Here is a 118,401-nt window from a genome sequence, read left to right as displayed (position 1 = left end):
GCGGCTGAGCCTCCTCTGGGAAAGGGGTGTGTGGGCTCCTCAAAATTCTAGATCCTGCTCAGTGCAGGGTCAGTCCCAAGAATGGAGAGGACAGGACCAAGGAAGTGAGTCACTGCAGGGAGAGGGTGGTGAGAGAGAGAGAGAGAGAGCTACAGAGTTGCAGACACAGAACAAGAAGCAGAAGGAAGAAGAACGCTATTTAGGAGGTAGCATCAAGAGGCCTGGCTGCACAGGGGCAGGGGAGTGTGAGAGAGAGGAAGGAGGCAGGGATGGAGGCGTGTCCTCACTGAGACCCACGTGGGGGGAGGGGCAGCAGGTCTGGGGGTGGGGAGCCTGCCTTTGAACCTGCTAAGTTAGAGAGGCCATAGGCCAGGGACGTGGAGGAGGGCAGGAGAGCGAGCAGGGCCGACAGGCAGAGGGTGGCTCTCTGGTGGAGTTCTCGAAGGAACGGTGATTCTTGGTTGTTCCTAATGACGTATCAGCAGAGGAAGGGGAGACCACCGAGCCCGGGGTAAGACAAGGGGAGTGGGGCACATTTTCTTGGCAGAATGCTGGAGCCCCCTCCCTCTCTCACCTGGAGACAGGAGCCAGAGGGGCCAGGTGTGCCCACTCCAAGGCATGCCCAGGCCCCCTGTGGTTCCGGGGAAAGGTCAGAATTCAAGATGCACTGCTCACTCCTTGCTTCTCACAGTGTGGTCCCTGCACCAGCAGCAGCAGCAGCAGTACTCGGACGCTTGTTGGGAGTGCAGAATCTCGGGCCCTGCTGGCTCAGAATCCATAGCTTAGCCGGCTCCCAGGTGACCCCATGCACACTGGTTTGGAAATACCTAGTCTCTGGGACCCTGGAGTGCCCAGTAAAATCCAGTGCCCAGGACCCACAGAGATAGGAGGCTTCTGGTTTCATGGCGGCCCTGCCTGTCCAAGAGTTCCCAGATTCCTCTGGGTGTGCCAGCTCACAGCTCCTCCGCTGCATGAGGCCGGGCAGAACCTCCATGGGCCAAAAGGTAGCCTGAGCGTGGAGACTTCTTTTTTAAGGAGGCCTCAGCGTAGGCCCCCTCCTTTCACCTCTGCGGAAAGCTTTCTGCCCTGCCCTGCCCTCTGGTGGCCATAAGGAAACATAGCTATCTCACATGACCCTACCTCCAGCAGCCAGGAAATTCTGAGATTTTAAATATCCTTGTTTTAGAGTTCTAAGTTTCCGACATGCCTCACTCTAGGGTCATAGGAGTGAGTATTCCCTTTTCCGATACATTAAGCCTGGCGGCTGTCCTGAGATGTTCTCTGGCTCCTGTGCGATGGTGGAGCACCCAGGGACATGGTTCCAGGCTTCATACAGCGTGTGTAAGACCAGGAGGGCTCTGAACAGTGGAGGACTGGTAAACAGTGCTCACAACCAGCTCTAAAAAGACAAGAAGCAAACATATATAAAAAAAGTGGGTGGTAGGTGCTTTATGGAAAGTGCCACTTCCCCTGGTGTAAATGCTCCCACCACCGTTGACTGCAAGCTCCCAGTGGTGTAACAACTGTCCCCCCAATTCCTGAAAACGTGACCCCTGGCTGAGCATACCACTGCCTCTAGACTAGGGTTGGCAGAGTTAGCAAATATGAAGACAGGGTTCCCTGTTAACTGAATTTCAAATAAAATGATGTTTTTAAAGTGTAAATGTGAAGCCCTGGCTGGCATAGCTCAGTGGATTGAGCGCAGGCTGCGAACCAAAGTGTCACAGGTTTGATTCCCAGTCAGGGCACGTGCCTGGGTTGCAGGCCATGACCCTCAGCAACCGTACATTGATGTTTCTCTCTCTTTCTCTATCTCCCTCCCTTCCCTCTCTATAAATAAATAAAATCTTAAAAAAAAAGTGTAAATGTGTCCTCACATTGCATGGGACATGCTTGCCCTAAACAAATACCCATTGTTTATCTGAAATGCAACTCACACTGGGTGTCCGTGTTATTGCCCATCCACTAGAGAGCATTTGTGGCTGGAACAGCGGGGGCTCTGGCCGGAGGGCATGGGGTCTCCTGCAGCTCTGCCTTCCACTTTCGCCATCAGCTGCTGTCGCACAGCACGAAGTGTCCCAAGGCACCATCGCACCGTCTGGGGGAAGATACCCAGAGATTAGCGAGGGACCTTTGGTGTTATTTCCTCGGGAGCCTGCGTAGCGTGGGCTGCTGGATTCCCAGGTGTGATTGCAAGAGGAGTTTGAGATGGATGCAAACCTTCCCAGCTATGTATTTGTTTTAATGTGTGTTAGAGATTTAATCAATATGCCCGAGGTGTGACTTTGTGAATAGTACTCCCTGGAAGCACTTGCCTTGTGAAAGAAACTTAGAAATACGTGTGCTGGTTAAAGATAATTCATAAGTAACAGTACAGGCGCTGTGGGCTGAGTCGTGCCCCCCAATCCATGTGCTGACGTCCTGAAGTGCAGTAAGTACCGCGGAATGCGGCTGTGTGTGCAGGCAGAGCCTCTAAAGTGGCCTAGGCGTTAAAATGAGATAATTGGGGCGGGGGGGGGGTCCTAATCCAGTATATCTGGTGTCCTTTTAAGAAGAGGAGATTAGGTCACAGACATGCACAGAGGACAGGCCATGTGAAGACACAGGGGGATGACCAAGACAAGGAGAGAGGCCCCAGAAGATTCCAAGCTTGCTGACCCCTTGCTTTGGGAGCCTTAACCTCCAGAATTATGAGAAAGTACGTTTCTGTTGTTTAAGCCACTAGCACACTAGCACACCAGGAGGTGTGCCCATGGGGCCAAGATTGTGAACGGGGCACCCAAGCCACTGAGTCTGAGGCAGCTGGTACTGGGGACAGGCATGGGATTGGCTGGCAGCCGGCTTTGCCCATTCCTAGCTGTGTGACCTTCAGCAAAATGTAAACGTTTTTGAATCTCAGTGTTTTTTTTGTTTGTTTGTTAATTTTTAAACATTGATTTGAGAGAGACGGGGGTGGGAGGGAGAGACAGAGAGAGAGAAATTCATTGGTTGGCTCTTGTATGTGCCCCAATTGGGATCAAACCTTAACCTTGGTATGTCTGGGACCGTGTTCTAACCAACTGAGCTAGCCAGCCAGGACTCAGTGTCGTGTTTTGAAGAAGGGAGCCAGTAGTAACCATCTTGCCTGGAAGTGGGAGGATTCAAGAGGTGATAATGCATGTAAAATGCTTGGTGCTCAGTAACAAACAGTCTCCTTATGGGAAAGCAGGCACTAAGTGGGGAGGGATTGCCCTTTAATTTCAGCGCTGAGTAGGCCAAGCCCCGGGCTTCTAGCCCGTCGCAGTCCAGGACAGCCAGGGTCAGTGGGTCTCCAGCGACCCCAGGAGCCAGCTCCGGTGCTGCCGGTAGACCTCTGGGGCCCCCTGCCTGTGGGTTTTCTCTCCCAGGATCGAGGAGGCAGGCACTTCCCCACTGCCCGTCTTGGGAAATGGAGACTCAAATTGGAGCGGTGGCTCGTTGTAGGCCACCCAGACGGACAGGGTCTGAGCCAGGACTCAAGCCAGAGCCCCCAAGGGCCTGCTGGGCTGCCCAGGGCTTCTGCCTCGTAGGAGAGGACGCCCCGCCCCTTCCCGCCCGCCAGGCGCCCAGCCGGGGGAAGGGGCGGAGCTTCGGTGCCGAGACCACGTCGCCAAGGCAACGCGGCCATACTGGCCAACCGGCCCGGGGGTCTGGGGCTGCCGTGACCTCGTGGGCAGGGCAGGCAGCATGGACAGCCTCTTCGTGGAGGAGGTGGCTGCCTCCCTCGTGAGGGAGTTCCTCAGCAGAAAGGTATGTGGCGATCCCTCCGCAGCGCGGGGCAGTTTCTCTAATTTGGGGGCACCCTGGGGACTTCCCTGCAACCTCTGCCCCTTCGGGGAGGGAGACCTTCCCCTGTCCGCTGCCTGCCCGAGAGGTGCCCGACAGCAGCTCCACTCTCCTGGGCTGGGATGGGGGAGCTACAATTCCCAGGACCGGCTTTCTGTCCCCGCGCACTTCCCGCAAGCAGGGCCGCAGCGCAGCAGCCCTCCCATGGCTTGTCCCCTCTCGGCCCGGAGGTGGCGGGACGCGGCCCAGGGGCGAAAGTCCAGCGCCTTCTCCCTGACTAGCCCAGCCCGAGACTCTGTGCCGCCAGGAAGAACTGCCCCCAAAAAGGGAGGCCGAAGGGCTAGAAAAGTTCTTGACAGTCAGACCCGCCAGTCACGTTCATCGTCAGCTCAGTCGTTGCAGTGGGGTTTGTTTTTAAGTTCTGTTGTCTTGTCCCGGGAGAGTTTTTGGAGTGACCGAAGGTTGGGGAGGTCCTTGGCTCTCCTCTGCCCTGTCAGTGGAGGTGAGGGCACCCCAGGAAAGAGGTGGCTGGGGGTGACGGCGAAGGAGAGCCTAGGGATGCCCCCCGTTACTCCTGCACAGTGGCTGAAGGCTGGCCACCTGCCACGTGTCTTGGGTCCTCGTGGTGTCCTGGATGGCGCGGCGTTGGGCGCTTGTCTGGGATTAACACACACACACACACACACACACACACACACACACACAACAATGTTTTGAATGGAGGAAGGGAAGGGCTTGGAGTCAGGGCAGTTCAAATGTCCGCCACGAGCTAGCAGCGTGAGCTTGGGTGCGCTACTCACTGCCTCGGTTTCCTTGCCTGTAACACGGGAATGAGAAGACTTTCCCGTGGCAGATTTATACTGAGGATTAATAATGGTATATGGGCAGCCCGTCAGCATTGTATGGTGCACATAGTAGGTATTCAACATTGTCTTCTCCCCATCTCTGAGGTGCACCTGTTCTGGAAGTCTGTTTGCTTTTTAAACATGTATGTTTATTAAAACACCTTTTAAAAGCATGTGGCTTCATTGCATCTGCTTTATTTTCATGGGTACTTGACTTTTCATCACCCAGTCCCAGCACGACATCGGATTATCAGTGACACACCCCAAGAGGCTGGCCACTGCTGTCACTTTTTAAAAGTCTGGTCACCAAGCAGAACTCCCAGAGCTTTCCTCGTGCCTTTTCGTTTTTGAGTCCAGACAGATTCCAGGGCCCTCACCTGACACCAAGGCTCCCCTTGATCTCTGCTCCCCGTCCCAGGCTCGCTTGTACCTTCTTCCTCGTGCTCTTCCCTGTCCCACCCGAGTCCTGCGTCCTCCCAGAGGTCTCCTCGGGTTAGCGCCCGTTGGAATGACGGGCTTGTCTTGTCTGGTTTGCTCACCGACGTGCATGTTACAGTTTATACGCCTGCCTTTCTCCCCTGCCCCAGAGCCAACCCCTGAACCTCGACAGTCGTCTGGTTCACCCCATTTTTCATTTGGGTACGTTAAGGCCCTGAGAGAGGAAAGGGGCTGCCCGCAGTCTCCCCGAAAGTCACTGAGAGCGGGGACTGCAGGCCAGGTTGACGGCTTTTCTCACTGTCTTCTGCCCGGGCCAGAGACCACGAACTCCCCGTGGGGCTTGGCGCAAGGCGGGCCCGGCAGTTATAATCATGAGAGTCCCCATCGTGGTTCGAGGTCCCTTCTAGGTGCCTGTTTGCTCTCTCAGATCCTTGGGACGGTCCAGTGAGATTATCACGAGAGTTAGGCGGCGAAGAAACGTGCCCAGGGTGAGCGGGGCAGACCATGTCACCTTCCTCTGCTCCAGACCCTCCCTGAGCTTCCTGTTCCAACTGGAGTGGATTCCCAGCGAAGGTCTCACCGGGGCCTTCAAGGCTGGCTACGACCGGCTCCCTGCCCCCTCTCGGATCCCATGCCCTGACCCCGAGTCATACCCAGCTACACTGGCCTCTGTGAACTCACCGAGTGTGACCTCCTCTCAGGGAGAGTCGTGACAGCCTCCTGGCGATGTTGGGATCCGCCGAGGTGCTTCTCCTGGTGCCCCGGCCTCCCAGGTCCATGGCCCCTCTGCTGCAGTGACTCGTCCCATCCTACCGTGCCACCATTCCCCGTGACTGTGCCTTAGGCTTGTCATTGCCGGCACTGCCCTTTCCTTAGTGTCAGTTCCAAGTACCCCGCCGTCCTCGTTTCCAGCTCACTGCCCCCCCCCAAAGTCTGACATGAACTGTTCTTGAGCCTCACTCCTGTCTCCTGCCACCGTGTCACAGCCCCTCAGCCCTGTCTACTGTGACCCCCAGGAGGGCCAGGCCTGTGCTCTGTTCACTCTGCCCCCGGCAGCTGAACTCGTGGGCCAGTGGTCCATTCCCTTCATGTCACGGACGGGAAACTAGAAGACTGGAGTGAGCACGAGCGTGATGCTCAATAAGTAGCTGACTGTCTAAAACTGTGCCCTTTGTCGTCGTCTCTGCTCCCACTGTCCGTCTCCACAGTCGTGCGTCTTAGCAGCCACCGAGCCGTAAGCTTACGCCTTGTTTATGGCCTGCTTCCTCAGCAGATGTCAGTCTCATGGGCCATGGGGGACTCTGCCTTTTTCCCTCTGTATCTCCTGCCCCTAGAACAGCCTGGCACATAGTAGGTGCACTGCAGATGTGTGTTAAGTGAGTGAAGGTTAAGTGGGCCCCGGGCAGGGCCGAGGAGGACTGGGTGATCCCCGAGGGCGTTCGTGTCCCCTGCCCAGTGATTTTCAGGGGCCAGCGCGCACCCCGATCCCGGAGAGTTTGGTAGAGGTGCCGAGACTTGCTGATCTGAGCTCTCCACCCGCAGTCACCCAGCAGGGGAGGACCCTCACTGTGGAGCTCTCCCCTCCGCACGCAGAGGGGTGGGAGGGCCGTGGTCGAGCCCAGATGAAATGCTCGTGCCCCCTCTCCAGCCTCACCTCTGCTCCCCGGTGACTGTCCCCAGTGCTCTCAGGAACGTCCCCACCTGTTCCCAACCCACGCCACCTTTTCTTTCTGTCCCCACCCCTGCCCAAGGCTTTCTTTTTATTCTCTTTGGTTCAAGCCTGTGTTCCTACCTCTTGTTTCACCAGTTCTCACCTCCCCGCGTGGCCGACAGCAGGTTTTGTCTTGTTCTCCCAGCAGCGAGAGCCCCCGCCTCCAAGCTCTGAACACAGAGGCCAGGGGGGATGTCGGGGCCTGTCTGGCGGGGAGGCCTGGGTCCTTCCAGAGCAAAGGGCTCTCGTGGTGCCAGGCGGGGCTGTTTGCCAGGCATCTGGGCCCCATCCTCCACCATCTGAGGATCAGCATGGCCTGGCGCGGCGGGCAGCCAGAGCGGCTGCGGTTAGTTTTCAAAGGAAGAAGCTGGGCTCTGGGGGAACGCCACTTCCCACTGCCAGAGTGTGTCTCAGCTGGGCCTGCCAGCGGGGGGGGGGGGGGCCCTCACATCTGGATGATGGAGGGCGGCCTGCTGTGGCCCAGGTCCCAGCGTCCTGACGCACACAGGCTGTGCCCGGCAGAAAGCCCGCCGATGGTTCCGCCGTGTTGCCCCGGGTGAGTCAGCCCTGGCTCCCCATCTGAGACAAGAGAGGGATGGATATTGGCCTTTTGTGTATGTTTCTCCTTTTGGTTGCTTTTAAAGCTTCCTGCATTCTGCAGCCCCCACACGAGGGCCAGACCCAGGGCTCCTGAGCCGCACTTGGTGAGTCAGTTAGCTGCATTTCCCTTTCCTTTTCTGTGACATGGTCTGACAAGGCCAGCTTACTTTGCTCAGCCCATGCGGCCGTCGTCGTCAGATCCAGAATATTAATTAGGAAGATGATGTCAATTGTGAAGGTTACATAACAATACATTCTCCAGCCAGGGTTTGGCCTCTGCAACCTCCTTGTGAAGCCAGCGGGGTGAGAATGGTCCTCATCAACCCCAGCGGTCTGTTGTTTGTTCCCTGGTCGGAGAGGGAGAGACGGAGGGTTTTGATTTAAACACGGTACACAGTGGTTCGGGTTTCTCCCCTCAGGGCTTGAAGAGGACGAGCGTGACCATGGACCAGGAGCGCCCGCGCACTGACCTCAGCATCAACAGCCGGAACAACCTCCGCAAGGTTTTGCATCTGGAGTTTCTCTACAAGGAGAACAAGGTGTGTGCTGTTAGCGTGCGACGTGGTGTTCTGGAACCGAGGTTGGCCGCGTCTGTGCACACAGGGGCCCTGCCAAGCCCTCAGAGACGGGGGGAGCAGGAGGGGGGCCGGGGGCCGGGGGCCGGAGGGGGGGGCGCACCTGCGGTCAGGGAGAAACGGCCGCCGTGAGCGCTGATGAGTCCCAAGTGTGAGTCACCTTTCCAGCCTCAGCCAGGCCCCCGGGCCGCCCCAGGAGCCTGCTGCGCGTGCCCAGCTAGGAGGCTCACGTTGAACCCGAATCTGTAACAGTTGTTCCCTGTGCTCCCTCCTCCCCGCGCAGGCTAATTTTAGCCAGACTTTCCTTAAGAATATAGTGTACGGTTACACTAGAATTTTCCATTCCCTGTCCGCCTAACAGTTTCCTCCTTCAGCTCTGAGTGGTACCTTACTCTTTAGTCCGGGCAGAAGCGAAGCTTGGGCTCAGCTCCCCCAGGGGCGTTGGGGTTGAGAGTGGGTGGGGGTGGGAGAGGCTTCCCCGGCCCCCCAGCCTCAATGCCCCCCCACCGCATCACCGGCGTTCACGGCACCCTGTGGTTCTCCTCCCTTGTGCCCGCCAAGGGTGTGACAGCGTATCTGTGCGATGCGTAGTCAGTGTCCGCCTGCCCTGCGTCCGAGACCGCAGCGGGAGCCCGGAGATGGCGTCGGCTAGGTTCGCTGTCGTGTCCCTGTACTCGCCGTGGTGCTGGTGATGTGGTGAATAGTCAGCGTGCATTTCTGGGTCATGTGACAGACGGACGGACGGACGGACAGAGTGTGCAGGGGATGAAGCTGCCATTCAGACCCAACTGCGCTTTCTGCTGTGAAGACTGAATCTCTGGTTGGCTTTGAGAACGGCTCTCCAGCATGGGTTAGGGCACAGTGTCCGCGTTGGCAAGAATCTAATGATCGTGTTTAGCATTTATTGCAGTTTTTTATAAAGGCAATAAAATATCTCCCGCAGAAGTTCAGTATGGAAAACAAGGACCGGGGCCAATCCTGTTTGAGGTGGAGGTGAGGGGGTCCTGCCTCCCTGGCCTTTGGGGCAGCCCTCCGGGGCGGAGGTGAGCAGCTCCCAAGCCACTGGTAGACTGGGGACGCTGCCAGGGAGCCCCGGACCAGGGAGAGGTGGCTGGCCAAGGCTGCACCGGCAGCTACGCAGAGGGAGTGAGGCTGCAGCCTGGCCTTCCGGTTCCATCCTGTGCTGGTAGTGGTGCTTAAGCTTCTATAATTGTAACTCTCTTCTCCAGTGAAACAGTAGCAGACTGAGTTGGTGTGGGGGGGCACCCCAGCCCTGGGAGGCTGTTTCCGAGACACCTGGGGGAGCCTCAGAATAGCTTGGGAACCACCCGCGTGGTGTGCGCATCCTGCTAGCCCAGGGAGGAACTCGGGCGGGTCTCCTCCGTAAGGTGAAGGGATTCCAAGCACACCTATGAACCTCAGCCAACCGGCATCAACCTACAGGAGCGTTCAGGAGGCCCCAAGGAAGACCTTGTGCTCCCCTCGGCGGAGAAAGGGCAGTGGCAGCCAGGTGACATCCCCTGGGGCCTGGGGCGACATGCGGCCCTTCCGTCTCCCCTATGCAGTGAGCTGAAGTCCCATAGACTGTGGCGGTCCCCCAACCTGCTTGGCGCTGGGGGCGGGTTTGTGGAAGACAGTTTTCCACGGACTGGGTGGGGGGTGTGGTTGGGATGAGGCCAGTGCATTACCTTCAAGCTCACCTCCTGCTGTGCGACCCGGGACTGAGGCCGGGAGGTTGGGGACCCCCTGTGGTGGAGAGGCGCCCACTGACCCAGGCAGCAGAGACCCAGAAATCCTCCATCTGCCACATTTCGAGGCAGGAGAGTGGACTGTACATTTTAGAAAGATTTCTCCACAGGGAGGGAGACGGTTCACCAGGAAACCCAATGAACCTTTCTGGTGCAGTGGGCGTTTAATGTAAATGCAACTTTACCTAATTTTCTAGAGGTATATTTCCCATTCAAGTTACTTTATTTTGTTTTAATTGTTTTGTTGCTTAAATTGTTTTGCTGCTTAAATTGTTTTGCTATAATATAGTCTCCCTAAGGTAACTATTATCTCAGGATATGTAAGATATTTTCATTAGATATTGATAAGTACCCTGATTGTTTGATTTATACAGTAGTTATTTGCTGTTATACAATGACTTGGAACTTATATTTTATAGAAAAAATACCTATTAATCTATTTACTGTATAATGACTTTGGCATTCATACAGAGCTGGTGTGATTCTAGGGAAGCCCTGAAATTTCATGTTAATTCCAGTAACTTGTCTTTTCCTATTAATATTAAGTATATGATAGGAAGTGCCTGTATATTGGGTTGGCCAAAAAGTTCGTTTGTTTTTTTCCTTAAGATGGCTCTAGTAGTGCTTAGTTGTCTTTAACTTCATTCGAAACACATTTTTTAGATTGTGTTGTGGCCCCAGAGCTCTGCCGTGTAGGTCAGGGCAATAGGAAGGGGAAGGACTGGATGTTCCCAAGGGCTCCCCCATACCTGACTCCCCCATGCCTGGGCTCCTCCATGCCGGGCTCCTCTATACTTGACTCCCCCAAGCCAGGCTCCCCCCAGACTGGGCCCCCCCAGGCTGGGCTCTCTGTTTGGTGCTTCGTTGCTCTGATTGCAGACTCCCTAAATGCCCGTGTCTGGCTGCACTTCCCAGGGGCCTGGCGTCTCTGGGCAAGTGGGGTGGGCCCTGACAGGTTCCGTGGCCTGGCCCCAGAGGCCAGCCTGGGGCGTCACTGCATGGACACCTGTGTCTATCCACATTTCTTAGGGGAATTTGAAAAGAAATCAGGCTCTGATCTTTGTGGTTTTGGCTTCGTGAGACTCGGCAGGGCTTGGGGATGTATAATTTAAAAATTCTGCTAAGGTAATATTTGGTGCAGTCAGGGTTGGGGAGTGCTGATTTTATTCATCTCTAAAACCGACTGCTGAAGCGTTTCATTGAGTCTTTTTATTTTCTTAAGTCCGGGGTGTGAACCAAGTCAGCCCTGACCGGGACCCCTCGGTGTTCTTTGCCGTAAGCTGCTGACGCACTGTTCCTGAAGTCCCCGCATCCAAGGTCAGGTGCAGGACGCACCGACTGAGGGGACATTCAGGCCCCAGATACTTGCAGACTTGGGAGCCAGCAATCCCTAGAGGCTTCCTTCATTTGTTAAGTGAAAGGGCACATATGTCACAGAGTCACTCCTGGGAGAAAAAAGCACAAGGAGATCCGAACTGCACTTGACCCGCCTGGCTTACGCCCGGGAGGCTCCTTCTCTTGGGGTGGAGACTTTCGTCCTCGTCTCTGTCGCACCCCGGCCCCTCACGCCCGGTCGGCAGTCGGTGGTGGCTGTCTCCTCAAAGAACGTGGGACCGAGAAGTTGACAATCTTACTCGAAAGACGTAGCGTAGCCATCTTTATCGCCCTTCCTGCGAAGCTGCACGTGCAATTAACGATACTTTTTCTTCCACTGATAGGCAAAGGAAAATCCTCTAAAGACAAACCTCGAACTCATTACCAGATATTTTCTGGATCACTTCGAAAACGCCGCTAACAATTTCACTCAGGAAGCGCCGATGCCTGCACTCTCCCTTCCAAAGAAGGGCAGCAAACCACCGCTGAGATGCTCCGAGGCCACGCTGGTGAACATATACGACCTCGCAGGCGAGGATGCGGCGTGGAGAACGTCCCTGTCGGAGGCGGGCAAAGCCAGGTGTCTTTCCTGTTTACACCGTGGGTTAGTTTCCCGACGCTGCTGTAGCAGATCACTGTGAACTCGGGGGCTGTGACAGTCAGCGTTCTCCAGAGAAACGGAACCGATAGGGACCAGGAGGATGTGTGTGTGTGCGTGTGCGAGTGCGCGTGTGTAAAGAGATTTATTTTTGGCCCCTGCGATTGTGGGGGCTGGCGGGTCAGAAATCTGGGGGGCGGCCTGGCAGGCTGGCAGCTCAACCCACAGCCGGGGGCAGAGTCCAGTCTGCACTGGGAGGCCTCAGCTTTAGCTCTTCCAGCCGTCAGCTGACGGCATGGGGCTCACCCGTGTTGTCGAGGGCGAGCTGCTTTATGTCGCCTGACCGGAGATGCTCATCACGTCTAAGAAACACCTGTAGGGCAAAGTGTAGGGTAGTATTTGACCAAACAGCCGGGCCCCATAGCCTAGTTGATACACAAAATGTAACCACTGTGGTCTCTTACATCAACTCAAATTTGTTACCTTGCAGTTCTGGAGGCCCGAAGTCCAGAACCGGTCTCACCGGATTAGTGGCAAGGGGTCAGCTGGGCTTGTTCCCTCTAGAGATTTCGAGGGGAGAGCCTGTTTCCTCTCCCTTTTCCAGCTGGTGGTGGTCGCCCCTACACCGCTTGGCTTGTGGCCATTTCCTCTGTCTTTCGGGCACATCGCTCCCCTCTCGCCCACTGCTGACTCTGATCCTCCTGTCTCCTTCTCGTAAGGACCCTGTGGTTCCACTGGGCTCCCCCAGGTAGTCTGGCATAACCCCCCACCTCACGATCCGTAGCTGATCACACCTGCAAGGTCCCTTCTCCACACAAGGTTCCGGGGGCCGGGATGTGGACGTCTCTGTGGGGCCGTCGTCCAGCCCTCCGCACTCTGCGCTTGCAGAACCCCCGCGGCGGAGCCCTGGTGCCCTCCTCCGGAGGCCCAGGGGACGGGCCACTGTGTGATGGGGATGCCGATGACTTAAAGTGTTTAATTTTTTTAAGTGTATTTTATTGATGATGCTGTTACAGTTGTCCCGTTTTTTTTCCTCCCCTTTGTCCGCCTCTGCTCTGCACCCCACTTCCCACCAGCATTCCCCCACTTTAGTTCATGTCCATGGGTCGCACATATAAGTTCTTTGGCTTCTCCATTTCCCATGCTTTCCTTAACCTCCCCCTGTGTATTTTGTACCTGTCATTTATGCTTCTTGTTCCCTGTACCTTTTCCCCCATTCTCCCCCCACCCCTTCCTGCTGAGAACCCTCCATGTGATCTCCATTTTAAATTTCATGATTTATAAGGTCCAGGGGCTTGTTTTGTTAGCATTTATTTATTTTTAAATATTTTATGTATTTATTTCTCGAGAAAGGAGGGGACGTCGAGAGGGAGAGAAACATCAGATTCTTGCATTCCCCAACCAGGGGCCTGGCCTGCAACCCAGGCATGTGCCCTGACTGGGAATTGAACCTGTGACTTTTTGGTTTGGAGGCTGGCACTCAGTCCACTGAGCCACACCAGCCAGGACTTGTTAGCATTTTTTTAAAGGCAACAAAACACTGGAGAAATGGGAAAAAATCTGAAAAATAAGGCCCTACGAACTCCTAGGAAGAAAATAAATTGGCATTCTTGGTTGATCCCCAGTTATTTGGAAAACCATCCTATCACATTACCACCCTAACACTCCGCGTGAGGCCTCTGAGAGGGAGCCTCGCCTCCCCCAGCCTGTCCAAACGCCTTTCTCTTTCCGGGGGGAGCCAGCGCTGGGGGGTGCAGGCGTCAAGATGCCAGAAGGCGATGACCGTTAAAACGTTAACTCCAGGCTTAAGATGGGCAAGTTAACGAGGGGGGAATGAGGAAGATGCTTCCTCCTTCACAGACACTTACTGCCTGGCTGGGAAATGAAATATTTCTGAAATGATAAAAAACTGCAGTCCGGTCTTTGACGCGCCTGAGTTCCACCCAGTTGTCCAAGCCCAGACTTGGCTGTTGTCCTTGACTCTTCCCTGCCTATTCGTTCTGCACCTTGGAGTCCTTGATGAGGGTGAACTCTGTCCTGTTTCCTCTGGAAGACCGGGGCTCTCCCCTCGTTTCCGGGGCTCCAGTGGCCTCCATGAATGCATCCGGGACCTAGGATAGCACGAGCTTTCCCCAGACAAGTCTGCCAGGCTGCTCCGCCCTGAGAGGCCTTCAGTGTTCCCTGTAGCTCCTAGGGTGAAATCCGGACTCCTTAGGCTAACTCACAAAGCCCTTTCTACGGTCGGTCCCTGCCGCTCACCCAGGCACGGGCGGCTGTTACAGGCTCCCAGCTGGAGCCTGGGGCCTGCTGCTGCTCACCGCCTGCCTGCCGTTCTTCCCGACTCAGCCCTTCTAGATTGTCCCGGGCTGGTTCCAGACCCTTCCTCTGCTCGACACTCCCCTGCCATTGCGCACGTGCCCACTGCTCTCGTGCGTGGCCCAGTACGTGGCCCGGTGCGTGGTAAGCGGCTCGGCACAGCAGGTGTCGGCACGCCGTCTCGCCCAAGTCGGTGCAGAAGGCAGCCCGGCCTGCGTCAGGGGTGCTGGCTCTGCGTGATCGCAGGTCAAGTCCTCTTTCCCCGGGTCCCCGCCCCCTTCTCATTCTCGTTCTTTCCCCCTCCTTGCTGCTCTGTCTCTTCCACCTCTTGCTCTCTTTCTCTGTCTTCCATTCTTTCAGTGCCAGGCAACCCGGAAAACGGAGCCGTTGGCATGCCCGACCTTCCTGACCCTTCACCACACCGCCGGGAAGGCCGGGTGTGCTGCGGTCCCCATGGCACGTGGCACGACTGGGCTCCGCGTGTCCTGGCCCGAGTGGAAGGGCTGCAGTGCTCCGTAGCCCGCTGGGTCTAGAATAAGGGGGCCCTCTCTAGTGGAGAGCGTAGGGAGCCCTGTCCTGTGGGTCATCAGCTCTGGTTTTGTTTCTCGTCTCCCGGCCGCCTCCTCTTCTTGTCGGCTGGGTGTGCCCTGGTGCGCAAGCGTTTTCTATTCCTCGCCTTTAACGGTGGAGCACGGGCTGCCGGGAGTCACCACGGATGTGTGAATGGGCCCGTTGTGAGCGCCTGCTGAAGGTGCAATGTATTGTCGTCGTTAGTGGCTCCTGTCGAGGAATCTGTGTCAGTGGAAATACTGTCCCCTGTTTTGCAGACACGACAGTCACGACGGGGACGTGCTTGGCAACGTGGTGTCATCCAAGAGGCCCCCACACAGAAGTAAGCCGGCGCAGGCCCTCCCGGCTGAAAGCCCTCCGGCCTCGGCCCCCGCGTGGGAGAAGGCGGACAGGCCCCCCCTGTCGTCAGAGCCGCCCCTGGACACGAAGCGGGCCGGGGAGAAGGCCAGGCCGAAGCCGGGCCTGATTGTCCGGGGCATGATGGCCGGGCCCACCGCCAGCGCCCCGCAGGTCGTTGCTCCTTCCTGTCAGCCCGGGAGTGGGAACCGTGGGAACCGTGGGAACCGGCCGGGTGTCCACCTGGGGGCACCCCACAGAGAGCTCAGGGGGCGGGCGGGGTCTGTGTGCGGGGAGTGGAGGGACACCCCTCTGTTCTCCCTGGCTCTGCCGTCAGCTCCTTGTGGGGCATGGGCCGTCCTGATCCCCTTCCCTGCCTCAGTTTACCCATGATGCCAGTGAGGCGGATGCCGTGGTTTTCTGCTGCTTTGCCGGGTGAGGACACGTCTACCCAGCTTTATCCTTGCCATTCGGGAGTGGGGGAACTCATCCAAGCCTGGGGAACTTCTTTTTTGTTGTTTGAAACATGATACTTAACAGGGAAAAAGAAATGCCAATCTTTTTTTAAGAACAATTTTTTAAAAGATTTTATTTATTTATTTTTAGAGGGGGAAGGGAGGGAGAAAGAGAGAGAGAGAGAGAGAGAGAGAGAGAGAGAGAGAGAGAAACATCAGTGTGCGGTTGCTGGGGGCCGTGGCCTACAACCCAGGCATGTGCCCTGACTGGGAATCGAACCTGCGATGCTTTGGTTTGCAGCCCACGCTCAATCCACTGAGCTACGCCAGCCAGGGCGAAATGCCAATCTTTGTAGTTTTATTTGTGTTGCCTAAAAAAGCATTCTAAACATTGATCATTGTTGTTTCACAGTGTCCCTTAAGGAGGGCCTGTGGTAGGGAGGGTCCCCTGAGGTGGGGAGGCTAAACCAGCGCAGAGAGTGAGTTTCGGAGGGCTCTGAGAAATGACAAAGTGGAACCCAACCGCAGTCTCGAAGTGCGGTAGTGGCCGAGCGGGCGCCTCAGCGAACCAAAGCTGGGTGGTGTGCGTCCACGCCCGGCCGGCTGGCGTGCGTCATCTCTGCTCTCGCCTGCCGCACGGTTGGGTGTGCGCAGCGGCTGTGGGCGCTGGTCGTGCAGAGACCCTGCCTGTGGGAGACGCGGACCCCTCCCTGCCCCTGCCCCCGTCCCATGAGGTTTTCAGGCACTGTCTGTGTCTCTCGGCCGTGGCTGCATCTGCTAGATGGGTGTCTCCGCCCCCTTTGTGTTCTGGGGTCCTGTGGCTCTGAAACGGTCGTGCCGTGGTCTCAGCGGCCAGGTCAGGGAGGCGAGGGTCTGCCTGCTCTCCTCTGTGGGGTTCAGGCCGCACCTCGGCATCATGCCCCATCCCAGGTGTCTGGTACTTGAAGGAGGACATTCATAAGCCGGACCGTGTCCAGAGAGAGGAAAGGAACCGGGAGGATGGAGAGTCTGGAGGAAATCTCCAAAGGGATCTGGGAGTATTTATTTCATCTTGGGAGGAGGCGGCTGGGGGGAGGTGGGACGGAGCAGAGAGCGTTCTCCCAGCCTGGAGGTAGGACTGGTGTCGCCTCAGAATGGTGAATGCATGGCTCTCAGGCAGCTGCTCCATGCCACTGCCTGCCTCCGTGCCCGTGGCAGATGTCGCCAGCTGATCTCGGTGCCCTTGTGCTTTCCAAGCCTGGATGCACCGTGGGCTGCTGCTCCGGCGGGCAGGCTGCAGTGTGAGTGAGAGGAGCCCTGTGTGCTGTCTGGTGTGAGCACAGGCTGTGAGCCCCGGACGGCCCAGGACGCGGTGCATGGTCCTCTGTTGGACTCGGTGGGCAGGCTCGCTCCGCGGCTCCAGGGGGCACAGCCAGGGCCAGCGGGCGGGGCTGGGGCAGCGGCTCGCAGCCCGTCAGAGCCCCTCAGCGGTGGCAGGGGCCTTTTGGGAAGAAACAAGGCCAGCCGTGTGCAGGCGAAGCCAGGCGCCCCCTCTGCTGGGGGCGCTGTGGAAGGGCTTCCTGTCTGATTTCGAGTTTCGAGTCCAGAGGGGTTTCTTTTATGTGTCTTGTATCCGTGGACATTTACTGTATCAGAAATGAAAACTGATCACTTCTCGGCCTTTTGGCTAAGATCAAGTATAGAAATTAAAACTGAGAAAGTACAGAAAGACTGACTAGTTAAATCATTAAAAACAGCAATAGTAAATCCATTACCTTGAACACAAATAACATATTAAAAAAACCCTATTTTTTCCAAAACAAAAAAAGTAGTGAGGCGAGGAGCACCATTTTACATTTTTGCAAACCTCCTTCACGTCTGGCGCAGTAGAAGATTGTCCAAGTCTCATGCTTGCTTCTGCGTTCAGGTGCTGGGTTTCGGTATTTCGGTTGAAGTAGATGAAGATCTGACCTCATGCAGATACATGCTTGGAAGAGGGAGAAGCATTTTAATGGCGTTTTTAGGAAACTCGAGGTATTCCTTGACCCCACACCCAGACTGGGCGGGTTGTAGTCTGTCCGGTGGAGTCTGAAGACGCACCGGTGAACTTCTGTCCGTTTCTGTCAGTCTGGCTCTCACTTTGAGTGTGAACTCTCTACCACTGTCGTTTGGGAAATGTTGGTTTACTGAGTTATCTTCTGAATATTGACCCATTTCCTTACACAAAAGAATTTTAAAAAGTCACATCTCTTGGTGTTACCACCCAACCCGTCAGAAGAGTTTTTAAGGACTGAGAAGTCTCCAGCTCACAGCGACAGACCCCAAGTTTCCCCGAAGAGTAATTGTTACCTGGACGCCTGTAGTTTGTCACTGACGACAGTACAGCACTTATTTATTCCCTTGGAAGGGACAGGCCTCATGTGTTTTCGGGAAGTGCCCGCCAGACCCCCACGTCCGCGTGACCACAGCTGGCCCGCTCAGTGGTCTCGTGAAAAGAAATCGCCGGTCCAGCTCACCACTCAGACCTGTGATGAGTGCTTTCCTCGAGACGGGTGTCGCCCTGTGGGTGGGGCAGAACACTCACGCGTCTGATTTTGTCACGGAATGTTAACGAGGTGGGCACTGTGGGGTCACAGTTGAAGAGTATTTAGTGATAATGCTCATGGCTGAGCTTCCACACTATCGGCATCAGCATTTTCCTCATGCATTTTCCTTGCAAGCGGGTGAGTACCAGGGGTGCCCGTCAGGTCCCTGCCTGGATTCCTGCTAAGGACCGGCAGCAGGCATACCCCCACTGCGTGTCGACACAGAGAGAAAGGCCCACTCGTCACGTTATTGTCATGGAAGTGGCTTCGGCTCCCAGAAGGATTTGGGACCCTCTGAGGCTGGCGGACCACACCGAGAATCGGTGGTCCGGCCGGGCTCCAGGGTCCTGCCCTGCCATGGCAGCCTGGTGATGAAGTCTGGGCAGCAGAGGCCCCTTCACAACCGCCGAGGGTGACGGCCACGTCGGCTTCACCACCAAGAATTTGTCTGAAACTCCTTCCATCAGTTGTCCTGTGCGCCTTCCCTCTGGGCATCTGCGTCCAGCAGAGGGCAGCAAAGCACGGGCCACTGCAGAACTCCCCCAGGTTTCCTGGAGGTGCTTCGTGGGCCTGGGCGCCCCGGCCATACTTTCCGGTGGCCCCCGAGAGAAGAGCAAGACGCGCTGGATATTGCCTCATTCTGCACGGCTGGATCGGCTCCGAGCTCCAGAAGGATGAGTAAGAGGCCGGGCACCCCGCCCGCCTGAGGCCAGAGGTTGAGTCGCTTTGGGAGTGGTGACTCACGTTTTCCTCGAGCTGTGGCGGGGGTGCCCTGAGTGGCTTTTGGAGGAGGCTCATGGTGTCTAGTAATTTCCGCCCGGCAAGAACGCCACAGAAGGAGCTCTTCTTCCCGCACCGGCTTCACCCTTTGGCTCAGGGTTGATTCTGGAAATGCTGAGAGCTTCCGGAAAAGCCTGGCAGGTATATTTCTGTCCCCTGCCTCTGCAGCCAGGATCGGTAACGACGTGACTTAACCATTTCATCAGTTGATCGTGGCTGGAACAAAGGACGTACCAGTCGACTCCTGTGGAATTCCTTTGTTTCAGAAACTAGGCAAATCTCGGTGCCTGCTAGGTGTGGGGCGCCGAGCCGGGAGCTCCGTGGACCCTGGAGATGAGTGAAGGATGGCTGTCGCCACTCCTGGTCTGTGGCAGGGGCGGGGGACGGGCCTTAGGGGAGGTGCACACGGCGGTGAGCATTCGTGAGTGACGGGGCTGGCTGTGGGCCGGGGCCGTGTGCCGGGGCCGTGTGTGGGCCTCGGCTCTAACCCTCGCCACGAGGCCACGGGAGACGGGCACCACGGGTCCCCAGGCCCTGCTCCAGAACCTTTGGGCCACGTGTGTTCTGGAACGTAGAGTTTTTTCCCAGAAAAGAAATACATCACATAAACCACATGCCGTATAATGCCTGCAGTTACGTGTCGTGTGGTCTTTGCAGAACAAAAGCATTTACTGCAGCTAAACCTGAATAGTCACACTTAAGAAAAGATTAAGTAACCTCAAAGCAGTTTGAAGAATTTGTTACAGGATTCCAAGAGAATCTGTGCTCTGGGATTCAGAAATTGCAGACAGTGGCTTGTGGACAGGTTGGGTCAAAGGGCAGGCAAGTGAGGGACAGAGAAGTGCTGGAACTTGCCAAGGGGACCCAGCGGGTGGGCAGGGACACAGAAGCTGGAGCCCAGGCCCGACCCTGGGGCCCTGCCTTTCCCTTCTGCCCCCGCCCCTGTCCGGGTGAGGGAGAAGGACTCCTGGGGTTTACGCAGGTGGGGCGCGGGATGCATTGTGGAAGCAGTAGCCTTTGAGTATCCCATGAAGGAGTGGGTGGGACTTTAAGGGGAGAACCTGGGGATGGGGAAAGGCTTTCCTGGGGGAGGGAGCATCGTGGGCAAATGCTTGAAGTGGCATCAAGTGTGTTCCCGCCTCGCAGAAGGGATTCCTCACTGCGTCTGTCCTCGTCCCTTTCAGGACTCGCTCCGCAAGCGCTCCCTGAGGCGGCCGCTGGTCTTGAGTGGCATGGCTCAGCCCCACGAGGAGGAGGAGGGCTGCAGAGCCCCCGAGCTGTCCGCCCGCACCCTGACCTGTCCCGCCCCACAGGAGGGCCTGGCTTCCAGCACCGGCTCCACTGCCAGGAGCCCCCCGGGCCAGCTCAGCAAGCCCACCGCAGAAAAGCACAGGGGCACACCCAACAGCCCCCCTTGCCTGCCGAGCCAAGGGCTGCCACAGAGGGGGAGCGGCAGGGGCAGAGGTCTTTCGGGGGACAGCACCGCCATGGACCACGGCCCAGAGGCCAGCAGGACGCCTTTGAAATTCTCGTCGCCTGGTGGGAATGCCAAGACGACCCAGGAGAGGCTGGAAAGAGCATTCAAAAGGCAGGGGGACCCATTCCTGCCTCTCAGGTGAGCATACCGGGTCCAGGTGATGCCTCCCCCTAGAGAACTGTCCATCCCGGTGGCTCCTCGGGCTCACGGAGCAAGGCGTGAAGGGGGAAGGCGACCGCGGTCACTGTCAGAGAGAAAACAGCCCAGAGAGTGTGCGCCCGTGGGGGCCTGCTGGGGAGGTTTCTCCGGCCCCTCCCACTTCTCCGAGTCAAGCAGGCTCTAGCAGGTGGCCCTCGCACAAACCCACGGCAACACGGCCAGGCCGATGTGGCGGAAGAGATGCTCCCCGTGCGGGGCTGGAGGGGGCTGATGGGTCAGCGCCCCGGGCTCCTGCGGGGCTGTGTTTTCACCCTGTTCTCTCACAGTAGCCCTGGGCGATTCCCGCAGCGACTGGTTTGCGTGTTCAACCCTCCAACATTCCTGGAGCAAATCCTGCGTGGTCAGGATAGATGGTCTCTCTACGGATCACTGGGTTCAGTTTATTACTGTTTTGTGCAGGGCTTTGTGAAGGAGGACTTGGTGAACTTCCTTTCTGGCAACAGCCTCGCCGGAGCCTGGCGTCCAGGACAGACGCCGTGCCCCCTTTTCTGGTCTGTGGCGGAGCTGGTGTTGGGTGGGTGGTGTTGCTTCCTCACGTACTAAGGAGAACTTACCAGTGAAGGCTTCTGAGCATGGAGCTGAAAGATTTTAGATTATGGATTCAGTTGAAAAAAATTTTTCATGTCAGATTTTCTATTTTTTTGTGTATCCATTTTGCAAGTTGTATTTTTCCGAGGAATTCTACCATTTTATCTAGATTTCAAATTTGTTGGTATGAAATTGTATAAATATAATATCCTCTTATTATAACTTAAAGGCTGTATGATCTTCGGGGCTGTCTCTGTTCTCGTTCCCGATACCGGCGATGTGTGTTTTCCCTGGTTTTTGACTGGTCTCACTAGAAACTGATCAATTGTGTACTATTTCAAAGGGCTAACTTTTGGTCTTGTATATTTTTTTTCTCCGTAATTGATTTCCACTCCTACTGTTATTCTTTCTTTCATTCTACTTTCTGTGAGTTTAACTTGCTATCATTTCCTGTTGTATCTGTATGTATTTTTACAAACTCCTGTTTGTTGCTGTTCTCTCACAGTCGTTGTCTTGTTATACAGTTTAAGGGTGAACGTTTCCCTCTGGTCAGTGCTCTGTTTGTATCGATGTGTTAATAGTTCATTTGCTTCTGCTAAAGTATTTTCTTACTTCCACTGTGATTTCTTCTTTTGAGCCATGGATTATTTAGACATGTCTTGATTCATTCAAAACATGTAGGGTATTTTTCTGGTTATCTCTTTGTTTTTGATTACTAGCATTTTTACTTTGGTTATATCTACTCTGTATGATTTCAGTTCTTTGGTATGTGTTGATATTTCTTTCTAGTCCAGTCTGGAGCTGGACAGACTTCCCCACCACACCTCAGGCGCAGGGTGGGTCACCTCACAAGGTCACACGGGGGGAGGGGCCAGCCCCTGGAGGGGCAGCTCGCTGCGGAGAGGAGGAAGGGTGCAGCTGCGCCTAACATTCCCGTTTTCTCTCTTCCCTACTTAGCCACTCGGGTGCGTCCTCAGGGTGGAGTGAGCAAAGGGGAGGGGATGAAAGGCCAGTATGAGGTGGAGGCCAGTGTAGCTCCCTCCAGACTCCCAGAGGACACTGGGAGCTGAGAACAAATGCCCCCTCACCACCTAGATGCAGCTGCTGCCCCATTTTCCAGAAGCGGGGAGTGAGGCGTGGAGCACGGTTGGGCCCGTCAGGGTTCTGGGGGCTGTAGGTCCAAGGGCTCACAGTTCAGCGGGTGGAGCTCGGGGTGGAGTTCATTATCTTTCGTCTCCTTGGGCATCTTGGTGCTGTGCACTTACCGCGTAACTGCACGCAGCACCCTCGGTCTGAAATCCGGGCCACAGTTCCGCCACTTACTACACCTGACTGCACCCCCTGCCCTCGCCCACCCCATCAGTCCTCTCTCCCCCCATTTATTTCATTCCATTCATAAACGCGGGTGTCAGTCCTAGTGCGTCTCAGATCCTGTGAGCTCCCCAGGGTGAGAGAGACGTGTGCAAATGTGATTCTTGTAGAGCGTGACGAAGGACGGTGAGATGACAGCAGCACCAGCTTGTGTGTGTGGCACACGCTCCCCCACTCAGCCCTAATGAGGCTGGAGGAAAGGTGGACGCGTGGAGCCTTCCCGGGGCCTCCTTGCAGCGTCAGCTCAAGGCCGGCAGTGGACGTCACACCAGGGGTGGGGCGGGGCGGGGCAGGGCGGGGTGGGGCGGGGCTGCCTCAGGGCAAACGAGTCTCTGTGCATCAGGCTCCTCCGACTCCCTCCGGTTCCTCAGTGCTGCTCAGTTGCTGATGGGACTGTTTTCTGCTTCTATTTTTGTTTCTCTTCTGTGTCCTTTGATCCTAGAAGATGTTTAGAATACACGTCAGCTGGGCTCCCACTGTGGGGGATGTGGCTGTTTGGGGCCACCTGTCATTTACTGCTGGCTTGTCAGGGCCACCCTGATGGGGTTCCTCTCATATCAGTCGGAACTGCTGGGGCTCTGGCCCCGCCCTGGGTGGTCCTGTCACCCTCGCCTCACTCTGCCTCCTGCCATCGTGCTGTGTCGCAGGCAGGGCCTTCCTGTACTTGTTTGTGCACCTTGCTATCACTCCCCCCCCCACCACCACACACACCTGGCCCAGAGTGGCCTTCGAGAATGCTCAGGTGCAGGACTAAGCACATGGGACCGGCGATTCTCTGTTTACATGTCCCCACAGCCGGGTGTTCCCAGCCTAGTGGTTCCCCACGTTGACAGTCCGGCTGGGGCTGACCTCACCTGTGGGCTTGCAGCCCCCTTCCTGGGCTTGCTGGCCCGCCTTTTGTCTGAGGGTCCTTCACAGTGAATCTCTGGGGCTTCCGATGGCCACGCGGACGGACCCTGTGGTGGCTTTTCTGCATGTTAGCCCCGAGCCTCTCACGCTGGCGGCAGGCGTTCGGGACTGGTTTCTTATGTGTCCCAGGTGGGCACGGGCTCAGCAGCTCCAGCCACGCGCTTTTCGCCCAGTCTCCTCTGGAAACGAGGGTGTAACCATGTCAGGACATTGAGAAGGGCTGTCGGCCTCCTTTGGGGATCCAGCCCACGGCAGCTGTGCCTGGGGGCAGGAGCCACCGAGCAAATCCGTGTCCCCTCAAGTAGCACGAGCCGTGGGCCCTCAGGGGCCAGGAGCACCGAGATGGGAGTGCCCGTGGCACAGGTGGGGGTGCCGAGGCCCCGAGAGGAGCAGGAGCCTCTCCCGGGTCAGGCAGTCCCCGAGTTAGGGTCAGGGACCAGGGGGCCTGAGGGTGTGGGCCAAAATGAGGTACATTTGTTTCCTGTCACTTGTATAACAAACTACCATACACTTGTTTGAAAACAACACAAGTTTGTTATGTTACAGTTCTGGACGGCAGAGGTCAGCACTGGGTCTCCCTGGGCTAGAGTCAAAGTGCTGGCAGGGCTCCGTCCCTTCTGGAGGCTCCAGGGAGGGTAGGTTTCCTCGCCTTTCCAGCTTCTAGAGGCTGCTCGCGCCCCTCGGCTTGTGGCCCCATCCTCCATCTGCAAAGCCAGCACCGTCAGGCCGCGCCTGTCTCAGGCTGTGCCTGTCTCAGGCTGCCATCTCCCTGCTTCTCCCTTTTTCTGCCCAACTCGTCCCCTTGTGAGGAAGGGCCCCTGTGGTTATGCTGGGCATCTGGATAGCCCAGGATGATCGCTCATCTCCAGGGTGCTGGTTAGTAATCTCAGCTCCGGCTGCAACCCGTACTTCCCTTTGCCGAGTCACCGAACGTGCTCCCCGTTTCCGGAGCTGGGGCGTGGACATCTTTGGGAAAAGGGGAAGGCATCCTTCTGCCCACCATCGAGGGTGACTGTTGTTTTCCTGCAGCATTTAAAATGTTTAGGTCTCCTTGGAATTTTTGTAAAAGTGCACAGCTTTTACACTCTCAGTCTCCCTTTCCACCACTCCGAGGAGAGTCCTTGCTGTGAATCTTCTCCAGGCATTCTCCCCTGTCTGACCGTCTGTCTGTCTCTCTGTCTGTCTTTTTCATGTGGGTCGCGTGTAGGAAGGGAACCAGGGAAGCCCAGGGCCGCTTGGCCCCTGATCTCACAGGGGATGCCTGGCCGTGGGGCCCGCCGTGGTGGCCCAGCGAGCTCCGGGTGGTTTCTGGTTCCATGAGCGCTAGTGGATCTCACCCTGGGGGAGGCAGGGGTCTTCCCAGAACACGAGCTTGGAGTACGATAGAGTCCATGGAATCGAAGTTTGATTTAGTTGGGCTTTAAAAAGGTATTTTAAGTTGAGTGTTTTCAAAGCAGAGTGGAATAGAGGCTCCTTGGGACCCGTCTCAATTCTTAACCGCGTAGACGGTCAGGGCGGGAAGGGCCTTAGAACTCAAGCCCTCCAGCTGGCGGCTGGTGACGAGAGGCAGGGGCTCGTCCGGGCTCTCGCCGGGGTCATAAGTCCTTCTGAGGGCTCTGCTTTCGGTGTCTGGCCGATGTGTGGAGCTTTCGCTTTCACTGTGTTGCCCTTTCTGTACTCGGTCGGCTTCCAGCGCGGTAGTCGCCTGTCCATGTGTGACATCCTGTTCCTTAGTAGAAACTTCCTGGGTTTTGGAGAAACGTGAGTTCAGACCCCAAGTTCCTGGAGTTACATCCTCAAAAAGAGCCTGTCAACTCACGGAAATAACCATTTGTTCCATTAGTGTGTTCGGCAACTCCGTAGTGCGTGCTGGAGTGCGTCAGAGCCGGCTCACACCGGCTCGGAGAGCTGACTGTTAGCATCTTCTCCCGATTCCGTGTTCAGCAACGTCAAGGAGGTCGCTCGAGGTTGGCCGTGCTGGGAATGTTTATGCCATGGGCATTATTAGCAAATGCTGCCGGTCGGCGTCCCCCTCCCTGGACAGCCAGCTGTCCCCGTCTGCCAGCACCCCATGTGCAATGTTCCAACCCTGGCCCTAGCCACTGGCGATTGCGTGAGCGAAGCAGAGCCCCTGCCCTCTGGGAACTTGCACTTCCCATGGGGAGAGGCAGCCGGCAACAAGGATCAGACAATCTACAACCTACCAGCGTGCCCTGAGGGAGGGTGAGCCAAGGAAGGGTGAGCGGGAGCCTGGCTTCGGGGCAGCCCGGGCAGCACCTTTCTGAGGAGGTGACACTTGAGACCAGAGGGCACACAGGGAACCAGACTTTTGACCCCTGGAGCAAATGCAAAGAGAGAGTGGCTGTGCCCAGGCCTTGCGGCAGGAGCCTGTGCTTCTTCCTGTTGGGAACGGGTGCGGGGAGGAGGGGAGGGGCCAGGGCCCGGAGCCTCTGGAAGCCCTGGCTGCCACTCTGGGGGGCTCGGGAGCCTCCGGAGGCCGGGTGGAGTCATGCGTGGTTCAACACCTGTTTCTGCAGGACCCCTTGGCTGCTGGGTTGAAGGGGCTAAAGGCGGCAAGAGTGGTGGCAGCAAGACCAGTCAGAAGGCAGTCACAGTAGTTTACAGCGGGGGTCCCCAACCTCTGGCTGCGGACTGGTGCTGGTCGGGGCCTGCTAGGAACCGGGCCGCACAGCAAGGGCCAGCTGGAGTGTGATGTGCTAGACTCGTCCCAAAACCCACCCCCCTGCTGGGTCCCTGGGAACATTGTCTTCCACAAAACCGGTCCCTGGTGCCAAAGAGGTTGGGGACTGCTGGTCTAGAGGAGAGTTGATGGTGGCCTGAGTCAGGGCGGTGGCAGTGAGGGCAGTGAGACATGGGCTGGGTCATGTGTAATGCACATAGACATACATGCACAGACACACAGACACACTTGCAGAGGCCCACACACATGCACACAGACCCAGGGAGACACACAGACATGCAGGCACAGACAGACAGACACACGCACATGGTGGAGGCAACAGCACTGGCCCCTGGGCTCAATGTGCTCCCCTGGAGAAGGTGACGAGGCAAGGTGACTCCAGCGTTGTGCTGAACAGTCACAGGAAGGGGGCTGCTGTCCCCGGAAAGAGGGAGACTGTGGGAGAGGAAGTTAAGGCCACGGCCACTGGGCCCCAGTCCGTGGCCCAGCATGGCTCTCCGTGAGGCCAGAGGTGCTTCTCTGTTCACTGGCCGCCCTGTGGCCTGTGCAGTGTCGGGGCCACGTGCCTGGAGCCCCCCTGTGAACGCGGCGCTGTCCTGTGGTCCTCACGTCAGGCCCTGTTGCTCAGTTGTGACAGGACAATTCTCTTCTGCCTTTGGGGTCCTGCTGAAGCTGTGAGGAGGTCGTCTCTCCCACCAGGACTATGACTAGAGCCCAAGTCAACGGTTCTGCCCACAGCTGTTCTCTGATGACAATAAAAGCGACTCCCGGGCTGGCGTTTACGTCGAACACTTATTTTCCCTGTGTTTGCAGGTGGGTTTCCGCCTGGGTCAAATGTCCAGCCCTCTCGGGGTCTCCGTGCTCCTGTCTGTAAGTGGGGGGGGGGTGGCAGCAGTTGGCTGGAGCCTCTTTAGAGCCCCCCATCTCTGACATTCCTGCCCTGCATTCTCCCCGTGGCCTTGGCGTGCCCAGGCGGGCAAGCTCCCACCTTCTCCGTGACCCGGGGATCACAGGCCATTCGGCCGCCCGCCGAGGCCCACCCTGGGGAAAGGACGAGCGTGGGAACCATGGCCTCGTGCCTTTGGAGTCCCTCCTGGACTGTGGGGTCCTCTGGGTCCCATGGGTGCGCAGTAACGTGGTCTAGGGCTCAGCAGCCCGGAGTCACCCTGAACTCGAGGGTGTGCTGCCGGAGGCCAGCGGGCTGCTGTGTCCGGCTGCAGGGTTCGGAGCTGGCGGGCAGGCAGGCTGATGCTGCCGGGTTAAATCCGCCACCTCTGACCCTCAGCCTGTTACTCGCCGAGTGATTTCTGTCTGGGGGGAGGTTCCCAAGAGCCGTGGTTCTTGAACTGTGATCCCGGGACCGGCAGCACCTGCACCACCCAGGAACTTGTTAGAAACACAGCCTGTTTGACCCACAGAGTTGGGACTTGGGTGTCTAACAAGCCCCTGTAGGGGATGTGCTGCCGGCTCCTGGAACCAGGGACCTAGAAGCCGAGCCTGAGATGCAGGGTCGAGGGCATGTCATGTATTGGGGGCATGCCCTCAGCGAGGGCAGGTCTCAGGAGGCTGAGGGGTATCCTTCAGATCCCATAGGGAGATGAGAGGGAGAGTTGACCCAGAGCTGGTCCCACATTTAAGCCGAAAGTAAGCTCCCCCCGCCTTTGTCAGTCATTGGCTGTGGATTGCCCATGCTGGGGTGGGGCGGGCCCCATGCCACTTGCTGGGTGAGTGTGGCGATAAGGCAGCTCTCTGGAGAAGGGTGCATCTGTGAGCTGTCAGCAGCCACCATGCACGGCGCCTGGGATGGGTGCGCCCAGTCGGGCCTCTGGTCGGGGCACCCGTGTCTTCTGTGTCACATCTTCTGGCTGCTTCCACAGCCACCCAGCTCTCGGTGTCATGCAATAGACAGGTAAGCGGCACAGCCCGTTCATGACGTCACTCTGGTGCCTGGGGTGCCCTGGTGAGGTGGGGCCACATGGAGGCGACAGGTGAGGAGAGAGACCCCAGAGGGGAGACGAGAGTGGTTCAGGCCCACAGCCGGCCCCTCCCATCATGAGCCTACAGCCCTCGCTGGCTTTCTGGCGGGTCATGTCCTGTTGTGTCAGCTAGACGGGAGGTGTCTCTTGATGCCCTTCTTGGAGCCCAGAGCCGGCATTGGGGACGGATGAGAGGGCCCCCAGGGCCCGCACGAGGCTCTCTGTAATTGGGTACTGGACTGTGGCCCTCACAGAGGAGCGGAAGACCAGGGAGCAGTGAAGGGGGCGCGGGGGGCCAGGCAGGAGGGCTGTGTTTGGTGCAGAGACTGCGTGCTGGGCCAGTGGGTCTGTGAGGAACTGCTGTGAGAACCTGCGCCGTCTCGCGTGCGTCTCTGTGGCCTGGGCCCAGCCAGGGCCCAAAAGCATCACGTCCCTGCCTCTGTGTTGCAGCCAGTGGTCTGTTCCAGGGATCAGTGAGTCTGATTGTCAGATTTTCAGGTTTTGCAGGAAATGAACAGCAGGTGGCAGCAGAGCGTCACCAATCTTTAGGACCCCAGCGACTTCTTGTTGCCTGATTTTGCTCAGCAGACCCTCCCAGGCCCCTGCTAAGGAGGACGCTGTCGTGGGAGAGATCAGTGACCCCCCACCCCCTTCCTGGGTCCCCAGCCCATTCTGGGCTCTGGGTCAGGAGCAGGACCAGCAGGCTGGCCCATCTGGGGCCTGCCCGAGACGGAGCAGGGGGTGTGGAATTGGGGCTTTATTGACTGCTCCCTGCAGCTGAGCCTCCCCAGTCTGACAGCACCTGCACTGCAGGGGATGAATAAGGGGCAGACCTTCCATGTTAATTTGCCTCTGCGCGTTATTTGGACTTGATGTCAGACTGGAGAGGTTCGAGATCCCCTGACCCTTGAAAGGAGCCCAGTACACAGTCGCTTTCCTGTGTGGCAGAAGCCCTTTGTGGACAGGGGGCTTGCCTGGGGCTCCGGGGCGGGTCCAGCCTCGCCTCTATAACCCCCTCCAGGGCCCTGTCTTCTGTGGCAAGCTCGCTGCCTGGCCCGTCTGGCCTTGCTGCCCTGTGCTCATCATCTCTCCTTTCCACCTCTTACCCACATTTCCCCTCCGTGTCCCCCCAGTGTACAGAGGAAGACCGGTTCTCTCTCCTTCCACAGGCGGGCCCTCCCTTGCACACGGAGGAAGTTACACACGAGACTTGGCTCTGGTGTGCACACGACAGCCACCCGGAGCCCCCGCAGTGGGGCCAATGCCCCGGCCCTGTGTGCACGCACAGCTGCCAGGTGCCCTCGGTTCCAGAGTGTCTGAGGCTTTGGCCCAGTGCCTCTCCCGGGGAGAGGGGCTTCCCGTGACTCAGATTTTCTTTGAGATCAAGAAATGGGGCCGAAGAGGTGACAGAGTGCCCACGCCTCTCCTTGGGAGGGTGAGGGATCTCGTTTCGTCCATCCCGGGACATCTGGGTGGCAGCTCCGAGATCCCCCTCTGCCCAGGGGCCGACTCCGTGGCCTGCAGGCCAGGAGGATGTCTCAGGGGCAGTCGTGGCTGTTTGGTGCTTGGTGGGAGCCGGCTGTGAAGACCGAGGGATGGTTTTGGGAGATGAGTGTCAGAGAGCAGGAGAGGTGTGTGGTGGTTCTCCTTTCCTGGGCGCCTTTTTTTTCTCACTCCAACATTCTTACCTGCTGGTCCGCCAGGTAGCTTCCAGCAGACCTTGGGCACCAGAACCCCAGGGAGGCCCCTGTCGAGGTTGGTGACAGTGCCAGGATGAGATGGAGCAAGTGAGGCGTCCAGGGTACAAAATTTAAGGAGGCACTCACTCTCAAGGTGGTTCAGCTGTGGTCGGGCATCTGCATGAACCTGAGGGTGAGTGCCTCCTTAAATTTTGCACCCTAGGCACCAGGTATTTCTCACCCTAATCCTGGTTTGGTCCAGAGTCCCACAGCTGCTCTTCTGCTTCTCACGGTCTCACAGACAACCCCCCACACAGCATGGCGGTGCGATCGCTCCTCTCTACTTCCACGAACTCCGCGAGGGCTGGAGTGGGCGTTCCTTTCTCTTCCTTTCTTCTCCCCAGCTGGCTCCCGGGGCCTGCCAAGAAATATTGAGCAAATGACAGAATGTACATAATAGGGAGACTGGAAGGGAAATTTATGTTTATCTGTTTGGGACAGTGTCGTGGAAATTAAACTGATCGTCTTTAATAGAATTGGAACAATCCAGACTTTATTTTCAAGTTAACTTGTTGGATGTATTTATTTACTCATTCATCTTTTATTTATACATTCATTTAACCAATTAGTCATTCAACCAACCAGCCTATGAACTTACCACCCTACCAACCAACCAGCCCATGAACTTAGCATCCCAGCAGCCCACCAACCCACGGACTTACCATCCCAGCAGCCAACCAGCCCACAAACTTACCATCCTACCAGCCAACCAGCCCACAAACTTACCATCCCAGCAGCCCATCCCAACCCACACGAACTTACCATCCTACCAGCCAACCAACCCACGAACTTACCATCCTACCAACCAACCAACCAACACACGAACTTATCATCCTACCAGCCAACCAGCCCACGAACTCACCATCCTACCAGCCAACCAGCCCATGAACTTACCGTCCCCTCAGCCACGCAGCCCCACCCATCACCATTATGCTGGCCTGTATGTGAGTCACCCTGGACGTTACCTTCTCTAGGAAGCCTTTCCCAGTCTCCTCTCTGCCCCTGTACCTGGACATGGCCCCTTCTCGTGCCTCCCAGAGCCTGTGTCGCACTGGAGAGGGAGGGCAGGCTACCTTGTTTCTCCTGCTGGACCGTCAGCTGTCTGAGCATGGGGCTGAGTTCTCTGCGACCTGCCTTCCTCCATTGTGCTCAGAATTGTTCCGAACTTACCAGATGGAGCAGAAGTATTGGCTTTGCCTTGGGACAGGGGGAAGGGAAGTGTGAGGTTTCCCCTTCGCTCAAGGACCACGTAAAAGACAGGATTAGCGATTTAGCAACTAGGAAAAGTCACCTAAAAATAGCATCCGTCCCAGAGCCAGATGGGCGGTGCCTGCTGAGGTGCCACAGGGTCTTAGAGGAAGGGGCTGCTCCTGGGCTGGGCCCTGAGGCATGGGCTGGGTTGGAGAAGCCCAGCGGGGGGCCAGCCAAGGGTCCCGTGGCTGTGCCTGGACATACTCGCCACTCTTCCCCGCCTTCCTGCGAGCCTGAGATTGGTGGGGAGTCAATCTGCTGGTGTCCCTGGGGTCTGGTTCCTGAAGACTGAGCAGCTCCTGGACTGTTCCTTAGCCCCTCACCACCCAGCGCTGCCTGGGTTCGTCTGCGCTTGCAGATTGCTTGGACGGTGCGCGCTCACGGCGGCTCCCGGAGACGAGCCTGCGCCCCCAGCTTTCCCCCAGTACTGGAGAGGGCTTTGCTTTAGGGAAAAGGTGGGCATCCCTGTTCCCACCCTGAGTGCAACTCTGCGGGGCCGGCTGCCCTGGGCTGGGCGGAGAGAGCTGGAGCCCTTCCCCCGCCAGAGCCCGGCCGTCCTGCTGGGGCGGGCCTGCCCGCAGGATTCCGGCCGTGTTCCCCCCACATGGTGGCCACGGGTGGAGGGCTGCTGTGACCCAGGCAGCCTGCTGCCTCCACCTTGGCAAGGGGACCTTCGGTGCCGACCTCTGCCGGGCATCTCAGGCTGAGTTCTTCGGTCATAGAGGTGACCTTCCCCGGGCGGTTTCCTGTGTAACTGGATTCCATGTGTGTGCCTCATTCCAGAAAATTCGACTTTGTTTTCTCTGCTCATTCCACAAGCCCTTACTAAAGCCATGGGATTCCTTCCATTTCCTGTGGGGGCCAGGTTCATGGCCATGGGTGGCTCAGAAGTTGAGCCTTTTCCTGACTGAGTAAACAGTGTTTGATCTCACTCTAAATACATGTTATTCAATTTTATTCAATGCAACAAAGCGTTTACGGAGTGCCTCCTGTTTGTTGGAATAGCGTTGGGGAGAGAGATGTGGAAGCCGAGGTTCCGGCCCCAAGGAGGCTGACGCATCCATGCCCATAGCTGTTCTGCGGAACTTCAAAAAAAACCCACCAGTGGTAAGGGGACAAGGCCAGGGCGCCGTGGAGCTGGAGTATGGACCGTCTCAGGGACAGTGCAGCGGCTGCTGCTTATTGAGTGTCACTGCTGGCATGTCCTGTTGCAGGAATTTTAGATATGTGCCTGCCTTCCATCCCGACAGCAGCACTAGGCGAGCCGTTGGCCCCCATGTTATAGGTGGGGAAACCGAGGCACAGAATGGCCGACCAGCCTGAGTTCATGCTGGCAGTCTGGCCCAGGGGCCTCTCGTCTGTTTCTGGGGGGCAGAAGGACTGATGGGGAGCTGGCATCGGTGGGGCCTTAGAGGGTCGGTTTGGTAATTCCGGGGGCCAGAGGCTCCTGAGCTGCGGGGACAGTGGGAACACAGGCAAAGAGGTGGGCAAGCCGGTGTCGCTGGGGCATGCGTGGGGCCCGGGGGAGAGGGGGCTGGAGGACCTGCCAACTCCGGGGAAGCTGGGCCAGGTGGCAGTCGAGAGGAAGAGAAAGGTCTCTTGCCATTTTGGTTATGTGATGGTGGTTTTCAAAACCAGTCTGTGGTGTGCTTCGGGAAGGCTAGTCCGGGGACGCCGCAGGACTGAGCAGGGTGACCGGCGGCAGGAAGCCGGCCTGGAAGGGAGGCCGGGCTGTGACCTGACGGCCCCAGAGAGCCGAGGGTCAGGGCTCTGAGGGCGAGCGTGCCCTGGCCTCGGCGGGCAATGGAGGCCGCGGGCCGGAGGCCCTGGAGCCCGGGCCCCAGGGAGCAGAGACAGAGGGGTGGGAGCCGGGGCCTGGGCTGGGGCCGGAGGCGGACGAGGAGTCTGTTTCTGGACAGGTCCCCTGGAGCTTTGGTCTCCTTGGTCAGGGTGGGCGGAGACGCAGAGCCTGGGGAACGTGGGGTGAGAGGTGGGGAGAGGGGCGTTTGGGAGGTACTGGGTCGGGCCTGAGAGCGGAGGTCCTTGGAGGGGTGGACACCACCAAGGACGGTTGCGTGATGAAGGCACCAGAGGTCGGGGTCCCGCAGTGGGATTGGAGTGATGGGGAGAAGGAGAGGCCGGAGCAGGAGGAGGACCGGGAGGTGAGGCAAGAGACAGGGTCCCGGGAAGGCGAGCGGCTGGCACTTTCGGACCCGGGGGCAGGTGGGGAAGATCGCTGGGTCTGGGGACGGGGTGGCTTTGGGGAGAGCACTTCCAGTAGAGTGCAGGGGCAGCCGGGCAGCCGCAGCGGGTTGAGGAATGTCGGGGTGAGGACACGCACAGAGAACAGGAAGGACTTTTTAAAGAGATTTTGAGGTGAAGGGAAGTGTAGGGACGGGACAGCAGTTCAGGAGGGTGGAGGTTAAGGGTCAGGGTGTTTGTTCCCAGGACGGGGGACGGGAGCAGGGGTGTGGGCCAAGGGCTAGGCGAGGTGTGGGGAGGAAGAGGCACTCGCTCTCAGGAACTCCTGCGGAAGCAGGAAGCCAGCGCCGGGGTGGGCCCGGGCGGGGCAGCGCCCACCGTGGCCAGGTTCGTTTTTTGGCCACGCTCCACTGTGGCCATTGATGTCCATGACGACGGACCCAGGGCGTCACCAGCTTCCAAAGGACCCTTTGAAGCGCCAGTGAAAGAGCCAGGGCTGCTCCCCAGCGCTCTGCGTTTTTTGAAATGTATTCCAGATCAGCAAAGCACCGTTCAGTTACTGAGGCCCGCAGTTTGGGAAACACGGCGCCTGATCAGGCACCGGATCGTATCCTGAGGCTCTGGGAGGGGGCTCTCCCTCTGAGACCGACAGGGCCTGAGGCTCGCACTTGGGCAGATCTGCCCCTGGTAACGTGGTGACCTTGGGCATGGTCTTTACTTTTTTTAATCTCTTTGTGGCTTAGTTTCTTTCATCTAAAATATGGGATGATAGAAACACCCCCCCCGCTTTATGGGATTGTTATGAAGAATAAGTGAAATTAGGTACCTAAAAATATTTGACTTGCAATTGTTACCTTAATAAATACTAGCTTTCTGATTACTATTTAGTTAGCCAGACACCTTCTTCCTGAAGTGGGTGGATGTGTCCTTGGATGATGGAACTTGGGAAAGGAAGGGGTGGGAAGTAAGGTTGGAGCCAGATGATGGAGGGTTACGAGGGTCCAAGAGAAATGTCCCTTTGAGGGCCGTGGCCCTGGGAAGAGAAGCTGAGAGCGTGGCTGGTCCCCCTCTGCCTCGGGGCCGGTCTGCCCTGCGGGGCCTGGCAGCCCGGCGGCCCCAGCATTTTCGGATTGACCTTGTCTTCCAGGAGGTGTTTCCTCTCTTTTGCAGTGAAGGCCAAGGTGAGGCTGGGCCCACTGGGCAGCTCTGGTGGTAGACGGAGATGGCCACGCTCGCCTTTCTCTTTCCCAGAAGCCCCCAGGCCCAGGCCCGGACAGCGGGCTGACCCCGTGACTGTGGGCCTCCTCCTCCTCACGGCCTCTGCACTGGGTCCAGGGCTGCGTTCGAGTCTCTGAAGGATGGAGAGAAAGGGCGAGTCGGCGAGGGGAGGGTAGTGTTCCCGCTACTGATGGTGTTGCTTCCTCTGGTCCCAGGGTCACTCGGTCCAGCCTTTCTCCCTTTGTCTGGAATTTCTTCTGAAAGAGAAAAAGGAAACTCCAGCAAACTGGAAAAGCCCCTGATAGAAACTAAGACCAAGTACTCCGCCACCATCTGCAGACTGGGGGCTCTGGCAGGGCCTAGACCCACCTGTGCTCTGACGGGCGTCTGGGCGCCGACGCCAGGCTCTGCCCAGGAGACGCATCCACACAGACTTCTGCAGCCCAGGGTCTCCCCTGCGCCTGCCCCGCCCCCTCTCTGCTTCGGAGTAAATCTCGGGTTGTGTCCCAGCCTCGCCGTGGGCAGCCAGGCCCCCGGACGGCCCTGGGCACTCCTGGGATGCACTAGAGGAAGAAAAGGGAGGTGGAAAGGGTCCATTTCAGATGAAAACCAGAAGCAATCCTGGCCCATGTAATATTTAATAAAGGCTTTATGACAGAGTTCTTCTTCTTTTAAAAGAAAATAACTCCAAAAGAGGGCACGTACCAGATGCAGGGATCTGAGAAAGCTGAAGCAGGACCTTGGGTTTTAAAAGGATTGTCATACGGATAAACGCCACGTGGGTTTTATGGATGACCCTTGGTCTTGGGGTACTGGCTGAAGCACTCAGGGGTGGCGGACCTTGACGTCCAGCTTGCCTTCTGACGGCTCAGGAAAAAAAGGTGTGCATTTGTGTGTGTGTGTGTGTGTGTGTGTGTGAGTTGAGAGAGAGGGAATGCAAGTATTGGCAAAACGTTCGCAGCGTGTCCCTGGAAGAGAAGGGTGTGCTGGTCACCGCTGTGCTGGTCTTCTGACTTTCAAGATGCAAAGAGAAGACGACGCAGGGGGCAAACGGCAGAAATGAACAGTCAAGAGGGGTGTGAGCAGGTCACAGCGCACCCACACACGCTGCAGTGCGCGGGAGGCGACGATATAAAACGCAAGGCCCGCGGGAGAAACTCCCGGGGCCCTGTCCGGCGTGGCTGCGGACGGGGCGTAGCAGCCCCTTCCCTGCTTTACACGGGACCGGGACCGGGCAGGGGAGCCCTTGGACCGCCGAGCAACCAGCGGCAGTTCCTTGAAACCGCAGCCCAGGCGTCATTTCCAGATGCTCGGAGAGCGACCTCCTGCAGCGTCAGCCCAGCGGGCACCGGGGAGCTGATTCCGACCCTCCCTCGAGGATCCGTCCCCCCACCCCCACCCGGGGCTGGACTGGGACGCATGTGCAGCCCACAGCCTGGTGGCACGGGCGGGCGGTGGCTCCCCTTTCCCCACCAGAATGTTCCCCCTGGACCTTGGGACGTTCTCTCGGAACCCCCAGCCCTTTGATTACACCCACGTCCCGAGGCCCAACGTGACATTTCCAGCGGGAGGCTGCCCGCCGTGGGTCCAGCGGCTCCACATGGTTTTTATATTTGTCCTGGAAAAAGCTCCAGATACCTTTGGTCAAAGCGCTTCCTGTTGGCCGTGTGGCCGGGGCCATTTCCCGCCCACGCGGCCCCGAAGGGCTGCCGGCCGCCGGCCCCAGCACGTCTGCCCCAGGGGACAGGGAGCCGCGGCCGCTGAGGGCGCAGCCTGGAGCTGCGAGGACGCTGGGGCTCCTGGGGGGTGTGCTCCCAGCCTCTGCCCGCGTCACCGGGTCCAGACCCCTGGACACCGGGGGGCCGGGGCCTCGCCCAAGGCTGTGGCTCTGCTCCTGCAGAAGTTTCGCTATTAAGGGGCAGAGACGTGCTGGTTTCATTTTCTTTCCCCTCTTACAAACTCACATAAAATATCGCTGCCTCTTCAGTGGTGAACACGCCCGGGCTGAAATTCAGAGTCCCCACTTCTTAAGTTCTGTGGGAGGTGGGCCCTGTGCTCCTCTGCTTTGGGGGTCATGGGAAGTGCCAGCACAGATTTCCCCTCTTTGAGGGGCCGTGCTCAGCCACGTCCCAGCTCCCCATTGAGCACCCCCACCTGCTCCCCGCCCCCGCCATGAGCCATCTGTGCTGGATAGCTGGGAACCCTCCCTGGAGGCTGGGCGGTAACCCCAGAGGAGGGGGAGGGAGGAGACCCACGCTCTGGTGGGTGCCCCGGGACCCTTGCACCCTGTAGCAAGAGAAGGCAAAGTGGCTGCCAGGAGAGGCACAGGGTGGCCGCCGCCCTGGCTCAGGGACACGTCTAATTTTAGCCCAGGGTGTGCTCGCCCTGAGCCGGGCTGGCTCGCCCATGGACATTCCACAGCTCTCTGGTCTTCTGTGTGTGAGTGGCGTCATGCTCAAAGTTTGCAAAGCTCACTCGGGTTTCAAGCAGCGTGCTTCTTCCCCCTTTTTCTAAGAAATGCCCAGAGAACTGTCAGTCCTCTGTGCTTTTGGAGCGGGTCAAAATTTCCTGGAAATTCCCTCTGCGTGCCGGGGCAGGGTGCGGTGGCGCTGTGGGAGCCCGTCCCCCCACCCCGGGGCCTTTATCAGTGCGAGTGGGGGCGAGGCGGCTGCCGGGCCTCTGGGCCGCAGGAGACCTGGGGTCGTCTCTCCGGCGCAGGGGGTCCCTGGGAGGAACGCGTGGGTCAGCAGAACAACAAAAATGGAAGCCGAAAGCGGCAGGTTCACATTCCGACCTGTGACCTGAAGCTAACACGGTTCGGGTAGCTTCTTTAAGAGAAAGAATATAAAAGCATCTAACGTTTGCCAATCTCACGAAACCAGAGGACTGCGCCAACACATGGCTGAGGCCCCTCGGCCGGCCTGTGCGAGCAGCGGCGGTCCCTGGAGCCCGCGCCTGTTACCTTCGGAGGGGGGGGGGATCAGATGCTCCTCAGAGGGCCGTTGTTACTTGTTTGTTACTTGTTTCTCTGGCTCGGTGAGACTATTGAAACAGTTTGACAAGATTTAAGGATGGATATCGTCTTGCACGAAAAGCCCAACCTTTGAAGTGAGCGGATGAAGCCTTGTGAAAGATCCGCCGTATTGTTCACCGTGTTGTTGCTGGTCTTCCTCATTTCTTCACCAGCCAGTGTCACGGGCTGGCTCGTGTGGGACACTCTCCCGCTTTCTGATCCTCGGGGTCCTCCTCTGTGAAAACGGGGCCAGGACGTCTCTGTGCCTCGTCCCACAAAAGCCGTGCTCTGCACGTGCTTGGTAAAGTAGAAGTCACCCCCCTCCACCCCTTAAACAATTGTTTGTGAGGACAAAATGGCAAGATGTTTAGGGTCCTTAGAAGGTCACAGAATGGAAAAGGAGAGCCCAGGGAAGGTGAGTGTCTGCCCGGGGCCACTTGGTGACACAGCCTGGAGCCCCACAAATAAAGTGTCACTTAGGGGTAAGCCTCCGCACCTTTTCTAAAGGGATGTGAGCCCAGGTACCTCTCTTTTCAAATGGAGAGGAAGTTAACTGGGGCCCTGGATGGCGCCATTTCAGACTCACTGCTCACGGCCCTTTGATGAATACTATGCAGGGGAATGTTTTATGAGTTCAAACTGAACGTATTTCATCCCACAAGTCGTCTTAAGCTGCCCTTGGCGGGTGTAAGCAAACAGAACCTAAGTGGATTTGCTGTTTAATGGGACTCGGGAAACGTGGGCCTCTCCCACCGGGGCAGCTCCGTCCCTGGGTATGCTGGCCTTTACGAGGACCGCAGAGGTGCCAAAAGGCAGCTTCTCCTAGCAGCTAAGTCAACATCTCCACACAGCTTTCCAGGCCGCCATGGAAACCGGCGGCAACTCTTATGTAATGTCTCTTAGGCGGCGTGTTGGAACCTTCCCTTTTATAACTCCAGGGGGGACTTTAGACGCCCTGGTTCAGGGCCAAGGTGGAGAGGCCGTCCTTCTGTCCCGGGCTCTCGGACCAGCCCGGGGGCGGGCAGGCTGGGGGGGCATCTTTGTCTCCGGTGGAGCATCTCGTGGGGTTCTCGCGCCACGGCCAGGAGCTCTAAGCGGAGGCGGCCTCCGAGATCCCGCCTGCTGGGCGTGCAGGCCGGGGCTCACAGGGGGTGGGGGCCCTGTGGCCCGGGCCAGGCACCCCATCAGGCCTCCAGCCTCCCACAACAGTCAGGCTTGGCCAAGCCAGGCAGCCCCGTGCTGGTGCCGACAGAGGAGGGTCAAGACTGAGAGGGGAGCTTGTGGGCTGGCCGCCTTGTGCCTGGCGAACTGCGGGTCTCGGGTGAAAGACTGGTTTCTCGGTGGGCGTGGCCATGTTTCTGAGATGCACTTACTCCACAGGGACCCCTTTTCCCTCCAGAGGAGGCTTTCTTCCCCCGGGCAGCATCGTCTCTGCCCTCCTTTTCACCGCCCGCCCTTGGAGCAACAACGCCTGCTCCTCAGCCGCCTCGTGGAGCTGATCTTAGCTGCACCCGGAACCTGGAACCCGCAGCCTGAGCCCAGGGCAGGGAGATGGGAAGGGTGAGGGAGCCGTGATGCCCTGCCGGCTCACGTCCCTTAAGGGCGGATTCGCCGGCCCGTTCTAATGTTGTGGGGCCTTAGAAAATGCGGTCGCGCCGCCGGCATCCACCATGGGATAGATGAAAATTAGCCGGGGTGAATCTGGAGCCTAAAAAAATTCTGTTTCTGGCTTTACCCACTGCCCAGGGGAATTTGGCAAAAGCTCCCACCCCTACCCCTGCCAGGGCCACCGGGTTAAACGAGGGGGCCTGGGTGAGCCTCTCCAGCTGTTTCAGAGGGACAGCCACATCTAGGGAACTGGGAGCACTCGGGTTCCAGAGGGAGCATCCATTAAACTCCAGTTGTATGCCAAGGCCTTGTGCCAAACCGGGAGAACGGGAGAATGCCGCGAGGGGAGGTCACACCTGGTTCAGTTCGGTTTTGCCAGTCATGTGCCCTTTGAAGGGACCCTCCCAACCTGATGCCTTGGTGTTCCTGGGCAGTGCCGGAGTCCGGCCCGACTCGAGGAAGGACACACATTGGCCTTGTTTCGGATCTTGCTCTGGCTCTGCGTACTTCTCATCAAGGGTGTGTGCCAAAGCCCCGGGGGGAGGGGCTGTGCGGAGAGACAGTCAGGCTGAGAAATCCTCGCCCGCGGAGAACAATGGTGCCGGAGGCAAGGGTGCAGCCTGTGTTCTGGCCCCGCAGATGGGCTGAGCCGATGGCTTTTCCAGGAGGATGCAGGACTGAGATGCCCCCATCCCGCCCCCCCCATCTGTCCTCCCCGGGCCATCCCTATTGTTGTCCAACCTCCGTCATCGTGGACCCGGATGAGAGAGACTGGGTCTGCAGCCCAATTCCCAGCGAAGGTTTCTCACTCGTTTCAGGAAGATAATGTATGTGGGTTGAATTGTTAAGGCAGATTGCTTTCACAGTATTCCAAACAGAGTGCCTTTTCACAGGAAATGGCAGACCAGGCAACTGCAGTCAGGTTTTCCACATCCTCGAGGGCAAAGAGAAGAGAGAGGAAAAATAAAAAAGACCCTTTTTGTGGGTGGAAGGTCAGCAGAGCGGGCGACTGCCGGGCACGGAGCGGATCTGTGCAAGCCGCTGGGCGTCCGCGGCGGTCGGTGCATGCACGCGAGGACTTCCCGCCAGCCCCACCCTCCATGGGGAGGCCGCGCGTTCTCCGCGGCTTGATTTCAAAAACGCCTGCGGTGCGGCAGCCCAGGAGGGTGGGGCCCTTCCCGCTGCTGGGGCTCGGCCGGCCCCGTGGGGCTGACCCCGGGGGCGCGAGGACGCCGGAGCTCCCCTCCCTCTCCCAGAGCTCGGTTTCCCCATCTGTGAGAGGCAGGGCTCTGCCAGGGACCCCTCGGTACCTTCCGGGCCTAGCTCTCCATGGTGCGGCCCTCGTCCTTTCTGCGGGGCTGGGCTGAGCTCCTGGAGGAAGCCAGAGGGGGAGATGGGGAGCGGGGAAGTGGAGGGAAAAACAATCTGCTCTTCTGTGGAGAGCTTGGGCTGGGAACAAAGTGGCCTTGAAGCGTGTTTGCCCGCAGGGGTCCGCCTCTCCGAGCCCCAGCCCTCCCGAAGCTCCGTCGTTAATGAGGGCCTTTCAGGGCGCGGGGCCTGTGCAGAGTCGCTGTGGGGACAGTGGAGAGCCAGCCAACACGGCCACTCCTCGGGCACGCACGGCCAAGGAGGGGCTGCGGCGGGGGCGGGTGGGTCTGGAGAGCCGACGCCCAGAATCCGGGGATGTTACGGTCCTTGCAGGCCCCCAGAGACGATTCTGGGGGAGGGAGGCCGAGACTCCAGGCAGTTGTTATTATTTCGAGGTGACACGGGTCTTCTCTGGCCACTCGTGGCCCTGCGGCGGGTCTGCCCTGCTGCTGTGTGCCCGCAGACAGCGGGACAGCTCTGCCTCATTTCCATCGGACCCTTCAGTCCGTCCCGAACGGATGCCTTGTTCCAGGCGGGGCAGGAACAACAGTGCCGAACCCGTGCCCCGGAACCTGGGCCTCAGCGCTATGCTCGCGGCCTCGCGGCCTCGTCGCCCTTGCTCACCTCTCGGGGGTTTCGAGCCTTGTGGGGTGAGGACACCCCCCGCTCTGGCCCCGCCTCGCCTGGCCGTGCCGCTGGAGCTTCAGCATTCTGCAGGGCCTGCGTACACGCATCCCGCGAAGCAACACCCTTTCTTCCCATGAACTTGCTAGGTCCTTACTTTTTAAATATGTATACTTATTGTTAACGCTGTTTTGCATCTACTGAGATTGTTTTACATGTTCGCCCCTCTAACCTGTTGGTGTGACTTCCATCACTCAATATTTAACTTTATTTTTATTGCTGGCACTATTGCAGGTGCCCCCAGTGCCCCCCATTTGCCTGCCTCCACCCAGCCCTCGCCCCCCACCCTTTCCCACTGGCCGTCACCGCACTGCTGCCTGTGTCCATGGGTTTCAGTTTTTTAATGTTGCATTGTTCTCGCACTCCCACTTGGTAATAATTTTCTTCAAACTTGTGGCTGATATAATTGTCCATTACTGTATTTCATATTTTTGCACTTATGTTTGTACGTGTTAGGGTTTGAAACCAAGGTTGTTCCTCGCCTCACGAACCATCATCATCATCGTCACCTCAGCGGTTACGCAGCAATGATCGTGTGCCAGGTGCTGTTCTCGGCGCTCGGTCCGAGAGCTCGTTTACTCCTCACCGCCACCTTCGGAGGGAGAACTATTCTTAGCCTCCTGTTACAGAGGTTCATGATAGCTAAAGTTTCCTGCGGAATTGTTCCCTTTGTTACTCTGTAACAAATAGGTTTATTGCTAATCATGCTTATTATCCCGAAGTGTATTTTTATCGGGTGGTATTTAGCCACAGTAGTTTACTCGGCCGGCACACAAGTGACGCAGGGTTTCCCGTGCCTCCCCCTCCCCGTCCTGTGTCAGGGACCTTGGGGAGCAGCATACCGCTGGTGAAAAAGGAAGTCGTCCCCAGAGTCTCTTTCTGCTGACCAGGTTAACCTGTTTGCCTTGTTACAATTACTGACATACCCTAAATCATTTGTCCTGTTATGTTTTATACTTTAATTTTGTCACACTTTTTCTTCAATTCTTTTTCCCTCTTTCTTTTCTTTTTTAAAGTTAACCATGTTAAAGTGAACACTTCAGTGGCACACTTTAGTACATTCATGGTGTCGTGTGATCACCACCTCCGTCTGTTTTGAAAACATTCTCTTCCGAGTGCAGCCTCTTCATACAGAGCAGTTTCTCCCCATTCCTCCCACCCCCAGCCCCGACAGCCACCGGCCTACAGCATTTCACAGAAGTGGAATTACGTCATGTGTGACCTTTGGTCTCTAGCATCGGTCATTTAGCATGATGTCTTCAGGGTCCCCCCTCATTGTAGCATGTGTCGGTACTTTAGTCCTTTCTATGGCAGCATAGTATTCCACGGTACCGACATGTAACCTTCGGTTCATCCACTCATTCCTCGGCGGGCATGTGCCTTGTTTCCACCTTTGGCTGTTGAGGGTGCTGCTGCTCTGCACCTGCGTCTCTGTTTCCTCTGTTTCTGGTGCTTCTGGACTCAGACCTCCAAGGGATGGGCTGCGGGGTCACAGGGTGACTGTGTTTACCTTTCTGAGCAGCTGCCGTGCTGTTTCCACAGCGGCGCTTCCCTGTGAATTAACTGGCCGGTATTTTTTCTTTTTCTGCTTTCTGCTTTGGAGGTTACACGTTATGTGTTTTGTGTTCAGTGGTTACTCTTGAATTTTTGATCATAACTGACCTAGGATTTAAGTGTGGTCAATCTCTCTACCCCTTCAAAAAATGCATGGATTTTAGGAAGCTTTAACTCTGATTACTTACTTCTTCCCATGTTCCCTGTTTATTATTGTCTTGCATTATCCCTTTTTTTAAAATATTTTATTTATTTATTTTTAGAGAGGGAAGGAAGGGAGATAGAGAGAGAGAAACATCAATATGTGGTTGCTGGGGGCCGTGGCCTGCAACCCAGGCATGTGCCCTGACTGGGAATCGAACCTGTGACACTTTGGTTCGCAGCCCACGCTCAATCCACTGAGCTACACCAGCCAGGGCCTATCCCTTTGTTTTTAACTGCCCCACATCAGTTGCTATTGTTATTATTTGTATGGTCAGCTCTCATTAAAGTCTATCTACACGTTCGTGGATTTCTTTTCTGTCATTTCTTTCCTCCTGCGTTTCCCTTCTGGGCTCCGGCTCCTTTCTCCTGGAGCAGAGCCTGCAGTGCTTCGCTCAGTGGGCATCTGCGGGGGTGAACTTTTCTAGTCCGAGTCTGAAAAAGTCTTGTTTTGTCCTTGCTTTTAGTGTTTGGGATATTACAGGTGTCTCTTGCTTCAGTGATGTTTCAGTAATTGTTTGTGGATAGTCTATCTTTTCTCTAAGGTTTTCCTCAGTCTTTTGCATCCCGGTAGTTCCCACGCGACCCATCCAGGTGTGCGTTTATTGTCACAAGTACCATTTGAGGCTCGTTTGTTTCTGTGAGGCTTCCCGTGTGATGAGTTCTTAGCAATTATCTTTTCAGTAACTTCCTTTCTTATACCCTCTGTATCCTTTCCTTCTGTAGCTGCTTTCAGATGTGTATTGGACTCACAACTTTTTTCTTTCCATGTTTCTTGTTTGCTGATTCAGATCCTTCATCTCTCTCCTGACTGAGTTGCATTCTGAGTAGTGCCATCTAATAGTCCTTAGTGATTTATTAGCTCTTCACTGTGTCTCATCCCCTTTTTGAGCTTCCCACAAGTTTATTCCCAGCTTCAGGAAAGTTCTAACCTGTAGAAAACTGCATTTCATTCGTACTGACTCAGGAATATCAGCTAACATCAGGCCCACAGTCAAATGTCTCCCAAATGTTTATCTTAGGCCTCAGTTTAGTTTAGCCACGTCTCTGCAGTCTCTGTCGATCTCAAACCATTTCCCCTCTTCTTTTAGTTTCTCATGATGAGTGCAGTCTTGTCCTGCAGAATGGCCACTTTCTAGGTGTCTTTTTTGTGATTAGGTTCATGTTAAACTCTGTTGGAAAGGACAGGGCATATGTGACCTTGCACATTTCCCATTACATCGCATCAGGAGCACGTAAGGTCTGTTTGTGTTATTTTTGGTGATGCTAAGTTGAATCACTTCATGAAGGTGGCTCTCTGTCATTATGAAGGTAACTTTCCCTTTGCAATTAATAAGGAATCTGTAACATTCAGACTATGTGAATACCCTGTTCCTCAAAAACCTTCACCCTGGCCAGTGTAGCTCAGTTGGTTAGAGCTTTGTCCCATAGACTGAAAGGTCGTGGGTTTGGCTCCCAGTCAAGGCATATAACCCAGGTTGTGGGTTTGATCCCCAGGTGGGGTGTGTACAAGAAGGCAGCCTATCAGTGTTTCTCTCTCACAGCGATGTTTCTTTCTCTCTCTCTCTCAAAAAAAAAAAAAAAAAGAAAAAGAAAAAATGTTATCAGGTGAGGATTAAACAAGCAAACAAAACAACCTTTTGACTAGTGGTTTTTGGATCAATCAGTGATCTGTTCCCATGTTAGGAGTTTATAAAACGGAGATTTAAATTTTTTTTTTATCAGCCTTTTAAATGTATTAGTTGATGGCATTCTACAGAGAAGAGCTTCCCATTACCTGTCCCCCCCGCTTCCTCCTCTAGAAGCAGACTTATAGGTTTTTAAAAAATATTCAATATGGTGTTATCCGTTACCATCATTATATGCCCATGAGTTTTTTATTTTCTATTTTGTTTTTAAAAGATTTCACTGATTTATTTTTTGAGAGTGGGGATGGAGGGAGAAAGAGAGGAAGAGAAACGTCGATGTGTGAGAGAAATATTGACTGGTTGCCTCTGGCATGCCGCCGACCGGGGCCCTGGCCCGCAACCCGGTCATGTGCCCTGACCGGGAATTGAACCAGCGACCTTTCAGTTTGTAGGCTCAATCCACTGAGCCACGCCAGTCAGCGAAAGGGTGTTTTTTTTTAATGACTGTATTTACTTTTCATAGCTGCCTATTTCTTCCTCACAGTCTTGCTTTTCCTATAATTTTCATTTATTTTTTAAAAAGCTTTCACTAATATCTTGAATTATAAGTTTTATTGTTTTTTTGTTGTTGTTATCTCAAGTTCTTGGGAGTCCTAATTTTGTTTTAGCTGGCTTTCACTTATGGTGTTCATTTTTCTGATACATTTAATAGGTTTTTATGTTGAGCGTATCTTCAGTGGGACTTTTAAAGAGCCCCCCTCCCCGACCTGGGAGTCTTGCGTGGCCCTCTTTGTGGGCGTGGCCCTCTTTGTGGGCGTGGCCCTTCAGTGCTTTCCCATCGCTTCGGCTCTGTGTGCCAGGGCGTCGTTGACTCGGGGAGTCTTAGTTAATTTCTTATGTTTCGGTTCCTGTGCTGGTAAACGGGGTCAGTCTGAGCTCCATTCGCCCTGGGCTCTGAGTTGTCAGCAGTAGAACAGTATCTTCATTCCCATAGGACACCTTTCTTTTGGAATCCATAACTAACTTAGTCAGGTGTCTAGTACCAACCGTACAGGAAGGAGCAACTGCTTGTCTCTGTTTCTACGGCAAGAGCCGGGGGAATGTTCTGAGTGTTGGGATCACAAGCAGTAGAGCATCTTCAAGAACGGCCTGGCCCAGGCACGCCCCCTCAGAGCCCCAGTGCCTGGTCATGTCCGAGAGTGAGGGGCAAGCTCAGTCACCCCCTACCCCAGGCACCGATGAGGCGACGGGCGCCCACAGCGGGCGAGTGACTCACTCAAGATCACGTAACTGGACTGGGTGGCAGGGAGCAGGCAGTCAGGCCTCCGAGTGGCTCCTTCCACCCAACCAGTGTCCAGTCACCCAAGGACCGGGTCCTGCCCCAGGCAGCTCTGGACTCCCACAGCGCCCTGGCCCTCGCCTCTCCCGTGGGGCGCAGAGAGGAGCTCCGGCGGGGAGCGGAGGCCCAGCTGCGGCCGGCGAGCTGGCTGTCTGCGGCCTTCCTCCCAGGGGCTTATCAGATGCACGCTTCGACACATGTCGCTGGGCTATCTGCGCAATCAGATTTTTGAAGAAGTGTTTTGAATCCTTGATTTATCTTTTTGGCATTGTTTTTCATAATAGTTTTCATTCAAAGGCAAGAACATGCTTTTAAACTGACCTTTTAAACCCTGTAACGCTCGTGCTACAAAGGGACACATGAAAGGAACAAAAGGCACATTCCCCAGGCGTGAGCGCGCTGGGAGTCTCCTCCGCTGGGCGGCCGGGGGAAACGCACACAAGGCGTCCGAGAGGGGCTCCCTCGGCTGATGGATGGGGCCCCGGGAGGGTGGAAGTCCCATGACCGGGAGCGGCCCAGCTGCACCCTGCGCGGCGGGAACACGGCCCCCGCCCTTTCCCCACAGCGCGGGGCCACCCTCGTGCCCTCCTGGCTTTGCCCTTGGGAGCCAGGAGGGCCTCTCGGGAGGTTTGGACTTTGTCCCGAAGTCCCCAGGGAGCCATGGAGGGCTCTGGGCAGGGAGGGAAGTGTCAAGTAGAGGAAAGGGCGAGAGAGCATTTGGAGACAGTGGCCTGGGTTTGAGTCCTGGCTCTGTCACTTCTAAGTTGTGTAACCTTGTATGAGTCACCCAGCTTCTATGAGGGTCACTTGATACTGGACGTTCATTTAGGAGTGTCGCCTGAGTGCTGGGTGTATGGGACACAGAGGTGGCCCGTAGAATCCCCTGCAGTCCTCTGTTCCTCCCTCCTTGGGTATGTCCCTTGCCCCGGTGTTGGTTTCCCGTGGCTGCTATAGCAAGTTAGGACAGGCTTCGTGGCTTCAAACAGCGTGCATTTACTGTTTGTCCTGAAGGACGGAAGTCTGAAGTCAGTTCCTCTGGGCTCCAGCCACCGTGTGCGCAGGGCAAGTTCTCTCTGGAGGTGCGAGGGGAGAGTCCGTTTCCTTGCCTGGTTCAGCTTCTGGTGGCTGCCCACGGTCCCGGGCTCGAGGCCTCTTCCTCCGGCTTCGCAGGGCATCACCCCAACCCTTGCTTTCATCGTCACACCAGCTCTCCTCTCCTGTGTCCAATCTCCTCCTGCTTCCCTCTTGTGAGGACACTTGTAGTTACACGGGTCTCACCTGGCTAATCCAGGCTAGCCTCCTCCCTCTCAAGCTCCTTAACTTAACCCCATTGGCAGAGTCCTCTTGACCACGTGAGGGACCATTCACAAATTCTAGGGCATGGATTTCCCTGGGGGCCAGTGTTCAGCCTTCCCTTCCACCTCATACGGCAATTTATGTCTGTCGGTTTTCCGTGGGCAGGGAGACAGGCCTGCCAGCTAACTGCCACCTGTGTGCCGCTTGAGTGGGTGCAGAAATGAGGGAATGTGTGCTCTGGAGCTAAGAACACGGTGACATCCCACTTGGGCTGTAGAGGATTAGTGAGGGTTTCCCGATTAGTGTCTGGGCGAAGTGAACAGCTTAGGAAAAGGTATAGAGGCACAGGCTGAGAAGTTCAGCACCGGGGCGGGGGAGCAGGTGCAGTGTGTGGGTGCAGAGCGGGGTGAGCTGGGCGGTGGGTGGCCAGGTCACAGGTAGCCCACAGGGCACCATATCTGGCCCGGATCTGTCTTTAAAAGGAAGTGCTAAGTGCGGGGGGTCTTCGGAGTCATTGCCTGGGTTCCGGTTCTCATGCTGCCACTCGCGTGCTGTGTAACTCTGGGACCGTCACCGGACCTGTCTGAGCCTCAGGGCAGTGCCTGCTTCCCAGGGCTGTTCGGAGAGGCGGAGGACTTCTGCTGCTTGCAAAGCATTCAGCGCGGTGCCTGGAGCAGCAGGAGGAGTCAGATAACAGTATTTGCTGTGTTTTATTGTTGTCGTTTTTATGAGTATGGTTATTGATCATGGTGGTGATGCGGAACCTTTGAAGAATGCCAGCCAGACAGCAGTATGGTCAGATTTTCTGTTTTAGAAAGATGCCTTTGACACCCACGTGAAGATGTGGGGGGGCTGGCATGGGGTGGGGTGTTCCACTGGGGGGGGGCCTGGAAACCAGTTAGGAGGCCACTGCAGTGACCTGGGTGAGAGAGGGAGAAGCAGAGAGCAGAGGCGTCGTGGCCGGCTGGGTGTTCCGCAGATGTGTGGAGCAGCTCCTGCCATTCTCTGCTCTCTGCGTGTGGAGCCCGTCCACACCTGTGCCTCCTCGGTCACCTGGGCCTCGGGCACCTGTGCTTCGGTCACCGCTTCTCAGACAGGGACACTGATGGGCAGTGGGGGAAAGGCACCTCGTCTTGGTCTCCGGGTGAGACGGTGACAGAGGTTTAGACAGAGGTGGGATTCGGGTTCTCAGCCATTAGTGGTGGAGGAGCCAGTGGGGGTGGCAGGCGGCGGCTTCTGGTGTGAGTGCTGGGGCCTGGGGAGGGCTGGCTCTGGCTCCGGCTCCGTGCTGACCTTTCACGTCCTCTGTGGCCCGGCCATGCCTCAGCACCGCTCCCCTGCCCCTTCTTTCACCATCACCGCAAGGCTGGTGCAGAATCCTGGTAGCTAGGGCACAGGGACACGGCGAGTTTGAAGGGAGAAAATGGCTTGACGAGTGGGAGGGAGTCGGGAGAGCTCCGCGTCCCAGCCCCCGAGGAGGAAGCCCGGAACCCGGAGCAGCGTGTGCTCGGGTCGGGTACGGCGCGTCCTTGGCGGCCTCCCCTCACGCCCCTCCATACGTCTCCAGGAGGAAGCCAATTCAATGGAACCTGCCGTGGCGAGATCGCAATTGTTACTTCAATCATATCTTACCCTGCAAGGATGCTGGAGGAAGAGATATTTCAATGCCACCATCAAAAGAGCTGTCATTTTTTTAACAGAGTAAACGGGTTTTCAGAGAGTGATGTCATGCTGTTATTTTTAATACGTTCTTTTTAGAAAGTGGTTTTACTTTAGTTCAGATGGATGCTTGCTGGAGGGGGGGAAACCCAAAAGAGGAGTAAATACAGGTAGGCCGTTTTAAGAAATTCCTCATGGTACTCCGGAGTTTACACGTCAGAAGCACAGCAGAGCTTTTCACCAGGAGAAGGGTGTAGGACAGGTCCTTTGGTGCCTTTCAAATGGCGGCTGGTGGCTTTACGGGAAAGCTGGGGAAAGGAAACAAAGGCCGTAGAGACAAGACGAGAATGACCCGTGTCATGGCTGCATGGACCTGTGTGTGTGTTTCCCAGCAGTGTCACGGTGACACCAGCAAACTGACTTGTACTCTGTTCTCGGCAAGCGTCAAACGACACTGTCTGGTGAGTGCGTGCATGTGTGTGTGTATTTGTGAACAGTGTCGGAAGGCACCTTGGAGACAACTTGGTTCCATCCAGTGGAACCTTTGGCTCAGAGAGGGCCAGGTGCACAGAGGGGCGGGGCTGGGGCCAGAGGGCACCCCTCCTGTCGCCCGTCCCTGAGCCCCCCCAACCCCCGTTCTCCTCGGAGGTTTGCATCTCTCTGCTGTCTCCTCTGGTACATTGTCATTTTCTTTTTTTCTAGGAAGACTCAGTTGCCAGTGTCCAGCAAGGCCGACGGGGAGCCGGGTGCCCTGCAGCTCGGTAGGTGTGACCGCTGCCTCTGGGCTGTGCCTCCCAGGGCCCAGGGGTCCTCGTCTGGAGGTGCTGGGTGGCGGGGCTCTCCATGGGATGGGGTGGGGCTCCTTTCTTCCCCCGTGACCTCAGGAAGCTTTTCTCATTTTGGTTGATGTCTTCTTTCCCTCCCAGAGAAATTCTCATAAGAAATCTGCGTTTCTGGATCCATAGGGCGGTGGAGGGGAGGCAGAGGAGTCTTTGCTGCATTTGGAAGTTCTCTCAGGGCCAGTCAGAACCTGCAGAGGTCTCCAGGAGACCGCTCTCAGTCAAAACGTTAGTTTGGCTGTGCCTGGGGAAGTCCATTCTTCTGAAAAGTGCGTCTGACTGAGGCGTGCACTGGGGACTGTGCAGTGCAAGTGCCGGCCCTTCAGTGCTCAGTGCTCCGGATAGGCAGGTACACACTGCAGCAATGCCTCACGCACTCTCTATGCTTGCAGCTGTCTCTCTGCCCCTTCCTGTGGTTCCTGCTCCTGGTCGTCTGCAGGGCTTGGCAAAGGCAGCGGTAGAAGGGAGGATGGCGCAGTGGCGCCCAGACAGGAGACGCGGAGGTGTGTGTGCCTTCACGTTTGCTCTGCTTCTGGCAGCCAGCAGTTTACCTGTCAGGCCGTTCCGGCCCAGAGAGCTGCTCACACACGTGCCCCGTCCTCTTAAGCGTTTCCTTTCAGCCAGAGGGAGAAGGCCGTGGGTCCGGTAGCAGCTTCTGAGTGAGACAGGCAGGCTCGAGGCTCGCTTTGATGAAGTTGAAAGGCAGGGGTTTGTTTACCCCGCTCTGCTCACTTCAGAGGTGACAGGTCCTCAGTTTTAAGCATCAGGAACGGCAGGCGGGGGTCGCCCGGCCCGCCCAGGAAGGGCCGCGCTCTGCACGTGGCTGTGGTGCAGAAGTGAGCACGGAGCCAGGAAGCGCTGGCGTCTGGGGCCCTTCTGCAGAGATCCTCACTTGAAGATTTTCCACCGAAAGCCACTCCTGTTTGGACATCAAGCCAAGCCGTTCCCGGTCTTCAGAGCCCAGCGGGCTTCTAATAGAAGGAAGGCTTTTAGCAAATCTCTCAGAACCCGGCACTTTGAAGTGTCTGTGTTTTCCAGAGAGAGGCAGGCCCCTCCTGGCTCGTGGAGCAGCTAAGGATTCCGAGAAGGAGGAGAGAGAAGAGCCCGTGGAACCCAGTCACCAAGAGAAAGGGGAGGGGCTTTGGCCTGGGGGCAGGAAGAAGGAATCCAATTTGGTGAGAAGGACAGCAGGCTCTTCCCCACCCCAGGTCACGTCTTCTTGGTCCAGTTCAGCAAACGTGTCTTGGCCATCACGTGACCGCTGCAAGAAAATGGTGGGGAGTCCACCTGCCTTCCTTCTTGGGGGGCAGGGCGGTGGCTCAAGGAAGAGCGGTGCCTCCCAGTGCAGTGCGGGAAGCACCCAACCCGCGGTTCTTCACTGCTGCAAGGGCGGGCCAGCCTGGTGCGGTGGGGGGTTCGGGAAGCGTCCGCGGCGAGCTGGGATTTAGACTGAGCTTTGCAGGGTGGGCAGGGTCTGGCCAAAGGGGGCTGTGAAATGGCCCACCTGGGCCAAGGCCTAGAGTGTGAGACAGAGAGGTCGGCTTGAGGTGACCTGCCTGTGGGGGAGGTTGTGGGGCCCCTGGAGAGGAGGCTGGGGTGGACAGGGGTGGTCTTGAGTGACGTGTGACAGGGTGTGGCTGTCCACCATCGGCCAGTAAGGAAGGGTCTGTGCTGGTGAGGGAGGCGTCCAGGGCCACGTGTTTGGGGCTCTCTCTGCGTGCGTGGGGGATGGACTTTAGGAGTAAGAGCCGGGATGCTGGGAGACTGGTGAGGGGGCTCCTGGAATAGTCCAGAAAAGAGGTGATTGGTCCCCTGTTCTATATGGGGAAGTGCTATGGGTATTTGAAGTCCCTGCTCAAACATTCACCTCCCGTGGGATGCTTCCCTGGCCTTTTGATGAAGAGTTGCTTACCTCTTTCCCTCTGCTCTTCAAACCTGCGCACTCCTCTCCGTTTTAGCGCTGATGCTGTATTCTCTGTGGGGGGCTCTGTGTCCCCCCTGCCCAGGCGGGGGTCTTCTTGAAGGTGCGGGTCATGTTTGAATCCTCACCTCTTCCCTGTCCTGCCTAATCCCTGGCACGTGGTAAGTGAAGTGCTTGATGAGCAAATAGGAAAAGAATGACTCATTCCTGTATCAGTGGAGAGAGAAAGGGCGGGGCAAGGCAGGAGGCATGTGGTCCAGGGGCTGGCGCAGCGCGGCATGTGGGACAGGGCGGGGTCTCAGTGAGGTCCCCAGTGGGGGGCTGGGGAGATGGAGTCTGTCTCCAGAACCCGAAGCTGGGAGGAGGGGGACTGTGTTGAGTACTTCCAGAAGATACCTTATAATAATCAGTAAGAACTACCGAGCAGGCACCTGGAGAAAGAAGTGCAGGGGTCTCCTATATTTTCTTCCAAGTGGTAAATGAAATGGGAAGGGAAACAAAATCTCTCGCTTCCTTTCAACCAGCTATTTGTGCCAGGGCCTTAAAAATAGCTCCTCAAACCACCGGCATCCGTGGACGGTTGTGTCCGCCTGGCCGGCGTGTCATTCGGTAGGGCTTTGTTTTCCCTTGCGTGGCGGTCCTGCCGCATCTGGGCCCAGGGCCCGCCGTGCGGTCCTGAACCAACGCCCCGAACAGGGGCCAGCGTCCTCCTGGCAGAAGCCAAGGCAGGCTGCCACCTCCTGGGGCCTCTGCCCGCTCCGCTTCCCCGGAGCCCCCAGCCTCCACCCTCAGACGTACTCCGTGGGGCCCAGGCAGAGCGCATGCCAGCCCTGGCTCCCTCCCAGACAACCTCAGACCGAACAGAAGCCCCCAGGTGGGCTTCAGGGTTGCCCCTTCGGTTCCTCCAGGAAACAGCCGGGCCTGAGGCAGCGCAAGGAGCCCTTCGGGGCCTGGTGGAATCACTCGGGTCACTCTCTCCCTCTGTTTGGGGATTCTGGGGTCTATGGTTGAATCATTTCCATTTCTCCAGCAACAGTTCTTAGTTCTGATCTTTGCAAAGCCTGCCCTCCCTCCCTCAGTCCCTCTCTTCCCTCCCTCTTGTCTCTTCCTCCTTATTTTCCTTTGGCCCCGCCCCCCAAATCCCCCTGACCCTCTCCTCCATCGGCAACCATTCCCGAGTGTGCGGCCTGTTTCTTGGGCGTGTGCATGTCCTTGAAAATGTGTGCCGTTATTTGGTGTGCATGTGTTGGTAATGGATGCAGATCCCATCTGCTTTCTTACTTTCTCTACCCGGCACCACATTTTCAAGCTCCTTGCGTGTTGCTGGGTGAACATCTGGTCTTTATTTCAGGGTATTTTTTGTAAGGCCATGGTCACGGGGTGGCTTTTTCAGAGACCCTAACTATGAAAGGTTCTCATTTAAACCCCAAACTTATTAAAACATTGTTTTTCAGAGTAAGAGTGGAATCTGCCTCCTCTTTGGGGGACTATGCCTCGCGGCGTTGGCCAGGGCAGAAAGGGGGGCAGTGGGATAAGAAACAAGATGTGTCCGGGCCGTGGGCCTCTGGACGCTGTCTCCAGGAGGTGTGGGGCAGGGGCAGTGATGTGTCTGCGGCCCCAGACACACAGAATTATGGGAAAGAATGTTGATATCTGTACAGTGTGGTGCGTTTTTCAAATTATCGTTTAATTTTTGGGAAAAGGGGGAAAGAATAGGAGGCTCCCCAGAGAGCAGCCCGCTGAGCCCTGCCACCGCGGCTGCCCCGGGCGGTGGGCCCGTGGGCCCTTCCGAGGCTGCTCTGGAACTCGGTGCGGCAGCGGGCGGATGGCGAGAGCGCACCTCGGCTGCTGGGGAGGCGTGGGCTGGGGCTGCGAAGACTCACCGGGGCCCTGTCCGGGCCTCTGTCGCCCCAGCCGTTCGGTGGCAATTGTGCCTGGAATGTGACCGGGTGTCCCTTCTAGCTGGAGGTCCGGGGACGTCTGGCTGGCAGGAAGGCTGCCCGGTGAAGAGTCACCCTGGGTTTCATCCTGTCTCTGCTGCTTCCCATGGGCCTCAGTTCGGGCTGGTGACTAACCTTCTCTAACCCTCGGTTTCCTCATCCGTCAGCGGGGAGGAGGGCTGTGATGGCTGCTCCCTCGGGGGGCTGTTGGGGGGGGCTAGGCGATAAAACGGGAGTGGCTTGTAAATGAAAACCCCGGCGGTGATGATCTAGTATGATGTTATCAGGAATGGTGGCATTTCCCGGGCCAGTTCTGCCCTCTTCATATTTGGCCTCAGGGGACAGATGTGTGCCTCGCGCCCACCTTTCATAAGAAATGTGTCTGAGCGAGGCCTTTTTGGATGGACTCTCAGGCCCACGCCCCAGGCAGTTTCTTCACCGTGTGCCCACAAGCAGAACTTCCCAGGGGACCCACAGCCGTGTCCCACCCGCCGGCAGCCTTGTGGCGTGGGCTGGCGTGGGGTTTGGACGAGGAGCAGGCGCTCTCACTCCGCCTTTGCTCCTTCTGAGGCGCCTTGGAGCCCCGAGGGGAGCGGGGTGGGTGGGTGGGGGGGAGCCGCCTTTCATTCAAAGCACCTCGGGACTCAGCAGTGCACCCCAGAACTCATTACGTGACTTGGCGTTTGTGTTCTGTTCTCCGTGAGTTACGATGGGAGCTCACACGGCCAGGGCTCTCTTGCAGAGGATGTGGAGGACGACGAGTCGGTGCGGGAAGAAGTCATTCTCTGTCCGGCCCCGCCAGCGCCCAGGCTTCAAACAGTGTCAGAGCCCATCGACCTCTCAGTGGCCAAGGTAGGTGTCGGCTTGAAAGTGCGAGTTGGCCCACCCTGATTTGCGTGGGTGTGGACGAGGTGCTTGTATCCCTCTGGCCCCACCCATCTCGGTGTAACGTCTCGGTCATTGTTACCATGGAAATTTGGGTGGGATGCGGAAGCAACCCTGCACGGAGAGGCAGGAAAGGGGGCCTCATCCTGGCAGCTCCCAGCCCTCTCCGCCTCCTCCCATCCAGACACTCCAGGGTCCTGTTCTTCTGTCCCTGAGCAGCCTGGCTGCGCCTTGTTGCAAGGCGCAACAAGGCCCCAACTTGGGGCCTCCCAAGTTGGCATGGCAATGGGGCGGCTGTCCCTATTAGACTGGCCCTGCCCCTGCTCGTGTCCTCAGGCTGGGTCGCAGTGAGGAAGGACGGGGAGGCACTGACTGTTCCTCAGCGCCCTCCGGGTTGGCACCAGTGGCTTCCCAGAAGGACGCCTGGGGAGCAGGTCCCTGGCCATACATAGCAGCCTCCTCTGCAGGGGTGCCCGGGATGCCTCACCACCTCTGCTGCCAGGTGGCTTCACCCCTCCCTTCGGCCAGCGGGATGAACTCTGTGCCTGCTGTCTGGCCCTGGCTCTTCAGCCGGGATCCAGGAGGGAAAAATAAAACTCCTGGGGACACAGATGACCCCCTCGTCGTCCTACTTACCAAGTATTTACTCAGCACACAGGATTGAAAGTCAGAGAGTTTTCTAGAGGCTTTGTCTCCCCTCTTCTCTCTTTTTCTTCCTTCTTTGGAAACTACCAACGGTTAGATGTGTGCCAGTGACCCTGAACCTGGGAAGAGGTGCGAGGGCTGTTTGTGGCCCCAGGGCTGTGGTTGTCTGCAGTGGGCACTCACATTTGGGGGAGGGTCCCTGGAGGCCCATGGAGACCACCCAGCAGTAGCCTCTCCAAAGGCAGCTGGAGAACCGGAGTCCCACACAGAGCAAAGGAGGGTCTGGTCTGGGGCTCACCACACCGGGCAGGTGGCTCATAACCCCGTGACCTGGTGACTGTGCTGCGCCTAGCTGGCAGCTGGCATTCTGTCATTAAGAGAGCAGACATGGGCTTCAGCCAGAAAACTCTCGTGCCTCCGAGAAACTCAGGCCAAATGCACGAGTGATGGTCACTGGTGTCAGGAACCAAACCCTGGCAGGTGGGCTCGCCGTCCGGGCCCTCCTGTGCCGTCAGCCCTCACCTGGTGGCCTCTAGACAAATGCTGTCACCGAGATGTTCCTTGTACTTACTGAGAAAAAATTTAGAGGGAAACAATCTGAGTTTGTAGGGCAGACCTAACCCAGAGGGGGGTCTGGAGAGGGGCATCGGCACCCACATGTGGGCCTCTTCAGAGCCCCTGGATGCACGGCCGTGGTGGAGAGAGAGGAGGTAGCTGGCATGGGCAGGGGGCGTCCGTCCGGCAGAGGCTTGGCCTTCCTGTCCCCGGGCTGGGCAGTGGGGGAGGGGATGCTCTGGAGGGTGGCGTTGGCTGGTGGGACGTGAACCATGAGCTCCACGTCAGGTGGAAGTTTAGAGAAGACAGAGCTGTGAACAAACGAGGTGCGGGGAGCTCCTCCCTGGGTGGCGGGGGTGTTCAGGCCGCGATCTTGGGGGACCGCTCGTCGGTGACCTGCAGTGAGGGGTCATCCTAGCGCAGGGGCTGACAGACTGTTTCTCCAAAGGGCCAGAGAGTGCATTCTTGGCTGTCTGCTGCAGCCACTCCGCTCTGCCACTGTGGTGTGCTGGCCGGCCCCGACAGGGTGTAAACCCATGGGCAAGGCTGTGTTTCAGCAAAACTGATAAAACAGGTGGGGGAGGGGCGGGTTTGGCCCGTGCCTTTGCTGAGCCCGTCCCCCTGCTCCAGCTCCGGTCCTCAACCCTCTGGGAGCTTTTACGAACGCAGAACCTGCGGCCGGAACCCAGGGTTCTTTCTGATTTAGTCGGCCTGGCGTGTGGCCCTCGCATCAGACTTGTTAGGAGCTCGGGGGCGAGTCTAACATGCGGTCACGAACGTCCAGGTTGCCTTGCGAAACCAAAGCTTTGTGTTTCAAGTTCCCTGGGCCAGCACGGGCTGGCTCGGTTTACAGACGTCCCAGAGGTGAGGCCCTCGGGGCCGACTTTATCTGTGCTGCAACGTGAGAAGGACGGGTTTGCGAATGCAAAGGAGGTGGACAGCCCTGGTGGAGGACGGGCCACCCTGCTGGAATCCAGCACCGGAGCCCTGGGTCGGGGGGCACATCCACGGAGCAGTGTGTGGTTTACGTTTAAAACCACCAACAAAACCACTCTCTTCTTTGGACAGGACTTGAAGACTGTCCTGTTTGGGTCCAGCGTTTGCTGCTTCAGTGAAGAGTGGAAACTCCAGAGCTTTTCGTTCAGTGACGCAGCCCCGCTGAGATACGGCATCGTGCAGGTCAAGGCAGGTTGCGTTTAAGCTTCTCCAGGACCTTCCTGCCGTCCCCTTGAAGATAGGGTGGGGCGCACCCCGTTTGGTAAAACATACGAACGTTACCTGGGCTACGCAGTGCTGGCCAGCCCTCATTTGACGGCCGTCGCCCAGTGCAGGACCGTCACGCGGCCACCAGGACAAGAGCACGGGCCCTGACTGTGGGTGCTGTGTGGTGCTGGAGTCCCCTGAGAGGGAGCGGAGGGGGCCCTGCGTCTGGGGGGGGCGGGGCACTAGAGAGGGGCCAGGCCGAGGCTGAGCGGGAGGACAGGGTTTTGTGGGAGAAAGGATGCTGGAGGCCAGCGGAGCAGGAACAAAGTGGGGTGGGGGCGGGGGCGGGGGCGTGTGAGAGTCTGGGGGCTGCAGACACGGCAGAGGCAGCAGCGTGAGGAGCAGAAGCACGGGAGTAGGCGGTGTGACGTAAGACCGGGAGACCGAGGTCGACTGTGGCGGGATTTGAACGTGGCCTATCCCTGTTTCCCAAGATGTGCACTTGAAGGGCCAACAGACCCTCTAAATGCTGCAGTGGAACTGGGTTCCATTTCTCAAGACCCAGGAGCCCCCCGGCCCCCTTATTCCACCCGCACTGCCTGGGGGGAACCCAGGACAACAGCTTCTGTCCCCAGCACGGCCGTGCTCAGCTCGTCTTCTTGTACCCCCAAGTCAGGGGCGCCCACTCATGGCCTGCTGCTCTGACCGCCCTGTACTTGTTGGTGCCCACAGGGATGAGCTCTTCAAGGACCCCGCTCGGGCTGACGGGGGAGGGGACGAAGACATGCCCAGTGGGTGCCGGGGCGGGCCACGGGCTGGGCAGAAGCAAGCTCATATAAGCGGGGGCTGCCAAAGGGCTTGCTTCTGGCTGGGGTGGTTGGGAAGGGCCTCCTGGCGGAGGGGGAGGAGGCTGTCAGGGTGGGCCTTGCAGGCTGGGGAGACCACTGGCACCCTCAGCCTGTGGACGTGGAGACATTTCCTGGGTGACTGGAGACCTACGGTGACATCCCTGGCTCCACATTCGCTAGTTGTGGAGAGTCACTCCCCCCCATCAGACACTGCAGACTCGCTCCTCCCACGGGTGACGGGTGCTGGGACCGTTGTCATCCCCTCTCTGGGCTGGGGGTCAGCACCCTGTAGGAGCAGTCACCGCGTCAGAGACCCCTGTTTCTGAGGCCGTGGCTTGGAGGGGTCCCTGTGCTCTGTCACCTGTGGGTAGAGGCCGGCTCTGGAGGTCACTTCACTGGCACTCACGCGTGTCCTTCTTGGCAGGGCGGTCCCTGCGGGGTCCTGGCGGCCGTCCAAGGCTGTGTCCTGCAGAAGCTCCTGTTCGAAGGAGACAGCAGAGGTGACTGCGCTCGGTAAGTCAGCTCGCGTTACCGCCAACAACCTGCTCGTCTTCCCCGGAGCGTCCAGAACAAACAAGCAAGGAAGCATGTGTGTTCCTTGTGCTTCCCGTCTCCTGGAGGGGAAATGGCGGCTGGCGAACGGGCCTGTGCCGACTGGTGCAATGGGGGGTGACCGGTGCAATGGGGGGCGTGCGTTTCACGAAGGCGGGGCGGGCGGCCCGGTGCTGTTCCTCATGGTGGCATTGCAGCCGAGGCCACGCCCCCTCCCCGGGTGCGGCGGCTGCCCAGCTGCCGCCCACACCCACGCCAACCTGCTGACCCTGCCTGAGTCCTCCCCACATTACCTCACCGCTGCTGACCGCCGGCGCGCATTCCAGCCGGCCCCACGGCGCACTGCTGCTTCCACGCCCTCGGACGTTTGTTTTTCCAGCTCGCACGTTAAGTGTTTGCACATGGGCACCCCGCTCTCATTCTCACCCGCTCAGCGGACACTTCTGGAACAGTTCTGTGCAGGCACGCGTGGGGCGGAGGCTCTGCTCTCCAGAAAGGCCCCTCCAGGGCGGTGGGTGGGTGGGCAGAAAGCTGCGGTCTGGCGGCACGGTGGGTGCAGAGGCACATGGACCGGGAGGGTGCTGCGGCCGGGCCGGGGCTGGCACGTCCTTGATGAGGAGGCGCCTCCTCCCCTGTCCTCCCCGCGGGCCCAGTTAGTAGCTTGTTGTGTTTTTAGTTGGAATAGAACAGACAGAAAAGTGCGCAACCCCAAACTGCACAACATACACGCGTTCTGCTTAATGAGTTATCACCACCAAACGCATGCCCGTGATGACGTCATCCAGATCAAGGAAGGAAGTGTTGCCTGCACCCTGGACGGATCCACCTGCCCAGCAGACCCCTCCATCCCCCTCCCGGCAGCTGTAACTAAACAGACTCGAACATTGCGGTTTAGTTTCGCTGGTTCCTGAACTTGAATTAAAAGCACTTGTTCTTTGAACTAGGCATTTCGCCCCTTTTCTTCTTTTAAGCTTCGGTGTCGTGAAGACAGCAAGGCCTGTTCCCCATTTGCTCAGGGTCAGACTCCGGGGAGAGACCCCGGTCCCCGAGCTAGACGTCCCGCGGAGCGTGCTGCGAACGAACTTACCGGCTCCCGTGATGTCGCCTTAGACAGGGTCCACCCGAAGGTAGCTTGTTGTGCTTGGCATTGTATGATTTGTCCAATTGCTGTAAAAAGTGACAATCGAGGTGTTTTTTGCTCAAGTCAGAGATGCTAACCACAAGCACAGCGATGTCTCGCTTGTCTTCGTTTTCGCCGCCCCAGGTGCATCCCTCGCCATGTCCGCTGGTGTGGGACCATCCCCACAGCCTGCCCCGCAGGGCCAGCCCACCAAGTGCAAGCAGGCTCCAGATCCAGGTGTGGGCAGCGCCCTGCTGTGGGCCCCGCCTGGAGGCCAGCACAGCGCCCTGGGCTCCGGAACACTCCTGACTGCCTGGGGCATGCCCAGTGCGGAGCCCGGCTGCCCCCTGGGGCAGGGACTTCCACTGAGTGCACCTGTCCCCACTGGCCTCACCATCCCCCTCACACTGGAAGGGAGCATGCGGGGGGACTTAGCAGGTGCTCGGAGGGGAGACAGGCTCAGTGAAACCACTGTGGCCTTGCCCTCTTGGCACCTACAGTGGAACCTGAGGGCCAGACCAGCAGAAAGGAGGTCACAGGGGACACGCAGGACGCTAAGGTTCACCTGGGCACAAAGAGGGTTGGGCAGGCTTGCTGGAGGCCTGACCTCGTCATCCTACCAAGATCTGGTGGAGCGATCTGGTGGAGAGATCTGGTGGGGGACAGGACGGCTGACTCCCCTTCACTCACACCCTTGCAAACGCTCGTTCCTCCTCGGCCGCCCTTCCCAGCAGACTGCTGACACTCCTTCCCTGCCCTCCAGGCCCTGCGTGCCGGCTCCTCAGCGCCCAGAGGCCGTGACTTCACTGGGGCCTTCCCGGGCCTCCCCGTTGCAGACAGACCCGGGCCTGCCCCCAAGCCCCCTGCCCCCACTAGTGCCTGCTCATCCACGTCGCTGTCAGCGTCCACCCGAAGCTGCCATCCCAGACTCAGGCCCCATGAGAGCGCGGGCCTTCCTGGGCCGCCTGGTTCATAGTCCGTCCCTGGCATCCGGCCCAAGGCCTCGTCCACGGGATTTCCTCTGAGCGAACGCAGGGGCGATATCCAGACCAACGGGGAGGGGCACGGTAGTCCAGTGAGGAGGACGGCGTGTGCCAGGGCCCGAGGGCAGGAGCAGGGCGGGAGAGGAGCTGAGCGTGGCCAGGGGTGGCCAGGGCAGAGTTGGGAGGGGCCAGACAAGACGGGCTGGCAGCTGGGTCAGGGACAGGCTGCCCGGGGGCCTTGGGGCCTGGCCGCCTGCTCGGGTCAAGCCTTGGCCTTGGCCCTCCTGGGAGACGTCTTAACAACTCTTCAGCTCTGTGCTCCTTCACAGCTACTTTCGGACTGGGACTCTGGACTGCTGAGAGAAGTTGTGGGTCGTGTTTCGATAGTCTGGACAAGGGTTTTGAGTTGGTTCCAACAATGGCCCTGTCCGCTCAGGGAACTAGGCAGGACTAGTCCGGTACTGCCCCCCCTGCGTGCTCACTGAGGGGATGCGAGAGCCCCCTGCTCCAGGCACATCCTTGGGGTAGAGTCTGCTCTCCACCCCAGACACAAGAGCCAGGGCTCGGGAGGCAGAAAGCCATCCTGATTGGGGGCCGAGGTGGGCTGCGGGCGGAAAGACACCTGCCGGCTGTGGGGGGTGAGGTTCTACCCCCCTACTGCCCACTGGCCAGCTGCTGGCCGAGCGTGGACTCAGGCCCCAGTTTCTCCTGACAGGTGTCTGTCTGTGTAAGCGCCAGCTAGATGGAGAGCTCCGCCGGGGCTCCGCTGGGGAGGGGGCACGCAGCCCTGGTCCCCAGGGCTCCCTGTCTGCATGACCCTGAGACAGGGACTGAGGCAACCTGGACCGGAGGTTCAGGGCCTCCAGAGGCCCTCGGAGGCCAGGGCGGGAGGGGGGGTCTGAGGTGCGTCCTGGGGGTAAGGTCAGGCACAGGGAGAAGGAGAGGAGGGGCTGCTGGCTGCTGGCTGCTGGGGCCGTGTGCGGGTGTGCCTGGCGGGGAGGAGCCCCACCTGGGGGAAGGCTGCCTGCCGGCTGGGGCCCCTCCCCTAGGGAGCATTTGTGGTGCTCCCTGTGAACCCCTCCCCTCTGCCCCGGGCCCTGCCGGCTGAGCTGCTCTCCAGGCAGGTTAACCGCAGCGGGCCAGCTACCTGATCCCATAGATGGCAGAGCAGGCCTGCGGGTGAGCACTCTTCATACCCAGCCGAGAGGGAGGGGTGGAGGGCTTGGCCCAGTGACCTGGGCTCTCTCGTCCAGCCGGGGCTGCTGAGAACACCTGGGGGGACTCCCAGAGAGGGGGCTCTGAGGAGGGCACGCCAGGGGAGGCCCTGGGGGAGAAGGGCCGACTCTACAGAGATGTGAGCCTGCTTTGGGGCCACAGGGAGATTGGGGCTGGGAGTGGAGAGCCTGCCTGGATTCAGGCTGCAGTGCGGGTCAAGCAAAGGCCAAGGGAGTGAGGGGCTGGCGAGGGCGGAGGGAACTGTGAGCCGGCCAGGGCAGAGTCGGAGCTGATGCTCTGCTGAGGTGACCGCCTGCAGGTCAGGGGCCCCAGGGAGTTGCCTGTGCCAAGCGGGCATCGTGCAGCCTGTAGCTGCCCTGCTGAGGCTGGGGGAGTGCCTGGCTCTGTGCTCTGTAGCCTGTCCCCAGCGTGGGGGTCCTAAAGAGCGCAGGGCCAGAGACCTGACGGTGTGGGGGAACAGGGCCCCCCCCACTTGTGAGTCTCTGTCTTGCCCGACGCTGGCCCTGCACACAAAGTCCTTGTGAATGAATCGTCAAGGGCTGTGTGAGCGAGTAGGACCATGGACGTCACTTGCCGTGGTACATGTGGGGAAACTGAGGCCACACCTGGCTTCAGCGGCAGAGCCAGGCCTGGCATGGGACACCCAGTCGGTTGGTCGCACGCACTGCTGTGCCCCAGCCGGGACTCGGCAAAGGGAGAGCCCGAGGGGCTGGGAGGGGCCCAAACCCCCGAGTGCTGGCCGCCCAGACGGCCTCTTGCTGACCGCCTCGGGCTCAGTGTTTTATGAAGGGCTGCCTGTGGAACCTCCTCCTTTTCCCCAGTTTAGAAAAAAAATCAATACTGAAGAGTACACAGAATAATACAGCAAATACCTGGGGACCTGCTGTCTCATGTGAGCAAAGGGTGACCCTGGCAGCTCTGCAGGGACCTCTCAGTCCCCAGCTCCTCTGGTTTCATTGATTTGTTTCTTCAGTTTTCATACTGATTGACCGGGCCACTGATGTTCTTCGTGGGCCTTGAACGCTGATGTGGGTTTGAGGCTTCAGCGCCCCCTTTGACCCTGAAATTCCAGGATGTCAGAGATGGCCCAACTTGAAAAAAAAACAGCGGGCACACTCCTGTCTCCTCAGGGACGCCTGGTACAGCACACCGTGTTGGCAGCGGGCGAGCTGCGTGTGGAGGGCCCTAGGGCCCGTGGGCTGAGGGGCCCCCGCGTTTGCCGGCCTGCGGGCCTGGGCCTGCGGGCCTGGGCGGTGGAGGCCCCCTCCCCGAGTGCTCCCTTCCCAACCGGTGGGGAGAGGGTCTTGTGAACAGCACCCTGAGGGTGTGACTCTGCCCTGCTGTGAAGCCACGTGGGAATAAGGCTTCTCCGTGGGGGGCGGTGTTTTCTCTGCCGGGCTGTCTGTCTGCATTAAGGCCCGTTCCATCGGGCCGGCCGCTGGCCTCTCTCCAGTCGGGGAGGACAGAGCCCGGCAGCAGGTCAGGGGTTTTTCCACTCGAGGAGGAAGGGTGGTGCCAGCCGGCCAGCTGGTGGGAAGGGACAGGCGACGGGCCCGTACTGCCCTGCAGGTGCAGACAGAGCTGCAGACAAGGACACTGTCCTCTCGCCTCCACTCCTCCGAAACGGGGGGATCTGAGGCCCCGAGAAGGAGGGGCTCTTGCCCAAGACGCCTCCAGGGACATTGGGAGCAGAGCCAGGCTGGGAATCCAGGCCCAGGGGCCCCCAGGCCCGCGGCCTTGGACCGTGAGGGGGAGCAGGTGGACGCACCGACCTCCATTCACCGCCCGCCGTCCTCGGAGGTCTCCATAGCTCAGACTAGTCAGGCTGCTTTGAGGTAATTAGGGTGGAGGCGTCTCTGAAAGACGTGGGTGGTGGTGGCAAACGCAGAGGGAGCTGTCTCCCCACCCCACCCCTCCCCCAACAAGTGCCTCCACCCTGCACTCCCCCGGGGGTTGGACTCGTACAGAAACTCCTGTGGGCGGAGAGCCCAGCCAGGAGCGAGGTGCATGGCAGGGGTTTGATGAATGCGTGTCTGGCCGATCAAGGTAGTACAGGACCGTCCTTGTCACCGAGCTGTGGCCAGCGAAGGCAGACACCGAGTTATTTGGAGACAGTGGAGTGGGTGATGGAACACATTGTCCCCCTCCTCGTGATTTCCATCTGGCCCACACATGTGCACACACCCCTGTTGGCCCCGGGGCCGGCTCAGTGGCAGGATGGCTGGACCGGAACGATGCTCAGAGGCATCTGGCCCAGCGCCCCGTTAGTGGGTGGTGAGGGCAAGGGGCCTCCCAAGGCCCGGGAGCCAAGAAGGGAACCCAGGCCTGACCGCTGCCCTCACCCCACCCCGCCGTGCTTTCTGGAAAGCTGTGTCTCACACGCGCAAGCTGGAGGAGGCTCACAGAGGGATGGAGAGACTGGAAAAGTGATTAAAAGGAGCCCAGAAAAGAATGAGGACTTTTGTGCACAAACACAGGGGTTCGGAGCATCTGTGGCCAGGAGCACGGCGCTGGAACCCCGGGCTGGAAGGCAAAGGGGGGCTGGTTCTCAAAGTCAAGTGCGCCAGACGGTTGGTTCCATTTCCCAGGTTCTCCGCCCTCCCTGAATGCTGTGTTAAGATTTCCAATTTTTACCGAGTGATTTGGGACGGATCGTTTAGTCTCTGTGCCTTAGCTTTCAAACTTTGAAAAGGAGATTATATAGCACCTGCCTACTCCCCAGGGTTGTTTTAACGACCCTCCAGAGCCCTGGAAATGGAAACGGAAAGAAGCGTCTGTACCGGCTGTTTCCCCTCCTGCCTCTCATTTGCCTGGCCCGCCGGGGGCCTCTCAGTTACCCATTTTTTCCTTCGTAAGCGATCCCTCTGCCGTCTTCGGCATCGATGACTACCCATCCCTCTCACAGTCCTTCCGTTCTTCAGACTGTGGGCAGCACCGCCGCCTCCCGGCTCCGCCTCCTCTGCCTCCCCACATCCTCGGCCACCTCCGCTGCCTTTCCTGTCCTCTCTCCGGGCAACCTTAGCCACTCCAAGTACCAAGGAGCCCTCGGGTGCTGGTGGCCCGCAAACCTGTGTCCAGCCCTGGCTACTTTCCTGGGCTTTAGGTGTGTTTGACAGCTTTGCCTGGGTGTCTCATGGGCGCCTCTGACTGCCTTCCCCTCCCCGATCCCTGATCCCCACCCTGTGTTCTTCATCTCGGATCCTTCCTCTCCCACGTCCCCACACTGTGTGACTTCTTAGCCACTGGTCAGTCAGGCCTCAGCCTGCAGCTGTGGTCTTCTCTCCTTGTGGCCGGCGGGGTGAAGACCACTGCTCACATAAGCTGTTGTCTCCAGGGGTCCAGGGGTCCGACTGGGCGTGGCTGGGGCAGGGCAGTGCCCAGCCTCTGCCCAGGATGACTTTCCTTCCTCAGGTGGCAGCAGGTCTGTGGCCCATCGGCTCGGCCTCCTGGGCTATCAGAACACACCACCCTTTCTTACGCACACCCGAGGGCCAGCCCAGTGTCCACTCCCCGCTGCTCCTCCTCCAGCCCTGCCCAGCGCCCCTCCCTCTAAGCCTTCCCTCGGTCCTCATCCGAGGAGGTACCTCCCAGGCTCCGCAGGAACCCCTCCGGGTGGTGTAGGAAAGGGTGGGTCGTCTGCCACAGGGCTGAGCTGTCCCTAGTTCATGTCCCCATAGACATAAACTCACTTCCTTTTCCATCCTCAGGCAGCTGCAGCCTTCAAATGCCCACAGGACCCACTGCCTGGCCCTGGCCATCGCGGACATTTTGTGGCGGGCCGGGGGCCACGAGAGAGCCGTGGTCACACTGTAAGTGCTTCCCGGGGCTGTGCTGCTTCCCAGGGCTGTGCCGCCGCCACTGGACCTCGGGCTGGCCCAGCTGTGGGCAAGCTGGCTGGGGGTCATTGGGATAAGGACCACACCGTGCGCCCTCCTAGACCTCTGCCCTGTGCCCCACGCTGGGGCCAGCCCAGAGAGTCAGCCTGGTGTGCGGGGCAGCCCGCCCTGGGAGGGGGTCTATGTCTCAGGACGGGGTTGGGGTCGGGTCTGCCCCGCCTCCCTCCTGGGGGTCTCTGGGAGAGGGAACCTGCCTGAGGAGACCTCTGGCCCAGCAGCCAGCTCCCCTGATCTGGAAGCCTCAGAAAACAGCCTCACAATTGACCCAGTCCCCCCCGATGAGTACCCCCTCCCCAGTCCTCAGAGCACACTCGTTTGCTCTGTCACTTGGACCCCCTTCCCCTGGGGAGGGAACTCGGGCGAGGGGTTGGTGGTGGAGCCAACAGCCTTGTCCCTGCCGCCTCCTCCCTGCCCAGACGGAGGGTGCCCTCCCAGAAGGCACTGGGACGGCTGCCGGCTTCAGGCCTGGTGGAAGCATCGCTCCGCAGGCAGGTCGGGTGGCCAAGTTGTAGTGAAGGGGCGCCTTTTCCCAGCGCCTGTGCTTGTTGGCTCTGTGACCTTGGGCGACCGACTCCACCTCTCTGCACTGCATCTGTTGACTCATCTGGAAAATGGGGGTGATAAAGGTTATATCATATGGGGATTATGAGGGAATTGATGAGTCAGCGTAGATACAATGATGTACGATAAATGATAGTACTGCCTGTCTGTGTAAGTCATCAGTCCATGCAAATAGATGGAAACAACCACAAAGTGGTTGGACGCTGCCTGGTGTGTGCACACTGGTGCCGCGTCAGTAGGTCACCACGCTCATTGTCCTGCCGAGTGCTTGTCCCAGCACCTGCTCCAGCTCACGGATTAACCTTGGCCCTCGGGGTCTGCCTGGCAGCCTGAGAGCAGATGGGGCAAAAACTCACTCTCTTTCCGTTGGACAGACGAAGAAAAAGAAGCCCAGAGAGGGGCAGTGGCTGGTCTGAGGCTACACAGCAGGCTAAGAGCGCAGGGGCCCCCAACCCAATCCCGGCCTCCCGTCCACGTCTCCCTGGGCGGTGGGTTCGGCGGGAGCCTCAGATGGGACAGACAGAGGCTGGAGACTCTGACATCCCCCAAACGGGGGGGCGGGCCAGCATCCCTGCGCCTGGGGAGGCGTTAGTCGGTTGTAGGAGACGGCAGCCTCCCTTCTGGGGGGACTGGGGTTTGGTCGCCCCGAGTGCTCTTGCTGCTCTCCGTTCTCTGTCCCCGTTTTTATCCCTTCTGCTAGTGGCGCACTCTGGCCCCGGCCTAACGGGGGAATGAGAACTCCTTGGCCGCCCTCTCTCCCCCGGAGCCGCCTTCTCATTTGTCCTCATTTCACGGCACATGTGGTTTCGCCCTGGCTCACGGTCCCGTCTTCTTTCCGCACACAGGGCTCATGCGTCTCCGTTTCCTTTTTAGGCCTTCAGGGATGCAGCAGTTCATTCCGACGGGGAAATACAAAGCAGACGGAGTCCTAGAAACAGTACGGCTCTCTGGAAAACTAGCACGCAACCCTTGGCTTTGTGTGGGCCCTGGCTCCTTTCACATAAGTAAATCCTTCCTCTGCCGGGGAGGGGCCCGCCCGCCCTGCGCACGGCCCTGGCCTGCAGAGCCCTCCGCCGGGGCTGGGGTGGCCGTGGTGGGGGCTCCGGGGACGGGCTCCCGCCAGGCTGGCTTTATGGCCCGAGAAAGGCTGACGGGCAGCCTGGGAGGTCGAGGTTGTGCTGAGCCGAAGTCGCCCCGGCACGTCCGGCAACTGCGACTGGGGTAGACCCAGCCTTTCTGCGGCCCTCTTTGTGTCTCCGAGTCCTCTCGAGCTTGCTTTGCGGGAGCGAGGGGGTGGGGTGCAGGGGAGGGGAAGGTGGAAGGTGCGGAGGAGCGTTGACAGGGCCCCGAATTGGCCGTCAGACCAGACCCAGGGAAGACGAAGGGAGGGACAGAAAATGAGAGACGGCCGGCAGCACAGACACAGTGACTTCCCCCCAGTTAACCTGCTCCTCACTGAGCGGTGAACCAGTTAACCTCCCCTTCACAGAGGATTGTTGCTTCGCCTGGTTTGTGTTATCTGACCTGGGTCTGGGCCCCGGTGGTCCTGGGAGCCTCTGAAGGGTCCCACTTGGTTGGATGTTTTCTCTGAAAGTAATTTTTCCTGACCTGCCCGAGAAAGCAAGAGACACTCATGTCTGCTGCTTTCCACTGGGCTCGGGACTTTGCCTCCTGGGCTTAGAACTGGCTGGGATGGCGGCTGGGATGGGACACCTGCTTCTCAGGCCCCCGCCCACCCGCCCCAGGTGCGTCTCGGGTGCCCAGGGCTCGGGTGGGTCACCTGTGCTTTCGTGTCTCCTCAGCTCATGCTCCACACTGTGACCTGCTATGAGGAGCTGGCGGCTTTCCTGCAACAGAGCATCCATCAGGTATGCACAGCGGTGTGGTTTGTGGGGCGTTTGTGGTTTGAGGGGTAGAGGCTGGGAAGGAGCTGGTGCCGGCCCTGGGCTCCATGGCCGAGGGCGGTGGGTGATTTAGACTGGGGAAGCATAAACTTGGGGAACGGGGGTCCAGTCGCTGCCATTGTGCCGTTGAGGGCTGGCGGTGGCTACCAGGCACAGGACGCTGCCACAGTGGGGTTGCAGTGAGAGGTGGAGTGGGGTCCGAGTGCAGGGGAGCAGCTGACAGACAGTGGGTATGAGAGCTTTGTCTCTGTCTGAGGGGAAGCAGCCACTTCTGGAAGCAGAGGACCCTTTGTCAGTGCGTAGGGGGCCCAGCGGCAGCGGGAGAGGAGACAGGGGTGTGGATTTCTGGACTGCGTCGGAGGTCTGGGCACTGTGGGTGGGGAGGGTGGGGACCCTGCTCAGCGCAGGCCCTTCCCTGGGGCCCTGGGGGGCCAGGCAGGGCCCCCAGACACCTCGTCTGCTGGAGGCGAGGTGTGCCCCCACTACGGGCCACGAGAGGGGGCGGAACTTGACCTGGGCTGGGAGCAGCGCGGTCAAGGGCTGAGGGCTTTGGAACTGGGGCTCTGGTCCGAGTCTCTGTGAAGCACTGACCGAGCTGAGTGCCCCGGGGGAGAGAACGTGGTCTCTGGAGCCGTTGGCCTGGTTTCGTGTTTAGGGTACAGCCCCCGGCAGCTGTGTGACCTCGGGCCTCAGTTTCCTCACCTGTACGGGGCGGGGGGTGATAGGAGCAGTGCCCGCCTCAGAGCACCACGCAGAGTGAGGGCCCAGCTCGACATCCCCAGGGCTGGTAGCATTCCTTGGGGGTGTCATGTTCACCGCTGTCATAATTATGTAAGGTGACCTTGACAGAGGCCGCTAACAGGCACACAGGAAGGAGAGGAAAGCCTCTCCTTGCAGAGGGAGGGTGCAGCGGGGCCCCAGGACAGGATACTGCTGGCCCCGAGGCCCCCGACTGCACGGCCTTGCCGTTCTGACGTCCCTGTGTCCGCCGAAGGGTGGAGAGTGTGCAGCCACTCTCTGGAAGATAGGCGACCTCTCCGGGCGTCCTCTCTGCCTTCCCTCCAGCCTCCGGGCCACAAGCTCGGCTCTCTTGGGCTCCAGAGAAGGTGTTGGAAAGTCCGGTGGTTAGCCTGGAGGGCGGGAGAACTCACCGGACGTGGGAGCAGGCCGGTTGCTCTGATGGTCACAGTCCTCTCTCCTGGCACAATTCACTAAAGACGGGGATGTGTCTTAGCCCTCTTGGCACAGAGGCCCCATGGACAGGGAGGAGGGACCTGCTGGGACCAGGGGAGACAGGTGTGTGGTCACCGGGGCACTGGGCCACCTGAAATCCTCACCCCCAGAGCTGTTGCCTGGCTCGGGTGCCGGACCCTGCCCCGAAGAGTGCTGCCTTTCTGCACTGGCTGCTCTGTCCGGGCGTGCGTGGGAGGGCTCTGATGTGGGAGCAGACTCCTGGCCGGGGTGTCAGGAGTCTCAGGCTGGCTGTCACTTGCTGCCTGTCCCCGCTCTCTCTGGTTCTCCATGGACATAACCCAGTGGGTCATCTGCCAACTCAGTGTGCTCCCCACCTAGCCCAGGGCGGCCATAGTGGCCTGCAGCAGGGACCCGAGGACCTTGGTTGTGTGTGGCCTCAGGAATGTCACTGGGCCTCAGAAACGTGCTTCTTCTTCTTTTTTTTTTTTTTAAAGATTTTATTTATTTATTTCCAGAGAGGGAAGGGCGGGGGGAGAGAGAGAGAGAGAGAGAAACATCGATGTGAGGTTGCTGGGGGTCTTGGCCTGCAACCCAGGCATGTACCCTGACTGGGAATCGAACCTGCGACACTTTGGTTCGCAGCCCGAGCTCAATCCACTGAGCTACGCCAGCCAGGGCTCAGAAACGTGCTTATTTATTTATTTATTTTAATCATTGTTCAAATACAGTTTTCTCCTTTTTACTCCCAATCCAGTCCCCTCTCCCACCCCTTCCCACTTCCCTCCCATTACCACCCTCCCCTTAGTTTATGACCTTGTGTCCTTTAAGTTTGTTCTTGTGAACCCTTCCCACTGTCCCCTTAAATTCCCTCTCCTCTCCCCTGTGGTCACTGTCAGCCTGTTCTCTATTTCAGTGTCTTTGGTTACATTTTGTTTGTTTCTTTGTTTTGTTATTTAGGTTCCTGTTAAAGGTGAGATCATATGGTATTTGTCTTTCACTGCCTGGCTTGTTTCAGCTTAGCATAATGCTTTCCCAGCTCCATCCAAGCTGTTGCAAAGGGTAGGAGCTCCTTCTTTCTTTCTGCTGCATAGAATTCCATTGTGTAAATGTACCATAGTTTTTTGATCCACTCATTTACTGATGGGCATCTTGGTTGCTTCCAGCATCTAGCTAGTGTAAATTGTGCTGCTATGAACATTGGGATGCATAGGTTCTTTTGAATTGGTGTTTTAGTATTCTTAGGATAGAGTCCCAGCAGTGGAATTGCAGGGTCAAAAGGCAGATCCATTTTTAGTTTTCTGAGGAAGTTCCATACTGCTTTCCACAGTGGCTGCACCAGTCTGCAGTCCCACCAGCAGTGCGCTAGGGATCCCTTTTCTCCACAACCTCTCCAACACCTGTTGTTTGTTGCTTTGTTTATGGTGGCCATTCTGTCTGGTGTGAAGTGGTATCTCATTGTGGTTTTAATTTGCATCTCTCTGATAGCTAGCGATATTGAACATCGAGAAACGTGCTTCTTAAAGAAGAAACGTTAGATGCAGGGGAAGGAATGTCTTCCAGGGTAGGTGCCGGGCACTCGGCATAAGCAGAAAGGAACCCGATTACTAAACAGGCCCGAGCGCTGTGGTGGCAGAGCAGCGCGCCTGCCACCTTTGCGCGAGGAGCAAAGCCTGCTGAGGTCGGTGTGTGCGGCGTGACCCGGGAGGCCGGAGTCACACTGTCCGGTGAAGCAGATCTTGCAGCCTCCGAGGCCAGGACAGGGAAGTGACCCGAGAGGCTTCTGGAAGGCAGAGGAGGGAGGGGTTCCTAGGGTGACCGACCCCACGTCCCAGGCATCTGAGGCCCCGTCCCTGCCGGCTGATGGCCCTTGGGCGACCGCTCAGCAGCAAGGTCTTCCTCAACCTTGAGTGTAAGACGGGGCCTCCCCCCTCCCTTGGCCCGTCCCCCCAAGGGTGTCCATGAAGCCCAAGCAAGACAGCAACTGTGAACGAGGTCAGAGCAAGAGGCCTGTGCCAGGGGCGGTGGCCGCCCCCTTTCTGTCCGCCTCTGGGCACCGCGCAGCCCGCCCCGCCCTGCCCTGGGCCCTGGGTGCCTGCGGTCGACGGCTGGCCTGCTCCCTGGAAGGCCGAGTTTCCCCCGCAGCCAATGTTTGTGCTGGAAGCCGACGCGCTGCCTCAGCACTGCCCTCAACAAATCCATTTTTCATGGCCTGGGCCTGCGAGGGCTTCCTCGTGCCAGGCCTGGAAGTGAGCGCCGGCCCTCGCGGCCCAAAATAAATAGCCTCCCTGCTGCGTTTTCATTACCGCTTGCCTGCCCTCGGGGCGAGATGTCTGGCGGCCCCCCACCTCCGAGAGTGAGCGGGGAGGGAGGGCCACCTCCACCCCTGCCTCCGATTGGGGTTCCTTGGGGGGCGCAGTCTCTGCGGCCGGAGCAGGGCGGGGGATGGCCCCGTCCTCCCAATGGGGCCAGACATTTTTCCAGTCCCTAGCCATGGTTTCCGGCCTTGCAGTGTTGCCGTCTGGCCCTGTGGTCTCCCATGTCTTGGCAGCTTGAACTTGATGAGATAATTTTAATAAAAGTTTTTTTTTTTAAAGAAAATGGGATGTTGGTGTCATTCAGTCCTGTTCCAGTGAGGGCCAGAAGCCCGGGCGGGGGTCATTTCCTCCCTGTCTGTCGTCCCACCTACCCAGTTCTCACGGAGGCCCTGGCCAGCTCTCGCGAAGGCCCCCTGAGGGTGTTCCAGTCGCAGTGGGAGAGCCCGGCCTGGGCAGGAACAGCGGTTCTTGCGGAAAGCCGGGGCTTGCAGTGGGCTGCTGTGTCCCTTACTTCGCTGCAGCCCTGCGAGTGGGCGGGCACGGCAGGCACGGCCCGGGGGCAGCAGGCTGAGAAAGGGCCGTGGCTTCCTCAAGACAGTGTGCCCGTCCAGGCAGAAGTAGGCAGGCATCTTGGGAGGGGAAACTGAGGCCAAGAGAGCGTTGCCACCCCCCGAGGCAACACGCACTCACGTCTGCGCTCCAGCTGCAGGAGGACCCGGGCCCGTGCGGTCGGCAGAGCGAGTCCACAGACAGGGCCTTTCGGGGCGTGCGCCGTGACCTAGGGGAATATGCACAGTGGGTGTCATCACCCTCATTGTGCAAGGGGGGGAAACTGAGGACAGCAGAAGTGGTGTCCCCGGCCTGCTCTCGCAGAATTCAGATGACATTGATTTAAGGTTGTTGTCGGTTCATTCGTTGCATTTCTACTTCCAGAAAAGATGTCAAGTGACTCACTAAAAAAAATGACGTTCTCAGGGCTCGTCTGTGTCCTGACTACCGTAAACCTGCCCCCACTTCCCTCTGGGCCGTGGCCCGTGGTGCGTGCTTTTCCTCCTGCCTGGAACAGCGCTCCCTTCTCTTCTGGTTCCTCCTGGTTCTTCCTGGCCCCCGGGGCTTCCGTTCAGACTGCGCCTCCTCCAGAAAGCCTTGCGTGACCCCCCCGCCCCCCACATTTGTTTGCAGAGGACTTCCCTGCCCTATTCAGTGGCTTACTGTCCTTTCTTCCTCGAGTTCCTCCTCATGAGGGCAGGTCTGTGCCCGGCGTTTCACAAGGAAAGCCTCAGCAGCAAGCAGCCTCTTGGCCCCGAACTTCCACGTTCTGTGAAAGCCACCAGCCAGATGAGGAGACTGGGGACAGAGAGGTTGAGAAGTGTCCCTGAGGTCACAGAGCTGGGAGTGGCAGAGCAGGAATTTAAACGCAGGCAGCCAGGTTTAGGCTGTGAGCTCCGGTCTGCATTAGGGCGAGGCAAGTAAGCTGCTCACCTCGGGTGCAAAATTCAAGGGGGTCCCTGAAACCTCAGTAATGAGAATGAATAATATTGTAGTGCAGTACCTAAAAAATAACCAAGTTAATGCAAAAAAAATCCACGAGGAACAAAATACAAATTCTTTTGAAGACCGGATCTGTCCTCCCTCTTGCCCAGCTCGCCTCGCCGGCCCCCCGACCTGACTGTGCTCCAGACCTGCTCGCTCTCTGCCACTCTCCCCGTGGCGTGTTCTCAGGGGGCAGGCATCTGGAATCAGGCGGAGCCCCCTGCAAGCTCACCAGGCTACTTACCAGCTGTGTGGCCTCGGGCCACTCGCTCAGGCCCTGAGCCCCAGTCCCCGCACAGGCCAGAGGACGATGGTGGCAGCCCGCACGGAACAGTCTGTGAGGGTCTGACATGTGACAGTGAGCACAGGACGCTTGTGTTGCTAACGGAGGCTGCTCCCGCCGCCACTGTACCCTGGGCTTCCAGGACCTGGCGGTCAGGGGTGTGCTCCTTGGTGGGCACTGTGTCTGCTCCCACTGTCACTCGGGCTGGGGTCTTTTCATCCCTTGGGGGTCTGGCTGGTGGGACCTGGACAGGCTCTGCCTAGGGGCCCCCTAGCCAGCTCCGGGGCTGGCCTGGGGGCAGCTGGCTCAGGGGCCGGCTGCTCCCTGGGCTGCGGCCGCAGGGAAGTGAGAGGAGGGAGGTGCGGGCCTGATGGCGCTCATTCCTTTCTCCTCTTCCCAGTTCGAAGCCGGCCCCTTCGGATGCATCCTGCTCACCCTGTCGGCCATCCTGTCCCGGTCCACGGAGCTGTGAGTATCTTCCTCCCTCCGAGGCTGGGGCGGCTTGTCTGTCTGTTCTCCGCGCCTCCCCAGAGCCCAGGGCGGTGCTTGGTGCCCGCGCAGTGGGTGCCCACAGCGAGCCTGCTTGGAGGGGTGAACGAGGGTGGGTGGAGGGGAGGGAGCGGCTACATTCTACATGCCCGCGTGTTCACCGCCACCTTCTCTTTGGCCTCCCCACGTGTGCGGCGGAGCGTGGGGTACGCTTCGGCACTCCGTGGCTCCCCTGGGCCATGTGTGGGGAGGGGCACTTGAGTCTGAAACCTGGGAGGTGAGCGAGCGAGTGGCCCTGAGAGCTCAGGGAGAGGGGCACCCTCCCTAGGCCAAGGCAGTCCGCAGGCTGCGAGGCTCCTGTCTACAGCCAGCTCTGCGCGGGGCCTGGGGGGCGCCCAGGGCCTTGGAGGCGGAGGGAGCGGAAGGCTGGGTCCCGGCCCCAGGCATCCTGGTCAACAGCGGCCTCTGAGCTGCTTGAGGGCTGGAGTTCCTCCATCACACTCCCTCCCCAGGGGCTCTCTATGCTTTTTATCCTTTCTTGTCACCTGGGCATTGTGTCACCGGGGAGAGTTCGGATTAATGGTGCATTAACAGTCTTGTGAGGTGCAATTGATTGCCCCACTGCGTTCCAAGTGGAGAGCAGGCCCCAGGGGTGTGGAGACCTGGGGGAATGCGTTTCTGTTTTGGGGGTGCTTGGAGTGGGGGACAGTCTGGGCCCAACCCTAAGCAGGTGGGCCCCAGGAAGTGGGGACGTGGCAGGCATCGCCGCACAGTGCCCGGTCCCGGAGGCCCCCGTAGGAGGGGACAGGCACTGGCTCCCGCCCGTGGCTGGGCCTGGGCCGGCCCGTCCATGCTGCCCGTGGCCCCTGGTGCTGCTGGGAGCAGGGTGGCAGGGGCCCTGAGGTGCCACCGGCCTGCCTGCTGCTGACCTTATTAAGCACATGTGTGTGCACAGCGTGGTCCATGGCATTTCCCTTCTAATCCTGCCCTAAGGATGTGATTCATTCCTGGCCCAGGCTCACGTGCACGGAGGCCATAAGCTGCACCGCCTTCTCCCCAGGCCTGGGTTTGCTAATCCCTGGGCTGGTGGAGTTGTGTGTGTGTGTGTGTTGGGGGGGGTGGTTGCTGTCACTGGGAGTGGGCGAGACCTCTGACTTCACTGAGGGGAAGCTGAGCTTTCCAGAAGGGCCAGGCCTGGTGATGTCTGGCTGTGTGATCCTCTCAGCCTCAGTTTCCCCATCTGCACAGCAGCCCCTTTATTTTGGGGGTCTAGGCCCTGGCTCAGCAGCCTGGGATCTGGCCCCACTGACATGCCTGTTCCTGTGAGGAGTGGCTCTGGCTGTCAGTCCAGCTGCAGGGGCTTTGGGACCCCACCGTCCAGTCTGTTCTTGTTGTCCAGAGCTGGTGGGACTGCTTCTGTCCCCTCCCCGCTCCGTCCACCTGCGTCGGGCACCCATGGGGCAGGTGTGTGGGGAAGGCTGCCTTGCTGGACCTGCAGAGCCTCGTGCTAACGGGCCTGAAGTTACAATCCTGCCAGACCCCTTCCTGTTCACTACAGGCACATGCGCACAGACACGCACAGAGGCGCACCCCGGCACACTCACGTGGGGTTCAGCTGCAGCCACCTCCTCCCGCTGTTCTCAGGGCTGGGGAGGGAGAGGGTGTTAATGACAGTTTCCTTCCCTTCATGGCCCCTGAGGACCCTCCTGGGTCTTGGGGGTGAGGGTTTGGGTCTCCCCTGACCACTTTGGCCAGCCTGCCCCGCCTTCCAGGGGGACTGGCCTGGAGACCTGCACTGGACTCGGCAGGACACTGGTTGGGTTGTCGTACTCCCTGGCCTCTCCGTCCCCTTTCTGAGGAGGCAACATGGAGGACATGCTCGCCAGCACTGGGCAGGAGGAACGGCAGCCCCCCGCACCTCGGGAGCTCTCGACCCGCCTGACCCTTTGCTCTGACACGTCAGGCACGGAGCTCTCGCGTCTCTGCAACAGCCCTGCTGGGGGCACTGTTGTGGTTGCGGGCACCCGCTCTGTCTTTCCCAGGAAGCGAGGCTGTGGGAGGTGAGTGGCTTGCTTGCCCCAAGGTCACACGGCTCCACCGGCCAGCCTGACACCAGACAGGCTCTTTGGGTTTGCTGTTTAAGGACCTGACCTTGGGAATAAAACCGACTCCATTTCAGGCTGACCCTGTGACCCTCGGAGCCTGCGCCTCTCTGTAAAATGGGGATGATTCCCGCCTCACAGGATGAATTGGAGAAATAAGTGTGTGCTTGGCTCGGCTCCTGCTGGGGAGCGAGCCTTGGGTGACGGCCCCCGCCAGTCCGCTCCCGCCTCCCTCCGCTGTGCTCGGATGCCTCTCGCGTCCCGCCCTGTCTGGGCTTGGCGCCTCCTGGTGGGGGCGCGGCCGCAGGGACGCCCTGCAGTGGGTGACGGGTCCACCTGCGGCTGTGGTCACCCTTGGCAGGCACTTCCTGACCGGCCTGGGGGCTCCCGGGGCCCTGCGCGCTGTTCCTCACTCAGATGGGGCGGGAGAGGGAGTGACCGGAGGGCCCATCCCCCTCGGGAGTGCACCACCCGGGGGTGTGCTGGAGCAGTGCCACTCAGCTCCCTCTTGCGTGCTCAAGCTCAGGGTACCTTTTAGGTGGGCTACCTGACGGCATCTGGCGGGGCATGGGGCAGGCCGTGGGCCACGTCTGGGTGTTTCTCCAGACCCACGCTCCCTGCCCCCTGGGCAGCCACTCCACGCTCCCACGGGGCTGCCAGGGACGGGCGTTGGGGTGGGGCTGGCCCATCCCCCCTGGGCTCCGGGGGGCCTCCTGGAGGGGCGGCCGCCGTGATGATGAGTGACGGGACTGACCGGGGCACAGGAGTAGCCCAAAGTGTCACCGCGTGGCCCAGAGCCTGTGAGAGGATCACACCGAAACCACTTAGAACGCCACTTAGCATTCCTGGCGTTTCCGAGGGTCCTCTGAAGGAGCTGTTCTCGCCTCCGCCTCTGGGGAGGGCGGCTCCCGGGACGGTCCACGCCCCTCCCAGGCCGGGCACGTGGCTGCCCCACGCAGCTTCCCTGGGCTCCCCAGAGCCCCCGGTCTCCGGTCTCCGGCCTCGGGAGGAGAGCCAGGCCTGGCCCCAGGCTTGTTGTGATCTGCTTGGCAGGGACGGGCGGAGCACCTCCTCCTGGCCTGCCTCCGGGCTGGCGACCTGTGAAGGCCTTTGTTCCTGGACCTGTGGGCGCCCCGGGGGGTGTCACCCAGCACAGGCACCGTTTGTCGGAGCGAGCGGGGAGGCTCGTCCAGGGCAGCCCAGGGGGTGGCGAGTCACACAAAACAAAGTGCCCCCTCATTCTCGGGGATGCAGCTGCAGGTCCCCACGTCTTCGCTCCGCTGCCCCCCGGCCGTGTGGCCAACCCAGCCGGTGCCCCTGCTCTTTCCTCGCTGACAGGAGCGGGTGGGTTAGTGCTTCTTCGCCTCCATTGTCGTGTGATGAGCAGCGTTGGTTTTTTTCTAGAGAAACAGTCCCCCGAAGCCCCCTGTAGGAAGCAGACGAAGCAGAACGGCTCTGATGGGCACGGCGGGGTGGGGAGGCCCCTGCCGGCCCCCCAGCCAGGTGCCACGCCGGAGCCCCTGCCGCGGAGAGGCCCGCGCTCTGCAGACAGCCGGCTGGGAGTCTACCGGGCCTTCCTGCTCTGGGTTCCAGTTCGGCTCTGCCAGAGGCGCTGGGGCTGTTTCAGGGCCATCTGTTACTGCCTTGGGCAGTCGACCACACGTCCCGGTGGCCCAAAGAGACAGCAGAGCGTTTCAGGTCACGTGCTGCTCACCCAGGGGGAAGGGGAGTCGGGCTGGGCAGCCCGCCCGTTCTTTACAGACGGCGTGTGTGCGTGCGTGCATGTGTGCGTGCGTGCAGATGAGAGACGGGTGAGGCTGTGTGGGGGTCGGTGGTCGTGTCTGAGATTGTGGGGCGGGCGACTTGATTGTGTGTGTGTGTGTGTGAGCACGCAAGTGTATGTGTGTGGGAGTGTGTGTGTATGTGTGTGAGAGTACGTGTTTGGGAGTGTGTGAGTGTGTATGAGTGAGTGCATGTGTATAGGAGCGTGTGTGCACGTGTGTGAGTGTGTGTGAGAGTATATGTGTAGGAACGTGTGTGCACATGTGTGAGGATGTATGTGTTTGTGTAGCAGCATGTGTGAGTGTGTCTGTGTGTGTGTCTGTGTGTGACACTGAGGGCACGGCCGTCTCTCCCTCCTAGCACAGTTCTCAAACTCAGGCCCAGGGGCAGCCCATGATCACACCAGAGTCCAGGCCCGCTGTCCCCACGGTCCCCGACCCTGAGGGGGGGCAGGGGGAGGGCGTGCAGCCCGGCACCTCGCCCTCCGAGGCGGGAAGACAGGCGGCGGAGCGGCCTTCGGGCGCTGCTTGTCCCGGGCCCCCTGCGAAGCCTCGCGGAGGTTTTCTTTTTTCCCAGTGGGTTTCCTGCCCTCTGTTTTCTTCCCTCAGATCTTAGGTTGCTTACAGTAAATCTCATACAGGCTTCCATGCCCCCAGCTCCCCTGGGGTCCAAACCGCGCTGCCCAGAGCTTTCCCAGCACACTCTCACGAGCCCCAAGGGGACTCGGGGCCCTGGGGCGGGGCGGCTCCGAGCCGGCCAGTCAGGCACGGCTGGGTGCGCAGCCCCTCGGGGAGCCGAGGGCTCAGGCGGTGCCTGCCGGCGGTTCAGGCCTGGGGGTGGGGGTCAGCGTGTGAGGAGGACCTTTTCACGGAGCACACCCTTGGCCCTCGGTGCAGTGGCACCTCGGCTGCCCCGAGGCCGCCCTGAAAGTCCCAGATCGGCGGTGGTCTGCCAGGTGCCGGAGTGAGTTTGGGGCAGCGCGGCCGGGCCACGAGGGCCAGGGGCAGTGTGCACAGGAGGGCGGCTCTGCTGCTGTCTGGTCCTCGCCAACCAAGGGAGTGACCAAGGGAGAGGACCCGGGCAGCACAGTGTGCTGCTTTGTGCCAACGGCCCTGAAACGAGAGCCAGCCATTGGTGCTGGCAGCGCAGAGGTGACTGACAGAAACTCAGGTCCTAGCCGGCCCGGGCAGGCGGCCACCCTATTAGCTGGTCATATCAGAAGCTAAGGGCTGCAGGAGAGGCCGGACCCAGGGACGCAGACAGTGTCTTCGGGGCCTGATGCCCCTCCTTCTGCCTCTCCGTCCTTTCCTCCGTCTCAGCTGTGTTCTCAGGGGGCCCTCTTGTGTGGCAGGCGCCCCTTTCTCCAGCATTTCTCCGCCTGCTGGGAGCCGTGGCCCCATCCCTGATGCCGCACTGTGGCCAGGCCCGGGTCACACTGTCATGGGGCATGTGACTCAGGGGCTGGCCCGGACGGCAGCCGAAACCCGCAGAGGGACACCGCACAGGCTGGGGAGGAGGTGGGCCGGCTGGTCAGGAGCGGGCCATTTGGGCCATAGCAGGAGGGCGGCTGTGAGTGTGGGACTGGGCCGGGCCTGGGCCGTGGCGGAGGCCCCCGGGTTCCTCGCAGCGACCAAGAAAACAGTGACAGAGCTCTCAGCTTGGGCAGAGCCAGCGGCTGCCGCGGGGAAGCCGGGCGGCTGGTGGTGTGCAGCGCTGGGGATTGGGCGGGGGCTGTTTGTGGTCAGAACCCCAGGTTCACGGTGGCCGCATGCGTCTGTGCTACCCGGAGAGGACAGGCAGGCAGGCTGTGTGTCTGCCCCCCACCTCCGTCTCACCTGCGTGCGCTCTAGCAGCCCGGGATAACGAGGCACACACAGCCACCGGGCCCGGCGCCCCCGTGCCACTGGGACAGCAGCTGCTTTGCCGCCCTGACGGACGGTGCCCTTGGCCTCTGCCACCCAGGTCTCCCATGGGTAACACGAGAGACGGGACTGGATGGTTAAGGGCCCTTCCTACCTGGCATCCAAAGATCTCTTGACTACAGCTGGGAAACGGAAGGGGAGGAACTTCCTCAGTGAACTCCAAATCACCTTTAATTTTGATTCAGATGAGGGTGGAGGCGTGATCGCTTTCAGCAACTTCGTTTCAAGTGTCCAAGGTGGTGGGTGGGAGTGAGACCCGAGCCGTGTCATTGGAAGCGGCAGATACCTTACCCGGTCCCCAGTTCCCTCGACCGGCCCTCCTCCCTCTCCCCGGCCCTTCCCTGGAACCCCCCAGCCCCCTTGCGGCGACCAGAGCTCCCTTCTGTAGATCCCTGGCTGGCTCCCCCTGGGGTTCCCCGTGAGAGTCCCTCACCCTGTGGGGGGCGAAGGGAGGGGCCCTCGCTTCCACCCTGAGCTTGTGGTGACCCCAGGGACAGGCCCACTGGCCTAGGGCCATGGTCCCATTTTGCAGGTGTGTAGCCGGGGGCTCTGAGTGGTTAAGGACAGGGTGGCAGACAGCACCCCTCAAGTCCCCTGGTCCCTGGTCTCAGGCCCTGCACCTGCACCGTCCTTCCTGGGCTAGGGGATGTGCGGCAGGTGTCGCTTGGCCAGGTCCGCCAGGTCCCCCAGCTGAGAGGGAGAAGAGGGGAATGGGCCCTACAGACCAGGTGGCGTCCCCCGTACGGTGCTCTCCGTGCAGTCTCAGCCAGCTCGGTCTGGGCCAAAGCACCCCGGTCCCAGCTGCTGGCGTGGTGAGTCAGGGCCAGTGGGCGGCAGCCGGCGGGGCTGATGCAGCGCGTCTGCCCACGGACACGGAGACTGCAGGCTGAGTGGGGCAGTGAAGGGCGGCAGTGACGGGTGACCCAGCTCGGGACGTGCCAGGGTCAGTGGCAGAGCTGGGGTGGGGCATCCCCTGATCTCAGCGCATCCAGCACCCCTACCCGCTCACCCAAAGGCTACACCTCCCCGTCCCACGAAGGGTTCGGGCGGCCTGGGGAGGAGGGAGGGGTAAGTAGCCCTTTGGAAGAAGCTCTGTTCCCGAGAAGCCGCTGCTGTGCGGGGAGGAAGGTTCCTTCTCCCTGCCTCTGCACGCCTCCCGGGGCCTGGCTTCCCCCAGGACTGGCGTGGGCAGCCCCGCAGACAGCCAAGCCTTGCTGTGCACCTGTAGGTGCAGAGCCCAATTCTGGGCACCGTGAGGCCAGGTGGCGGCACTGTCACCTGCCCTCAAAGTCCCAGCTCCTGCAGGGGCAGAGCAGCTGGTGGGTGCTCCTAGGAAAGGGACGTCCAAGGACAGACGGGGCACATCTGCCCCGGGGCGAGGGAGGAGTCTCTTTATGGAGGAGGGACATTTAGCAGGGCCCTGGGGGTGTTATGGGAAGGGTTTTGGCAGGCAGCGGGAGCAGAGGAGGCCAAGACCAGAGGTGGGGGTTGGCAGGGAACAATGGTACGAGGCCTGGTTCGGGAGGAAGGTGCTAGCATGTGGGGGAGATGGGGGTGGGGGCTGGGGGGTGGTGAGGAGGAGGGCCGCTTGGGAAGGGCTTGGGCGTCTCTGCTTTCTCCTCCCTCCTCCCTTGCACCTTGCCCTCTCCCCTGGACCTGCTCTAGCCTCTGCCTCTCCAGCTCCCGTGGAACTGTCCGCAGTTTGCTGGGCCTTCCTGCGGTCCAAACGGCAGCAGCACTTTGAGGTGGCTGTGCATTGTTATCCCTGTCGGGGGTGACATAGCTGAGGCTCAGAGATGGAAAGCAGTTTGCTGAAGGTCCCTCGGTGCAGGTGACAAAGGGGGCCTGACCCCCAGGTGGTCTGACTCATCGCCCACTTCCTCTCGCCTTCCTGGGAAAAGTCAATGTCCGCCCAGGCCCACTCCCTCTCAGCGGCTCAGGGCTGCGAGGCCTCTGTGTACTCTGGGTTCTTGGCCCTGGCACGGAAGGCTGAGGCTGCAGGAATCGTGACCTCTCATTGTTTCTTTGCTGGTGGCTGTTATTGCTGTTATTGTAGGAAAAAGGAAGCGATATTTACCAAACACCGAACGCCTTACATAGTTTGCCTTACCCAGTTCTCACAGCAACCTGCAGTAGAAGGTGGCATCATCATACCCAAATCGCCAGTGGGGAAGCTGAGGCTCAGAGAGGGGAGCAACTGGTCAGCAGCTGGATTTGAATCCAGGGCTCCCTGACTTCCAAGCCCAGGTCCTCTTTGCTTTTCCCAGCTACCCTCTGCACTATGGGTGCTGTCTTCAGAGGTGAATGGGGGTCCCACCAAATGAGGGGTGCTGTCTCTGGAGGTTATAGCGGGGGCTGGGGACTGTGGTGGACAGTCCAGTGTCTGGGGGAGGGCCTGCTGGGAGGACAGTCAGGAGCTGTCCCCGAGGGATGATGTGGTGCCCCTGGGGCCTGGTGTCCTAGAGCTCAGGTCGGGGGCAGATGGCCGGTTGGGTCCTCCCAGGTTAATTACCGCCTATTTTAGGCAAGATGTTTTAAATGTCAAAGTCACATCCTAGAAGGTCCCCAGAGACCTCTTGCTCCAGTCCTCTGGCTTTATTAACGAAGACACAGCTGAGAGAGAGAGGCAGGGACTTGCCTGAGGCCGTTCAGCCAGCCCAGGGTTGAGCTGGCCACGGACCCGCCCCACGGGCTGTGATTTTAGGTGAATGGCGATGGCTGTGAGCTGGAGCCCTGTCTCTAGGCCACTTGGACAGACAGTGTTCCAATGAATTGCTCAGATTCTTTCATTCATTCACCCACTCATTCCAGTGTTCAGACACATGTGGGCCAGCATCAGGGTGGGGGACAAGCTGCCCCCTGTCAGGAGAGGGGTTTCGGGGCTCCCAGCCTGCCGGGCCGCCACATGTTTCAGGCCACACCGTGATGTTGGGGACAGGGTCCTGGCCCGCTGACTCAGTACGGCCTCGAGACCACACGTCCCTTCTCCTTTCCAGGCCTTGGTTTCCCCATCAGTAGCACAGTAGCGGTGGTCCTGGCCTCCTGGCTCGCAGGCCGCAGAGGGACAGTGTACTGGCAGCAGTGGGAGTGCAGGTTCACGGCCCAGGCCTCCTGAGCTGCTCAGTGGCAGCCCTGCTGCTCTGAGACGTGACGGCGGGTACGGCTGCACACCGGGCCTGGCTTCCGGTGCTGGGTCTGGGGTGGCATCCGTGACTGGGCCGGTTTTGTCCCTTCTGTGGGCCTCCTTTTCCCGGCTGCCAATGCTGAGCCCCAAGGGCACCGCGGCCTGGACACCCTCTCTGTTCTGTGTCTTGGGCAACAGTGTCCTGGGGCCGCCTGTGGGAGAAGAAGCCCTTGCTGGCGCCCCGGGCGGAGCTCTGGCAGTGGGTGGACTGGACACTCACGCGGTCACTGGTCCTGATCCTTGCCCTTTGTCCCCAGAAAACTGAGAGCAGGGTAACCAGGGCCCAGCCCCTTCTCATAAGTTTCCATGCCCTGGGCAAGTCCCCTCAGGCGCCCCTTGCCCTGTGCTTCCTGGGACCCCAAACCCTGTAGACCACTGCTCCAGGCTCCTGGGGCCCAGCGTCGTCCAGCCCCGAGAAGGGCGAGCTTCCCCCTAGAGGGGAGCAGCTGTCAGTCCCAGGTCGTCGCTCAGAAGCCCAGAGAGCATAGGGACCTCGGAGCCCAGGCAGCCCCTCCGGGGATTCAGCCCCCTGCTCCCAGGGCCATGGAGACGCGGGGGCGGGGCTCATGGCAGGGTGGGCACCAGGGCTGGCGAGGGGGGAGGAAGGCGGGACCACACAGCCGCCAGCCAGAGCGGCCCTGCCTCGTGTGTTCTGTGCATGCTCCTTCACACAAGGGGTCGTTTGAAGAAAGGGCTTTGAGTCCAAAACAGGTCGGAGGTCCCTTGTGTTGGTTTGCCAGGCCGCCGTAACAAGTGCCACAGGTGGGGCAGCTTGAATGACAGAAACGTGTATTGTCTCACGGTTCTGGGGGCCGGAAGTCCAAGATCAAGGTGTGGGCAGAGTTGGTCTCCTCAGAGGACGGCCACCGTCTGTCTGTCCTTATGTGGTCTTTCCTCTGTACATGCAGCCCTGGTGTCCCTCTGTGTGTCCAGATGTCCTCTTCTTAAAAGGACACCAAGCGGATTGGACTAGGGCCCACCCTAACGGCGGGCTTCCTTAACCGAATCGCCCTTTAAACGTTCTGTCTCCAGTATAGTCACATGCCGAGGTACGGGGGCTAGGGTTCCAGCAGACGGATTCTGATGGGCACGGTTCAGCCCAGGGCGCCCGTCATCGTGCGCAGACCCCTCACCGGGGAAGCCCGAGGCCCGGGGAGGAGGGGTTTTCGGCCACCCGGCACGCGGGGCTAGCGCTCAGGCCTGGGGCCGGCCCTGCCGCGTGGGCTGCCTCCTCTCGGGCAGAAGTGAGGCCGCCATTCCTCCACTCACGGGCTCCTCCTCCACGCTCGCTCGGCTCTCCAGGGAATTCCCCCGGGGGGAGGTCTGGGCACTGAGATTTGCCAAAGCTGTAAATCTCTTAAGCCATAAGCTGCTCCTTGGCGTCTCCCGAACGCCCTAATGTGAAATACAGCTGTCTCTCCCTTTTAAGATCTGAGCCCACTGCTGAATTTCCCATCGTGTTTGCACCTAAGGATGCAATTACCGTTTCCTCCCATTGTCCTCTCGGCCTGTCCCTCCGCTCTCGGCTGACGCAGGCTCTCGGCCCCGCTGGGCGAGCACGAGGCGGCGAGATCGCAGAGATCGGGCCGCTTCTGAGAGCTGCCCGTGGCCCCGGGCCAGTGATGCTTATCGGTCCGCCCCGGGCTCCTCTGAGGTTATTTTCTTCTCTTCAGAAGATGCCTGTGCACACCACGGGGACCGTTTCCATCAATTCTTCTGCCGGAGCCCACGCCGGCTGAGTGGGGCCCTTGGCCACCTGTCCCCGGCCAGCTCCTGCCCAGGACCGCTGGGCTGTCTCGGGTGGGCCGGCCTCCATGGCCCTTCCTAAGACCCCCTGGCCGCCGGCAGCCTCCGTGGATCTCAGCCGGGACTCGCGGTTCCAACCCCAGCCCGTCTTCCCGTGTGGACCACAGACCGGCCCCGTTTGGCCAGGCTTATTAAAAGCCACAAGAAAGCCTTTCTCCTGCAGAGGTCATGGGCTTGAGTTTCTAAACTTGTTTGGGAAGGAGACAGGGTCCAGGGTGTGTGTTTTGGGTTTGTGGACTGACCTTAGATTTAGAGCATGAAATTGAGCCCACGTTTCCCTTCTCTTCCACGGAAAGGAAAAACAAACACGCTTGCGGAGCCCTTCCTGCCTCCGGGCCGCCTCTCGGCGCTCTCCGTGGGCTGGGGGTGAAGGAGGAGGGCAGGCCGTACGGGCTGGGTGGGCGCGTGCACCCAGGGCCGTGTGGGCAGCAGAGGGAGCCTGGTCCCCGGCTCACGTCGCCTTCCTGGCGTCACCGCTCTGAGCTGTTGTCCAGTGACGCCTACCTCCCTGGGGCTGGAGCCCTGGCACTGCTGTCCTCTGCGTGTGTTCTGCAGAGGGCAGCTTTCTTTCTGTTCGCCCGTCCACAGTCCCCACGGGTCGGCTCCGTTTGACACTGACGCTTCGTCTCCCGAGGGGGTGACTTCAGGCAGGTAGAAGCGGTGCAGCAGCAGGGACCCATTCCTTTCGGTTGGAGGGGTTTCTTCTGGCAAAGGGCCTTTGCTCTATGGGCTGCGAGTCGGCCCCGCGCTGAGCCGTGCTCCTCTCTCAGGGTGCAGGAACGGTGTGTGTGCAGGGCCTGGTACGAGGTCTGTGCCAGGCGGTGGCAGCTGTTACTTTAGACCGTTCCTCCCCTTAACAGACTCCCAGACTGAGTCTGAGGCCCTGGAGAAGCTGGCAGAGGAGGCCCCAGTCCTGACCATCAGTGACGGTTGAGATGTGAAGGCAGGACGTTGGACGCTAAGCCCTGGGGCCTTTGTGCCGCGTGGGCAGAGGGCCTGGCGAGGCCAGAGTGGAGACCGCGCTTAGAGAGAGTGCAGGGGCTCGAGGAGCCCTGGGCGCCAGCCCGAGGGAGGGCCCGGAGCAGAGGGCTGCAGCCGGAGCCCGCGGGAGCTCTGGCCACCCAGCGGGGCTTGCCCAGCAGCCTGAGTCAGGCAGAGACATGCTGACCCCGCTTTTTTTTGTGTCTTCCAGCATCCGCCAGGACTTCGACGTCCCCACCAACCACCTGATCGGAGCACACAGCTACTGTACCCAGGTCAGGGGCGGCCGGCGCCTCTCCCCTCCTCTCCCCTCCTCTCCCCTTCCGCCTCTGCGCTGCCTGCCCTCTGAGCGGCTCCCCTGCAGCCCCTGCCAGTGCAGGCTGATGGCTCAGACGGGGGCCCCCGGGCCAGCCGGAGGGATGACTGCCACAGCCCCCCATATTTGACAGAGCAGGTCTTTCCAGCAACCCTGCCCTCTGCATGGTCACAGAGGGGGCACTTAGGGGCCTCAAGTGGGGACGGGGGACACTGAGCCCAACTGTTTGTCATTGATCCTCCGTCCCTGGGTGCCTGGCTTCCCATGGGAGCGACCCCTTTGGCCGGCAGAGAGCAGTCCGGCCCAGGGTGGGCAGCCGAGTGGGTGCAGAGGGCGCCAGACTCGAGCTGGGGCTGGGTCCTGAGCCGGACTGGCTCTTTCACTTGCGGACTGAGCTGGGGCGATGTCCCCCCGTCCCTGAGGCCCGGCTCCCTCACCTGTGGGGAGAGGTGTCTGGACTGGACCGGTGCTCTGTAAACCCATGTGCACACGAACCCTCCAGGGTCTCGTTGGTGGGCAGGCTCAGACCAGGGGTCTGGACTGGAGCCGAGTCTGGGTTTCTAGCAGGCTCCCCAGGGTGGGCGGGGCAGCGGGCCCACAGGCCGCTCTGTGAGTGGCAAGGACGGGATGACCCCTGCGCTCTGCCGCCGTGTGATTGCGAGTGCAGGGGTGGGGTGCAGCCTGCGGCCCTCTCCCCACTTCAAGGGGGTGCCCCGCTCCAAGGAAGGTGAGGCACGCCCCCAACAGGGAGCTGGAGCCTGCTCTTCCCCTGAACACCAGCTGGGAGAAGTCCACCCCACCGGACGAGGGCGGGCCTTTTAGCAGCCGCTGCTCCCCGGGGGCGGTTCCCTGAGCCGGACCCCTCACCTCCTTTGTGAGGACAGAGCGCGGCCCCTCGACGTCCCCCTGTGCAGTCGGAGCGGAGCCCCGCTCCCTGGTACTGGAGCAGGGGTCTCGGTGGCAGAGGGCACTAGAAGCCGGGCGTCGCTCCCACAGTCCAGGGGAAACCCTTCTGTGAACTCTGCCCTCCAGAGGAAGGGTGGGAGGGCCGTTCCCATGCCGGGTGCGAGATCTCTGCGGGCCTCACGCACGCGCCAGGCCGGGCTGGATGTAGGTTGGACAGGGGGCCTTCCTACCTGCCCAAGCTCCAAGTCTTGGCTCACTCGGACCTCTCCTCGGTGGTCGGCCAGCACCTGGCAGCCACCTTTAGTCTGGAGTCTTCGGCCGGCTGGGTGGTGCCTTGAGGGTAACCAGTAAACGGGGAGGGAAGGGACACAGGACGGGGAGCCGGAACCCATGGGTGGGAGCTTGGCTCTGTCCCCAGCCAGCTGTGTGACTTGAGCACGTCCTCTCCCATCTGTGAGCCTCAGTTTCCCCATTCCTAACAGGAGGTTGGACCCCTAAGACGCTCTGCGTGAGGAAAGGCCCTTGTTACCCTGATGCACCATCTCCTGTCTCGGGGGTCAGCAGGCTGGTTGGCCTGTTGGTGTGAGGCAGAAGCCCCGTGGCCCCTGAACCCCGATCCCACGCAGCTGACGAAGGCAGGGACAGAGCTGGGGCCCAGACAGGGGCATCCCGGCCTCCACCTCCCTGCGGCGGCTGCCCTCTGCTCCCCGCCCCTCCCGAAGACCCCGCCACCCCCGGCGGGATCTGAGCAAGGCCCGGGACTGAGTTACGGGCACCACCGTCCATTTCCTGGCGTTGCTAATGTGCTCTGGTTATGTAAATGTCTCTGGTTATGTAAGATGTTATCACCGAGGGAAGCTGGGTGAAGGGTACACAGGAATTCTCTGTACTATTCTTACAACTGCTTTTAAGTCTAAAATTGTTTCAAAATAAAATAGGGTATTAAAGAAATTACCCTCCTTCAAGACCCACCCAAATGTTACTTCTCCACAAGTTGCTGGGACCAGTCATGTGGTCGCGTGTCCATCTGGGCCCAGAGGGCCTTGCGCCCGGGCTTTGGAGCCCCAGCCACATTCTGTGCTGTGCAGGCACACACCTGAGCCCCCATGGGGACCGTGACAGCCAAGGTCAGGGCCATTCTTTCCCTCTAGCAGGACGCCCGCCCCACCAAGGCCTGGTGCACACTGTGCTCGATGGACACTCTCGGAGGAAAGCTGGACGAGTGCCCAGGGCGGGGTTGGCAGCTCTCCCCCAGGGCTTGTGGGGTCGCTGAAGTCCAAGCCCCTCCGATTGTGGTCTCCCTCCCTCCCCACTCTCCCTCCTCCTCCCACCCTTCTCCCTCACTCCCCAGCTCGCCTTGACCAGCCCCTCCCATCGTCCCGTCCACAGGAGCTGGTCAACCTGCTGCTGACCGGGAGAGCCGTGTCCAACGTTTTCAACGACGTGGTGGAGCTGGACGCCGGGGATGGGAACGTCACGCTGCTCAAAGGCATCGCCGCCCGCAGCGACGTCGGCTTCCTGTCTCTCTTTGAGCACTACGACGTGTGCCAGGTAGCGGGGCGCGGGGCACGGGGGTCCGGGCTGAGGGGAGGTGGGGAGGGAGAGCTGCTCGAGTCCGGTCCGGTCCCCCTCACGGCGGGGGGGTCTGGGAAGAAGTGTGGCTTCGCTGCCCTCGGGTGCCGCGCTCCAGATTCACGCCTGGAGCCAGCTGGCACCACGTGCTGGGAAAGGCTGTTGGAAAGGGACTTCTGGGGGCTTATGGTGGGATTGCAGGTCAGAGGGTGGCTGCCTCTGTCGTGTGTGTGTGTGGCGGGGGGGCCTTCTCCAGGGACAGGGGACCCGGAGTTACAGACCTTGCGTTAGTGTCCCAGGGCTACTGCGGTATCAGCCGGTGGCTGAAAACCACAGAAATGCATCATCTCACACGTGGGGGGCACAGGCTCTCCCAGCAGAGGCCCCGAGTTGAGCGTCGGCAAGGCCACGCTCTGTCAGAACCTGCAGGGAGAAGCCTCCCTCGTCCCTTCTAGCTTTTCCTGTTCTCGAGCCATCCTTGGCGCTCTTCCGCCTACTGCTGCGCCACCCTGCCTCCGCCGCCCCTGCCTCCGTCGTCCCGTGGCCGCCTTCTCCCTCTGTGTCGTGTTCTCTTCTTGTACGGATGTGGGTCCTGTTGGATTAAGGGCCCACCCCACTCCACTAGCCTCATCTTAACTGCTGTGTCTGGAGCAACCCAAATACGGTCGCATTCTGACGTCCTGGGGGCCAGGACTCCAACATGTCTTTGGGAGACACAGTTCCACCCGCACCAGGCCTCCCTCAGTCTCTTTGCTGGTGGATCAGCCCCTCTCACTGCAGCCAGGGTCGCGGGTGGGGCGGGGCCCCGGGGAAGCTGGACAGGGGACAGTGTGACCGTGCCTCTGGGCAGTGTGGGCAGGGGAGCGCCGGGCCCTGTGTCCTTGTCCCAGCCTGCTGTGGCCCTGCTGGGAGCCTCAGTTCTCGCGTGCTCGGGGAGGACGGTGTTCCCCGGCGGGCTGTGTCTCAGGAGCTGTCCCAGGAGGGCAGCGGGAGCTCTTTGCACGGTGGCTGCCCTGCACGGTTCTCGGAGGGTCTGGATGGGCCGCATTCACTGTGGATCCCCAGAGCCAGGGACGCAGTGACACAAGGGGACACTCAGAGTGCTAGGCAACTGGACTGGCAGAGTGGTCGGAGCCCGGCACTGTAAGGTAGGGCTGTTTCATTATGCCTCTCTCACCTGATCACACGTCCGGGTGTGCTGTCCCATCGCCCATGGGCCGTGTGGCGTGGCCCACCCCCAGCTGTCCCCTCTGGGTGACCCCCACCCCCATGGACAGGAAGCAGACTCGGGGCTTCCAAGCACTTGAGTGGGAAAGAATGATAACGGCTCCGTCCCAGGTCTGCTGATGTTGGAAGAAGCCCAGGAATGCGGCCACGTGGCCTGTGAGAAGCACCAGGGCCCCGAGCACCAGGCCCTGGGTGGGCTCTGCAAGCATGCGGCTCGGATTCCACAGGCCGAGAGGGTAACCTTGGCGGTGCTCGTGGAATCCCTGGCTTCTGCGCCGTGAGCCCTGGTTCCATTCCTGAGCTGAGGGCGTTGGCTGACGAGTCAACGGTTTCCTTTGGTCTGCAGAGGGCGGCTGATGAGAATATTGGGCGGGGGGCAGGGAGGGCCGTCCTTCCCTTGGCGTGAAATGCGGGTTGAGGAAACTCAGGCCTCACAAAGATGGGAACCCTCGGGTCCACACAGACCCCCGCCTGGGTCGTGTGCTTGGCTGGGGACTGGGAGGCAGTTTGACCCTGCACAGCAGCATGGCGTCTGTGCCCCTGCCTTGGCACTGTGGGGCCTTCCCCAGCCACCTGCGATCTCACCGGTCCGGCCTTGCCCACCATACCTCCCCCTCATTCCCACCACCCGGGGCTCAGGGGTGAGGGGTGGGCTGCAACACAGGTGGCAGCTCGAAGGCCACCTCCTCGTGGTGGTCTTCACGGTGAGGGGGGACGGACAGGCCTGGGAAGGGCTGCATGGGACCGGGAGTTAACTCCGGTGCTTCTCCCCTGCCTGAAAGGGGCGCCTGTTGCCATCTCTATGAAGGGACCCCAGCAAAGACGGAGCCAGGTTCGCTGCAAGCTCCACACTCCTCCATGTCCCTCGCTCCACACACGGCACCGTCTGCCCCGTCACCCAGATCAGGAGCTCGTCCAGTCCTTCAGGGGACCACACGGCTCCCACCCTACATTGTCTCTCCAGTCTGTTTCCCCCAGTCTGAGCCACCAGCCCCGCTGGTCTGGGGCTCCCGTCCCCACCATCTCCGTGTCCTGTCTCTGCGGCGCGATCTTTTAGAGAGCGGATCCAATCACATCATTCCTTTGCTTAGCACCCTCCAGGTCTCTGAGACTGTTACGGGCTATTCACGGGTGAACTGTGTGTCCCCCCCAAACTGATATGTTGAAGGCCTAGCTCCCGGGGCCTCGGGACATGCCTGTATTTGGAGAGAGGGCCCTTACAGAGGCGGTGAAGTTACAGTGAGGCCGTAGGCTGACCTCCGCTGCCCTGTGGCTGGTGCTCTTGTCGGGAGTAGATCGGGACACGGATAGACACGGAGAGAAGACCCTGTGAAGACCCGGGGCTCTTCACACCCCCCAGCCATGGAGAGAGGCCTCAGGAGAAACCGGCCCCGCTGACACCTTGATCATGGACTTCCCGCCTCCAGAACCGGGAGACATACGTGTCTGCCGTCTGAGCCACCCGGTCTGTGGAACCCCGGTCGGGGCAGCCCTAGCCTGCGGCCGCGGTTCTGCGGGTCCGGCACTTCCCAGGACCTGTGAGGCCCCGGGAGACCTGTCCCTGTGTCCCCTCCCATCACGTTGTGGCTTAGATGTCATTTCCTACAGGAGGCCTTTCCTGACCTCATCACTCTGTCTAGACAGGGCTCTCCCCTCGTGGCTCCTGCCCACCTATCATTTCGCACCATAGAATCTTAATTCTTTCTTCCCTGGGCCTCTTTTTGCTCAAAGTATCACATTTCATTGCTTGCGAGGTGCAAACTCTCCCCCTCTTTGAACATTCTGGAGACCATGACGCGGCACTGCAGTCGACGGTGGTCAGACTCCAATGGCCCGCTCGCGTTCTTCTGTAGCCGCAGAAGAAAATAACGGCCACTCTGACGGCATCTCAGGTTCAGTGGAAGGCGGCGGAAATGCTCCCGTAGGATTATTTGACTGCCGCCTGCCTTCCCCACTCTCCTGGTAGGCGCCATAGGACAAGGCTGTTCTTACGCCCTTCACTGCCGTATCCCCATGGCCTGGCGCGGTGCCTCGGACCGGAGCGCAGGCCTTGCTGGTGCACGGTGTCCTTGGAGATGGGAGACTGTAGCCCTGCCTGCAATCACCTGTGGACCCTTTTCCATTAGGGCTGCACCTCCCCCACCTCTCAAAGACCTGAGACCCCACTATAGAAAGTAGTCCGCGGTTGTGCCGCGGCTGGTCACCCACCAGCAGAAAGCTTCCGCCCGCAGTGGAGGAAACTCGCCCCGCCCCCGCCTCCGCGCCTGAGGCCTTTGGTCAGCTACCCCGGAATCCAAGGAAGGAAACTTTGTCTTTGGAAAATGTCACCCACTTGGAAGAGGCTCCTGAATGAGAAAGCTCATTTATAAACTCCCTGGGTAGCTTTTTTTGACTTTAATCTTTTGACTGCTGTATAAATGGCAAGCTGCCCTTTTGTCCCTTCGCTGGAAAATTCAGGGTGGCTGACCATGCAGACGCCTGCCTCCGGGCGGCTGCGCGGCTCTTTTTCCTGCCGTGAGTGAGCCCTGGGTCCCCAGCCTTCGGGGCTCCCTCTTCGAGGTGACGCGCCTGCCAGAAAAGCCTCTTTGGAGCCTGGAGCGGAGGCCAAGTTGGCGGTGGGGTTCAGGCACGTCCAGCCACGTCCTCTAAGACATCTAATTCCCATATCCCACTGAGGAGCGGGCTCCGCAGTCACGTCTGAATGTCACATGGGGCTGGAGCGAGGGCCCGATAGGCCAGGTGGGGACAGGGCGCTCGGGTGGAGAGAAAAGGGCCACCTTGTAAAGGTTTCCCTCCCACCCGCTGGCGGCGGCAGCTGTCCAGAGCAAGCCCTGCACCAGGGACGGGCCCAGGGCGCTCTGCGCAGCCCCTCCCCCCGCCCAGAGCCCGCTCCCACCGGCTCCGAGGGCCTGAGGAGGGCCACGCTTCCGTGACAGGCCCCAGGGAAAGTATGCCCTTCTCCCCACTGGAAAAATAATTCCCATTCTTTCCTTAATCCACAGGCTGCGGCTGTAAATACCTGAGCAAGCAAACATCTCCTGGGGCTGGTAGGGATTTAGGACAGAGTCAGTCCGGCCTGGCCCGGGGCATGTATGCACTGAATAAACCCAGGCCCGGGTTGGGGAGAAGGCTTGGTCCCAGGGTGTCACAGGTGACAGAGAGAGTGGGCTGAGGGGCGGGGCGGCCAGGCACTGACCCCCCCTTGGCGGTGAGAGCAGCAGGGCCCTCTACCAGGGACGTTGGAGGGAGCACCTTGTCAGGGGAAAGTGCCAGCCCCCATCCCCCCACCCCGCTCGCCTTCCCTAGTGTGCCTTACTGCTCCCTGAATGTCTCTGGACATGGGTCCCTGGCATCACCACTGACTGCTCCCCCACAGGCTGCCCCTCCCCCCTCCCCGTGGCGCCAAGTCCCTCACCCACCTCACCCAGGAGGACCCTGGTTCATCAAACATTTGCTCGTGTTGACTGTGCCCCTGCTTGGCGCTAAGAGCCCAGCCCAGGGTGCGGGTGGCAGGCAGACCTGTCCTCATGAGGCAGTGATGCGTGTGCCAGAGGGGGGGTTAGCCAGTACCTCCCAGGCGGGGGCTCGAGTTGGCAATGGGTGCCCCCTGGTTGGGTGGTTTGGGTGATGCCGGACCCTGTGGAGGCGGAGAGGAGTGCCAGCCCCCCAGACTGTGCCCTGCGGGTGCACAGGCCCCAGCGCTCACCACGCTGGGGTAGTCTGAGGACTGGTGGGAGGTGCCGTGGGCCACCAGGTGGGCAGGGCAGGGTGGGGGAGGCCTGTTCAGGAGGTTGTTCATTGTCCGGGCAGGGTAGGCCGGGCATGAAGGACCTAGGGCGGCCGGCGGGCAGCCCCGTGTGCCCGGTGGCGATGGGCTTCCGGACCGAGCATGTCCGCTGGGCTGCCTGTGAGGCAGAGGCCCTGCGAGCAGCAGGCCGAGCCAGCGGGGACAGCTCTGGGAGTCGGGCTGTGTCTGTGAGAGGCAGGGGGGACCCCAGCATCACACACAGGTCACGATCTCCAACCGGACCCCCGAGGTCAGCCGGCCCCGGGCGTGGCCAGGAGATGCTGAGGCATCCCTGCTCTCTGCCCCCCGTCCAGGTCGGCTGCTTCCTGAAGACCCCCCGGTTCCCCATCTGGGTGGTGTGCAGCGAGAGCCACTTCAGCGTCCTCTTCAGCCTGCAGCCGGAGCTCCTGCGAGACTGGCGGACTGAGAGGCTCTTCGACCTGTACTACTACGATGGCCTGGCCAACCAGCAGGAGCAGATCCGGCTGACCATCGGTGCGCCGCCTCCCCGCCCCATCCCGTGCAGCCTCGGGGAGCCTCCAGGCCGGGGGGGTTGGAAAACAGGCCCTAGCACACCTGTGCACGGCAGGCAGAGAGCAGTGCGGACTCGCCGAGTGTCAGGATGGGGGGGTGGCAGGTGGGTGCCAGGGTCCTCCTGTGCAGGGAGCCAGAGCTGGGCCACGAAGCTGACGGTGCTGTGGTGTGATGAGAGCCTGAGAGTGTGCATTAGCCTGGAGTACCACGCCAACAAATTTGGGGTTCATTCTCCAGGCAGCAGGGAGCCCTGGGAGGTTCTGGAGCAGTGGAGCTATGGGATCAGATGTCTTTTACATGGAATTATTCTGGTAGCTGAAGCTGGGGCAGGAGGGTGGGGTGGAGACTGGAGGTGGGAGGCCGGTGAGAACTGAGGGGCAGGAATGAGGGGGGCCCCTAGGGCGAGAGGAGGAGCAGGTGCCAGAAGAGGCGGGTCCCAGGAGGGGGGCTGTCATTGGGACCGCAGGGTAAGCTCAGCCCTGGCCTGAGTGTGCGCCTCTGTCGCCTCCCCAGACACTACCCAGACTGTCCCTGAGAACAGAGACAGCAACCTTGACCTCATCCCGCCCCTGGAGCTCTGCATCAGGACCAAGTGAGTCAGGGCCCCTGCCCCGGGCTGAGGAGCCTCACCTGGGTGGCTGGGAGTGTGGGGGTATGGGCTGCAGGGGGGAAGATGCCCCAATTCAGAGGGGGTGGGCCCCCCTGGAAAGACACAGTGTTTGGGGCTCATTTGTATGGAGCATTTCGTGATCACCCTGGCCTAAATGGAAAAGGGTGTCATTCGTGGGGGGGACAGCTTCTGAAGATGTCCCTGAGCTGGGGGCTGGGGGTTGGGGGTGAGGGGGGCCCTTGAGACCCTTGCTTGCTCAGGGCAGCAGCCATCCAGTGTGGGAGTGTTGTTAGGGTCAGAGGCGGGAGGACCAGTAAGGTTACCTGGGGGTAGGTGTGGGGGGTCTTAAGCAGGACAGGAAGGTGGTCAGGACTGGCCTACCCAACCTATATCTGGGGGCCGGCTTCCTGGGGCCATAGCACCCTCTGCCTCGGGGACGAGTGGCCGTGGTCACTCTGCTGCTGCTGGTCAGGCCCACTGGGTGGAGGCGTCCCTTAGCCTCAGGGGAGGGGGGCCCTGGCTCCTCTAACCCAGCCCCACAGTGTTTGCTGAGGCTGACATTCAGGCCAAGATGGGGGCTGCCCAGACTCAAGGGGGAGTTGGGCCTCACTTTACCCCCGAGTTCTCCAGCAGGGCCCCAGGGCTGGGGCGGTGTCCCAGACGGAGGGTGGTGCGCTTGGAGCGGTGGGAAGTTCCCGGGCTCTGGGGGGCCCTTCCCTGAGCCCTGGGGTGGTGACTTGGAGGCCTCTGGGTGTGGTAGGAGGGGCAGCCCAGGGAAGGAGGAGCCTGGATTCTAGCGCCTTCTCTGGGGGAAGCAGTGCAATGCGCAGGCGCGATGAGCTCAGGTTCTGGAGCCAGGCTGCCTGGATGTGAATCCTAGCCTTGCCCCTGCCGGCTGAGAGCTGCTGGATTTGGCCTCTCCGGACCTCGCTTGGTCCTCTGTGCAGTGCAGGGTCACGGCAGGGCCTGGCTCCCGGCGTGCTGCAGCTGCCGGGGTGCCACCATGCACTCTGTAAGCAGCGCTCATTGCTGTTGTCTCAGCCACTCAAGAGTCAGTGGGATGTCAGGCGAACCTCCATTCTCCAGTTTGTGAAGTGATCAGGGTTGGGGTGGAGAGATGGGGTGATGGCTGAAGGCTTGCAGCTCTGAGATCCAGGCAGCTCGCCCGGAACCTAGGGGCGCTGCTGACTGGTAGGCAAGCAGGCCCTTGGATGGAGCTGTACAGAGAAACAAGACACCATGTGTGCAGGGAGAGGACATGGGCCATGTCGAGACTTCCCCACTGGGCCTCATCCATTCACCCATCTGTTCGCCTGCCCACCCGCCCACCCGCCTGGGCCCGGGACGAAGCATTCCTGTGGGGTCATATGCCGGCATTTCTTTCATCGGGAGGGTTATAGGCACGTGCAGGTCGCTTTCATGTACAAAGGGACACTCATTCCGAGTGATGAGAGCAGGGCGCGCAGCAGGGAAGGGAGGTGACACTGGCCTTGGCGCCTTCTGTAGGACGGGGTGGGAGGCCACGGGCCATCCTTCCTGCAGGTGGGCTTGTAGAGCAGGGCTCTGGAACCACACCCTGGGCACGGGCTCGGCCCACTCCCCTGTCCCCTGGGGCCCTTGCTGAAGGGTGTTTGCCTTTGCAGCCCCCCTGGGGGCGGCTGACCACCCTGGACCTTTCCAGCTGCCCCACCTGCAGGGGTCCCTCTTTCCATGGGAAAGCTTCGGCCACCGGACCCACGAGCACCTCTAGGGGCCCGGGGATGGACTTCCTGGGCTCAGCCCTGATGGCAAGTGCTGGAAAATGACTTGGGGCCCCGCTCCGTCCGGGGTCTCAGTCCGGACACACTGTGGGCCTGGAGCCCCTCGTCCTCTTCTGGCAGCTGTCCCCCTCTCCAGTCCCCACCCCCCCCGCCCCACTGTGGCCTCGTGCCACGAGATGAACAGGGAGAGGATGGGGGAGGCTGCTGCATCGGGGCGCGGGGCTCGGCCTGGGGCAGGTGGTCTGCTCTGCCCCTGCCCCCGGCCCTGCTCACTGTCGGGCGAGGAGCTTGGGCCAGGCGGAGCCCTGGCACCTCCGCCGACAGTGCTGCTTGGTCCTGCCACGGAGGGGACATCATATTTGTGCAGCCCCCAGGGTTAGGGGGCCCGGACTGGGGACCCTGGTTGGCACAGACCTCACCCACCTCGCAGTGGCTGAGGGATTGATGGTCCGGTACACTGGCGTCTGGCTGTGGCTCCCCCATTGGCAAGGTTTGCCCTGGAGCATGGTCTTGGGCCCTAGCGGGCACCCCCTGGGGAGTGTACTAAAACACAGGTCCCGGGGCTCACTCACCTCCAGGGGCTCTGGTCAAGTAGGTCTGCTGTGGGCCCGAGAATGTGCATTTCTGAGGAGTTCCCCGGTGCTGCTGGGGCTGCTGTCCCTGCCCACACTTTGAGGACCACACTTCCAGGGCCTGAAAAGGGCAGCGCCTCCCCCTCCCAGCTGCCTGGTGAGATCAGTCACCAGTGGATGTGCCAGCCCTCCGGTGTCTAGCACATCTGGCGCATCTGGCGCATCTGGCGCATCTGGCCCGCTGCAACACACAGGGCCCCGCTGGCTGCCTGCCCCCTGCCTTCCAGGTGTGAGTGCTCCGTCCTCCGCCAGGACTGTCCCGGAGCCCCTGCCTGCTTGCCTGCCCACCGCCCCCATCTCTTGCCCCGCCGAGAGGGTGCACCTGTGAAACTTTCCCAGCGTTACTGCCGTCATTCCCGGAAAAGTGGAGTGGGCGGAGTGGGACCTCTGGGTGTCCCCCCATCTGTCTCCATCAGATAACACCCGCAGTAATGGGAACCAGAGGGCCCGGCCCGCTGGAATCCTGCTCCAGGGGTTGGATTACAAAGGCTCCGGCATGTTGTTTTCATCCCAGACTCCCAAACAGTTCAAAGGGAGGAACTTGGGAAAGTGAACTTCAGGGTCAGTGAGGACCCTCTGGACATGGGCCCTGCCTTTTCAGGGACACTTCCTGCTGCCGTGAGAAGCCCCTGCCCTGGCAGGAAGGGGGTACGTACGGTGCCTTGGCCGGACTCGGGTCACCTCTGAGGTCAGCCAGGGCTCTCCGCGCAGGACTGGCCTGTGGGCGGGCGGGTCCCCCCATCGCTTCCACCCTGTGGAACCCTGCACTGAACCCCATGGAAGGAACATCGGGATAAGACTTGCTTCTTGCTCTCAGAGAGCTCCCAGTCAGTTGGGAGTCAAGTTCAGAATCAACTCTGCTCTGGTCCAGGGAGAGACGCACCGTCCACCCTCAAACCCAGCTCTGTTGCCCCATAAGGACCCCTGGCGCTCACCCTGGCCCAGCGCGGAGCACGCCGCACACCTGGCCAGCTGGCACCGGGCGAGGGCCCCCGGAAGGGCCCCCGCTCACCACCAGGCACAGCCCTTCTCTTTACCAACGGGGTCTCCTAGTGGAGGTCTGTGCCCGGGCCTCACCTCTGGTCACGAGTGGGGCCTGGAGTTTAGGCCCCAGCTGTCCCAGCCCAGTGGGAGGTCACTCAGCAGGCACTGCGACTTCCCACCACCTGGCTTTGTTGCCATGGCGACGTTGCACGAGACCAGACTTCGGGCTTTGCCTTCAGGGAAGAGCATCCTAAGTTGAACGATCCCCAGGTTCCGTGCCGGGTCGTCTCCACTGTCTGGTGTGATGCACTCCTCCACCTCCGTGCGTCTCCTGTTACCTTCGCTGTGTCAGGGTCGCGGGGCCCTTTCCCCCCCCTTCCCACTGTCCTCTGACCATCTCAGCAGAACCGGGCTCACCGGGGTCATTGCCCAGCAAGACACACATGGTGACGGCTCTCAGCCCTCCAGCCCGGCGAGAGTGGAGAAAACGAAAGGTTGTCCGCAGTCCAGAGGAGGGAGGCAAGGCTCACAGCTGGGGCCGGGCCGGGCCCCAGGCATTTCCTTCTGCAGGCTCAGGCGAGAAACTGAAGACGTAATTAATTTCAGCTGCGGACATTGCCTCCCAGGGCCAGAGCCCAGTGCCCCGCTCCCCTGGCTGCCCCCCACCCACCTGAGGGTCACCCGCGGTGGCAGGGTTCCCCGGGTGCTCCCACTGCCTCAGCCGCCCTCCTCTGATCCCCGGCCCCGAAGCACTCGCACACACACCCGCCCCAGGTGTTCCTTGTACCTGGACGGGCTCACGGGACACTGAGCTCCGTGATGGGGCGGGGGGAGTGCGCAGGACAGAGCCCAGCCTCCACGGTCCTGCTCTGTGCCGCCACGTCGCACGGCCACCAGGAGGTCTGGTTCTGCTGTCGCCGACGTCTCCCACCTGTCGATAGGGTGTAACCATGTCCTCTCCGACCGACTGTCGGGGGACTCACTCCTGTGTGAGGGGGGAAGGCAGAGGGCAGGGACAGGAGAGTGGCTGTGGGCCACAGAAAGGGCTCTGTGACGGCCTGGGGCAAAGGGGAGGGGCAGGGCAGTGTGCACAGAGATTAAGGTTCCCCCGCTGGGTTCTGGGCTCCACGAGGAGCAGCTGGCGCGGAGGGCTGTTCACGTAGCAGCACCCCGGGCGCCACGCTCAGACCCCGAGCTGGGGGCCGAGGAAGGGATGGAGGCGAGCGGACAGCTCTGCTCTCCGGGGCTCACAGCCTGTCCGGGGAGGGAGGCCCCTAGCATTGCCGCTGGGGAAAAGGTGGCAGCCATGCTGAGGGCCGACCCTCAGGGCCAGAGAACCCTTCTGGACGGAGTCCCGGGTCTGATCCTGAAGGGTGGGGGCAGAGGGCAGAGGGCAGGTCAGGCCACAGGTGAGAGACACCCACCCCGTGGGGCCCAGGGAGGGAACTTGCACCTGGGAGTCTTGCCTGGAAGAGCGGCGTGAGTCAGAGGAGCATGGGCTGTGCTTTCACCTGTCAGCTCTTGAGGCCGAAACCAGGCCCGCCCTGCTCCCGGCCCACACTGGCTCTGTCCGGCATCTTCCCCCGCAGTCGGGGTCATCGGTGCCGACCCTCGGTTGGGCAGTAACCACCGTTCTGTGGTGGTGGCGGCCCTGGCGGAAGGGCCTCCCGTGGGGCTGCGAGGTGGGCCTGTGCGAGGCCGAGCCGCCCGGGCGCCCGGGACCGCGGCATCTCCTCGGAGCTCTGCCCCGGGGCCGGCGGTGCTCAGTCGGCAGTCTTGCGCCCCAGGGGCTGTTTGTTAATATCTGGGGACATTTTGGTTGTCGCAGCTGCAGAGGGGCAGGGGGGACTGTATCCAACAATGCCCCAGACAGCCCCTGCGGCAGAATTTCGTGGCCCAGAATATCGGGGGTGTGCAGGTCAAGAAGCCCCGCTCCTCACTCAGCCTCAGCCTCCTCCTGAGTTACCGCTGGACGGGGCCCCGGTGCCGGATGGGCCCCGTCTCGCCGGGTCCTAGGGCACCTTCCCAACCCCGTCATTGGCTCACAGGACCCGCCCCCCAACACGAATGGTTTTGAACGTGTATGAGTTTCGTGTCTCGGTCCTTTCAAATTTTAAAACGTCTCTGCTTTGATTTTCCGTCGTAAACTGAAAACTGCTTCTCTCTGGGGCTTTAATACCCTCTCTGCGTTGGCACCTGTTGGCTGGGAGGGGTGGGTTAGGTGCCTCTGTGAAAACCCTCAAAACCAAGCGTGAACCCTGCAGCCTGGCCGTAAGCGCCTGTTGGCGTGGTGCGCTCCTGCAGCGACGGGCTGGGCTGGCTCACCCGGCACTGAGTGCAGGTGCCGTCCCGCCAGGATCCGAGACGTCTGCGGAGTGGGCGCTCGGAGGGGGCGCTTCCATCTGCCTGTGCTGAGTGGCGAGGACGCAGTCTGGGAGGCGGTGGGGGAGGGAGGGCCTCAGGCTGGCTGAGGGTGGGTCGTAAAGGGATACAGGAGGTCTGGTCCGTCTCTGACTCATCCCCTCATTCCTGCCATGCCCAGGGGCGAGGACCCACCCTGCTGTGGACAGTCGTTGTCCCGTTCAAACCTGGGTCGCGGGGCCAGGCCGGACAGAATGCCACTCTCCTCCCTGACCCGTTCGCTTGCCGTTCTGGGGTCTGGACTTAGGCTGTGTCCCTAGTGTCCAAAACTCCGGTTAAGTGATTTTCAGAGGCTGATGCCTACCTACTAATCTTAATAGAACAATAAAAGCTTTTTAATGACATGCTTCAAAACTGCAAAGATGACGAACAAAGAAAGAGAATGGACAATCTCGAGCTGCCGGCAGCGTCCATTAAGCCCCGTGCGGCACGGCCGAGGAGTGCTGAAGCACTATCACCCAGTAGGCGCAGCGGGCCCGGCCTCGCCCCTGGGGCCCTGCGCTCTGCACCCTCCTGCCTCCGGAACTGCTCAGCTGTGCGGGCCAGAGCTGCATCCGTCTTCCCGCTGCCGGAGGACATCATCAGCCTCCGGCCCCAAACAGTGCGTGCAGGCATGGGCACCGACCTGTCTGACTTCTCCCACCACGTCTGGTTATCTCCAGACACAGCCCCAGTGTCTCTCCTTCTAGCAGTGGCCAAGGTGACGGTGCTGATGGGTCCCACTGAAGTGGCTCCGCCCCCAGGCCCTGATAGATTCCTTGGATGGACCTCCGTGCTGACGCCCAGCAGCTCAGGACGAAGTCTGAAGCACCCAGACACTGCAGAATCACGTGCTTCATCCACACCCAGGGGGACCAGCGCTGCCGACCCTGTGGGTTCACACGACGTGACTGACAAGGGGAGGCAGGGCCCGTGGACGTGCACCAGGGGGCTCTTCTCTTCACAGGGGAGGCCTGGCAGGAGTCTCACTAAGCAGCTCTTCCAGCAATGACTCTGCAGCGAAGACCTCTCCTGGAGACGTAGGCGGACACTTGCGCATCCAGACTGGCTTCTGAGCGCTTGTGACCGGAGGGTCCCGGGGAGCAGTGGTGCAGGTGTGGAGACGGCACCGCTCAGCCCGCTGTGCAGGAAGGAAGGGCTGGGTTGCCAAAGACCAGTGCAGCCTCGTTTGGGCGACATGTTTTAGTGTCACGGGGCATTACCCAGTGACACTGAAGAGAACATGGCTGGGGTTGGAGGGACCTGTTCCCTAAAACCTTGTGACCTCCCTGGCTGAGCAGGCTACCCATCACCTTCTCGCTGAGTGTTTGAACCAGGGGCAGCAGCTCAGCTTTCACACACGGACCAGATCAAGATTTCTTGGCACGCCGATTGGCGTGCGTGGCATAGGGCAGGGCTGTGTCTCGTGTCCCGTGGTCACGGGAGGTCGAGCCCCACAGAGCCCGGGGCAGAGCCCGGGGCATGCAACGCCCATTGTCTCCAAACGGGCTCTGTGCCGGTGCCTCCCGCACTGCGCCTCTCTGCGGGAGCGAGAAGCACAGAAGCGCTGTGAAGATCTCTGTTTTCTCCGGATGACGAGGAGTCGTCTTGCTCATTTGAAGGGGAACGGGACGGTGTAAAGTGTGCAGAACATGCGACAGGGGGACAGGCGGCCTTCGCGGATACCGGGAGGTAGTCTGGCACGAGAGGGCCGCGGGCCGGAAGAGCAGGGTGCACACAGGAACCCCGCTGCCCCTGGGCGAGGGTCCCTCTCAACCGGAAAGCGAGGGACAGGGACGTGGCAGCTGGAGCCAGGCACAGGTGCGAAGAGAGACAGAGGGCGGAGGCCCGAGGAAGCAGAGAGACAGACATGCAGCGGGAGCCTGGGCTGTTCACGAAGATGGGGGGTGCTGGGTTTGTGGTGAGACCCCTCGGTGCTCCCGAGCTCCGGTTGCGCCATGCAGCCGTCTCATTCTGAGTGACGCTGCCCCTTCCTGCTTGCTGCCGTCCGGTCTCGGGGCTGCTGGACTTCCTACTGCGCACGTGCGCAGTTAAAATGAGAAGAACGTCTCTTTCTTCCTCCTCCGTGGCAGTTACCATGTCGACTTCCGTCCTGAAGAAAAACCTCGGGTTTTGGAAACACCTGCTCCCTCCCTCCCCAGACCCTGCGCTGTGAACACGCATGTCCACACCCCAGCCTCAAACTCTGCACGCTGGCACCGCCCTGGAGGTGTGTGATGTCCGTTTCCCAGCCCGTTTACTCTTAGGAGATGCGCACGTGTGTGAGGCGCCCGATGCCAGATTCTGCAGGAACGTGCCCTCCGCTGCAGGGGTGGGTCCTCCGAGGCATCTTAGAAGAACGCTGCCGTGTGTTAAAGGCACACCTGGGAAGTGTCACGGTCTCACGAACAATGCTTCCGCCTGGGAACTGAACTATTAGTAAATTGTAGCTAAGCCTGGACTACAGTTGAATTATGCTCAGTGTTTCCTAGTGTGTCATAAAGTTGTTTTTTTTTAATGCAAATCCATGCATTAAACAGCCCACAACTCTTTGCAAGCTTCCCAGACTCATAGAGCAGAGCCCAGAGCGCTCACAGGGCACAGCGCCGGCCCTGCCCCTCCCCTCGCTCTGCCGCCCTCCCTCCACACCTGTCTGGGCCCCAGCAACCAGACCTCTTCCTGCGTCTTGAACGCGCCAGGGGTTTTTTCATATCTAGGTCTTCCCACGCGCCTTTAAAGCGCCCCCATCAGGCACCCCGGAAAGTGGCTGGATTCAGATGTGTGTAGACCCCTCGCGTGAGCCGAGGGCCCCACACTGCCAGGCACGCACGAAGGGGGTCCCCAGTGAACACTGTGGCAGGAAGCGGTGAATGAATGACCTGCCCCTCCACCACTCTCCAGGGCCTTGGGTGCATTTGTGTTCTATGAGGGCCTGGGGTGTAGGTTTGCACGTGCGTGTGGAGGAGCCCGGGGTTGGGGGGCAGCACCTGACCCCTCCCAGACGGCAAGACGAGCAGTTCAGGGGAGTGAGGGCCCGAGGTGGCTCCTGTGTGGGCCCTGCAGCTCTGACCCTCCTTTTCTGTCCCTCTGCTCTTAGGTGGAAGGGGGCGTCCGTGAACTGGAATGGCTCGGACCCCATCCTGTGAGCCTGCGTCCGGGTGGCTGTGTCCTATGGCTCCACCGCCCACCGCAGGGCTGACAGCTGGGCCCCAGGCCTCAGGGACGAGTCTGTCGGAAGGGCGTCACCCCCACCTGGGCCAGCACTGCCGCAGAAGCATCCGGAGCCGCCCTGCCCCTTCCAGGAAGGGCCCGCCCAGGACCTCGATGAGGGCCCGGGTGCTGCCACCGTGCGGCCCCCTCCCAGCCGAGCTGTGACTGCCGGGGACAGGAGGGCGGCTGGCTCCTGGGGCCGCTGCTGCCTTTCACCCGTGTCCCCCCACCCCGCTCCCTGCCGGGCTGCTCCCTTGCCCAGCCTCTGGCACGGCAGGTGCGGGACCCTCGGCCCTTCCATTCCCGGGAGCCGGCTTTCTATAAAAAACAGGAGACAAACCCACGGTGGGAGCTGAGACTCACGTGTTCTGTTGTCATAGAGAAACCACCAGGTCTGCGTGGTTCGTGGCTCAAGTGGGAACAGTCCTGGGTGGAGGGACCCCGGAATCCTGGTGACCTGTGGGCTACGATGTCCCCTACCAGGGTCCCTGCAGGCAAGTGACCGCCTCTGGCCTTGTGGTGCTCGTGCCTGGGAGCTGGCGTGGTGCTTCTGGCTCAGCCGGACTGCTGCTGGTCACACCCGGGTCCAAGGCGCCAGGTGTCACAAGCCGTGCTGACCCATCTTGGACAGGCCTGGGTTCCTGGGGCCCCCAGAGGGTAGTCTTGGGGACCTGCAGGCTGGGTGGGCCTGGCCGAGTGGGCGTGGGGCAAAGGCCTCGTGGCCATAGCGGGCAGGAGCATGGGCATGGGCGTGAGCAGAGGGACTGGGTGTGGTCCCCCGGGCGTCTGCAGTGCGGCACGCGCAGGAGCCGGCTGAGGATGGGGGTGGGCAGTGTGCGGGGCAGTGTGCGGGCAGTGTGCGGGCAGTGTGTCGAGTTCCAGGGCCGGGATGGAACAGCGGGCCTGGGAGAGACAGTCACTCACGGAGGGAAAACTGCAGGGGAAGCCGCCTTCATTCTGCTAATTCAGACCCTGCCGATTTCCGGAAGGAGTGGGAGGCAGTGTGGAAATGCACCAGGAGGCTGGCAGAAAAGACCCGAGAGAGCGCGGTGTCAGAGCCCGGCCCCAGGACTGAGGGCGGGCACCAGGGGCAGAGCCCCAGCCTCCGGCAGCAGCCTGTCCTGTGAGAGCAGCGGGCGGCAGCGTGGCAGAGCCTGCGGGAGCACAGCCCCACGCTGTCCCTGCTGTGCCCGCCCAGCGCTTGGGCCGGGGCTCTGAGCGGCACCTGCAGAGGTGGGTGTTGACCCAAGGGGGCCGAACTCAAGGTGGCCCCTGGCCCAGGAAGAAGCTGCAGAGGCCCAGGAACACCGGGTGGCAGCCGGTCCCCAGCCTCCGAGTGGGCCCTGGGACTCAGGACGCAGGTGGCTTAGGGCCTGCGTTCGCTCTGCAGTGCTGGCTGAAAGGAGACCCCTCCTCTGTGAGTGCGAGCACACAGAGCAGGGGGCACAGCTGGCCTTGGCTGGTGCCCCTCGCAGGAGGAGCTCGTTCTGCGCTCTCGTGGCCTGTGCAGGAGCTGTAACCGACCATCGGCGGTGTTTGGCCGGGCAGGGAGGGGCCCGGAGGGAAGTGAGAGGGCAGGGAGCGCTTTGTCCGGGCTGTGCGGAGGCCCCAGCGGGCGGCTGTGTAAACTCCAGCGACCATTCACAGCGGGCGTCCAGCAGAACTGCTTCCTATATGTCCCCGAAATGTTTACGCATTTGTTTTCCTTGGCCGGGCCGGGCCGCTCCAGCTGAGTGACCAGCGGGGATGGTGGTTTCCTCGCAGCGGCCTTGTTTATCAGCCTGGAAGGAAAGCTGTCTTTTCAATGAGACTCACTTAACCTCTTGACCAGGTCCGATTGGCAGGGCTGGGGAAATCAAAATATTCCCGGCGTTGTTTGAGAAGGCCAGCTCCGACAAATTAGAAAAGCACTTTTCCGGAAGCCAAGACACAGGTACACAGGCAGTTCGACGCCCTTTGCCTGGAATTTTCTGGAATGGAGGATGAGCAAAGCCGAGCACCGCCCCCTCCCGGGCCAGAAGCGAGAGTAAGCAAGCCCACAGTGCCGGCCCGGGCCTGCGGGAATGAGACAGGCTGGAGCACCCCTGCCCGCGGGCGCGTGCCCTGCGGGGCGCGTGGCTTTCTAGGGAGGCTGTAGGTAAGCTTCAGAGGCCCATACACGCCCCCCCATTATATTAAAATTGTTGGGTACATGTGCATATGTGTACTTTTCTGGGAAGAGGATCCTTAGCCTCCCTAATGGCCTTGAACTTGAAATAATGTCCCCTTTTTTCCTTCAAGGTAAAGAGCCAACCATGTCCTAGAGGTGAGTGGCCTCCCAAGGGTGGAACCTGAACTTGGCCGCCATCTCTGGGGTCTGATCCATCGAACAAGCAGACCTCAGTAGGAAGGGGTTGGGCTGTGTCCTTTCTTACCATAACCTCCCACTCGGTCCTCTCTTTTTCTCCACTCTTTGTTTCCGGGTCTCGGGGTGAAAGAGCGGGTCAGTCCCCGTTTTGGGGGGGGAGCAGTGTGAGCAGGAAGACCAGTCTAACGGCGACACCTCACTCCCTTCTCTCGTCAATGGGAAGCTCTTCCGGGGGACCTCCGGTCACTGGCATCTTTCTGCAGGACACGCAGTTTTCCCGAAGCCTCCCTCCCCGGACTTCAGGAGAGGGGGCCCCGCCAGACCCGCCGGCTCAGAAGCTGCATTTCCACGAAACCCCCGGGGGAGTCAGACTAACGTTTGAGGAGCTCTGCGGCAGAGCCTGCCGTGTCCAGGGGGTGGGGGGCGGGGGCGACTGCGTGGACGTGAGGGATTGCAGAAGGCACGTGCAGGGAGGCGCGTGCAGCCCCAGAGAGGCTGCAGCGGGGCCGGAACCCCTGGCTCCGGTGCTGATCCCCTGCTCCCTGCCTGCGTGGCCTGAGCACCAGACATAAGCTCCCTGGGCCTCAGTTTCCTTGTCCTGCAAAACGTGCACCTCCCAGAGCTGGAACGGGGACTCTCTGGGTCCGCTTGGTGTGAAGCGCACAGAGTAGGGCCTGGCCCTTCACAAGGGCTAAAGGAGGGTTTGCTCGTCATTTTTCCGGGGGGCTTGGGGAGGCCCCTCAGAGGTGGCAGCCCTCCCACCTGGGCCTGAAGGGCTGGGCCGGGTGCTGACAAGTGGAGAATTGGTCGGAAGGCCTTTGCAGGTGAAAGGGACGCTGGGAGCCGAGAGACTGGGTGTCCGGGTCTGTAGGTCTCATGGCGGGGGGGTGACCCAAGGGTGGGAGTCCCAGAGGCTTAGGAGAGGAGGCAGGCAGTGAGTGGGTGATGGCCCTTCCCGGTGGGCTGGGGGCTGGGACGTTTTCCAGACCCGAGGGCTGTGCAGAGCTGTGTTGCAGGCCTCCGTCCTGGCAGGGGGTGGTGTGGGGCAGAGAGGCAGGGGGCACGCCGAGGGGCTCCTAGGTGGTCCCAGGGAAGGCAGTGTGAGTGACAGGTGAGGGGGCATGGCGGTGACAGACGCTGATGGCCTTTGCTCCCCGACGACAGTCTTCACGGGCCCCCAGGCCCTTTTGGGTTCCTGAAACTTGCAGGAGGCAGTGAGGCTGCCAAGTGTGTTTGCAGGTATTTCCCTCCACCCACGAGAATCCTCCCTTCTCCCTAATCATGCCCTAATCCTCGCGGGGCTCCGGGAGTTGGAACTACAAGGCAAAAATGCCAGGCATTTGCGATACGGAGATTGCTCAATGCAGGACAGGAGTGGGCGGGCGGGCGGGCGGGTGGGTGGGCCAGTGAGTAGGCCAGCTGCCCTGGGGGTCCGGGCGGCACCCTGCCAGAGCCTGCATGTCACTCCGGCAGACCTGCTCCGGACAAGCCAGGGATCGGAGCCCACTGGTGTGGCCCTCGGTGACCGTGGAAACCCGAGGTCGGCCGTTTCCACCCGTCCTTTCACGCCACCACGACCGGGCGCTTCATCCCACGGTCCGGCCCAGGTTCCTGCAAACACCCGTCCTGTGTCCTGGAGAGTCACTGAAGGCCTTCTCTTTATAGATGGGGAAACTGAGGCCCTCAGTTAAGAATCCTCCCAGAAAATTTCCCCTCCGTGGGGTTCTCTTGGAGACCAGACCACCAGATGGTCTTGGGGCTAAAGGGCATAGATCTGGTATCTGAAGGGGGAGGGACATGGGGGGTGACAGCAACCTGCCCCTCGATCCCCTTATCACTCCCCCAGCTGCCCCCGAGTGCCACTGCAGCTGCTTCCCCAGAGAGCCCCCTGCTGCTCGCGGCCCTGGCTAGTGCTGCGTGGGACTAGGTCCCTGCCCTTCGGCTCCCCCGCCCATCTGTCAGATTCTCCCCACCCCCCAGGCCTGTCTTCAAGGCCTCTAGGGAGCCCTGCTGCCTTACCAGCTGAAAGTGTGGGCCCCCCGGGCCCAGCTCCCACTTAGTGGGTGTTGGCCACCCACCTACAGGTTACCCCACTACTGCATGCACCTGTATCCCTGCCACCGCCACCACCACCATACTGTGCTCTCACCTCTGGGCCTGAGGCTGCATGTCTTCCCAGGTACCTGTCCCATCCTGGGGGATGGAGCCCAAGGTCCACACCCCCTCTCCGAAGAAGCCCCTCCCTAGCCTGCACCTGTGCCCCGCTGCCCTCCCTCCAGGTGTAAAGCCCCAGGCACTGGGTGGCCGGGTGGAGAGGCCGCAGTTGCCTGAGGTCTCTAAACTGTTGATTCCGGGTGTGGTTTTGAGATTAAACCTGGCGCCTTTCCTGTGGCCCCTGATAAGGGCAATCCAGGGCTCCTATCTGGAGTTTTCGGCTTTAAAGCCCGCTGACATCGGGGAGCCCGGCGCAGTCCTGCCCGTCTTCCGAGGGGAGCCCTGGGCGATAAGCGCCCACCGCCTGGGCCCTGCTGGGTGCCCTGTACTGTAGGTGCTCTCGGGGCATCGCCTCTGAGCCCGGCCTCCGCCCTCCCGCTCCTGTCCCAGCACAGCGACTGAGCCCGAGCGGTGCTATTAATAATTATGTCAGGCAAGTGTGTAAACAGGCTGCACTGTGCATGGGAACCTCAGTCTGAGGAAGGATTGTTTCATCGCTGATTCATCTCCCGACACCCTTCTCCAAACTCCTGGGCTCAGATCCTTCTTAGATTGTACTGGGGGCATAGGGCTTGGAGGAGGGGAACCTACAGAGCCTGGAGCAGTCTGGGAGGCTCCTTGGAGGAGGAGGATTGAAGCTGGATCCTGAAGGAGGGTTGGGAAGAAAGAGGGCCAGAGGCAGCCCAGGCGGGGTGGTCAGGGCAGAGCTGCCATGGGGATGGGTCTGGGGGGCCTGGGGTGGCAGAAAGGCTGAGGATATTAGGGCTGGATCCTGAAGCGATTTGCACCGAGCACTGGGGAGCCATGGGGGGTTTCAGAGCAAGGCGGTGGTGGTGAATGCAGCTCTTTGGAAAGACTGATGCCACAACTGTGTGGGGGATGGGTCTGCAGGAAGATGCCGACCTCCGGGCTGGGCCCAAGGAGAGGAGAGCAGGGGAGAGACCTGCACTGCGGTGATTCCGCCTGGGGAGCCCGGTGGGGCCCACGGGCCTGGAGTCGAGGTCCTCCCTCTCTCTCCTGCTTCCTGGCAGTCGCTCCCTCTGTGTGGCCCCCCGGTGGCTCTGGCGGCCCCGGCGGCCTCAGCTGTCCCAGGGAGCAGTCTCTGCCGAACACCCCTGCCTCCCAGTGAAGGCTTCCTCTGCCCCTGCCGTGGCGATTCTCGAAGGAGGGGCCTCAAGGCAAGGAAGTGCCTAGGCCTTTGTTCTGGCTCCGGCCACAGCTGGACCCACTGCCCATTGTTTTCCAGGCTGTCGGTGACCTTGGGTCAGCCGGACGGCACCCACGGGTTCCCGAGGCCTGGCCACCTCCAAGTGCGCATGGAAGACAGCCAAGCTGGCAGGATGGTTCTTGGTCCTTCCGTGGCCTTGGGAGGACCACCAGGCCCCATCTGTGGTCTGAGAGTCGGGGATCCCCAGCTCATGTGGGGTGTCAGCAGGCACGGCAGAAACTGCTTACCGCCCCAGGACCGGAGTCTCTCAGGCAGGCTAGCGGACAGAGGGGTCCCAGGCCCTGCTAGACGGGCAGCTCGAAGGCCCAAGTCTGTCCGTCTGCTCTTCCTGCTGAGGTTTTGGAGATCCTCGCTGCATGGGGTGTGCACACGGGAGGGGCCCGGCAGCCTGGTGGCGTGGTTATGAGCTCAAACCTGGAGTTTTCTCTCTGGGGTTAGATCTTAGCTCCAACTTCTCAGCTGTGTGGCCTAAGTTAAGTTACAAAACAGACAAAAAAACCCCAAACAAACCCCAACCTCTGAGTGGCAGCGTCCCTGCCTGTTTAACGGAACGGTCGCATCCTGTGCCTGGCCGGGCTGGTGCCGGGAGGGTGGGGGGTGGTGGGGGGGTGGGGGGGTGGGGGGGAGCGGGGGGGACCATGCAGGAATGAACAGACGCTCTCGCCCGGTCTGCGCCTGGGAGATGGGTGCTGGCTGTTTTGCTGGGAGCTGGATGGGAGGGGCCAGGGACTGGGGTGGACCCAACTCGTAGAGAACCAAGAAGAGTGACCACACGCCATGCCGTGACACAGTGGGGCCAGCTGGACCTCAGCCGTGTCACCTGACCTCTGTGATCAGTCCCCACCTTTCCAAGCCCACCCCCAGGGGCAGTCCCTCCCTCCTTTCCTCCGCTCTTGCTGGGTCCCAGATCTCCTGCCCCTGAGCTGGAGAAACGTCTTCCTCTCCGCTTGCCCCTGTCAGACCGCGCCCCTCCCCCCCGCCCCCCGGGATCTGGTCCCTTGTCTGTAAAACGAAGTAATTAGACAGGTGGCCTTCTGCAGCTGGGCTCGCATTCTCATCAGTGACACCCCTGGGACAGTGACCCACAGCCCCACCTCCCACTTCTGCATGGGGAAACTGAGTCTCAGCCTAAGTGCTTGCCCAGGGCCTACGGGCTAAGAGATGGCTGGTATCACGCTCTTCCTCCTCGCTCCCTCGAGCAGGGCGGGCACGAGGGTGGGGCTTCCTGGAACCCCTCCTCTCCTATCTCCCCTTACTTCCTCCCGGTCACCAGCTCGGGCCTGAGACTTCGGGGCCCTGGGAATGTCCGCGAGTGTCCTGGTTTCTGGCCTGGGAGCTATTGTGTGGGCGCCCGGCCTTTCCTTCAATTCAGACTTCTCCCCACAAGGAGCCAGGAGAGAAGGATGGGTCGGAGCCCCTGTCTGGCCCTGCCCAGAAGGAGGCCCAGTCAGCCAAGGCGGGGGTGGCTGTCCACCCCCAGCGGCCCCCGCACACCCCACTTCCTACGGCCCCCCCAGGCGCCAAGGGCCTTGGCAACTACAGAAAATGCCAGGCCCTTTTTTTTCCTTCTTCCCTGCAAATGCAGACACACCTTGACTTTATTTGTCTAAGGGTTTTCCATTTCCTTTTCTGGAAAGTGATCAGGGTCCCGCGTGTCCCTTTCATCACAAAGGAGGCTGGGAAGAGAGGGGGTGTCCTGGGTCCTGTCGGGGAGGAGGGAGTGGGGAGGGCTGGGCACCCAGCACCTGTGAGACCCTGTGCTGTGCCCTCCCTGACCGTCCCCACCCCAGGCTGAGCTGACTTTTCAGGTTGGTCTCTCCGACGAACCAACCTATTTTCGAGTGGAGCCCCTCCCGCTGGGGCAGAGAGCTCCCAAGGCCACTGCGTAGCATGAGGCTGCCCAAGTCTGCCCACTCGTGCGTCCTGTCCGCGGCTGTACCCACAGTCGCATTCCCAGGCCTGACTGTCCGAGCTCCCCCTTCAGCCCTGGCTCCCACCGGGACTGGTCGGGGTGTGGCCGGCCCTGAGGGCAGAGCCCCTGCCCCCCAGCCTGGGTGCTCCCTGAGGCCGGCGGGGCCCTGGGGGGGAAGTGGAGTGGGGGCTGTGAAGACAGATAGAGTCACACAGGACATCGTGGGCGTGGGGACGGCGAGTGGGTGGGGTGCCGTCCCGCCTCCACCAGCCCCCTCTGCGGGTCTGACCCGGCCTCGGACAGAGGGGCAGCCAGGGAACGTCCCGCTCCCACCACGGCTGGAAGCCCACCCCGTCCCGTCTCTCCTCCTGCTTGGACTTGTCTCTCCCCAAACTGCCTCCCTTCCTTTACATAAACAAATCTGTCCGCCATGTCCCCTCCTCCAGGAAGACTTTCCTGATTACGGGGAAGAGGTGGGGCTTTTCCGCTGCCCACGGATCCACCTCACCCCTTCCTGTGGCTCAGGCCCGGCCCGGCTGCCCTCCCCTGAACACCCGAGGCTGCACGGGGGCCCACCGGAGTTGCAGGCTCCTCTCTGTCCTCAAGGGCACTTGAGTCAGCCAGTATCTGGTCCGGCATGGGGTGCAAGAATGGTTTCTGACGGCCTTGACCATGAGGCTGGCCCACACTGGACACGGGGGGCCAATGTTACATACGCTGCCACTTAACATTAGGGATATGTCCAACCGAGGTACCCAGGCCCAGTCCTTCTCTCAGAAAGGCCCGAGGGGCCCTACCCCACAGCCTGCTTCCCACAGCTCCTGCCCACAGTAGCTGCTCAGCAGTACCCCCGCCAGAATCGGGGGGCTTCCTGCTGATGACACAGGCTGCCGTCTCTGCTTTCACAGAGTAAGAGCAGGCAAATGCTTCTTTCCCTTCTTCTCGTGGCTTCCAGGAAGCTCAGCTGGAGAAGGGTGCCCAGGTGCCGCCCTCTCAGGGGTGCTTCCCCTCTGTCTTTTCATTTCGATTCCGTTGGGATTGGGTGGGTGTTTTTAAAAGTTGTCAAATCCAGCCCCTTGCTGCTCCAAGTCCTGAGACCGGCAGCCTCAGCATCGCCTGGGAGCTTGTTAGAAATGCAGATTCTCAGGTGCCACCCCAGCGGGAACCCGGATCTGCACTCAACAAGATGTCCAGTGGATTCGAGTGTGCGCTGATGTCTGAGAAGCGCTGCTGGAACCCTCCGGATAAAAAAGGTGTGTAAACAAGACGGGTCAGGAGTCTCCCTCTCCCGCCCTGACTTCTCCACCTAAGGACTTCACCGGCTGCAGCTCTGCCCGGCCCCAGCCCGGCCCCGGCTCTGATCTGGGCCTTCGGGTCTGCTTCCCTGCAGAGCCTGGTATTCGCTCTCTCTCAGGCCTGGGCAGAGTCAAGGTCAATGTGAGTCCTAGGCACTGCAGCCCCAACCCCTCCAGCCCTGGCTGCTCGAGGGCCCAGAGATGTCGGCTCTGGAGCGGGGTGGGGGGCATGCAGGGAGGAATTGGGGGGCAGGGGTCCAGCCTTGTTCATGCAACAAGCCCTTCCTGGCCCACGGTGCGGCCTACCGGCTGCCTCTCTGCTGGTGGGGGCGGGGTCCTTAAGACTGGCCCACTGTGTGCTCCTGGCCTCCGTGTGCTTTTGTGCAGTAGGGTCTCCAGGGCCCGGAACCCCCCCGGAACACCCTGATACCCTGGGGGTTTGCAGGTGCTTAGCCCTGGAGGGGGTAGCACGGGGCCTGTGAGTTGGCGTCCCCGGACCGGTGGGCATAGCTGTGGAACAATAGCACAAAGCAGGAGGGGTGTGTGCTGGGGTGAAGCCGCTGGCGCTGGGGGCGGGGGCGCCAGGGCAGGGGGCCATGTCATCGTTTTCTCATTAGGCAAGACAGCGATCCGCCCGTGTGACATGATCTCGCCGGCCCTGTGGGCTCCAGGAATGTTGGCTTTACATGAATAGAATCTGCAGACCGAACCGCAGAGGGAGGGAGGGGTCTCCAGTGGATGTGGACGAGGGCGGGCCCTGCCTACCCTCCCTCTCCCCCTTCCAGACGCGCCCCCACCAGCCCCAGAGCACGGCATCACGGCAGCCCAGGGAGCCGGAGAGTGGAAGGGGGTGGCCCTGCAGGTGGCCCGGGGCGGCCCTGGTCCGTGGGGGCCGAGCACAGCCTCCTGCTCCTGGCTGTGTGCTGGCAGGCGGCTCCTGGTGTTTGCCTTTGAAAACTCGCTGGAGCCGCCCCGCCCACTGAGCCTGCTCCCTCCTGGCTGTGACCAGAGAGCTGGGCTGGTCTCAGTCCCGGCCTCGCCCAAAGCAGGGGGTGGGGGTCCCATCTGGAGACGGAGGGTGACTAGGACACACACGGCAATGGACAGAGCCCTCCCAGGTGAGGAGCCGCCAAGCTGTACTGTTACAGAAGTGCCCGCCGCTGCGTGGCTCTCGCCCACAGCTCCGAGTTCCAGTTTAAGTCAGCTCTGCGGCGAGGAGAGGAGAGCAGAGGCCCTGGGTTATGGGCAGTGCGGGGGCAGCGGCCGTGAGCACTCAGAAGTGCCAGAAGACCGGGCAGAGGCCCAGGGCTCAGGGGGTGGGCAGCACACGTGGCTGGGGGTTTAGGAGGTGCAGGGGGTCGTGGCCACGGTGCGTGCCATTACTCTGTGCTCGCATGCACCTGTGCATGCCCTTGCGTGTGCATGGGCATGTACACACGTGTTTGCAGGTGTGTGCACACATGCACACACATGAAATGACGTGCTGCACAGGCAGCCCATCTGCGTGCCTTGTATGTATACAGCACGTGCACTGCCCACACCTGTGTGTGTGTGCACGCGAGCCGGTGCCCTGTGTGTGTACACATGTGTGCACACAAGCCCATGCACTGTCAGGGGAGGAGGAAGGACAACTGGGCCTCTGCTGGCTGAGGCTCCCTGGCCAGGTGTGGCTCTGCGAGAGCAGGGAAGAGGGTTGGAGGACTCGTCATCAAGGAGGAGAGGGCTGGGGACACAGCTCAGCCCGGGAGCACGCCCTCCGCGCTGGAAGGGTCAGCCTGAGCACGGCTGGAGCAGGGGCGGGCCCCTGTCTGGCCCTGCCCTCTGCGCGGCTGTCAGGCCAGCTGCCCTGACGGCAGTGGCGACGGCGATGGTGGTGGTCCAGGTCACAGAACGACTTTCGTTTTGCTGTGCGGGCCTCTTCCTCCACAGAAAAGTACTAAGAACTGAAGTTTACGACTGGGCTGGTTTAAGCACGCATACGTGAATCCGGGTGGCGAGCTGTGAGGACAGCCCCTCTCGCAGTGACGGAGGGACTTCCCCGACACTCGGGTACCCGCCGGCATCTGAGCAGCCCGCTGCAGGGCCTGGGAGGGGGCACGAGGCTGCCCGGGGCCGGCACTGATCCCCCCGGAAAAACCCCATGAAGTCCCCAGTCATCCCAACAGCAGGGCCCAGGGAGGCAAAGACACCTTGGCATGGCGACGGGACCCAGGTGTGGCAGGAACAGGGGCCAGGAGCCACGGGGCTCCCAGGAGGAGCCAGAGCCGAGCAGACACGGTGAGAACAGCAGAGACAGCGAGATCCGCAGGAGGGTGGGGCCCGGGGGGCCGGGCGGCAGCAGGTGTTTGGGAGAGGGTTCGGAACAGGGGGCCTGAGGTGAACCCCTGCTCACTCGCCCTGGGGGCATGGGTCGCAGGTGAGGAGTGGGCCGGACGGGGCGGGGACCAGGGAAACCTCAGAAGGTGAGATGCCGCCGAGAGCCACAGGGCGGAGGCGTCAGGGACGGTACTGTTGCTGGGGACTGATGGATTGAGGCGGCTTCTCGCTGGCTCAGGAACCGCTAGGTTTGGGGGCCCAGTGGAGTGGAAGGCAGGCTCCCCTGTGGATGCTTTCTGGCCATCTGGGGCCTCCTGGTTGCTGGTCTAGGAGGGCCAGCTGAGTCCTGGCTGGAGTCCTAGGAGGGGGTGGCTTGCTGTCACCACAGAACAGAGGAGGGAGAGACTGGGTGTGGCTGGCTGGCGGACCGACCTCGGTGGGGACCAGAGGACCAGGAGACCGAGATCCCAGGCCTGTCTGCCTCCACCCCGACCCACTGAAGCACCCTGGGCATGTCACCTCTCCTCTCCGAGGCTGTTTCCCCATGAGCACAGTGAGGGCTCTGGATCCAATGCCATCTGACCCCCTTCTCCCAGTGTGATGATGCTTTGTGGTCTAAAAAGCAAAGACAAGAGATTTTTGAGGGCCCAGGGCAGGAGGGGCTGGGGGCCTGGAGAGTTGGGCGAGAGGCTATGTGGCAGCGAGGTAGGGGGGACGGGGAGGTTCTGTGCGTGTGCCCAGTGTGCGGAAGGGACCCCAAACCACCGGCTCGACCAGAGCTTCCCTTCCAGGGGCCCGCAGCCACAGGGGCCGGATTCCAGGCAGAGCCCCCGGTCCTGCCCAGCCCCAGCCCCAGCCCCAGCCCCAGCCCCCGAGGGTGTGGTGGGCAGCCCTGTGCCAAGGCCACCACCAGCAGCTTCTGGAAGTGAGGGATGCTGCCTTCCAGGCCCAGTGCTGTGCCAGCCCATGGGGCGGGGCTGGGGAACCCCGGCTGCACTCACTCGTGGAGGACCTGCTCTGCCCAAGCACAGTGCGGACAGGACCAGCCGGCGCTGGGGGGGGCTGCCCTGTGCTCCCTCAGTGCCCTCACTCAGGCTGCGAGCCCTGCCTGCCAGCGGGGTCTCTGGGGGCGTGCGGTGTCAAACCCTCCCCACCCTGGCCGGGCCGGGGCAGCTTTTTCCTGTCCGCTGTCTCTGACTCCTCTTCTGTGGCATCAAGTAGGGGTGATGGCTGGAGAGCTGGAAAAGCCTGCTTTCCAGAAGTAAGTTTGACATCGTCCCCCACTCCGTCCCTCTTGATGAGCCTCAGTGTGGCTCAGGGCAGGCGGGGGCAGGGGCGGGGGCGGGGGAGGTGGGAGAAATGAACCGGAGGCAGGAGGCAGCAGCTCAGAAAATGACTAAATTGTTCATCCTCCGGTGAGCACCGGTGGCCCACTAAATCCGGTTTTGATTTAAGGGGGATCGTGTGACGCCTAAATGGCCAGGAGTTATCTGTCACACAGGGAGGGACTCACGTGCTTGGAGAGGTGGGCACCACGTCCTTGCAGGGAGTCCGGCCCTCAGAGAGCAGATGCCTCCTGGGTCACCCCCGCCACGCCCAGCCCTGTGCTCAGCTCTGCCACGGGGCCCAGCCTCATCACCCCATGAGGCCATGAGGAGGCAGCCTGGTCTCACGCCCAGAACTGGGGGTGTCTCCGTGGAGGAAGAGGTCCGGGGAGGCCGGTGCAGGTGGGAAGGAGGAGGGGGAGTGTGCGCGCCAGCATCCAGGCACAGGGAGCCTGGCGACGCTGGAACCAGGCCCTTGTCTGGGGTTGGAGAGGGGTGGTGGCGAGTGGCCAGCCTTGGGGACTGGGCTGAGGCGTCTGGAGGGACGTCCTGTATCCTCCCTGGTCCCTTTGCTCTGGGCCTGGGTCTTGCCACCCCTCCCCTGGGAGGGGGCGGCTGTGCTTCCCAGTTAGGCTGGCTTCACGCTCGTGTCTTCACGCTCATGTCAGATGCCCGCTTTGACCTGGGCCTCCGGTAGGCCAGGGAGGGAGACAGGCCCCATCTGAGAGGCCAAGAGCGAGGGCCTGCGGGTCTGAGATCAAGGTTGGGGAAGGACAGCAGTGAGCCCTCCCGTGCAGGGAGGGGCAGGGCTGGGAGGCCTCGGCTGGCTTCTCTGGGAGGGGCGTTCTCTGGTTCTCGCAGCCTCTCTGGGCCCCTCCGATGCTTTGCCCTGCCTCCCCACCCCCACTGGGGCTCTCTGCCTCGCTTCAGGGAGCCTGAGCGACTCTGGAAAACTCATCCGAGCTGCTGTTGAGCCAAGGTCACGGCCAGTCGGCTGCCCGAGTCCCCTCCCGCCCCAGACTCCATCTTCCCAGTGGGCCTCTTGGAGGCAGTGACGTCATCGTTTCCCCCGCAGCCCAGCCTGCGGGTGGGGGTGGGGGGTGAGAAGCCCTGCCTGGCCCTGAGGGGAGGGTCCATTTCTTCTGCCCTGCGAGGAGCCACAGGAACTCCTGGCTAAGAGAGCGACACACCACGGCCACGTCCATGGGCGCCTTCTCCCCACACTGCCCACGGTCCACGCCCTGAGCCAGCATCTGAGGTTCTGGGCACCCACTTCTGGACAAAGCCTGAGGTTCTCCCCCAGGTCCTGGTGGGGACAGAGCCCAGATTGTCCTGGGAACGGCTCTGGCTGGAATTTGGGACTCGCGGGGCACGTCAGGAGTCAGGCACATCTGGAAAAACGTTTGTTGAGAAAAGTCGCTCTAGCGGGGCCAGCCAGTGCCCGGCCTGAAGCCCCGCCCAGGGCTCAGGAGCTGGGGTGAGGGGCAGTCCCCCTTATTTAGCCTGGCTCATGCCCTGGGTCCTGGAGGCTGGGCCTGTGCCGCTGCCCCTGGGAGGGACGCGGAGCCTGCCCAATCAGGCCACGCTGGGGGGAGGAGCCTGAGCTCCCGGGCCAGCGGGTCTGCAGGGGTGACTCCGGCCTCTCCCAGCTCCTCTGTGGGCCCACTGTGAGCCCCACATTTCCTCCCCATCCAGCCCCCTCTGCGCCCTAATCACTCGGGAAAGGTGGGGAGGTCCCCTTATTCTTACCTCCTGACCCATTCTTGCACTGCTGGGGCCTGGATCCCCCAGCCCTCATACAGGTTCCTGGGAATTCCATCTGGTAACCAGGCCCTTCCTGAGAGGCAGGCAGAGAACCAGGCTTGGGCTCAGGGACCTAGGGGTCCTGAGATCTAACCCCAGCTCCGCCATTCCTTGTCAACTCACTCAGCACCTGGGCCTCCCAGGAGTGCAGTGAAGACAGGCCATGAGGAGATGCTGTTTTCCTCCCTCCCTCCCTCCCTCCTTCCCTGGTTGGCTCGGATTTGTGGCAGACCAGCGAGAAGGAGATGGAGGGGTTTCGGGCCTCCTGGGCTTAGGGCTCTCATGGGGGGATCATCTTCCTTTTACATTGAAATAGTCAGGTCATGGCCACAGAGGCCCCTGTGCATTATGGGAGGTGGCGGGGGAATAAGGCAGGCTGGTGTTGACTCCTTCGTCCAGAGGAATGGAATACATTCCTCTGCGGGCAGTGCGGGCAGAAACCCTGCTGGCACTGCGGGCAGAAACCCTGCTGGCGTGGGGAAGGGGGCGGGAGATGCAGGGGTGGCCAGAGTATTGCCCTGAGGACCCTCACGTATCATCCTGACCTTGGCGGGTGCCTAATTTGCCCGGGCCAGAGTGCTTTGCCTGCCCTGTGACCCCAGGGTCCCCCATCTCCTGCCCTGCTCCAGAGGGACATGGGCCTCTGCCTAGTACACACTCACACGTGTGCCCTCCATAGTCACATGCCC

The 118,401-nt window shown here is 60.3% G+C and overlaps 1 protein-coding gene across 2 annotated transcripts; it reads left to right on the top strand.

Moving 5' to 3' along the window:
• Positions 1–3,638: 3,638 nt before the first annotated feature.
• On the top strand, positions 3,639–103,610 carry MINDY4 (MINDY lysine 48 deubiquitinase 4). Of its 2 annotated transcripts, none has more exons than XM_045827852.1 (18): positions 3,639–3,768; positions 7,818–7,937; positions 11,440–11,675; positions 14,837–15,089; positions 19,899–20,329; positions 49,358–49,416; positions 54,098–54,207; positions 56,509–56,625; positions 57,916–58,004; positions 65,090–65,191; positions 66,713–66,776; positions 67,642–67,707; positions 73,469–73,536; positions 85,546–85,609; positions 87,946–88,107; positions 93,457–93,637; positions 94,190–94,268; positions 103,160–103,610. In XM_045827852.1, exons 1-18 carry the CDS (start codon positions 3,706–3,708, stop codon positions 103,206–103,208), a joined length of 2,313 nt encoding a protein of 770 aa, XP_045683808.1. In that variant the 5' UTR covers positions 3,639–3,705; the 3' UTR covers positions 103,209–103,610. The 2 variants fall into 2 exon arrangements, with proteins under 2 accessions (XP_045683808.1, XP_045683807.1); XM_045827851.1 differs by having other exon boundaries at positions 11,440–11,699.
• Positions 103,611–118,401: the final 14,791 nt, after the last annotated feature.

This window comes from Phyllostomus hastatus, unplaced genomic scaffold (assembly GCF_019186645.2).
Source record: "Phyllostomus hastatus isolate PE091 unplaced genomic scaffold, TTU_PhHast_1.1 phas_scaffold_78, whole genome shotgun sequence".
NCBI classification, from domain to species: Eukaryota; Metazoa; Chordata; class Mammalia; order Chiroptera; family Phyllostomidae; genus Phyllostomus; species Phyllostomus hastatus.
The sequence above is the reverse complement of the archived record's forward strand: the minus strand, read 5'-3'. Positions and strand labels throughout refer to the sequence as shown.

Bases quoted from the DNA above. Each gene is read 5' to 3' on its own strand.
- MINDY4 (XM_045827851.1), top strand. From the start codon at position 3,706: ATGGACAGCCTCTTCGTGGAGGAGGTGGCTGCCTCCCTCGTGAGGGAG. The intron at 7,938-11,439 runs GTGTGTGCTGTT...TTCCACTGATAG, and splicing joins TTCTCTACAAGGAGAACAAG to GCAAAGGAAAATCCTCTAAA. The intron at 20,330-49,357 runs GTGAGCATACCG...CTTTTTTTCTAG, and splicing joins GACCCATTCCTGCCTCTCAG to GAAGACTCAGTTGCCAGTGT.